This window comes from Brachyistius frenatus, unplaced genomic scaffold, assembly GCF_029030835.1.
Source record: "Brachyistius frenatus isolate BFR_SWC_R1_liver_20210118 unplaced genomic scaffold, ASM2903083v1 Contig_450, whole genome shotgun sequence".
Lineage (NCBI taxonomy): Eukaryota > Metazoa > Chordata > Actinopteri > Embiotocidae > Brachyistius > Brachyistius frenatus.
Genome location: NW_027211049.1, coordinates 3534 through 147712, shown reverse-complemented (window position 1 = coordinate 147712; position 144179 = coordinate 3534). Strand labels below are relative to the sequence as shown.

The window sequence follows — 144179 nt, the reverse complement described above, 5'->3', positions numbered from 1 at the left end:
CGTCCCGTTGCTAGGTAGATCTGGTTCTGTCCGAGATGGACAGTCCGGGTCGGGTCTGTCCGAGATGGACAGTCGCTATGACAACCACTTTTCAGTGTTGGTATGAATGGATTTACGGATCTTTTTTTTTTTTTTTGCATCAATGTGATGAAGTACCTTGTTTTTTTCAGTTTGTTCGCCAAAATAGAATCAATAGCAATAAAAGTTCTATTAAAGTCTAAAAATAAAGTCCTACGTTAGACGAGCTAAATGAGACGATGACAGAAGAGGAGATGACCCGTTGTTGTCCTGCAGCCCTGAAGGGGGCAGCAGACCTCTTATCTTCTATAAATACACATAAAACATAAGGATCAGATTATGACTGCAGCAGTACAGTTCGTTGGTTCCTATCGCTGCCGTTAGTTGACCTTTGACCTTTGACCAGCCCGTTCAGAGGGCCGCAATGGCGCCGTCTGTTATTAGGCAGCTGCAACATGATTGGCTGTTCCATGAGCATGGCTCTACCAGGGGGGGGAGGAGGGAAGGACCTGGGACAGGAAGGGCATGCTGTCCATGGACCTCATGGCGATGTTGAGCGGCCCGCTGATGTTCATGGCCATCGGCGTGGTGATGGCGACGGGGTGCGCCAGGCTCATGTGGGCGGTGGTGGGGATGTTGACGGAGGCCAGGTTCACCGGGCCGGTGATGGTGACGGGGTGCTGCAGGTTCACCGGTGACGTGATGTTCACCGTGCTGGTGGCGATGTTCATCTGAGCGGCGATGGTGACGGGGTTGCCGACGCGGTTCAGGGCCGACGCGATGGCGGCGTTGGTGACCGGCGTGGAGGAGGCCGAGTTATTGTGCACGTTGTTGGCGTCTGTTAGAAAAGACAGAAGAGCAGATTGAGGCCGAGTCCACCCGGTACCGCTCACACTCCCTCCAACACCAGAACCAGCAGCAGCCCGGTCAGCTCCACCGCTGGAAGGTCAATGTGTCATTAATGTGAGTAGTAGGTGAGGGAACCTACCTTTGTGAGAGTTGTCAATAAGGACTTGGAAGGAGTTATTTAAAATCTCTCCTACCGTCAACTCACCTGAGGGGTAAATTCAAAAAGCAGGATCAATAGACTCACCAGCTCACCGTCTACTCTACAACATACACATTATCAAGGACAGTGAAGCTGTGTGTGCTGAGGGGGACGCGCCCCTCTGTGACCGGCAGCGGCACCGGCCCACGAGAGCTCGGCGACGCTGCAACCCGCTCCGTGGACCGGTCCGCTAGCAGCTGGGTCACCTGGGAGGAGTCCCAGTGTTTACATCAAATAGTAATGAAGCGTGTGTGGACCAACGGCCAATTGATGAGTGAAATGCCTGCTGGGTAATGTGGGATGAGGTCCGGTAGTGTGCATGGAGCCGGTGTTATGGTCCAGTTGGTGGTTAATTCAAAGATCTACTGATCCTGCTTCATGAAATTTAACCTTAATTTATCAGATGTGAGAAGACGTGTGAGTCCAGAGACTCGGCACCACGTCTACGGCCGCTAGTGTTCAGGACATGAGTGTAGGTTCTGCTACGGACTACTGGATTACCTTTTCGTGGCCCTGAGTGGTTCCACTGCCAGTCACTTATGCCTATTCAGAGATACAGACACATATGGGGTTACATAAGCACAGGGAGCAGAGCCACCATTTGGTCAACTAGGACACTTTGTCAAATTGTGTGAATGTGGGGAATAAATGGTTTCTAGGAGGGTCAGAAACACACCTGATAAATATAGAGATCAAAACACACGCTGGTTATTATTATAATACTGTAATACAGTTATTATTAATGCAGACTAAAACCCATGATGAAATACTATTATTATTATTATTATTATTATTATTATTATTATTATTATAGACTAGACAACATGATGTAATACTGTTATTATAGACTGGAGAACATGATGTAATCCTGTTATTATTATTATTATAGACTAGAGGACATTATGTCATACTGTTATTATTATTACAGACTAGAGAACACAATGTAATATTGTTATCATTATTATTATAGACTAGAGAACATGATGTAATACTGTTGTTATTATTATTATTATTATAGACTAGAGGTCTATAATGATGCATGATGCATGATGCAATGATGCAATACTGTTGTTATTATTATTATTATAGACTAGAGAACATGATGTAATACTGTTATTATTATTATAGACTAGAGGAAATTATGTAATATTGTTATTATTATAGACTAGAGGACATGATGTACTACTGTTATTATTATTATAGACTAGAGAACATGATGTAATACTGTTATTATTATTATTATTATAGACTAGAGGAAATTATGTAATATTGTTGTTGTTATTATTATAGACTAGAGGACATGATGTACTACTGTTATTATTATTATAGACTAGAGGACATGATGCAATACTGTTATTATTATTATTATTATAGACTAGAGCACATGATGTAATACTGTGTGTTATTATTATTATTATAGACTAGAGGACATGATGTAATACTGTTGTTATTATTATTATAGACTAGAGGACATGATGTAATCCTGTTATTATTAGTATTATTATAGACTGGAGGACATGATGCAATACTGTTATTATTATTATTATTATAGACTAGAGGACATGATGCAATCCTGTTATTATTAGTATTATTATAGACTAGAGGACATGATGCAATACTGTTATTATTATTATTATTATAGACTAGAGGACATGATGCAATACTGTTATTATTATTATTATAGACTAGAGGACATGATGTAATCCTGTTATTATTAGTATTATTATAGACTAGAGGACATGATGCAATACTGTTATAATTATTATTATTATTATAGACTAGAGCACATGATGTAATACTGTGTGTTATTATTATTATAGACTAGAGGACATGATGTAATACTGTTGTTATTATTATTATAGACTAGAGCACATGATGTAATACTGTGTGTTATTATTATTATAGACTAGAGGACATGATGTAATCCTGTTATTATTATTATAGACTAGAGAACATGATGTAATACTGTTATTATTAGTATTATTATAGACTAGAGGACATGATGCAATACTGTTATTATTATTATTATAGACTAGAGCACATGATGTAATACTGTTGTTATTATTATTATAGACTAGAGCACATGATGTAATACTGTTGTTATTATTATTATAGACTAGAGCACATGATGTAATCCTGTTATTATTATTATAATAGACTAGAGAACATTATGTAATACTGTTATTATTATTATTATAGACTAGAGAACATGATGTAAAACTGTTATTATTATTATTATTATTATAGACTAGAAAACATGATGTAATACTGTTATTATTATTATAGACTAGAGGACATGATGTAATCCTGTTATTATTATTATTATTATAGACTAGAGAACATGATGTAATACTGTTATTATTATTATAGACTAGAGAACATGATGTAATACTGTTGTTATTATTATTATAGACTAGAGAACATGATGTAATCCTGTTATTATTATAGACTAGAGAACATGATGTAACACTGATATTTTATTATTGTAGCCTAGAGGACATGATTTACTACTGTTGTTATTATTATTATTATTATTATTATTATTATTATTATTATAGACTAGAGGACATGATGTAATCCTGTTATTATTATTATTATAGACTAGAGAACACGATGTAATACTGTTATTATTATTATTATTATTATTATTATAGACTAGAGGACATGATGTACTACTGTTGTTATTATTATTATTACTATAGACTAGAGAACGAAGGGGACACGCTGGAGGCACTCTGGGGACACGCCTGAGACACACAAGGGACACGGTGGAGACACATAGGGGACTCGCAGGAGACAAGGCAGAGACACAGGGGACATACCAGGGATACGCAAGGGACACGGCGGAGACACTGTGGACACGGCGGACACACGGTGGAGACACGCAGGGGACATGGCGGAGATGCGCAGGGGACAGGCAGGGGACAGCCTCAGGGCGTCCTCTGCTCTCTGGCGCCCCCCTCAGAGCGTCACATGTCTGTGTCTGTATGTTCAGTCTTTTGTATGTTGTGTTTGAGCCGATGACGTGTGCTGATGTCTCCACAGAACAACGATCCGTGTTCAGGTGCTAGAAACCAACAGCGCTGACACATCATCAACAATCATGTCTCGGTCCAAACTGTCCCTCAGGACCGTTTCTAGTGAGTCCCTGCAGACCACTGTGTTAAACTACAGGCACACATGTAGCTGCCATGTCCAGCAGAGGGCGCCAGAGGCTTTGGGTCACATTAATGCTCCCAGAAACTAAAGAGTTAATTTTAAAAAGACTCATTGATGAAGGTGAGTCATAAAGATCCAACCTCTGCTCTCCGTGATATAAAAGTTCTTCCACTCTTCCTTCGAAGGTGTAGCAGCACAAACCGCCTGCCTCAACACAAATAACTCCTCATTTACAGCCATCAAGGATCTTCATCCTCTCATCATCACCTACCACATGCTGGCTGACTGGGAGCAAAAAGGCAAAACAGGAAGTGGCAGGGTTTATGGGAAATGATGTCTTGTAGTGAAAATGTGGCGCAAGTCTGATCCTAGTGTGAACATTAGATTAATCGCATAGCCTCCGGCCAGTCTTCAGTCAGGAGGAGGGAAGGGTCACATTTATTTTAGACTACAGACCAGGTGCAGTTTAATCATGTGTATGTGATAAACACACACTCATGTCATACGTGTGCCCTCAGTGTCACTCACTCCATGTTTCCATCGGACGACACCGTTAGGAATCAGAAAACAAGATGGGCGTGAATGCAACCCAAAGCAGGACATCTGAACTGGTCATGGATTAAACATGAATCTACTGTCTGCTCATCAGGACGGGGTCAGTCAGCTGGTCAGTCAGCTGGAGATGGTTCACTCATCTAATCTGGTTAACACTTCCAATGTGGGGACAGATTATTATTATAAATATTAATACATCCACTATAAACTGAGTTGTGGGGAAAGATAATGTTTGAGGTGTTGAGATGGATCTCATCCCTCCATGAAAACAGCACCGTCTGAGATGTGACTAGAAACCTGTGCGTGTGTGTGAGACATACTGTGTGTATGTGTGTGTGTGTGTGTGTGTGTGTGTGTGTGTGTGTGTGTGTGTGTGTGTGTGTGTGTGTGTGTGTGTGTGTGTGTGTGTGTGTGTGTGTGTACGCATGTGTGTGTGTGTCTGTGTCTGTGTGTTCCATGTATGACTGTGTTGCTATGGTGATCAGGTGTTCTACCTTTGTTGCTGCAGGGGCTGCTGAAGCTGGCCTGTCCGTGTGTCTTCAGGTGGCTGGTGATGTAGGCGGCGCTCAGCATCTTTCCACAGATGTTGCAGGTCACCTTTCCTTCGTGTCGGATCATGTGGGAGCGCAGACGGTCTTTGGTAGCGAAGGCCGAGGTGCATGCCTGACAAACAAAACCAGCCAATGTTGTTGCTTCCTGTCAACACCTGAGCAGACTGACCGTGTGACAGGAAGTCCACTTTCACCTGTTCCCACTCCTCGTTTGGAGGGAATTTAACATCTAATAATGCTTTCTGACAAAAACTGAACTCCATGCAGGAAACAGCCAAAGACAGATTTATGTTGTGACATAAACTTTGGACTGACAGGATCTTATCTTAATATGATATTTGGGCAGGATCAATATTGGATTAAAAATCAAATGGTTCATAGGGAATGTCTTATAGTAGTTTAGGTTGAAACGCCCCCTGCTGGTGTTGAGATAGAAGACATAGAGCAGCACTCTTACCGTTACTTGGCACTTGAAAGGCCTCTCTGAGGAGTGGACATGCTTCACATGGCAGCTGAGGTGGTCCGGTCTGCAGGGACATGGACACACAACCAATCAGAGGAGAGCTGGACACAACCTGGACATCAACCATGAGAGGTGGAGGACAGAATGACAGGAGGACAGAAGGACAGAAGACAGGACAGGGAGCTTCATAGTGATTTCTAACTGTGACTAACATGGTTGAAAGCTCCAGGAAGAGAGAGTGAAGGCTGCATGTCTTCATGCTGAGTCTCTGAACTGTATTTACGATATTTATATATTCTGATATTTGATGTTGTCAGGGAGACACACACTCTGCTTGGCTGGTGTCCACTGAGGCATTCAGGGAACATCAGTAAACTATAGCTTCTACTCAGAGCCTGCAGATGAGGCATTTGGGGGACATCAGTGAATTATAGCTACAGAAAATAAACTGGGTTCCACAAACCACAGGAAATAGACATTTACTGTGAACTGCTTTCAAAGTGATGAACACTGTGGGAGGAATGTTTGTCTAGTATCAACCGACTGTTATCGGATTAGAACATCCTGAATCACGAGTCGGGTAGGGGTCACCTGGAGCGATCCCCAGGTGAGTCCTTCAACCTCTCACAGCAGGTATATATTCATGCTGGCTCGGTTCAACGAGGTGTCCCGGTAACATTGACACCAGCAGGCCTTCAGCCTTCATCATTACACTACAGACAGTCTGCTGCTCTTCTTCATGTGTTTCACACCTTCAGCTGGGAGGCGATGAGGTCATGTTGGTACACAGTAAAATACTCAACAGTCCTCCATCACTGGAAGACATGAGTCCGTCTCAATAACGATCAAACAGTGATAAAGTCCGAGAGCTCCCTCTGCCGGGGGAGAAATGTACTCACAGTTAGCAGCCTCAGAAAGCACACCTGCTAAACAGGAAGCAGCAGCTCAGCCCAGAGACTCAGACCTTCTTACAATCTGCTGGGAACCGAGTGGTGCTCTGATCAACGCAGAGGGCAGAAACTCCTGCATATCTGCCTTCGGTTTGTTCCTTCTCTTGGCACTCATACATTCAGCTCCTGACTGATGCTGCAGCTGCAACTGTTCCTTCATTCATGGAAATAAAATGGATTTATTTGACAACCATTTGATGCTCTGTTCTTTAAACACCGCTAATGGATTTTAACGTTTATTGTCGGAAGTGTCGAGGTGACAACAACTTCTCCTTTCACATTGGTTTTCATTCAATAAGATTTGAAATTGTAAAAGCAGCTGCAGCTGCATACACTGTTTCCATGCAGCTGGTGAGACAGCACACATACCTGGAGAAGCCCTTCCCACAGACAGAGCAGATGTAAGGCTTGTGAACTCCTCCGTCGTGGGAGCGGACATGGTACGTCATGCGGTCCTTCCTCTTGAACCTCTGCTGGCAGATGGGACACTCGAACGGCTTCTCGTCAGAGTGCGACAGCTTGTGGCGGTTGAGGTGGTACACGTCTCTGAAGGCCTTCCCGCACATGTCACAGCCGTGGTTCTTTTTCACCGGCTTAGGCGGCTTCTTGGGTACGCTCTGTTGCTGTTGCTGCTGTTGCTGCTGCTGATGCTGCTGGTGCTGCTGCTGCTGCTGCTGGTGGTGCTGGTGGTGCTGGTGGTGCTGCATGGGAGTCATGACGCTGGTGCCGGTGGACGTCGACGTGGTGGCCGTGGTCAGAAGACCAGCTACAGTAGTGATGTATGAAGGGTTTCCACTGTTCTCACGCGGTACAGTGGATATCAGCGGCACCATGGTGGGGGCCGTCTGGGTCTTCTTCGGGCGGGACACCATCTTAATGCCCGTGTGGCAGGACTCGTGCCGTCGCAGGTGGTAGCTGTCCCGGAAGGCCTTGTTGCAGTAGCCACAGATGAAGGGTGTCTTTGACTTGGGCTCCTTCTTCACCACGGTCACCGGCGGCGGCGGCCCTCCTCCTCCTCCTCCTACAGTCCCACTGGCCACATTGTCTTTGAGCAGCTCTGCAGCACTGACAGGCGGCTTCTGGTCCAACGGGATGGGCAGCACCGGTTTCTGATCGGGTGGCTCGGTCCCAGAGTTGAGCAGAGGCAGCAGGTTGTTCCCAGCGACCTGGTGCTGGTGATGCAGAGCCTCGTTGGCCTGCTGAATGGAGAAGACCAACATGGACAACCATGTTAATATACATGTCAAGAACACGCATGAAACAAAGGAACTATGAACTTGAACTGATTATCTGCATGTGGCCAACATGCATACAATGTTTGAAGAAAATGTCGATTTGTTTTAAACTGATAAGTTCTGTTAAATAACACAACATCCATATCTAGAAAGACTTTATCATCTGCTCAAACATGTGGAGTTTATTATTTAATATAAAAACGATTCCAGACCTTTTGTCCTAATTATTGAGCCTTAACATTACCCAATACCAAACAGGAGAATGACTGGATGCTGGGAGAGCGAAGAGGCTGTCTGGTCTAAGACCCCCGCCCCAACGGGACCCCCCAGGACAAACGGGACCTCCTCGGCCCCAACGGGACCCCCGGGACAAACAGGACCCCGACCCCCCCCCCCCCCCCCGACCCCAACGGGACCCCCAGCCCCAACCCTGACAGGACCGGTTTAATGTGCTACTAGTGTGTCTCTTCACCTCTTCATGGCTTCATCATCACTGAGGACCAACATCTGAAGTTCAACCTGCCTTCAGTGATGGTGCCGTTTTACACTGTCATCATTGAATCCATCCTCGCCTCCTCCTCCATCTTCATCATCATCATCATCATCATGTGGCACACTGCTGCCTCTGCCAGAGACCAGCAGCCAACCCTCCCGGGGGGACCAGACCAGACGTCACATTAATGTAAAATCTAGTTTTATATTGCAAACATGACGTGTTGCATGAATGCAGTTGTTCTCATTACACCTGTACTGTTTATACACCAGCATTCTGTACATTACCTGTAATTTATGTTAGTTGTTTTTTCTCACTTTGTATAATATAATATTTATGCTCGTTTATTTTTCTCATTCTTTCTCAGGTTTTGATTGTTTTGCACAACTTTACAGACTTAATCATGTATGTGAAAAACTTTACATCCAATTCTAATTCATATGCGATATCCTTTGGTCATATTACATGCTCTCATCACACAATAATTAACAGTAATGGTCCTCCAATGCAACATGTGACAAAATACACATTGGCTTTATGTGCAAATTGGGTATTAATGTGATTTTTTATCAGTGACATCATCACCTGAACCCCAACAATCAACCTCAGCCGTTATCAGCAAAATCTAATCATTAAAAAATTATGTGGATAATAAAAAATTTAAAAATGTGCCGCTCAAGCAAATAAAGCAACGATTGGCACAAAAATACAACCACAAAATAAAAACTGTGTACAGAAGACATCTTAAGTCTGCAGCTGCTGGCAGGCATTGTCCAATTGGTCATGGCCGATCCCAGTGGGATAGGATGATAGCGGGAGGGGGTTGGGGGGGTATTGTGTCCATGGAAAATGCATGCAGATAATTGTAAACAGAAACTTTAGAACAGGTCAGCTCAGAGATGTGGAGATGGAGAGCGCCTTGTTCTTCTCTGTACTCATCAGTGGGAGGGTTAAAGACCTGACCCGGGCCTTTCAGGTTCAGCCAAGCATCCCAGCCCGGTCAGTCAGGGGGGGAGGGGGGGCAAGTGCTGCTTTATTCCCACTGTGTTCTTTTATGGACCAAACAAACCCAAGCCCCAATGGTCCTGGGACAGGGAGGGGGAGGAGTGGGGGTTAGCGGTTCAGCTGCCGGCGGCCACGCTGCGTATTTAAGTGTGACGGAGGGAGATGAGGCCGTCACAGATTGTCAACTCACTTTTATATCTGCCACGTCGTAGTAGGACTCAGACTACAATCATTAATGCAATTAGCATTTCTCCTCACACACATGGATACAGTTCTGAGACGCCCTGGCGCTGCCAGCAGAACCGGCAGAACCGGCACCACAGCCTGCGGTGCGGTTCACACAATGTGCTGTGGAGGTCCTCCGACACAAACACTGATGAACACCAGTTCGGAGCATGGAAATGAACAAGAAGCAGAAGTAAACTAACGCAGTCATTGTTTGGGCAGTGATTCACCGTGTCCCAGAGCGACGCTGCCCCCTACTGTCTGACAACAAGGGCTTGGCTCCGCCTCCACTGGGATTCATTAGATGTTCATTATACTGACAAAGGTGTTTGATACAAATATAAAAAGGGAGAAAAGCAATTGTTCATAAGAAACATGCTGTTGGAGCGGGTCGGAAGGAGGAGGAACGTGTCATGTGCTATGATGTTTAATATTGTAATGATTATATAGTACAAATGATGGCATTAAGACAAATACTGACAGTTCCTGACTTTGTGCTTTAACAGGTATACGGCTCACCTGGACCGCACCAGGATAATCTGATGTTATTAGAATAAAAACCTTTTCCCAGAAGTTTGGACAATAGATTGAATACAGCTTGTAGTTATTCACAGTACACTCAGGCATTAGCAGTAAAAAGTGAAAGAAAAAGGCTCACTGATGAAGTAACCTCTCAGTTCTGAAGTAATCTAAATAAAAACAGGAGTATTTACAACAGCAAATTCACTGTTCAAACTACAAAGAATTAGTGAATTTCATCATCTACGGTTCATAATATCATTAAAAGATTCAGAGAATCTGGAGAAATCTCTGAACACAAGGGACAAGGCTGGAAACCAATATTGGATGGTGGTGATCTTCGGGCCCTCAGGCAGCACTACATTAAAAACACACTATTCTGGAGTGGAAATCACTGCATGGGCTCAGGAACACTTGTGAAAACCATCGTCTGTGAACACAGTTCATCGCTGCGTCCACAAATGCTGTTAAAACTCTCCAAAGAAGAAACCAGATAGAAACATGATCCAGAAACACCGCCGCCTTCTCTGGACCGAGATCATTGAAGATGGACTGAGGTGAAGTGGAAAACTGTCCTGAGGTCTGATGGATCACAATCTGAGATTCTGTTTGGAAATCATGGACGCTGCATCCTCCAGGTTAAAGAGGAGAGGGACCATCCAGCTTGTTATCAGCTCAGTTCTAAAGCCAGCATCTGTGATGGTACAGGGATGCATTAGTGCACACGGCATGGGTAGCTTGAACATCTGGAAGGAAGCATTAATGCTGAATGATATATTCAGGTTTTGGAGCAACATATGCTGCCATCCAGACAATGTCTCTTTCAGGGAAGGTCTTGTTTATTTCAGCAGAACAACATCCAACCACATTCTGCACGTATTCCAACAGCATGGTTCTCTAGTAGAAGAGTCCGCTGATAGACTGGCCTCCTGCAGTCCAGATCTGTCAATCATTGAAAACATCTGGAGCATCAGGGCATGAACAAGGAGACCCTGAACTGTTGAGCAGCTGAAATCCTCTATCAGGCCAGAATGGGACCACATTTCACTTTCTAAACTCCGGAAACTCCTCAGTTCCCAAAGGTTTCCAGAGTGTTGTTAAAAGAAGAGTTGATGCAGCTCAGTGGTGAACATGATCCTGGAACAACTTTATAGAGACGTGTTGCTGCATCAGATTCAAAATGAGACGATATTTATCATAAAACAATAACATTTCTCAGTTGCAACATTTGTTGTCTTTGGACTATTTGCAATTAAATATAGGTTTATGTGATTTACAATCCTTCTGTTTTTATTTACATTTTACAGAGCCCCAACGTTTTTGGAAACGAGGTTGTAATTGCACACATGGAGAAGGAACACACACACACACACACACACACACACACACACACACACACACACACACACACACACACTATAAATATACATGTAATAGATTGTTTCTTAATAAACTCCAGTGTTTCCCCTACCACTGTATTGGTAGACCGGGCTGCCCCAACGGGACCTCCCACCCCGCTGAAAGAAACAAAATAATACGAACGTACTTGTAGAACTGCAGTTATGTCCAGTAACTACTATTGATTTCCATATTTCCTGTGCAACTGTTTCATTTCAACTCTGTATGAAAGTTGCGCATTTTTCTGCGACTGAAAGTCACGCAACTTTGTCCGTTTCTCCGCTCAGCGGTGTGTCTGCGTTTCGTGAGGGGCGGGGCCTCACAGAACGCAGCGCGGCAATGCAGCAGGTGAACGTTACTCCAGCTGATGAACTACACTCATTAAGTGACTGTAAAACACGTGCAGTAAAAGCCTAAAGTTAATCTGCCAATGTACAAACCTCCACCTCCAGCTGCTGAACACCAGATCAGAACATCAGCATTTATAAAACTCAACCTGTATCTACTGGAAGTAGTTACAATGCTAACAATAGCATTTGCATTAGCTCTGCTGCTGATCAAGCCAGCCGAGTAGTGTAGCAACAGACCCATCCCTTCTCGCCAAGGTCAACGCTGTGTTACATGTTTTACTCTCCTGCAGAGTTGTGTGTGCTCCGAAAGGTTGGGCAGTCCTTAGCAACAGGTTAGCATAGCGTCCTGACTGCATGCAAAGTTGAAAGGAGGTCGCTCTGAAGAGACACTGAAGCAGCCGGTTGGTCCCACCAGCTGATGAGGATACTGCTCTTCTCAGCGAGGCTTTGTCCCACTTTCAGACTGTAGTTGTTGTTGGGACGGCTGCAACGACCAATCTGTAAATATCAGACAGCTTTCAGGTGCATTACTGCCACCTTCGGTTGGGAGCCACGCATTACAACCAGGTGCCGGGAAAAACAGGTGAAATAAGGAATACTCACATTTACTATATTTTAATGCCTTTTCAATATTCATACATTTGAAAGTTATGACCCATCCTTAAACTATTCATATCACAATGCCAGTTAAGACAGGATGACTGTGTCAGCACCAGCCAGGCCTTTAGATAGAAACCGCCAGCTTCAGTCCCGACGCCTGCTGAGGACATCAGGTAGTTTGTTAGACAGCTGCCTCATTCATGACATGAGTCAACAAGTGGAGCCTAAATAAGAAGTCTTCTTAACACCATATATTCACAACATGTGTAGCAGTGAACCGAGCTGTCCAACCACCAACAACACTTCTGCAGTAGCCCACACACACAGCGAGCCTGGCTGCATACAAGTATGACAAATACCATGGCAACCAAAACTTCATGCAATCAACGGCTGTGATAGTCTGCTGGCTGCAAACAGTCTAAAGGAATCACTGGTGTTTGTAACACCGTTAGACACCGTTAGTTTAACCCTCGGAACGATCACCAGGCAACAGAGGATCTTTTACTCTGTAAACATGAGCCTGTTCAGAGCAGTGATGTCCAGCTAACATGAACTGCATCAAACAAGGGTAACGACCAGGTAAAGAGGACACCACAGGAAGAAACACTGAGGCTGCACCTGTCACTCATATCTGATCAACACACCTGTCACTCACATCTGATCAACGCACCTGTCACTCACATCTGATCAACACACCTGTCAATCACATCTGATCAACACACCTGTCACTCATATCTGATCAACACACCTGTCACTCACATCTGATCAACAGAGCGATACACATGTTGCACGATCCACTCCTTTGTTTTCAGAGATCTATTTCCACAGTTCGCCCTCAGTCGCCCCCCCACGTGTTCACGTACCGGTACGGACGGTGCAGACACCAACACACCGGTACGGTAAACACACCCTAACCGGAGGTTGCCGTGGCTGCAGACGAGGGCTCAGCTCTGTCTGAGGTCTGTGTGTAAAGCTGACCAAATCCAAAGAGTCTCCGGTGGCTGCAGGTCACATGATGAGCAGCTCCTCAATCTGCTGCCAGTTATCAAACCAGGAAACGTATTCTTTAGGATTTGTCACTGGGTAAATTCAGAAATGTTAACAACACGGTGAATGAAGGGATGATTGATGAACAGTTCAGTGACTCCGGTGTCTCGTTTCTCACTAAAGCAACGAAATATTGAAAAATCTGCTGGAACACTGAATCCACGCTCACATACTTGCCTCCCTGTGTTTCTGAAGGACTCCACTAGAGGGCGCACCAAAGAAACAAGGACACCAATAAAACACGTGAACAACAAACAGGTTGACCATCGATGTGATCACAAATTTGCTGATTGTGAGATTACGGAGAGACACATTTCTCCATCGTCTCTGTCCTCGCTCGTATCTCCAGCAACCAAACAGCTCAGACGGGTCTCCATTTAGTTATCTATCTATAGATAGATCTATATATATCTATAGATAAATATCTATCTATAGATAGATAGATAGATAGATAGATATATAGATGTATATATATAGATGTATATCTATAGATAGACAGATCTATAGATATACTATACAGGGCACTTGGCAGCTTTAAAACTAGAACATCTCCAGATTGTCAAGAAGCAGATCCACAGCCTGCAGAGAGGAGCGTCTGCTCGGATCAGAACTTCTATCAGAACCACTGATGGACCTCTTATTACCGAGTTCCTACTACTTGAAGCTGTTTGATGACCTTTCCATCCAGTTGAAGATGAACTATTGCTCCACTACTGATGGACCTGCAGAACTTTACCCGAGTTGCCGTTCAACTACAGGATCGTTAAACTCAAGTGCTCTCCACATATTAAAGATCAGTGATCCATCTACAACCTGTTTCTGCGCATTCAGTCTGTATTCACGAGTTTCCATCGAAGGTCTGGATCCGACCTGCAGCTCACATCGAGTCCGTGAACGAAGCTTCACGCAGTTTGTCAGATTTGCGGTGAAAGAAGAAAGTTTGTGGTAGCATCGCTTCTGTCCGCGTGCTTCTTGCGGTGCTAGCGTTAGCTAAATGTCGTTAATGAGGCCGTAGGGGGTGAACGTGCCACCGCCGCGTGGCTTCATCACCGGAGTCGAGTCGAAGTCACAACAACTCGCTGCCTCCCGGTTTGTGTTGTCTGAACGATGATCGCTGAGGAAAGTAGCAGGTAGCTGGACTGTTAGCCAACGAGCTTAGCATACCTACATGTAATAGCAACAGCTCGACTCACGAGCTAATTTGCTAGCGCGCGCGCATCAACACCGGTGGAGCAGATTTGAGCTCCTCGTGCCCGTTAACTCCACGGACACGGAACCCACACTGCGGGTGGCGGGCCGGGCCGGGCCGGGCCGGTTCGTCGGCAGAGTGTCCGTGGACCGGGTACCGGCGAGGTGTCGGTCCGGTGGAGCCGTTAGCTGCTACAGCGGAGCTACCTAGCAGGCTGCCGCTAACACCTTTGTTTTGCTTGGCTAACTATGATTCATTTCTCAAAGTCACGCAACATATTTGTCGAGAAAAATTCCCGCCGTTTCTTAAAGGTTGCTGCAGTTCGTCAGACGACGTGTTTCCAGAAGCTCTTACCTGGAATAAAAACGAACTCCAGCTCGGTTCCATTACAACACTTGAAATCCGCAGGAAACCTACAAGGAGTCGACAACAAAGCAGCCAAACATGGCAGCGACGACTTCCTGTCCCCGCGGGGCCGGACCGGGATGGACCGGGATGGACCGGGGATGGACCGGGGTGGACTGGGGATGGACCGGGGATGGACTGGGGATGGACCGGGGATGGACCGGGGATGGACCGGGGATGGACTGGGGATGGACCGGGGTGGACTGGGGATGGACCGGGGTGGACCGGACCGGGTCCGCCGGACACTTACGGACTTTATTTTAAATTATTGTCCTCCCAACTCTGACTCTGCTGTCAGACAAACATATTAAACTTCACTATTATATAAATATTTTATTAAAACAAATTTATAGCACAAATATAATGACATTTTTTTGTTTTCATACAAATAAGAACTAAGAGTTGACAGAAAAATCATACAACCGCATAACCTAATTATGAAAAACACATTAGATAATTTCTGTTGTATGTACTGATAGTTTAGGGAACAGGTAGGCCTCTATAAACATGGGTCTATGTCCGTTTATGGTAACAAATATTAAGTTTAAATATTTATCAAAAACTCTCAACACAGCCTAAATGAAGTGGTTAATTTATTTTTAATATACATTTAGTAATTCCATTCTTGCTTTCTGCAACAATTTTTTTCACTGATGATTCGTTTGCCAATTTTTTGGGGGATGAATAATGTGTCTACAATGTCAGAAAGTAATGGCACATACGAAGCATCCAAAAGGCTCATGTCTCATGTCCACAGACCTGCTGTGAAACTGACGAATCCTTTTACATTCTCACTTTTTCAGCCTTAAGGACATCTGCTAACGCATCATAAATAAAAGCACTGTTAATCCTGCTGGTAAATAATTAACTTTATTTAAAAGATTGATATTAATATCCTATCTGTGTACAGACCTAAAGTCAGTTATCCAAACTGATATCTGAGAGACCTGCTCTCATTGTACTTTTGTTGTAAGTGCAACTTGTGTTCCAGATGTTCTACTTGTGTTCCAGATGTTCTACTTGTGTTCCAGATGTTGTACTTGTGTTCCAGATGTTTTACTTGTGTTCCAGATGTTTTACTTGTGTTCCAGATGTTGTACTTGTGTTCCAGATGTTGTACTTGTGTTCCAGATGTTCTACTTGTGTTCCAGATGTTGTTCTTGTGTTCCAGATGTTGTACTTGTGTTCCAGATGTTGTACTTGTGTTCCAGATGTTGTTCTTGTGTTCCAGATGTTCTACTTGTGTTCCAGATGTTCTACTTGTGTTCCAGATGTTGTACTTGTGTTCCAGATGTTCTACTTGTGTTCCAGATGTTGTACTTGTGTTCCAGATGTTGTTCTTGTTCCAGATGTTCTACTTGTGTTCCAGATGTTCTACTTGTGTTCCAGATGTTGTACTTGTGTTCCAGATGTTGTACGTGTGTTCCAGATGTTGCACTTGTGTTCCAGATGATGTACTTGTGTTCCAGATGTTGCACTTGTGTTCCAGATGTTCTACTGGTGTTCCAGATGTTGTACTTGTGTTCCAGATGTTGTACTTGTGTTCCAGATGTTCTACTTGTGTTCCAGATGTTCTACTTGTGTTCCAGATGTTCTACTTGTGTTCCAGATGTTGTACTTGTGTTCCAGATGTTCTACTTGTGTTCCAGATGTTGTACTTGTGTTCCAGATGTTGTTCTTGTGTTCCAGATGTTCTACTTGTGTTCCAGATGTTGTACTTGTGTTCCAGATGTTGTACTTGTGTTCCAGATGTTGTTCTTGTGTTCCAGATGTTCTACTTGTGTTCCAGATGTTGTACTTGTGTTCCAGATGTTCTACCTGTGTTCCAGATGTTGTACTTGTGTTCCAGACGTTCCACTTGTGTTCCAGATGTTGTACTTGTGTTCCAGATGTTGTACTTGTGTTCCAGATGTTGTACTTGTGTTCCAGATGTTGTACTTGTGTTCCAGATGTTGTACTTGTGTTCCAGATGTTGTACTTGTGTTCCAGATGTTGTACTTGTGTTCCAGATGTTGTACTTGTGTTCCAGATGTTCTACTTGTGTTCCAGATGTTCTACTTGTGTTCCAGATGTTCTACTTGTGTTCCAGATGTTGTACTTGTGTTCCAGATGTTGTACTTGTGTTCCAGATGTTGTACTTGTGTTCCAGATGTTGTACTTGTGTTCCAGATGTTGTACTTGTGTTCCAGATGTTCTACTTGTGTTCCAGATGTTGTACTTGTGTTCCAGATGTTGTAATAGTGTTCCAGTGTTCCAGATGTTGTACTTGTGTTCCAGATGTTGTACTTGTGTTCCAGATGTTATACTTGTGTTTCAGATGTTGTACCAGTGTTCCAGATGTTGTACTTGTGTTCCAGATGTTCTACTTGTGTTCCAGATGTTCTACTTGTGTTCCAGATGTTCTACTTGTGTTCCAGATGTTGTACTTGTGTTCCAGATGTTCCACTTGTGTTCCAGATGTTCTACTTGTGTTCCAGATGTTCTACTTGTGTTCCAGATGTTGTACTTGTGTTCCAGATGTTGTACTTGTGTTCCAGATGTTGTTCTTGTGTTCCAGATGTTCTACTTGTGTTCCAGATGTTGTACTTGTGTTCCAGATGTTGTACTTGTGTTCCAGATGATGTTCTTGTGTTCCAGATGTTCTACTTTTCTACTTGTGTTCCAAGTGTTGTTCTTGTGTTCCAGATGTTCTACTTGTGTTCCAGATGTTGTACTTGTGTTCCAGATGTTGTACTTGTGTTCCAGATGTTCTACTTGTGTTCCAGATGTTCTACTTGTGTTCCAGATTCCCAGATGTTGTACTAGTGTTCCAGATGTTGTACTTGTGTTCCAGATGTTCTACTTGTGTTCCAGATGTTGTACTTGTGTTCCAGATGTTGTACTTGTGTTCCAGATGTTCTACTTGTGTTCCAGATGTTGTTCTTGTGTTCCAGATGTTGTACTTGTGTTCCAGATGTTCTACTTGTGTTCCAGATGTTCTACTTGTGTTCCAGATGTTGTTCTTTGTGTTTCCAGATGTTCTACTTGTGTTCCAGATGTTCTACTTGTGTTCCAGATGTTCTACTTGTGTTCCAGATGTTCTACTTGTGTTCCAGATGTTGTACTTGTGTTCCAGATGTTGTACTTGTGTTCCAGATGTTGTACTTGTGTTCCAGATGTTGTTCTTGTGTTCCAGATGTTGTACTTGTGTTCCAGATGTTGTACTTGTGTTCCAGATGTTCCACTTGTGTTCCAGATGTTGTACTTGTGTTCCAGATGTTGTACTTGTGTTCCAGATGTTCTACTTGTGTTCCAGATGTTCTACTTGTGTTCCAGATGATGTTCTTGTGTTCCAGATGTTCTACTTTTCTACTTGTGTTCCAAGTGTTGTTCTTGTGTTCCAGATGTTCTACTTGTTTTCCGGATGATGTTCTTGTGTTCCAGATGTTCTACCTGTATTCCAGATTTTCTGCTTGTGTTCCAGACGTTGTTCTTGTGTTCCAAATGTTGTACTTGTGTTCCAGATGTTGTACTGGTGTTCCAGATGTTGTTCTTCTGTTCCAGATGTTCTACTTGTGTTCCAGATGTTGTTCTTGTGTTCCAGATGTTCCACCTGTGTTCCAGATGTTCTACTTGTCTTCCAGATGTCATACTTGTGTTCCAGATGTTGTACTTGTGTTCCAGATGTTGTACTTGTGTTCCAGATGTTGTACTTGTGTTCCAGATGTTGTACTTGTGTTCCAGATGGTGTACTTGTGTCCCAGATGATGTTCTTGTGTTCCAGATGTTCTACTTTTCTACTTGTTTTCCAAGTGTTGTTCTTGTGTTCCAGATGTTCTACTTGTGTTCCAGATGTTCTACTTGTGTTCCAGATGTTCTACTTGTTTTCCAGATGTTCTACTTGTGTTCCAGATTTTGCACTTGTGTTCCAGATGTTTTTGCAGGTGTTGTTCTTGTGTTCCAGATGTTCTACTTGTGTTCCAGATGTTCTACTTGTGTTCCAGATGTTGTACTTGTGTTCCAGATGTTCTACTTGTGTTCCAGATGTTGTACTTGTGTTCCAGATGTTGTACTTGTGTTCCAGATGTTGTACTTGTGTTCCAGATGTTCTACTTGTGTTCCAGATGTTGTACTTGTGTTCCAGATGTTCTACTTGTGTTCCCGATGTTCCAGATGTTCTACTTGTGTTCCAGATGTTCTACTTGTGTTCCAGATGTTCTACTTGTGTTCCAGATGTTCTACTTGTTTTCCAGATGTTGTTCTTGTGTTCCAGATGTTGTACTTGTGTTCCAGATGTTCTACTTGTGTTCCAGATGTTGTACTTGTGTTCCAGATGTTGTACTTGTGTTCCAGATGTTGTTCTTGTGTTCCAGATGTTGTACTTGTGTTCCAGATGTTGTACTTGTGTTCCAGATGTTCTACTTGTGTTCCAGATGTTGTACTTGTGTTCCAGATGTTCTACTTGTGTTCCAGATGTTCTACTTGTGTTCCAGATGTTCTACTTGTGTTCCAGATGTTGTACTTGTGTTCCAGATGTTCTACTTGTGTTCCAGATGTTTTCTTCTTGTGTTCCAGATGTTGTACTTGTGTTCCAGATGTTGTACTTGTGTTCCAGATGTTCTACTTGTGTTCCAGATGTTGTACTTGTGTTCCAGATGTTGTTCTTGTGTTCCAGATGTTGTACTTGTGTTCCAGATGTTGTACTTGTGTTCCAGATGTTCTACTTGTGTTCCAGATGTTGTACTTGTGTTCCAGATGTTCTACTTGTGTTCCAGATTGTTTCCAGATGTTGTACCTGTATTCCAGATGTTCTACTTGTGTTCCAGATGTTGTACTTGTGTTCCAGATGTTGTTCTTGTGTTCCAGATGTTGTACTTGTGTTCCAGATGTTCTACTTGTGTTCCAGATGTTGTACTTGTGTTCCAGATGTTCTACTTGTGTTCCAGATGTTGTACTGTGTGTGTTCCAGATGTTGTACTTGTGTTCCAGATGTTCTGCTTGTGTTCCAGATGTTGTACTTGTGTTCCAGATGTTGATTTTTTGTTTGAGATGTTTTGCTTATGTTCCAGATGTTGCACTTGTGTTGCAGATGTTGTACTTGTGTTCCAGATGTTCTACTTGTTTTACTTGTGTTCCAGATGTTTCCAGATGTTCTACTTGTGTTCCAGATGTTCTACTTCTGTTCCAGATGTTGTACTTGTGTTCCAGATGTTCTACTTGTGTTCCAGATGTTCTACTTGTGTTCCAGATGTTCTACTTGTGTTCCAGATGTTGTACTTGTGTTCCAGATGTTCTACTTGTGTTCCAGATGTTGTACTTGTGTTCCAGATGTTCTACTTGTGTTCCAGATGTTCTACTTGTGTTCCAGATGTTCTACTTGTGTTCCAGATGTTCTACTTGTGTTCCAGATGTTGTACTTGTGTTCCAGATGTTATACTTGTGTTCCAGATGTTGTACTAGTGTTCCAGATGTTGTACTAGTGTTCTTGTGTTCCAGATGTTGTACTTGTGTTCCAGATGTTCTACTTGTGTTCCAGATTTTGCACTTGTGTTCCAGATGTTTTTGCAGGTGTTTTCCAGGTGCTCTACTTGTGTTCCAGATGTTCTACTTGTGTTCCAGATGTTCTACTTGTGTTCCAGATGTTGTACTTGTGTTCCAGATGTTCTACCTGTGTTCCAGATGTTCTACTTGTGTTCCAGATGTTCTACTTGTGTTCCAGATGTTGTTCTTGTGTTCCAGATGTTCTACTTGTGTTCCAGATGTTCTACTTGTGTTCCAGATGATGTTCTTGTGTTCCAGATGTTCTACTTGTGTTCCAGATGTTGTTCTTGTGTTCCAGATGTTCTACTTGTGTTCCAGATGTTGTACTTGTGTTCCAGATGTTCTACTTGTGTTCCAGATGTTGTACTTGTGTTCCAGATGTTGTACTTGTGTTCCAGATGTTGTACTTGTGTTCCAGATGTTGTACTTGTGTTCCAGATGTTGTACTTGTGTTCCAGATGTTCTGCTTGTGTTCCAGATGTTGTTCTTGTGTTCCAAATGTTGTACTTGTGTTCCAGATGTTGTACTTGTGTTCCAGATGTTGTACTTGTGTTCCAGATGTTCTACTTGTGTTCCAGATGTTCTACCTGTGTTCTAGATGTTGTACTTGTGTTCCAGATGTTGTTCTTGTGTTCCAGATGTTCCACTTTTCTACTTGTGTTCCAAGTGTTCTTCTTTTGTTCCAGATGTTCTACTTGTGTTCCAGATGTTCTACTTGTGTTCCGGATGTTGTTCTTGTGTTCCAGATGTTGTACTTGTGTTCCAGATGTTGTACTTGTGTTCCAGATGTTGCACTTGTGATCCAGATGTTGTACTTGTGTTCCAGATGTTGTACTTGTGTTCCAGATGTTGTACTTGTGTTCCAGATGTTGTACTTGTGTTCCAGATGTTCTACTTGTGTTCCAGATGTTGTTCTTGTGTTCCAGATGTTCTACTTGTGTTCCAGATGTTCTACTTGTGTTCCAGATGTTGTACTTGTGTTCCAGATGTTGTACTTGTGTTCCAGATGTTGTACTTGTGTTCCAGATGTTGTACTTGTGTTCCAGATGTTGTACTTGTGTTCCAGATGTTCTACTTGTGTTCCAGATGTTGTACTTGTGTTCCAGATGTTCTACTTGTGTTCCAGATGTTGTTCTTGTGTTCCAGATGTTGTACTTGTGTTCCAGATGTTGTTCTTGTGTTCCAGATGTTGTACTTGTGTTCCAGATGTTTTACTTGTGTTCCAGATGTTCTACTTGTGTTCCAGATGTTCTACTTGTGTTCCAGATGTTCCACTTGTGTTCCAGATGTTGTACTTGTGTTCCAGATGTTGTACTTGTGTTCCAGATGTTGTACTTGTGTTCCAGATGTTGTACTTGTGTTCCAGATGTTGTACTTGTGTTCCAGATGTTCTACTTTTCTACTTGTGTTCCAAGTGTTGTTCTTGTGTTCCAGATGTTCTACTTGTGTTCCAGATGTTCTACTTGTGTTCCAGATGTTCTACTTGTTTTCCGGATGATGTTCTTGTGTTCCAGATGTTCTACCTGTGTTCCAGATGTTCTACTTGTGTTCCAGATGTTCTACTTGTGTTCCAGTGTTGTTCTTGTGTTCCAGGTGTTGTGCTTGTGTTCCAGTGTTCTGTGTGTTCCAGATGTTGTACTTGTGTTCCAGATGTTGTGTGTGTGTTCCAGATGTTGTACTTGTGTTCCAGATGTTGTGTGTGTGTTCCAGATGTTGTGTGTGTGTGTGTGTGTTGTACTTGTGTTCCAGTGTTGTACTTGTGTTCCAGATGTGTGTTGTGTTCCAGATGTTCTACTTGTGTTCCAGTGTGTGTGTGTTCTAGATGTTGTACTTGTGTTCCAGATGTTCTGCTTGTGTTCCAGATGTTGTACTTGTGTTCCAGATGTTGTGTGTGTGTTCCAGATGTTGTACTTGTTGTGTGTGTGTGTGTGTGTGTCTCTCTATTTGTAGAGAGTGTGTGCGTCTCTTTTTGTATTTGTGTGTATGTCTCTGTGTGTATACGTGTGTGTCTGTGTGTGTGTGTGTCTCTGTGTGTATATGTGTGTGTGTGTGTGTGTGTGTCTCTCTCTATTTGTATTTGTGTGTGTCTCTGTGTGTATGTGTGTGTGTGTGTGTGTCTCTTTGTGTGTCTCTTTGTATGTCTCTCTGTCATTAACTTCGTGTGTGTGTGTGTGTGTCTCTGTGTGTATATGTGTGTGTGTGTGTATGTCTCTGTGTGTATACGTGTGTGTGTCTATGCGTGTATACGTGTGTGTCTGTGTGTGTGTGTGTGTGTGTGTCTCTGTGTATGTATGTGTGTGTGTGTGTATATGTGTGTGTGTGTGTGTCTCTTTGTGTGTCTCTGTCATTAACTCCCTGTGCGTGTGTGTGTGTGTGTGTGTCTGTGTGTACAAGTGTGTGTGTCTCTGCGTGTGTCTCTGTTATTAACTCCCTGTGTGTGTGTGTCTCTGTGTGTGCAAGTGTGTGTCTCTGTCATTAACTCCCTGTGTGTGTGTGTGTCTCTGAGCTCCAGCTATGGGTGACTGGTCCATCCTGGGTCGGTTCCTGTCTGAGGTCCAGAACCACTCCACCGTGATCAGGAAGATCTGGCTGACGATGCTGCTGATCTTCCGGATCCTGTTGGTGGCGCTGGTGGGCGACACCGTGTACAGCGACGAACAGTCCAAGTTCACCTGCAACACACGGCAGCCGGGATGCAACAACGTGTGCTACGACACCTTCGCCCCCGTGTCTCATCTGCGGTTCTGGGTGTTCCAGATTGTTCTGGTCTCCACGCCGTCCATCTTCTACATCGTGTTCGTGCTGCATAAGATCGCCAAGGAGGAGAAGCCGGAGGGCCGCAGGCTGCAGCAGGTTCGCCAGAGGCCTGTCAGACAGAGAAGTGGGCACATGGACCCGAGAGTGCCCCCCTCCCCCCTCCACTACCAGGACGAGAGGGGGGGCGTCCGGTTCCTGGAGGAGGAGTTGGGAGCGGTGGGGAAGGATCCCACCCAGCAGTCCAACGAGGTTCTGCTCATCTACATCCTCCACGTGTTACTGCGCTCCATCACGGAGATCACCTTCCTGGTGGGCCAGTACTTCCTGTTTGGGTTCGAGGTGCCGCACCTTTACCGCTGTGAGACGTACCCCTGCCCCACCCGCACCGACTGCTTCGTGTCCCGGGCCACTGAGAAGACCATCTTCCTCAACTTCATGTTCAGCATCAGTCTGGGTTGCTTCGTGCTCAACATGGCCGAGCTGCACTACCTGGGCTGGGTCTACATCTTCCGCGTGCTCTGCACCGCCTGCTCCGCCTGCTGCAGTCCGGACCGGGAGGCGCTCCACCCGTCCTCCACCCACAACCCCCTGCTGCTGCAGCTCAGACACTCTCTGAGCGGCCAGCTGGTCCTACAGAACCCGGCGGCCGCCGACAAGCCTGCCGGGCTGCCGCCGTCTCCGGCCATCTCCTTCCAGACGGACTCCGGCGCGGTGTGCTCGTCTCCGAGGAGTCCGGACGGCCGAGAACACGTCCGGATGAAACTGGCCAACATGGTGCGACTTGGTCGGACCAAGAAGTCGCGGCTGTGAGAGAGACGCCGGTTCTGTTTCTGTCTCTGTGCTGACTGGCTGAAACAGAACTTACTGATCCGAACCGAGGCATACCGAGTCTCCAGCTCCAAACGCAGAGCAGCTGGAGACACCAGACGGACACCTGGAGGAGCTCACGTCCACAGGAGGATAGGGACACCGTGGAGGTGAGGACAACACTGTCCTGAACCCACACTGGGCAGCAGGGGTCAGAGGTCAGAGGTCAGATAGTCTGAGCTCTTTGTTGTTTTTACAGAACTGTTTCTGTCACAAACAGCTGACTGCAACAGTCTGGAGGACAACGATTGTAACATCAACATCACTATCATAATCAATAAATACTGATAATGAAACTAAGGTGACTATGAAGACATGAATATCATGTGACTTCTCTCATGGACTTTAAAATGGGAAGTTTCTGTAATCAACCAATGATGCTCACAGGCATGTAATAATAATAATAATAATATTAATATTAATATTAATAACAACAATAATGCTTCTTCCAAGTCATTAAAATAAGTCTGAGTTAGGTTTTTTTGGGGCTTTTATGACATGCACATAATCACTAATAATACAATGCATGTTAAATATATCAGCTAATATTTGTTATTAATAAGTCAGGAACATATTTTTACATCATTATGATAGTTTTATAAATATGTTCAGACATTTCGTCTAGAGTGGTTGGAGTAGCAGAGTTACAGTCGATGAAGGTACTTTCAAGTACTTCCGGCTAATTTCAGGTACTTTCAAGTACTTTAAATACTTTCAGTATACTTTCAGGTACATTCAGGTACTTTCAGGTATTTTCAAGTACTTTCATAATACTTTCAGATACTTTCAGCTGCTTTCAGCTACTTTCAGATAGTTTAAGTACATTCAGTATACTTTCAAGTACTTTGGCTACTTTCGGGTACTTTTGGCTACTTTCACGTACCTTAAATACTTTCAGTATACTTTCAAGTACTTCAACTACTTTTAGGTACTTTCAGGTATTTTCAGGTACTTTCAAGTACTTTCAGTATACTTTCAAGTACTTTCGGCTACTTTTGACTATTTTCAGGTACATTCGGGTACTTTCAGATACCTTAAATACTTTCAGCATACTTTCAGGTACTTCAGGTACATCAGGTACTTTCAGGAATTTTCAGGTACTTCAGGTACATCAGGTACTTTCAGGAATTTTCAGGTACTAACCCACATTTAGTGTAGAGTGAGTTACAGTCGGAGAAGATACTTTCAGGTACTTCCGGCTAATTGCAGGTACTTTCAAGTACTTTAAGTACTTTCAGTATACTTTCAGATACTTTCAGGTACTTTCAGTATACTTCCAAGTACTCTAAGCTAATTTCAGGTACTTCCAGATACTATAAATACTTTCAGTATACCTTCAGGTACTTTCAGGTATTTTTAGGTATTTTCAGGAACTTTCAGTATTATTTCAGGTGCTTTCAGGTATTTTAATAATACTTTCAGATACTTTCAGTATACTTTCAGCTAATTACAGGTACTTTCAGGTATTTTCAGAACTTTCAGTATTCTTTCAGGTGCTTTCAGGTATTTTAATAATACTTTCAGTATACTTTTGTCTGCTTTCAGGTACTTTCAGTATACTTTCTGCTGCTTTCTGGTACTTTCAGTTCCTTTCAGCTAGTTTAAGTACTTTCAAGTACTTTTGGCTACTTTCAGGTACCTTAAATACTTTCAGTATACTTTCAAGTACTTCAACTACTTTTAGGTACTTTCAGCTAGTTTAAATACTTTCAGTATACTTTCAGGTACTTCAGGTACTTTCAGGTATTTTCAGGTACTTTCAAGTACTTTCAGTATACTTTTAGCTACTTTCAGCTACTTTCAGTTAGTTTAAGTACTTTCAGTATACTTTCAAGTACTTTCAAGTACTTAGGCTACTTTCGGGTACTTTCAGTTCCTTTCAGCTAGCTAGCTAGATAGCTAGATAGCTAGATAGGTAGTTACTTTATTAATCCCCAAGGGGAAATTTCTTCGCTACAGCAGCATTTATAGATACAGGAAATAAATAAAATAACAGTAAAATATATTAAATATAAAAATGCACAGTATATACAATAAAATAGAATTAAATAAAATAGAATAATTAAATTAAACAACAGTCCAAAGTTTTTTTTTTTTTTTAATATTTAAACAACCAAGAAAAATAGACAAGTGTTATTGTTGTGTGATGGATTTTGTCAGAGGTGAGTTATTGTACAGTCTTATTGCAGTGGACAGGAATGATCTCCTGTATCAGGAATGATCTCCTATATCTGGAATGATCTCCTGTATCTGGAATGATCTCCTGTATCTGGAATGATCTCCTGTATCTGGAATGATCTCCTGCATCAGGAATGATCTCCTGTATCTGTCCTTGTGACAGCAGCTGGAGGAGTCTTTCGGAGAACGTCCTCCTCTGTCCCTACAGCAGGTGGTGGAGAGGGTGGTCAGGATCATCCAATATGGATAATAGTTTCCTCAGCATCCTCCTCTCCACCACCTTTTCCAGACTGTCCAGTTTACAGCCGATGATGGAGCCGGCCTTCTTAACCAGTTTGTTAAGTCTGTTGGTGTCACCGGCTCCAATGCTGCTCCCCCCCTCCCACCTCTCCCCCCCAGCAGACCCCAGCGAAGTACAATGCACTGGCCACAACAGACTGGTAGAACATCTCCAACATCTCGCTGCACACATTGAAGGATCGAAGTTTCCTCAAGAAAAAGAGTCGACTCATCACCTTCTTGTAGACAGCATTGATGTTGGTCTTCCAGTTCAGTCTGTTGTCATGGAGACACCAGGTACCTGTACTCCTCAACCATGTCCACCTCCTCTCCCAGAACTCTCAGCGGTTGTGGAGCCGTCCTCTTCCTCCTGAAGTCGACCACCATCTCTCTGGTCTTGGCCACGTTCAGGAGGAGGTGATTTCTTCCCGCCCACTCCACAAAGTCCTCCACTACTGCCCTGTACTCCTCCTCCCGTCCATCCCTTATACACTGTCCACTGACTCCTCCTCCCGTCCATCCCTTATACACCGTCCACTGACTCCTCCTCCCGTCCATCCCTTATACACCGTCCACTGACTCCTCCCGTCCATCCCTTATACACCGTCCACTGACTCCTCCCGTCCATCCCTTATACACCGTCCATTCTGTTATGTCAGGATGATGTGGTTATAGAATATGATGTGGTTCAAAAAGATGATGTGGTTCTGTTGGCATGATGTGGTTCAAGAGGATGATGTGGTTCTAGAAGAGGATGTGGTTCTGTTAGGATGACGTAGTTCTCGAAGATAACATGGTTCAAGAGGAAGATGTGGTTCTAGAAGAGGATGTAGTTCTGTTAGGATGATGTAGTTCTCGAAGATAACATGTTTCTATGAGGATGATGTGGTTCTAGAAGATGATGTGGTTCTAGGAGATGGTGTGGTTCTGTAAGGGTAATGTGGTTCTAGAAGATGGTGCAGTTCTAGAGGATGATGTGGTTCTGTGAGGATTATATGGTTGTAGAAAATGATGTGGTTCGAAAAGATGTGGTTCTGTTAGGATGATGTAGTTCTCGAAGATAACATGGTTCTATGAGGATGATGTGGTTCTAGAAGTTGATGTGGTTCTAGGAGATGGTGTCGTTCTGTGAGGATAACGTGGTTCTAGAAGATGATGCAGTTCTAGAGGATGATGTGGTTTTAGAAGATGATGTAGTTCTCTGAGGATGATGTGGTTTTAGAGAATGATGTGGTTCCGGAAGAGGATGTGGTTCTAGATTATGTGGTTCTAGAAGATGATTCTGTTATGTAAAGATGATGTAGTTCTAGAATATGATTTGATGCTAGATGTGTGGTTCTTTGAGGATGATGTGGTTGTAGAAAATGATGTGGTTGTAGAAGATGATGTGGTTCTAGGTGATGTGGTTCTAGAAGAGGATGTGGGTCTTGAAGATGATGTGGTTCTGTGGGGATGATGTGGTTCTAGAAGGTCTCTGGAGAAGGATGATGTGGTTCTAGAAGATGATGTCATTATGTGAGGATGATGTGGTTGTAGAAGATGTGTGATTCTTTGAGGATGATGTGGTTCTGTGAAGATGAAGTGGTTCGAGAAGATGATGTGGTTCTGTAAGGATGATGTGGTTCCAGAAGAGGATTTGTTTCTAAAAGATGATTCTGTTATCAGGATGATGTGTATCTAGAATATGACGTGGTTCGAGAAGATGATATGGTTCTGTTGGCATGATGTGGTTTTAAAAAAGGATGTGGTTCTGCGAGGATGATGTGGTTCCAGAAGATCTCTGTGAGGATGATGTTGTTCTGTGAGGATGATGTGGTTCTAGATCTCGGAGATCAGTTGGTTTTCGGTCATGAAGAAGTTTGTAAGAATTTTATATTCTATTATTTATTTTTCAGGAAGGTAAAGAAGCTTCAGAAGATCTAATATGATGTGTGATGCAGTATTCTGAATCAGCTGCAGGACATTGTGATAAAAAGGAACTACATGAGTCCAGATGAGTTTATCATCATCTCTCCCTCAGGACAGGATCTCTATGGTAACATGATGCAGGTGAAAGGAGGCGGTCCTACAGATCGGTGTTAAGTGTCCTTCAGCTGCAGAGGACGCCTGTATTTTTATCAAAATGATGAAATGGGATGGTTCTGGACTCTGATGGGACCCGTAGAACAATAAGGCCAAACATACTGTTGTTTAAATTATAATATGAACTTTATTTCAGTCCTTTGATCCTGAATGACAACATCCTGCTGATGGTGCAATGCATTGTGGGATCCCTTTAGTGAAACATGAGCCTGACTCTGTGGTTGAAACCAGTCCGTGTCCACAGACATCCATCAGGAGGGAGACATTTTTAACATGTCTATGATGCATGTGTCTGCTCTGTGGTCTCCTTTGGGTCAGAACCACCCGACTGCTGCTCCGCCAACATGTCCATCAGTTTGAGCTCCAGAACCGGGTCCCTGGCCTCCGTCACCTGCAGGACGACAGCAGCACTGTGATCAGCTGATCAGGGAGGTTCACCTCGATGACATCATTCAGCTCAGTTTACCTGGAAGTCTTCATCATCCTCATTCTGAAATATTCACATCATCATCATCATCGTACCCGAGAGGAAGGCTCCACCAGAGCAGCCAATCACTGAGTGGGATCACATGATTGAGTGTTGATGTGTTTCCTTCAGTCACTCAGCTGTCTACCTTTCCACTGTTTAATTATAGAGCAGTTCTCCTCTATTGATTTATCCATCAGTGAATCTGTGATTGACCTTGTGGTCTGTTGAAGACAGACGTGAATGTTCATTTATCCGGATTAACTACACCTGTCTTGAACCAGCTGCACCTGATCATCCAGAGTACCGCATGAATCCAGGATGCTCTGACTGGATCGGTCAAACCCAGTTTACTCTGTTTTACTGGATGGATTCATTCTACGTTAGTGACACAGGTCACGAGTCAAAGATAGACTGACTGTTTGGGTCAGATGTCGTCATAGTAACCCAGCAGGACTCCTACCTGAGGAGCTCCTCTCCTCCTCAGGATGACTCCCTCTGACAGCAGAGCCTTCCCCGTCTCCTCCAACAGAACCGAGTCGTCCAGCTCGCCGCGGCTCTTTAACTCCGAGAACTTCTCCACGAACCTGAGAGAGAAACATGTTCTGTAGTGGAGACACGACTCACATCCTCCTTCCTGTTATTCATCACCAAACGTACCTCTGGCAGGTGGACGTGAAGTTGGACTTGGACAGATCCAGAAGTCGCCCAGCGTTCCCATACTGCTCATAGAAGCTCCTGAGAGAAGGAAGTTAGTCTTACACACGACACCAGCAGCAGACACACTTTATTCGAACAATCCAGATGAGTACAAAGTAAGTTTTTCCTTCCTGTTGGTTTCCCGGGTGAAAGAGAACCTCTGCCCAGGTGAAGGAGAACCTCCGCCCGGGTGAAGGAGAACCTCCGCCCGGGTGAAGGAGAACCCCTGCCCAGGTGAAGCAGAATCTACACCCAGGAGAACCTCCGCCCGGGTGAAAGAGAACCTCCGCCCGGGTGAAGGAGAACCTCCGCCCAGGTGAAAAATAATCTCTGACCAGGTGAAGGAGAACCTCCACCAGCACTGTGATCTCTGAAAGAACATATTAGTATGATGACAGCAGCAGTAAATGATGCACTAAAATAAATGTCACTAAGAAACAACAACACATGACCAGAAGAACATACCTGATCCATGTGTTGTTGGCATGATATTTACATGCGACATGTGACTTACGCTCTGACTTCATCCTCTCTGTAAAAGACCTCAGGAACCGTGTCCTGTGTGCTGGTACCGGTTCTGAACGGTGGCGTCACATGAAGCGGGTCCCTGTTCGGAGGAAAAGCCTCGTACACGTCATACCAGACGGGTTTGTGTGATGGCTTCACGACTCCGGAGCGCATCAGATCTCGAACCCTGCAGGTCATGAGGTCACACAGGGAGTGATGTCACAGTCTATGGGTCAGTACCATATATACATTTATATACGGTCTATGGGTCAGTACCATATATACATTTATATACGGTCTATGGGTCAGTACCATATATACATTTACATACGTCTATGGGTCAGTACCATATATACATTTATATACGGTCTATGGGTCAGTACCATATATACATTTATATACGGTCTATGGGTCAGTACCATATATACATTTACATACGGTCTATGGGTCAGTACCATATATACATTTATATACGGTCTATGGGTCAGTACCATATATACATTTACATACGGTCTATGGGTCAGTACCATATATACATTTACATACGTCTATGGGTCAGTACCATATATACATTTATATACGGTCTATGGGTCAGTACCATATATACATTTATATACGGTCTATGGGTCAGTACCATATATACATTTACATACGGTCTATGGGTCAGTACCATATATACATTTATATACGGTCTATGGGTCAGTACCATATATACATTTACATAAGGTCTATGGGTCAGTACCATATATACATTTACATACGTCTATGGGTCAGTACCATATATACATTTATATACGGTCTATGGGTCAGTACTATATATACATTTACATACGGTCTATGGGTCAGTACCATATATACATTTATATACGGTCTATGGGTCAGTACCATATATACATTTATATACGTCTATGGGTCAGTACCATATATACATTTACATACGGTCTATGGGTCAGTACCATATATACATTTACATACGGTCTATGGGTCAGTACCATATATACATTTACATACGGTCTATGGGTCAGTGTTCCGACTGAGCCTCCGACGAGCTGAACGGCAGCTAATAAAACTGCCAAACATTCAACGAGGTTCTAAATTCACTTGTGAATGAACCCGGTTTGGACTCTGTGAAACCCGAACACAACTAGAACTTTACACTCTTAACAGAAATGTGATGTCTTCTGAGGACAATGACGGTACCGACACACAGCTGCCCGGTTAGCTTCACAACCACCACCGACCTTACCGAGAGAACACGGTTCCGAACCGCTCCAGTCTGCTCCCCGCCATTTCCCCTTTTCGTCGCCAGATGCAGCAGTATGATGAGAATATGTTCTGCTAACAAGGAGCTCCGGTCAGCGGACCATCGACAGCAAAACTCCGTTCAAAGCCGCCGTACACTTACAGTACGGGTGCTCAGAGTAGACAAAATGGACGAGTTGACTGGAAACGTGCGGTAAACCAACTTCTGCTTCATGTTTTAATGGCGGGTGGATAACAACGTAAAGGCGCTTTACCGCCACCAGCCGGCGCGGAGTGTACCGGTTCACTTCAGCTCCTCTTCAGGTTCTCTTCAGGTCATGCTGCAGATGTTAACACACATCAGTATCCGCCTCCAGTCTACATTTGAATACTGCAGATGTTAACTGTGTCTTTATAGCATCTGATCTGCTGTCTGGACTTTCAACTGATGAATGATGAACAGGAAACTGGATATGACTGCGGCTATTATATTATATAATATTATCCATCCATCCATCCATTATATATACCTGCTATATCCTGAACAGGGTCACAGGGGGCGGAGCCTATCCCAGCTCACTTTGGGCGAAGGCAGGGTTCACCTGGACAGGTGGTCAGTCCATCACGGGGCCACATATAATATAATATTATATTATATTAAATATTAGTGTGCATACTTTCTTTGTTTGTTTCTTTGTTTGTTTGTTTCTTTCATTCTTTCTTTTTTCTTTCATTCTTTCTTTCTTTCTTCCTTTCTTTCTTTCTTCCTTCCTTCTTTTCTTTCTTTCTTTCTTTCTTTCTTTCTTTCTTTCTTTCTTTCTTTCTTTCTTTCTTTCTTTCTCTCTCTTTTTTCTTTTTTTCTTTCTTTCTTTCTTTCTTTCTTTCTTTCTTTCTTTCTTTCTTTCTTTCTTTCTTTCTTTCTTTCTTTCTTTCTCTCTCTTTCTTTCTTTCTTTCTTTCTTCTCTCTTTCTTTCTTTCTCTCTCTCTCTCTCTTTTTTTTCTTTTTCTCTTTCTTTCTTTCTTTCTCTCTCTCTTTCTTTCTTTTTCTCTTTCTTTCTTTCTTTGTTTGTTTCTTTCTTTCTTTCTTTTACTTTTTTCTTTCTTTCTTTCTTTTTTTCTCTCTCTTTTTTCTTTTTTCTTTCTTTCTCTCTCTCTTTCTTTTTCTCTTTCTTTCTTTCTTTCTTTCTTTGTTTTTTCTTTCTTTCTTTCTTTCTTTCTTTCTTTCTTTCTTTCTTTCTTTCTTTCTCTCTCTTTCTTTCTTTCTGTCTTTCTTTCCTTCTTATTTGCTTGGTCAGTGTTAAAAGGGCGGAACAGAGAGACTTATGGCAGAACAACAGAGGAAGTGAACTTTGAACTCTGGTTTTCAGCTGACTGCAGATAAAACTACTGTATGGCTGAAACTCTGCACACAAAGGATTTCCAGACTGTTTTGCACTGTGAATAACTGAACCTCCACCTGAATCTGAAAACCCAACAGAACGTTGACAGACTGTTAGTCAGCAGGTGGCTTTTCTGGTTCCACAACAGGGAGCGTTTAAGAGCAGAGAGGCAGTGAGGCCAGGTTGAGCTGAGGAATGTCAGCACATAACAGGGTGTAGGTGAGCGACGGAGGGAGGGACAAAGTACAGGAGAGGGAACGGTCATAAATGCAGTAATTACAGCTTAGGCAGAAATAAGCTGCACTCCGCTGCTTGTACCGGCTGCCTGTTAGCGACAGCAGGTACACCTCTGAACACTTTCTCTCACAACTTATTCACTTTGATTTATTCACTCCTGGGATTCACTTTGAAATTTAATCATGGATCTACCTCCGGATTCTGGATAATTATGACACATTTATTTATTCTGATTTCCTTTAAGTCAAATCAAATTGTCCGAACAAACTTTTTCAGAAAAGGAAACAGGCCCATTGACCATGTCTGTGACAGCCCTGTTCAGGGGGAAGTGGGGCCAGAAATCACAGGAAGTCCCAGACAAGCATCCAGCAGCTGCTGTTCAAGTGAGCCACCAGGAGGATGAAGATGAGGATGACTCCACCACCGGTTTCAGCAGAGAGCCGATCCGCAGGAACTCTCGCTTCTACCGGTCCATGAGGAAGAAGAGGATGGTGTCATCAGATCCGTCTGACAGTAAGAACACATCAGCTTCTCTCTACTTCCACCTCCAACCTTCTGACCCGCTGACCTGTAGACCCAGCCTACTCTGAAACATGAGCAGGGTTTATTTATTAATTATTATTATTATTATTTATTAGAGTATGTTGGAGTATATTGAAGTGTATCGGAGTGCACTAGAGTATATTATGTATTAGAGTATATTGGAGTGTATTGGAGTGTATTGCAGTGTATTGTAGTATATTGGAGTGTACTGGAGTGTATTGGAATACTTTGGAGTATATTGGAGCGTATTGGAGTGTATTGGAATGTTTTGGACTGTATTGGACTGTATTTGAGTGTGTTGGAGTGTATTGGAGTGTTTTGGAATGTATTGGAGTGTATTAGAGTGTATTGGAGTGTTTTGGAGTGTATTGGAGTGTATTGCAGTGTATTGGAGTGTATTGGGGTGTATTGGAGTGTATTGGAGTACATTGGAGTGTATTGGAGTGTTTTGGAGTGTATTGGAGTGTAATGGGGTGTATTGGAGTATATTGGAGTATATTGGAGTGTATTTGGAGTGTATTGGAGTGCATTAGAGTATATTATGTATTAGAGTATATTGAAGTGTATTGGAGTGTATTGCAGTGTATTGTAGTATATTGGAGTGTATTGGAATACTTTGGAGTATATTGGAGCGTATTGAAGTGTATTGGAATGTATTGGAATGTTTTGGAGTGTATTGGACTGTATTTGAGTGTATTAGAGTGTATTGGAGTGTTTTGGGGGTATATTGGAGTGTATTGGAGTGTTTTGGAGTGTATTGGAGTGTATTGGGGTGTATTGGAGTGTGTTGGAGTGTATTGCAGTGTATTGGAGTGTATTGGGGTGTATTGGAATGTATTGGAGTGTATTAGAGTGTATTGGAGTGTTTTGGAGTGTATTGGAGTGAATTGCAGTGATTTGGAGTGTATTGGAGTGTATTGCAGTGTATTGGAGTGTATTGCAGTGTATTGGAGTGTATTGGGGTATATTGGAGTGTATTGGAGTATATTGGAGTGTATTTGGAGTGTATTGGAGTGCATTAGAGTATATTATGTATTAGAGTATATTGGAGTGTATTGGAGTGTATTGCAGTGTATTGTAGTATATTGGAGTGTATTGGGGTATATTGGAGTGTATTGGAGTGTATTGGAGTGTATTGGAGTGTATTGGGGTGTATTGGAGTGTATTGGAGTATATTGGAGTGTATTTGGAGTGTATTGGAGTGCATTAGAGTATATTATGTATTAGAGTATATTGGAGTGTATTGGAGTGTATTGCAGTGTATTGTAGTATATTGGAGTGTACTGGAGTGTATTGGAATACTTTGGAGTATATTGGAGCGTATTGGAGTGTATTGGACTGTATTTGAGTGTATTTGAGTGTTTTGGAATGTATTGGAGTGTATTAGAGTGTATTGGAGTGTTTTGGAGTGTATTGGAGTGTATTGCAGTGTATTGGAGTGTATTGGAGTGTATTGGGGTGTATTGGAGTGTATTGGAGTATATTGGAGTGTAATGGGGTGTATTGGAGTATATTGGAGTATATTGGAGTGTATTTGGAGTGTATTGGAGTGCATTAGAGTATATTATGTATTAGAGTATATTGAAGTGTATTGGAGTGTATTGCAGTGTATTGTAGTATATTGGAGTGTATTGGAATACTTTGGAGTATATTGGAGCGTATTGGAGTGTATTGGAATGTATTGGAATGTTTTGGAGTGTATTGGACTGTATTTGAGTGTATTAGAGTGTATTGGAGTGTTTTGGAGTGTATTGCAGTTTATTGGGGTGTATTGGAGTGTTTTGGGGGTATATTGGAGTGTATTGGAGTGTTTTGGAGTGTATTGGAGTGTATTGGGGTGTATTGGAGTGTGTTGGAGTGTATTGCAGTGTATTAGAGTGTATTGGAGTGTTTTGGAGTGTATTGGAGTATATTGGAGTGTTTTGGAGTGTATTGGAGTGTATTGGGGTGTATTGGAGTGTATTGGAGTGTTTTGGAGTGTATTGGAGTGTATTGGGGTGTATTGGAGCGTATTGGAGTGTATTGGAGTGTATTGGAGTGTATTGGAGTATATTGGAGTGTATTGGGGTGTATTGGAGTGTATTGCAGTGTATTGGAGTGTATTGGGGTGAATTGGAATGTATTGGAGTGTATTAGAGTGTATTGGAGTGTTTTGGAGTGTATTAGAGTGAATTGCAGTGATTTGGAGTGTATTGGAGTGTATTGCAGTGTATTGGAGTGCATTAGAGTATATTATGTATTAGAGTATATTGGAGTGTATTGGAGTGTATTGCAGTGTATTGTAGTATATTGGAGTGTATTGGTGTATATTGGAGTGTATTGGAGTGTTTTGGAGTGTATTGGAGTGTATTGGAGTGTAATGGGGTGTATTGGAGTGTATTGGAGTATATTGGAGTGTATTTGGAGTGTATTGAAGTGCATTAGAGTATATTATGTATTAGAGTATATTGGAGTGTATTGGAGTGTATTGCAGTGTATTGTAGTATATTGGAGTGTACTGGAGTGTATTGGAATACTTTGGAGTATATTGGAGCGTATTGGAGTGTATTGGAATGTTTTGGAGTGTATTGGACTGTATTTGAGTGTATTTGAGTGTTTTGGAATGTATTGGAGTGTATTAGAGTGTATTGGAGTGTTTTGGAGTGTATTGGGGTGTATTGGAGTGTATTGGAGTATATTGGAGTGTATTGGAGTGTTTTGGAGTGTATTGGAGTGTAATGGGGTGTATTGGAGTGTAATGGGGTGTATTGGAGTATGTTGGAGTATATTGGAGTGTATTTGGAGTGTATTGGAGTGCATTAGAGTATATTATGTATTAGAGTATATTGGAGTGTATTGGAGTGTATTGCAGTGTATTGTAGTATATTGGAGTGTATTGGAGTGTTTTGGAGTGTATTGGAGTGTATTGGGGTGTATTGGAGTGTGTTGGAGTGTATTGCAGTGTATTGGAGTGTATTGGGGTGTATTGGAATGTATTGGAGTGTATTGGAGTGTATTGGAATGTTTTGGAGTGTATTGGACTGTATTAGAGTGTATTAGAGTGTATTGGAGTGTTTTGGAGTGTATTGCAGTGTATTGGGGTGTATTGGAGTGTATTGGGGTATATTGGAGTGTATTTGGAGTGTATTGGAGTGTATTGGAGTGTCTCTGTGTGGAGGCGGTGTTGTTGGCGATGCTTTACTGTATTGTATTGCACTGTCATCCCTTTGAAAGGTAATTGTTGTTGGAAGTGGAACAAAGGCTGGTTAGACAGATCCTTCAGTAGAAATCTATTTGAATAGAACTTGAGGAACTGGTTCTGGTGGAACTGAGGAACACCTGTACTTCACCAGGACTACCTCTGACCCCGTATCCAACAACCATAACACAACCTGACGCGTGTGTGCTACAACTAAACAACAACACAGCAGATTTGAACTGTTTTTATTGATAGATCACAGATGAATTATAGACTTATGTTTCTGTGTAGGAGTCATATTCATAGAGACACACCAACATCAATAAAGTATCTGACCTCTGCCCAGCGTCTGTCAGTGATAATACATAACCAGGAAGTCATAAATAAAACAGAGTGAAGCCATAAAACATGAAGGAAGGTTGAACATGAGCTGAAAATAACAAGGAAATTAATAAATGCTGATCATTGATGTGAAGATATTCTTATCTGATCACCTGCTAGCAGCTGCCATGTAGAGATCATTTACATGATCACTTTATCATCAGGATATGATCACATGGTTCGATAGCAGAGCACATACAAGACAGCAGATCAGTGGAGAGTGGAGAGGAGAACCAGGCCTGACGAGGAGAACCAGGCCTGATGAGGAGAACCAGGATGGATGAGGAGAACCAGGCCTGATGAGGAGAACCAGGATGGATGAGGAGAACCGGGCTGACTGGAGTAGAAGACATTAAAGAGATTAATCCCCGAATCAAACATACGAACATTTATCTGAGGCTCCTCTTCATCAGCTGGAGTCATGTGTTCTGATTGTTTTGGGTCCCATTGAAACCGCTGTCCTGGTTATAGTTGTGACTAACTGGACCTGAAGACCCAAACAGACTGGAATGGTGATGGAAATCTAAATAATATACAGAATCAGTTTGGCTCATGATGAAGCTGCATTTTTATATATGTTTCAATACCTCTCTGAAGTGTAGAAGAGTCCAGAGTGCTGTGGATCCTGAATGATCATTAATTGTTCTGAATAATCAATGAAGCAAACATTGTTGTTAGGAACATTCATATCTACAACTCCCAAACTTTGGAGACACATGCAGGAAAGATATTTCCAAAGGCCCCCTGAATGAAAGTGTCTTGTGACATGAGTCACAAGAGGATTGACAGGGGGAGAAATATCCAGCATGACTGAGATCCAAACACTGCAAAAATCACACCAAACCTCGGAGAGGAAAACCTTAGAAAGTCCAACAGGAAACTGTTGTCGAGTTATAAAGGAGAGAAAAAGGCCTTTAAAGAGATTGAAGTGTTTCTACATCTCTATGAGGACCTGATTCTCCACAGGATAATACGGGGAATAAAACCATGTGGAATCTTACTTATTTGTTTTAAATGTAGTCCAACCATTTTATTATTATTATTATTATTTCTTTTTTTAACTACACATCAGATCAAACAATGACAGTCATTGTAAGAGTTGAAGAGTCAGTGACATCACTGAGGATACGACTCCTGTTAGAGCTGTTCGATAAATATCACCTTGAGAAGCAGCTGAAGGGAACCAGTTAAACATTTTTTACATTATATCATGTATTGAATTATTGATTGGGGAAAATGATCCAATAATATCCAAGTAACAGCTTCAACCTCATCAGTCCTCCTTGAACAGCTGTAACAACATATCTGATGTTTTAATGTCCTGTGAGGTTAAAATGTGGCTTCAGCATCACACTTCCTGTCACACAGTCACGTAGTGCTCATTCATATCAAGTAACCAACCATCAACCATCAGTGATGCCATCAACCATCAGTGATGTCATCATTGGTTTATGAACATTATGAATCCTCCAGTTCAGATTCTGTCTGTCACCATCTTGCTAGTTCGGAGCGGTTTGGAGCAGGAAGTGACCATATTTGGACGAGCTGGGGGAGGAGCCAGCGGTGGATCTGACCTATCTGATCGGAAACATGACGATACTACGTCCCGCCCACCGATAGCTGTAACCTGACTGCACCGCAGGCCTGTCAATCAAACAGACACGCCCCCAAAAACAAGTCTTCTTGAATCTTCTTTTCTAATGAATGAGGGACTATTTTCAGATGGACCTCTAGAAAACTAATAAGAAGGAGTGACTTTAGCTAACAACACCGAGATAACTGATGGACACATTTTATTCACTTTGGATTTGATGAGAGAAGTTGAATGGGAGTCTATGGAGCCGGAGGCTTTTTGGAGCCGACCTCTAGTGGCACTCGCTGGTATTGCAGCTGAAGACACTTCTGGATCGGAACCATTTTACAGACCTGAAGCTACAAACTCTTTTATATCCAGTCTGAGGAAAAAAACAGAATTCTCCATCAATACCTCCATCATTACCTCCATCATTACCTCCATCAATACCTCCATCATTACCTCTATCATTACCTCCATCAATACCTCCATCATTACCTCCATCATTACCTCCATTAATACCTCCAACATCATTACCGCCATCATTACCTCTATCATTACCTCCATCAATACCTCCATCATTACCTCCATCATTACCTCCATCATTACCTCCATCAATACCTCCATCAATACCTGCATCAATACCTCCATCAATACCTCCATCATTACCTCCATCATTACTTCCATCATTACCTCTATCATTACCTCCATCATTAACTCTATCATTACCTCTATCAATACCTCCATCATTACCTCTATCATTACCTCCATCATTACCTCTATCATTACCTTCATCATTACCTCCATCATTACCTCTATCATTACCTCCATCATTACCTCCATCAATACCTCCATCATTACCTCTATCATTACCTCCATCATTACCTCTATCATTACCTCCATCATTACCTCCATCATTACCTCCATCATTACTTCCATCATTACCTCTATCATTACCTCTATCATTACCTCCATCAATACCTCTATCATTACCTCCATCATTACCTCCATCATTACCTCCATCAATACCTCCATCATTACCTCCATCATTACCTCTATCATTACCTCCATCATTACCTCCATCATTACCTCTATCATTACCTCCATCAATACCTCCATCAATACCTCCATCAATACCTCCATCATTACCTCCATCATTACCTCCATCATTACCTCCATCATTACCTCCATCATTACCTCCATCATTACCTCCATCATTACTTCCATCATTACCTCTATCATTACCTCTATCATTACCTCTATCATTACCTCCATCATTACCTCTATCATTACCTCCATCATTACCTCCATCAATACCTCCATCATTACCTCTATCAATACCTCTATCATTACCTCCATCATTACCTCCATCATTACCTCCATCATTACTTCCATCATTACCTCTATCATTACCTCTATCATTACCTCCATCAATACCTCTATCATTACCTCCATCATTACCTCCATCATTACCTCCATCAATACCTCCATCAATACCTCCATCATTACCTCCATAAAAACACTCATTGTTGAAATGCACTTATTGTAAGTCGCTTTGGATAAAAGCGTCAGCTAAATGAAATGTAATGTCTCTGTCTGTCTGTCTGTCTCTCTGTCTCTTTCTCTCTGTCTCTCTGTCTGCCTCTCTGTCTTTCTGTCTGTCTCGCTGTCTCTCTGGCTCTGTCTCTCTGGCTCTGTCTCTGTCTCTTTGGCTCTGTCTCTATGTCTCTATGTCTCTTTCTCTGTCTCTGTCTCTGTCTCTGTCTCTGTCTCTGTCTCGCTGTCTCTGTCTATCTGTCTCTCTGTCTCTCCGTCTCTGTCTATCTCCAGACTGCAGCAGGTCAGGTGTGGACCACAGCCCATCTACCAGAGCAGGAGGCTCCGCCTCTAACGCCCTCTTGCCCCACCCATCACCTGTGTTGCCGGGGGCGAGACGGTGAGTGTGCATGACTTCACTGCCCAACCCTGCAACACACCCAGAGAGCAAAGGTACACGTAGAGTCTGTTGAAACACGGCACACATCTGTGTAAAGAAGAACACAGTCTACCTGGATGTTCTACTGAGAACTGGAGGTTCTTTATAGGGTTAGGGTTCATGTTCTACTGAGAACTGGAGGTTCTTGATAGGGTTAGGGTTCATGTTCTACTGAGAACTGGAGGTTCTTGATAGGGTTAGGGTTCATGTTCTGCTGAGAACTGGAGGTTCTTTATAGGGTTAGGGTTCATGTTCTACTGAGAACTGGAGGTTCTTGATAGGGTTAGGGTTCATGTTTTACTGAGAACTGTAGGTTCTTTATAGGGTTAGGGTTCATGTTCTACAGTGAAATAGAGGTTCTTTATAGGGTTAGGGTTCATGTTTTACTGAGAACTAGAAGTTCTTTATAGGGTTAGGGTTCATGTTTTACTGAGAACTGGAGGCTCTTTATAGGGTTAGGGTTCATGTTTTACTGAGAACTAGAAGTTCTTTATAGAGTTAGGGTTCATGTTTTACTGAGAACTGGAGGTTCTTTATAGGGTTAGGGTTCATGTTCTACTGAGAACCTGAAGGAGACGTTGAAGATGATGATGAGCTTCATCTGTGGAGGGAAACATTGAAACAGCAGCTGAGTGGACACCTGTAGAATACCAGACTCACCTGTAGAATACCAGACTCACCTGTAGAATACCAAACTCACCTGTAGAATACCAAACTCACCTGTAGAATACCAGACTTACCTGTGCAGCAGCCAACAGGAGCTCTAATGTAACAGTGTTGCACTGAATCCTCCTTCAGTGTCGTTACAATGTTCCACTTCTGTTTCACCTTCATGTTTCTGTTTTCAACAACTAGTAACAGAAATGGAAGAAACTAAACACTGCATGATATTTATGTTGATGATAGAGTTGTGTATCGACCTCCGAGTGTGTGTCTGAGTGTGTGTGGATGTAGAAATACTGACATGAGATCTGTCTTCTCTTGGAACAGCCAGAAGTTGTTGTTTTTTAATTAAAATTAAATTTTTAATGATCTAAGTTTTTTTTATATTGTAATGATGAAAGTTCTTTTTGATATTGTAATGATGGAAGTTTTTTTTTTATATTTTAATGATGGACGTTTTTTAATTTTAATGATGGAAAGTTTTTATGTTTTAATGATGGAAAGTTTTTATGTTTTAATGACGGAAGGTGTCGTACCCGGTTCTGTACCGGCTGTCTTAAAGGTCCATCTTATGTCAATCAAAGCAGCAAACCACATCAGATTGTGTGTTGAATGTTTGTCAGTAACTCATATTGCAGAACATCCCTGGTACCTCCTTGAATATCTGATGTGGTATTTATACAGGAAGTACGGTGTACAGTCTCCTGACAGGGATCACTGAGCTGCTGTATTCTGATGAATCAGCTGTAGGAGGACTCACATGCGACAGTTTCATCTTAAATATCCAAACTTCTGATGTTGAAGCTGTCCATCAGTGGTGGCTTCTCAGCACATTCATAAAGTAGGCTCCATATGACAGTGTGTTGGATCCTTTCATCACAGATGGTAAAGGGAATGATGGATGGCAGAGCTGGAGGACGTGTTGTATACATTTAATAAAGTTGAATAAGTTTAATACAGATTGAAGTTTAAAATTCGCAGACCAAGAAAAACCTGTTTTGACAAGCACAATTTAACTGAACCCTTATAAAATTGTTAATTTTATAAAAATTCCAGTGATGGTTTGGTTTGAATGAATTCAACATAGTTTGTGACTCAGAGGTGATGGTGTAAATAGCAGTTTACAGTACTGGACTGTAATGGTGACTGAATGTGAAACACTGTAAAGGATATGAGTGTATATTCTTTATGTATGTATATTAGTATGCAGCTCTGCATTAACTTAAACAGTTCAGTCCCATCAGAAGACAGACAGTACATGCAGATGGAGCTCTATGATGTTCATGTCCAGGCCTTTTGTTGTCTTTCTTTGACTCCACTACAATAACTTGATTCATAGTTTATTAAAATCCTCACTTATGTTTTACAGTTGCAGCCCTTTTAGTTCTAAGAGCACAGTCTCGTACTTGTACTTGTGACCCCCTCATCCTCTTACTCAGCTTCTCAAACTTATCTGATCATGTTTGAGTCCAAATATGAAACCTGAGAATGGACAACGCAAACATCCAGAGTGACAGATTACAGCAGGACCTTTGGTGAATATCATGACCTACTTATTGTTTGACTGGATTTAGTCCTTCTCTTACAAACAAGAGGTTCTTTCAATATCTGCCCTCATTAATTGGTGCATGTGTGGGAAAAGCACAAAAGCGTACTTTGACAGATTTTGGTCATGGAATATGTCCACTGGAGCGGGCCTGTGTTTGGAATTACTGTCCGGCTGAACTCGGATGGACGGTGGGCTGTAACTGAAGCAGATGAAGGAAGTAGCAGGCAGACAGGGACCTCCATGGAGCACAACGTTGGCCTGTTCTCTTCAGACCTATCTAGAGGTCACTCCCTGCTGGAAGGGATCAACAACCCAACACATCCTCCACAGCTGAAGGACTGATGAGAGAAAGACTGGAAACTTTATGACTGGTGGATCTCAGACCCGACCACAGAACAAGAACCAGTACCGTTCACAAAGGCAGACATCAAAATGCCTGGATGGGAGCTGACATGGACATCAGCTCCTGGCCTGCCCCAACACACCACACTAGAGGGCCCGTACCATACCAGGCTGACAGGGAACTTAACACAGCTGTAGAAAACAACTCTGGAAGACACTTCTTCAAAAAGGAAGTGATGTTCTAGGAGTTTAGAAGCCGGGAAAGGTCGTTCACACGCAGAGAAGCTCTTCCTGAATCCTGGTGTATAAGGTGAACAGGAAGGGAGACAGAACAGTTCCCTGTGGAGCTCCAGTACCACTGATCACCATATCAGACAGCACACTGCCCAGACAGACAAACTGTGGTCTGCCTGTCAGGTAGTCAGTGATCCAGGAGACGGTGGACGTGTCCACCCCCTCCCCCCCACCACCCGCAGCTTCTCACTCAGCAGCAGTGGTTGGATGGTGTTAAATGCACTGGAGAAATCAAAGAAAGTGATTCTCACACAGTCACCGGTTCCATCCAGGTGAGACTGAGCTCGTTGCAGCAGGTAGATGAAGGCGTCGTCCACTCCCACATGAGGCTGGTACGCAAATTGCAGAGGGTCCAGAGAAGATTTCACCAGCAGCCTGAGGTGGGCCAAGACCAGCTTCTCCAGCACCTTCATCACATGAGATGTGTGGTCGGTAGTTGTTGAGGCCGGATAGAGTCGTCTTCTTAGGGACTGGAACCAGGCATGACGTCTTCCACAGCACCGGGACTTCCTCCTGTTTCAGGCTCAGGTTGAAGAGGTGTTGTAGGACCTCAGCCAGCTGGACGGCGCAGGTCTTCAGGACCCCGGGGCCGATGCCGTCAGGTCTTCAGGACCCCGGGGCCGATGGCGTCAGGTCTTCAGGACCCCGGGGCCGATGGCGTCAGGTCTTCAGGACCACGGGGCTGATGCCGTCAGGTCCTGCAGCCTTGTGCTGGTGGGGTCTCTCCAGCTGTCTCCTAACCTGGCCAGTTGTCACAGAGAGGGGGGGGGGAGGGGTGTCATGGCGTCGATGGCGGAAGAGCCCTTTGGAGTTCAGGGCTCTGTGTCCATGCAGCTCACCAGGGGGGAGAGGGGGGAGGGGGAAGGCAGCAGAGGTGTTTGGGAGGTGTGAGGTGTTGAGGAGACAGATGAGGGCGGTGAACTAAACCTGTTGAAGAAACAGTTTAGCTCATTGGCCCTCCAGGTTCCCCCTGGTTGTTCCTCTCCAGGTGAAGAAACAGTTTAGCTCATTGGCCCTCCAGGTTCCCCCTGGTTGTTCCTCTCCAGGTTCCCCCTGGTTGTTCCTCTCCAGGTTCCCCCTGGTTGTTCCTCTCCAGGTTCCCCTGGTTGTTCCTCTCTAGGTTCCCCCTGGTTGTTCCTCTCCAGGTTCCCCCTGGTTGTCTCTCTCTCCCCTTGAACCCAGTAATCTCCTTCATACCGGTCCACACCTAACAAACGTTAGTCATGGAGTTCCACAGGGTTCTGTACTCAGGCCAATACCTTTTACACACTAACATGCTTCCCTTATGCAATATCATTAGGAATCATTCCATGACTAGTTCAAATTCAAGCATGTGTTCAAGACATAACGACCTGGATGACCCATAACTGTCGACTTCTAATCTCAGATAAAACTGAAATGATTGTGTTTGGTCAGAAATGTACCATCTAACCATGTAGTTCCTGTTGCCATCGTTCCAGTACGACCGAAAGGAAACATCAGCGATGTTGACACTCGTCCATAAGAACTACTGTCTCCTCATTGGCCCCCTGTAAAATCACAGTTCTGGTTCTCCTGTGGAACCGGCTCCCAGTTCTGGTTTAGGAGGGATATCCTCTCTACTTTTTGTTAGATTTCCTTTTGCATAAATCTTGTAGTTTGGGTTGGTTTGATGATATTGGACCCTCTCTCAGGTCCTGCTGCAGGCCTCTGCTGCTGGAGGACTTCCCATAATAGACTGATGGCAGACAATGCAATATATACTTTATATTTTAGATGTTTAAAAGTTGGCCATGTTCGCCCTGATGACTGCTTTGCTCTTGGAAACAAAGCTATTCAATCGGATTGGTTTTTAAATCGCTGTGCGATCGCTTGTCAAAAGTTGAATTTCTTTTCTCCTTCATGTGTTTAAGACCTCGTAAAGTGTTTGATGAAACTATCAAACAAGCTCCAGGAGAGGAAGCCCAGACTAAAACATGTTCAGAGGAGACTGCATGAGTCAGACGACAGGCTGAAATAAGAGAAAGACATGAGACTTAGATTGTGTGTTTGTGAGACAGAGAAGATGACTGGATGGTATCTACATGTGGTGTTTTGGGGGAGGAGCTTAGGTAGTGATAGTGTTGGTTGTTATTTCAGAATTAAAGCTACATTTAACCAGCATGGTGACCATAACACACCATCCCACCTCAGCTTTACTTGGTGCCACCATCTTCTGTTTCTCAACAGAACCTTGAGCCCAAACTCACCTTCAGGCTGGTGAAGGAGGGCTGCACAGTAACAGCAGCAGTTAGGGATGAGTTGGACCGCACAGTAAAGTCACAGCAGCCAACCAGCTATATAAATAAAACTGAATTGAATTGAATTGAACCAGTGGTTCATCATCAGTGTTCAAAGCTGTTATCAAAGTACAAATCTATGAAATATTTCATCTTAATGACACAATTACATTTGTTTTGTTTCAATGCTTTGGTGTCTTCATTATTACTGTACGTGTGTGTGTGTGTGTGTGTGTGTGTGTGTGTGTGTGTGTGTGTGTGTGTGTGTGTGTGTGTGTGTGTGTGTGTGTGTGTGTGTGTGTGTGTGTGTGTGTGTGTGTGTGTGTATTACATTTTGCCAGTGAGTGATGACAAAAATTAACACAAATACATGTTCAACATGATTTTGGTAACTTCGTAGTAAAAAGTGAACGATAAATGTGTTTCTGAGATGTTTTTGTTTTTTCCTGTCACATGTAGCCCCCCGCGTTCTCCACACCTCCATCATTCCAGAGCCGTGTTGCCAAGCAATGCCGAGGCCGGCAGCAGACATGCTCTGTACCACAGAGATGCTGTGGATAGGAGAAGAGGAGGAGTGGGAGGAGGGAGGACTGTGGACATATCTGCTGCCTCCAACAACCAGAATAGAGATTTTACAGCTTACCGGACTCACAGCCTTCATAGCGAAGAAATGAAAAAGCTCTCAGAGCAAACAGCGGCAGCTTGCACTGTACAGGAGATCAGAGGGAAAACTATGAGCTCCCAGCAGCCAGCTTGTGACGGAGCAGACCAGGATAACACCAGCCTCAGGTCAGACCCAATTACATTTGAAATGGAGAGGTTTACGATACGTGTCAGAGTGTCAACATTCTGTTTATAGTAAATAGATATATTACAGACACATGAGGAAAGGTTTTAGTTCTCCGTTTAGTGTAAAACAAAATTACAGATCCCTGTGAATAATGACAAAGTTGGTGATGAAGAGACAGAATGAGAAGTGACTGAAGTGATTGTGAACAGGCTCAGATGGATGTTTTTATATTTCCATCCAATAATGTAGAAAGTAATCGCTGTTTGATTTGATGCTGAAGATCTCAGACTTCATCATTCTGTGTTTAATGTCATGATGTTATTTTTTAAATAGTATCATGAACCATATCGTATAATATATTAAAATAGAGACATGTGTGTGAGTCCAAACATGTCCTTTGTGTTTCTTTTCAGGATGCTGCGTAACGGAGAAAAGTCCCAGACGATTTGCCACAGCCTGAAAATCGTCAAAAACATTGGTGAGCATGTGAACGTGTGAAGGTAGCATGTTATAACAACAACACAATCATCTCTTCTGCTGTCATTATATTATCATTTAGACTGAGCATGAAACATACGTTAGTATTCACAACAGTTTATGAAGCCAACCACAGATGTGATGAGGCCTCAGCAGGTGTCTGTACCTGCACATCTCTGAGTCAAGGTTGAGTGCCTCTCTGAGCTGATAGCTGGCTGTGTTGACAGACTACTCATCAGAGTGTAATTCACTCTGTACACAGGAACACAGATATTTGCAGAGATTAGTCTAAATTTACTTGAAGACAGCATCTTACTTGCAGACGATGGTAAACACAAGCTTAACAAAAGGAAGAGTGTGAGCTGAGGCTGAGCAGAGCAGCGATGCTGTCTGTCATCTGCAGATATATGTGCTGCTGCTTCTCTCCAACCTGTGCATCTTCTGCTGTGTGTGCCTTTCACTCTTATGTAATCTCAGTCCTGTTCGACGCCCACCAAAGTAATCTGCAGTATATGACTAAGGAATATTATGCAACGGACCACTGTTCAAAGTCACTCTCTGTATCAGCAAACTTTCAGCCCACCTGAAACTTAGTGAGAGACACAGTTTCTGTGTGTTTCTGAGTGCATTACAGCAGGGAGTGGAAGTCCAGTCCAAGTCCGCATCAGCATCTGCTCGACTGTTGTTTCCACTCACTTTGGTTTAGTACATTTAATTCAATTCAATTTAATTTATTTAAATAGCACCAAATCACAACAGGTTATTTCATGGCACTTTAAACATTAAAGTCCTTAAAACAGAACTTTACACAATTATACAAAGAAACCCAACAATTAGAAGAAACCTCCAACAGAATGAAAACTCTCTTTCAACAGAAGACACCTCCAATAGAAAGAAGAAAAAACTCTCTTTAACAGAAGAAACCTCCAACAGAAGGAAAAACTCTCTTTTAACAGGAAGAAACCTCCAACAGAAGGAAAAACTCTCTTTTAACAGGAAGACACCTCCAACAGAAGGAAAAAAAATCTCTTTTAACAAAAGAAACCTCCAACAGAAGGAAAAACTCTCTTTTAACAAAAGAAACCTCCAACAGAAGGAAAAACTCTCTTTTAACAGGAAGAAACCTCCAACAGAACCAGGCTCATAGGTGGAGAACATCTGCCTGTTAATATTGTTAATATTGATAATAAACATTATACCCCTTTTTTTTCTTTACTTCCATCTTCCAGGTGATCTTTTTTTTGTGGTTGTTGCTTCTTACAATTCAATAAGTCTTAATTAATTAAAACAACATGAAACCATATGTCCACACTTCTGAGGAGGATGAATATCACATTTAAAAAGACCATATTTGAAGGAAAGTCATTTACTACAATTATTACTGTTAAAACATTAGCATGATGTTTCTACAGTGAACAACAATAAGAGCCACAGAACTGGACTGTGTTTGATGTGTAACTAACCCCATTAGTCTTCGCAGTTTAGTCATGAACACACATTTTGAATGGCTATCCTCTGCTATGACATATTGTTGTTGAAAACACATCATAGAATTCACATATCAACACATAAATATTTGAAATCGTTCAGTCATAATGACTTTTATACCAGGTGGGTCAGCATATAAATATCAGTGTTATCACTCGTTCAAGCTGTATGTGCTGAAATGTGAAAGATATTTTCTAAACTCTTTTAGACCCAAAGTGAAGCCAAACATGTCAGTTTACAAAATGCAACACACTCTAAACTGTAATGTAGAAAGAAGGTGAAATAAAATCAAAGGAGTTGGTTACAACGAGTAGAACCTAATCCGTTCCAGCGGTGTGTTGGTCATCTTTAAAACTGTTCCTGCTGATCAAACATGTCACTCAAACACTTCTACACAGAAACGCTTCCTGTATTTTAATCACGTGAAAGGGACCCCAGCACCCCTCAGTTCAGGCTATTTTCCTGCATGTTAAGCATGTAACATGTTTATGGCTTTGAAAGCCTCCAAAACTCAGGTGACCTACAACTCAACACACCTGAATCCCAGAAGCTGAAGCCTGTGTTGACACGGTGTTCGACAGAGAGGATATCAAGGCCTGTGCAGAAAGCAGCAAGACATTTTAAATGTGTCCCTTGTGCCCACTCAGTGTCTTTTGACCCTCCAGCCTTCCTGTACCAGGAGTACCGGGACACCTCCAAGCAGCAGGAGATCGAGCAGCGGCGGCAGCGTGAAAACCTTTGTCCTGCAGTGGTGGACGGGACGGTGGAGGCAGGATCAGGTGTGACTTCTCCACCAGCGTTGCAGCTGCAGCTGAGGAATGGCGCTCACTCACTGAGCCTGTGGCAGAACTTGGAAGCTGTGCAGGCCAGCGGGCTACTCAGCAAGCTGCCGCAGAAAGAAATCATAATGCAAGAGGTAGATGTGTGTGTGTGTGTGTGTGTGTGTGTGTGTGTGTGTGTGTGTGTGTGTGTGTGTGTGTGTGTGTGTGTGTGTGTGTGTGTGTGTGTGTGTGTGTGTGTGTGTGTGTGTATGTACAACCTCATTGCCAAAAACGTTGGGACGCTGTGTAAAATGTAAATAAAAACAGAATGCAATGATTTGCAAATCTCATAAACTCATATTAAATTGCAAATCGACCAAAGACAACATATCAAATGTTGAAACTGAGAAATGTTATTGTTTTATGTAAAATATTTGCTCATTTTGAATTTGATGGCAGCAACACATCTCTATAAAGTTGTGACAGGATCAACAAAACATAAAAAAAAAACACCTGGTGGAACATCTGACAACTAATTATGTTACCATGGCAACAGATCAGTAACATGATTGGGTATAAAAATATGATTTCAGAAAGGCAGAGTCTCTCAGCAGTGAAGATGGGGAAAGGTTCACCACTCTGTGAAAGACTGAGAAAATAGTTCAACAATCTAAGAATAATGTTCCTCAACTTAAAACTACAAAGAATTAGTGGATTTCATCGTCTACGGTTCATAATATCATTAAAAGATTCAGAGAATCTGGAGAAATCTCTGAACACAAGGGACAAGGCTGGAAACCAATATTGGATGGTGGTGATCTTCGGGCCCTCAGGCAGCACTGCATTAAAAACACACTATTCTGGAGTGGAAATCACTGCATGGGCTCAGGAACACTTGTAAAAACCATCGTCTGTGAACACAGTTCATCGCTGCATCCACAAATGCTGTTAAAACTCTCTAAAGAAGAAACCAGATAGAAACATGATCCAGAAACACCGCTGCCTTCTCTGGACCGAGATCATTGAAGATGGACTGAGGTGAAGTGGAAAACTGTCCTGAGGTCTGATGGATCACAATCTGAGATTCTGTTTGGAAATCATGGACGCTGCATCCTCCAGGTTAAAGAGGAGAGGGACCATCCAGCTTGTTATCAGCTCAGTTCTAAAGCCAGCATCTGTGATGGTACAGGATGCATTAGTGCACATGGCATGGGTAGCTTGAACATCTGGAAGGAAGCATTAATGCTGAATGATATATTCAGGTTTTGGAGCAACATGTGCTGCCATCCAGACAACGTCTCTTTCAGGGAAGGTCTTGTTTATTTCAGCAGAACAACGTCCAACCACATTCTGCACGTATTCCAACAGCATGGCTCCGTAGTAGAAAACCTTCAACATCCTATAGAGGTTGTGTCTGTACCCAGACCACCTATATTTAAAAAAAACTCAACAAAAGATGTATCAATAAAAATGTAATAAAAATTTATCCTACCAAATTAATGGATTAATGGATCCTCCTACTCTTTAACTGACTCATACCTCACCGTCTTCTTCTCTCCCATAGTTTCTTCTTATTATCTGTTGTCTCCATTCAGTTCCTTCACTCGTGGAGTTTCTGTTCTTTCTTTTCCAGATGTCCCGTCATGGAGCTGCATGTCTCTGCTCTGTGATTGTCGTCTCCTCCAACAGTTATTCTCTTCTATCTCTATGCTGTCCTTTTCTCTCTCTGCTCTCCTCTCACCCCAACCGGTGGAGGCAGATGGCCACCCACCCCTGATCCTGGTTCTGTTAACAGATGCCCCACCCACCTCTGTTCCTGGTTCTGTTAACAGATTCTCCGCCCACCTCTGATTCTGGTTCTGTTAACAGATGCTCCGCCCACCTCTGATTCTGGTTCTGTTAACAGATGTTCTCCACCTCTGATCCTGGTTCTGTTAACAGATGCTCCGCCACCTCTGATCCTGGTTCTGTCTGAGGTTTCTTCTTGTTAAAGGGAGTTTTTCTTCCCTCTGTTGGAGGTTTTTCTACCTTAAAGAGGAGGGTTTTTTTTCCCTCCTAGCTTATGTGGGAATTGTTGACTTGTTGAATTGTTGAATTGTTGAATTGTTGGGTTTCTCTGTATAATATTGTAAAGTTCTGCTATAAGGACTTTAATGTGTTAAGTGCCATGAAATTGAATTGAATTGAATTGAATTAGTAGAAGAGTCCGCTGATAAACTGGCCTCCTGCAGTCCAGACCTGTTAATCATTGAAAACATCTGGAGCATCAGGACATGAAAAATACAACCAAGGAGACCCTGAACTGTTGAGCAGCTGAAATCCTCTATCAGGCAAGCACAGGACCATATTTCACTTTCAAAACTCCAGAAACTGGCCTCCTCAGGTCCCAAAGGTTTCCAGAGTGTTGTTAAAAGAAGAGGTGATGCAGCTCAGTGGTGAACATGATCCTGCAACAACTTTATAGAGACGTGTTGCTGCATCAGATTCAAAATGAGAAGATATTTATCATAAAACAATAACATTTCTCAGTTTCAACATTTGATATGTTGTCTTTGGTCTATTTGTAATCGAATATGGGTTTACATGATTTGCAAATCATTGCATGGTGTTTTTAATTTACATTTTACACGGCACGTCCTTTTTGGAGACAAGGTTGTAAGTGTTTCAGCTGTGCAGCAGAATGTCATCGTATCAACTGCTTACACATTAATGTGGCCTTCTGATTTTTCTCCCCAGGCCATGTTTGAACTTGTTACCTCAGAAGCATCCTACTACAAGAGTTTGGAAATTTTAGAGACACACTTCCTACGTAACCCTGATTTATTCAACACTCTCAGCCAGTCCGACATGCATTTCCTGTTCTCCAACATTGAGGAGGTCATGAACGCCAGTGAAAGGTAGGACAGAGTCTTAAACTGTCTCTGATCACGTACTTCCTTTAGTACACTCACATACACTATTCTTCCTTGTTAGTGCTTAGGAGGTACTTGAATTTCAACAACTTACTGGAAATAAATGTAATTTTGAAAGCATCACCTGCCAACTTTTCTGCAGCTTTAATTATTTTACCCAGAAACCAACATGTATTTGTGCCCTCTGTTTAACACACAATAAACACAGTGATGTCTTTCTTCCTTTTCTGCCTTATTTATGGACCCTTTTGAGTGCACTATCCTGTGTGCTGCATGTTTCCATACTTGACAGTGTGAACACACTTATGCACTAAAACAGTATTCTTAGTAGTTTTGGTACATAAGTAGGGTATTTGAGACACAGCAGTAGTTGATGTAAATCAGTTTATAATTGAAGTCTACATGTTGCACCAGCAGCTGCTGCTTCATGTCCCTGAATAATGGTCTCCATATTATTTTCAGATTCCTGATGGATCTTGAGCACCGAATCGAGAAGTCTATTTTGATTTCTGATGTGTGCGACATCGTTCATTACCACGCAGTGAAACACTTCGGTGTCTTCATCACATACGTCATTAACCAAGTGTACCAGGAGAAAAACTACAGGCGCATTCTGTGAGAACCTTCTTTTATAAACTCAAGAGCTAAAATGTCTTCTTCATGCACCAGTAGTTCATTGTGGAGTCATGTATGAATCATTTCTTATTGAAGAAAATTAGTTATTGAAGTTATTTTTGTGTTTAGAAAGCAGGTTTCTGTCAGAACAGCTCTGTGAGTTGCTCCACTGTTGATAATGAATGCATGCTTGGAACAGAGAGCAAGTATGAGAAAGAATCTGAGTTGACATCTCTCATCATGTTCTGTTTGTTTATGTCAGTGAATGTTTCCAGACAGTCTCTTTTGTTTTTGATCATGACAAATCTGATGTGCAGGGTGTGGTTGACTATGAATAAAATGCGTATGTCCCTGTTCCTCAACCACACATTCCTGAGTGACACTGTGACTTTCCCACACGCAGCAGGACAGGTACCTGAAATGGCAGACACCAAGTGGAGTTTCTGCTAGCTAGAAGAATAAAATCTCTGAGATCTGCTGGTTGTTTTTAAGTGAAATCTGACCTGTTCTGACAATTATCTGTGACTATTTTATAAACTAACATTTTGGTGTTGGACCTTTAAGACATTACTAAGGGCCCTATTTTTGTACCGGTGCAAACTTGGTCTTAATGTAGATCAAGGTACATTTGCATTGCACAGGACAAAGTTTCCCACTCATCTGGTTTAGTAATCTAGCAGCTGTGTGACACTGTGTCATCTACACACTGATGGTTAAAGCACACACAGCAGCTGAGCTCATTTAATTCATGATTGGAAAGTAAATTATTCACACTTAAAGCTCCTGGCGCAGTTTATTTATTAACACCACAACATCTGTTTATTTATTAACACCACAACATCCATTTATGTATTAACAAAATCAGTTTATTTATTAACACCACAACATCTGTTTACTTATGAACACCACAACATCCATGTATTTATTAACACCATAACATCAGTTTATTCATTAACACACAACATCCGTTTATTTATTAACACCCCAACATCAGTTTATTTAATTAGCATCAGTTTATTTGTTAACACCTCAACATCCGTTTATTTTTTAACAACATCAGTTTATTTATTGACACCACAACATCCGTTCATTTATTAACACACAACAGCTGTTTATTTATTAACAACATCATTTTATTTATTAACACAAAACATCAGTTTATTTATTAACACACAACATCTGTTTAGTTATTAACACCCCAACATCAGTTTATTTAATTAACATCAGTTTATTTATTAACACCACAACATCTCTTTATTTATTAACAACATCATTTTATATTATTAACACAAAACATCAGTTTATTTATTAACACCCAACATCAGTTTATTTATTAAAACCACAATATCTGTTTATTTATTAACACCACAATATCCGTTTATTTATTAACAACATCAGTTTATGTGTTAACACCACAACGTCAGTTTATTCATTAACACACAACATCTGTTTATTTATTAACACCCCACCATCAGTTTATTTAATTAATATCAGTTTATTTATTAACACCACAACATCTCTTTATTTATTAACATCATTTTATTTATTAACACAAAACATCAGTTTATTTATTAACACCACAACATCCGTTTATTTATTAACACCATAACAACAGTTTAAGTTTTTTAACATCAGTTAATTTATTAACACACATCAGTTTATTTATTAACACCACAACATCTGTTTATTAATTAACATCAGTTTATTAATTAACATCAGTTAATTTATTAATACCACAAGAACAGTTTAATTTTTTTAACATCAGTTTATTTATTAATACCACAATAACAGTTTAATTTTTTAACATCAGTTGAACACTACAACATCCGTTTATTTATTAGCACAAAACATCAGTGACGTTTGGAGCGCATTCCTCTTCATCAGTGTTGTTAATAAATTGCATCAGAAATGTTATGCTCAGTTCATATATTTTCACTTAAAACCTTTAAGAAGTTTGCTCTCAACACTGTTTGATACTGTTGATACTATTTCACTAAAACGGAATCCATGAGCCCTCAACACAAACTAATATCTTCTTAATGGATGGATCAGCTGAAACCTAATGGTCAGCGAAACAGTGTCTGTCTCCCATCACTGCATAAAAGAGAAGATAACGTTTTTTTATTTACTTTATGGAGCTCTTTGAGCCAATAAGCACCGTGTTGACTGTGATTGTATGACTCTGTCCAGAGAGGTAAACCAGGCGTTTCGGGAGGCCATGGCTGTGCTGGAGAATCATCCACGTGTCAGAGGCCTGTCCTTTGCCTCTTTCCTCATCCTTCCTTTCCAGAGGATAACCAGGCTCAAGCTGCTTGTACAGGTGAGTGTACACACAGAGTTCAAAGTAAATGTTGTACAGTTAAATTACAAGAGTTGGTGTTAAGTTAAGATATTTTTTTGAACTAGTGACAAAGTTGCAGTGATCAATAACAGTTTGGTGCCACTGCAGAAGCTTTCTTTAATGTTCATATGTTTTCTTTGCAAAGAACATCCTGAAGAAAACTGAAGAAAACTCCGGGATGGAAGCAAATGCTGTGAAAGCACATCAGCAGCTGGAGCAGGTGAGCACCAATCAGGTGTGAGTATGATCTCACCGTAATCATAGCAGGCTGTCAGTATGTCAGGGCAGTTATTTAAACACAGAGATAAATCCAACCGGCCTCACATCCACGTGTGAAACGGCTCCGTTGGTCCATTAGACGCAGGCTGTTAGTTTCACTGTCGTGGGCTTAGCCTGCACCCACGTCATGTGACCCACCCTCAATGCTCCTTCCATCCTCCTCCATGCTACACCGTGCTCCTCCGTGCTCCTTCCATCCTCCTCCATGCTCCTCCATGCTCATCCATGCTCCTCCATCCTCTTCCTTCCCCTCCATTGTCCACCAACCTCCTCCTTCCTCTTACATTTTCCTCCATCATCCTCTAACCTCCTCCTCCTTCCTCCATGTTCCTCCATGTTCCTCCATGCTCCTCCATCATCCTCCAACCTCCTCCATGCTCCTCCATCCTCCTCCTCTATCCTTCTTCCTCCTCCATCCTCCTCCACGCTCCTCCTTCCTCCTCCCTCCTCCTCCCTCCCCTTCCATCCCCGACCAACCTCCTCCTTCCTCCTACATCCTCCTCCATCTTCCTCCAACATCCTCCTTCCTCCTCCTCCATGGTCCTCCTTCTGTCTACATCCTCTTCCTTCCTCCTCCATCCTCCTCCTTCCTCCTCCATTGTCCTCCATGGTCCTCCATCCTCCTCAATCCCCCTCCATCCTCCTCCTTCCTCCAACCTCCTCCATGCTCCTCCGACCTCCTCCTCTGACTTCAGAGATAAACGTCATCATAGCAACACTCTCTTTCTCTACCTGGATATTTCCCACCTCTGAGAACGAGGTTTGTGGTGCTGCCACGTCACCTCACACTCCTCCACACACATCACAGACAGCAGGTCTGCTGGAAAGAAGTGTCTGTAGTCCATCATGGATGTCGACACTGTCCAGCAGCTCACACATTAATAGAGCCATTGTTGCTATGACGATGAAAGGTGGAAGAAGTAATTCCAATTTAAACTGGTTCTGGTGATATCGTGGTCACTTTCCCTGCTGATGTTAAAATAGACATTTAGCCCACACTACTGGTTCTGTGTTAAATATCTCCAACTGAACTTTACGTTGTGTCACGTGATTTGTGTTGAACAGCAGCAGCCAGCAGGCTGGAGGTGGGTTAGCCCACTGTGGTATGTTAGGAATGTACCGGCGTGAAAGCTAGCTGCACTTACAATTCAAACTTATGTATTTTTGTTATGTGGTGTGGTGTAACAGGGCCCAAATGCAGGCACACAGACTCAGGTGTACAGTGCATCCGGAAAGTATTCACATTTTTTCTTTTCACAAGTTGTGGAGTAACGTGATGGTATGTAAAGCGTTTCAATCGTAAGTAGAACAATACAGTATATTTCAGCCCTGGATCTGTGCAGAGGGACAGACAATAACCAGACACAGATTTATCCATCCTTAGCTCGTCATTGTTTCTGATGACTCTCTTTCTACATATTTCTCATGTAACTTCTTATATGAGAGGATGACGAATAAAAAGGCCAGTTAGTTTTAATAACATTATTCAACGTCATAGCCACATAATAAATCATGGTGCCTTCATTATAAGTAAAAGCCAGTTGATGGTCTATATATATGTAGATATATGTAGGTTGATTTGATTTGCAAATCATTGCATTCTGTTTTTATTTACATTTTACACAGCGTCACAACTTTTTTGGAAACGGGATTGTACAGTGCATCCGGAAAGTATTCACAGCGCTTCACTTTTTACACATTTTGTTATGTTACAGCTTTATTCCAAAATGGATTAAACTCATTTTTTCCCTTAAAATTCTACACGCAATATCCCATAATGACAAAGTGAAAATAGTTTGTTTAAATTTTTTGCAAATCTATTAAAAATAAAGAACGAAAATATAACACGTACATAAGTATTCACAACCTTTGCTCAATACTTTGTTGAAGCACCTTTGGCAGAAATTACAACCTCAAGTCTTTTTGAGTATGATGCTACAAGCTTGGCACACCTATTCTTGGGCAGTTTCTCCCATTCTTCTTTGCAGGACCTCTCAAGTTCCATCAGGTTGGATGGGGAGCGTCAGTGCACAGCCATTTTCAGATCTCTCCAGAGATGTTCAATCGGGTTCAAGTCTGGGCTCTGCCTGGGCCTCTCAAAGACATTCACAGAGTTGTCCTGAAGCCATTCCTTTGTTATCTTGGCTGTGTGCTTCGGGTCGTTGTCCCGTTGGAAGATGAACCTTCGCCCCAGTCTGAGGTCCAGAGTGCTCTGGAGCAGGTTTTCATCAGGGATGTCTCTGTACATTGCTGCATTCATCTTTCCCCCCATCCTGACTGGACTCCCAGTTCCTGCCGCTGAAAAACATCCCCACAGCATGATGCTGCCACCACCATGCTTCACCGTAGAGATGGTATTGGCCAGGTGATGAGCGGTGCCTGGTTTCCTCCAGGCATGACGCTTGGCATTCAGGCCAAAGAGTTCAATCTTTGTTTCATTAGACCAGAGAATTTAGTTTCTCATGGTCTGACAGTCCTTCAGGTGCCTTTTAGTAAACTCCAGGTGGGCTGTCATGAGCCTTTTACTGAGGAGTGTCTTCCGTCTGACCACTCTATCATACAGGCCTGCTTGGTGGAGTGCTGCAGAGATGGTTGTCCTTCTGGAAGGTTCTCCTCTCTTCACAGAGCAACGTTGCAGCTCTGTCAGAGTGACCATCGGGTTCTTGGTCACCTCCCTGACTAAGGCCCTTCTCCCCCGATCGCTCAGTTTGGCCGGGCGGCCGACTCTAGGAAGAGTCCTGGTGGTTCCAAACTTCTTCCATTTACAGATGATGGAGGTCATTGTGCTCATTGGGACCTTCAATGCTGCAGAAATGTTTCTGTACTCTTCCCCAGATCTGTGCCTCGATACAATCCTGTCTCGGAGGTCTACCGACAATTCTTTGGATTTCATAGCTTGGTTTGTGCTCTGACATGTCAACTGTGGGACGTTATATAGACGGTGTGTCTTTCCAAATCATGTCCAATCAACTGAATTTACCACAGGTGGACTCCAGTCAAGTTGTAGAAACATCTCAAGGATGATCAGTGGAAACAGGATGCACCCGAGCTCAATTTTGAGCAAAGGCTGTGAATACTTATGTACATGTGATTTTTTTCGTTTTTGATTAATAGATTTACAAAAATTTCAATTTTTTTATTTCACATTGTCATTATGGGGTATTGTGTAGAATTTTGAGGGGAAAAAATGAATTTAATCCATTTTGGAATAAGGCTGTAATATAACAAAATGTGGAAAAAGTGAAGCGCTGTGAATACTTTCCGGATACACTGTAAGCTCAAAACAGTCTTTATTGAACACTAGGGTGGTACCTACAGTCTTAGTCTTCTTATGCCTCCCGAGTCGGGAGGGCAACTCAACTGACTCTCACCAGGGAGGGGAGGGGGCAGGACAGCTGGCAGGAGCATTGTCCGGTAGCGCTGGCTTGTAGCGCTGGCTGGTACTGGAGCAGGAACTGGAACAGGACCGGGGACAGAAGGACAAACAGACGGTCAGACTCACTGGTGACAGATGGTAGGAGACTGGCAGTAACATGCAGCATCTGGTCGAAACTGGACAGAATCTGACAGGAACTCTCAGGTACTTGCAGTGACTAGCAGGAACTCACAGTATGGACCGACACCCGATGACTGCAGGGGCAGGGTAGATATAGTCTGGTGAGGTGATCAGTGGAATCAGCCACCTGCAGGTGGTGATTGGGGAGAGTGGTGGCAGCTGCTGAGACCGGTGAGGGGTGTGGCCATGGGAGGTGACAGGAGGCGGGGAGAGGAGGACACAGGACACATTGGGACCCAATAACAAACAGACAGGGGAAAGACAGAAAACATGAGGAGAGGCGATTGGGGACAAAACAGAGGAGCAAACAGTAGGAGCAGACAGGAATCCTGACAGTACCCCCCCCTCAAAGGGAGCCTCTCGGCGACCAGACTGGACCGGACTGGATGGGAGGAGGGGGACCGGAGGAGGGACGGAGGACCACAACAACAGAAGACACGAGTAGGGAAACCTAGGTGGACGGAGGATGGGCATGGGGCTGGACAGACTGGAGTGACCGTTCCGGAGGACAACCATGAGGCAGGACGGGCTTGACGGACCTCTCCCTCCGCACAGCCGGAGACCAGCGGCGGTGGCGAAATCCCTCCAGACCCCGAGCTGGAGGCATGGTGTCGACCCAGCCGGAGGCAGGAGCTGGAGGCGGGGCTTCGACCCAGCCGGAGGCAGGAGCTGGAGGCGGGGCATCAGCGACCCGTCCAGCGACAGGAAATGGAGGAACGGTGTCGTCGATCCGGCCGGAAGTTAGTGGCCCGATGACCCATTCGGAGACAGGAACTGGAGGGACGGTGTTCTCGACCCAGCTGGAAACTGGTGGTCCGATGTTGGCGACCCGTCCGGCGACAGGAAACGGAGGGCCGGCACTACTGCCAATAGGCCTCACTGTAGGATCCAGCGGGCCAACTTCCTGGCCCGAATGGCGTCTGGATCTCTTGCTGGAGCGAGAGAGCCAGTAGTGGCCAGAGAGTCTGTGGTGGCTGTGGGGCTGTAGGCTCGCTCGTGGCAACTGACAGGGGTCAATATTTGGTCAGTCCATTCTGTTATGTGGTGTTGTGTAACAGGCACACAGACTCGGGTATAAGTTCAAAACACAGTCTTTATTGAACACTGGGGTGGTACCAACTCAACCGACTCTCACCGGGGTGGGGGGGGGGGGGGGGGGGAGGGGGGCAAAGCTGGCAGAAACGCTGGATGGACCGCTGGATGGACCGCTGGATGGACAGCTGGCAGGAACTCGCAGTCTGGACCGACACCCGATGACTGCAGGGGCAGGGTAGATATAGTCTGGTGAGGTGATCAGTGGAATCAGCCACCTGCAGGTGGTGATTGGGGAGAGTGGTGGCAGCTGCTGAGACCTGTGAGGGGTGTGGCCATGGGAGGTGACAGGAGGCGGGGAGAGGAGGACACAGGACACATGGGAACACAATAACAAACAAACAGGGGAAAGACAGAAAACATGAGGAGAGGTGATTGGGGACAAAATAGAAGAGCAAACAGTAGGAGCAGACAGGAATCCTGCCAATTTTAGACATTCTAAAACAATAAGTACTCAATATAAGACGTTTCAGATATTCTGTTTTTGTTTTGCCTTCCTCAGATTGTGAAGGAGTGCAACGAGGGCGTTCGAAAAATGAGTCGCACTGAGGAGCTTATCAGCATTGAGAAAACACTGGAGTTTAAATCCAAGGTAAATTTTTATTTACGTTTTCATGCAGCTTTGTTGTGTTTCATTTTCCTCCCTTTTTTGTGTTTTTGACAGCTGTAGGAGCTCCTTGGAATTTTAGTATTAGTATTAGTATTGTTAGAACAAAGTAAACCGACTTTGTTTGAAATGATCAGAAATTATATGACATGATATTGAAATGATAAAACCTTGTCAGTCATGTGACTGAGACGACTTGCCTTCAAATACGCAGATGTGTCTGTCAGTTAAACATAAAGTCACGTAAAGACCAATTTTATGATTTCAAATAGAGCTGACTTTATAGGTGATCCTAATCTGTGGCCTCTGTTCCTTCCTGCAGTCGGTGCCCATCATCTCTCACTCACGCTGGCTGCTGAAGAAAGGTGAAGTGCAGCTCATGGCCGGACCAAAAAGTACTCGGACGATGCGGAGCCGGAAGCTCTATCAACCCGTCTACCTGTTCCTCTTCAACAATCTGCTGCTGGTCACCAAACGCAGGTTTTAACAAATGTTTACTTTCTTTACATTCAACTACCAGTTTATTAGACACACCAAGTTAAAACTACTCTACCACTCCAGCTCTGCAGCAATCTCACCTTTACCTTATTTAAAAGTGAATGAACTTTAATTTTACTCATTTGATTTCACTACTGTGTTGGCCCTATGATAGACTGGCGACCTGTCTATAGGCTCCACCCCCCGTGACCCTGCACATAAACGTCACTCCACAGAAGCAATATCTGATTTTAATGTGTTCTTCAGTCTAAAGAACAGCTGCAGTGTCAGAAACTTTAGATCAACCAAAGCCTGCAGCCATTGTGTGATGTGTAGAGAAACAAAAGGATATCAAAGAGTGTCCAGATAAGATATTAACAGAACAGAGAGAAGTCTCCACACAAACCTGGAGGAGGAGACATATATACAGTTTATGCAGAGTTGACATTTTATGAAACATCCATCCAGCCATCCATTATCTATACCCGCTTTATCCTGAACAGGGTCACGGGGGGCGGAGCCTATCCCAGCTCACTTTGGGCAAAGGCAGGGTTCACCTGGACAGGTACCCAGTCCATCACAGGACCAACACGTAGAGACAGACGGAAACAAAGACCATTCACACTCTCATTCACACCTAAGGGACATTTCTAGAACCACCAATTAACCTGAGACACGTCTTTGGATGGTGGGAGGAAGCCGGAGTACCCGGAGAGAACCGAAGCAGGAACAGGGAGAACATGCGAACTCCGCACAGAAAGGCCCGGATTCGAACCCAGAACCTTTTTGCTGTGCTAATGCTAAGCATTGCACCACTGTGCCGCTTATTTTATGAAACATTCTGCAGAAACTAAATTTAGATGCAGCTTCTATTGACTGTGCAAAGCCAAGCTTGGAAAGCAGCGTGGGGTGATGAGAGGTAGAGGATGTAAAAGCTCAGGAGAGAAAAAAAATAAAGAGCGCTCTTGTAATGCAGGAGGTTGTGACATTGATGGTGCCGGTAGAAGAGAGATTTTACCAGAGAAATCACCTTATTGCAGAAAAACTTGTTGACTTTACTGTTCACTAAGTTTATCAAGTAATTTCTTAGTCATAACATCAAGATGGCGCCGTGCTAGTGGCAGCCTGTTACAGCAGCTCCCCCCCTTGAGTGTGTTTTAAGTATTTTTCTTTCTTTCTTCTCTCTTCGGAGTTGTTTTTTTCTTTTACGTGTGTTAAGTGACGGTCAGACAATGGACCGTAACTTTTCCACTTTTCTGGTGGCTCTTCTACTTTTTTCCCTCTTTGTAACGGAGAGCTATGCACAGTTGACCGGGGCCATTGTTTACTCTCGTGATCAGCTGATCGCGCTGAGTAGACCTCTACTGCTGCTGCCCGGAGCGAGGCCTGAAATCCCGGACGAACTTCGGAGAAGACGTCGGGGTTGCAGAGCTGGAGCTAAACTGAAGTTGAAGAGGAGGAAATATAAACCATCGGTACCTGTCCCCAAGAAGACGACTCCATCTGGCCTCAACGACTACCGACCGGTTGCCTTCACATCTCATGTGATGAAGGTGCTGGAGAGGCTGGTCTTGGCCCACCTCAGGCCGCTGGTGAAATCTTCTCTGGACCCTCTGCAATTTGCGTACCAGCCTCATGTGGGAGTGGACGACGCCATCATCTACCTGCTGCAACGAGCTCAATCTCACCTGGATGGAACCGGTGACTCTGTGAAAATCACTTTCTTTGATTTCTCCAGTGCATTTAACACCATCCAACCACTGCTGCTGAATGAGAAGCTGCGGGTGGTGGGGGTGGACATGTCCACCGTCTCCTGGATCACTGACTACCTGACAGGCAGACCACAGTTTGTCTGTCTGGGCAGTGTGCTGTCTGATACAGTGGTCAGTGGTACTGGAGCTCCACAGGGAACTGTTCTGTCTCCTTCCTGTTCACCTTCTACACAACTGACTTCCAGTACAACTCAGAGTCAAGACATCTGCAGAAGTTCTCTGATGACTCTGCAGTGGACGGTGTATAAGGGATGGACGGGAGGAGGAGTCAGTGGTCGGTGTATAAGGGATGGACGGGAGGAGGAGTCAGTGGTCGGTGTATAAGGGATGGACGGGAGGAGGAGTCAGTGGATGGTGTATAAGGGATGGACAGGAGGAGGAGTACAGGGCAGTAGTGGAGGACTTTGTGGAGTGGGCTGGGAGAAATCACTTCCTTCTGAATGTGGCCAAGACCAGAGAGATGGTGGTCGACTTCAGGAGGAAGACGACGGCTCCACAACCACTGAGAATTCTGGGAGAGGAGGTGGACATGGTGGAGGAGTACAAGTACCTGGTGTCTCCATGACAACAGACTGAACTGGAAGACCAACATCAACGCTGTCTACAAGAAGGGGATGAGTTAACTCTTTTTCTTGAGGAAACTTTGATTCTTCAATGTGTGCAGCAAGATGTTGGAGATATTCTACCATCTGTTGTGGCCAGTGAACTGTACTTTGCTGTGGTCTGCTGGGGGGGAGAGGTGGGAGGGGGGAGCAGCATTGGAGCCGGTGACACCAACAGACTTAACAAACTGATTAAGAAGGCCGGCTCCATCATTGGCTGCAAACTGGACAGTCTGGAAAAGGTGGTGGAGAGGAGGACGCTGAGGAAACTATTATCCATATTGGATGATCCTGACCACCCTCTCCACCACCTGCTGCAGGGACAGAGGAGGACGTTCTCCAAAAGACTCCTCCAGCTGCAGTCACAGGGACAGGTACAGGAGATCATTCCAGATACAGGAGATCATTCCTGATACAGGAGATCATTCCTAATAAAGGAGATCATTCCTGATGATACAGGAGATCATTCCTGATACAGGAGATCATTCCTAATAAAGGAGATCATTCCTGATGATACAGGAGATCATTCCTGATACAGGAGATCATTCCTGCCCACTGCAATAAGACTGTACAATAACTCACCTCTGGCAAAATCCATCACACAACAACAACACCGTTGGTTGTCTGTTTTCTTGTTTGTTTAAATCTTCGCACTATTGTTTAGTTAGTTTAAATTTTATTTAATTATTCTATTTTATTTTATTCTATTTATTGTATATATTGTGCATTTTTATATTTAATATTTTACTGTTGTTTTATTGCTTTTCTGTACCTATAATACTGCTGTAGCGAAAACATTTCCCCTTGTGGGATTAATAAAGTAATTATCTATCTATCTATCTATCTATCTATCTATCTATCTATCTATCTATCTATCTATCTATCTATCTATCTATCTATCTATCTATCTATCTATCTATCTATCTATCTATCTATCTATCTATCTATCTATAAGTGCTTGATGATGCAGGCAAAACAAAATTCATTCACTCTCTGAATCTCTGATTCAGCTAATTCTTGAAAAAACCTTCAGGATCTGAAACCATGTCATTGATAAAAATCCAAATTACGATACCAATGACCACTGCTGAGTCAGAGGGAACATTTTTAGCATTGAAAATGAAGGAGACATTTAAATGCAACACCACGGGGCAGCAGATGGGAAATGAACACTCAAAATGAATTCAGTGACGGATTTGTTCAACTTCAAAAGAAAAGTTATCAACAAGTTCTGCCAGATGAAAGATCGCCATGTGTCATCATGTGACGTCATGTGTCGTCATGTATCGTGATGTGTCGTCATGTGTCATCATGTATCATCATGTATTGCCATGTGTTGTCATGTGTTGTCGTGTCAGCGTCGAGCGACTGCTGTAGAGGGCTTGCAGTAGTGGGACTGCTGTAGAAGGAATGCTGTAGTGACACTGCTGTAGCAGGACTGCTTTCGTGGGATTGCTCTGGTGTGACTGTTTTAGTGAGACTGCTGTAGTTGGAGTTTTGTACAGGGACTGCTGTAGAGGGAATGCTGTTGAGGGAATGCTGGAGTGGGACAGTTGTAGTGGGGCTGCTGTCGAGGGACTGCTGCAGTGGAACTGCTGTAGTAGGACTACTGAAGAGTGACTGCTGTAGTAGGGCTATTGTAGTACAACTGGTCTCGAAGGACTGCTGCAGTAGGGCTGCTGTAGAGTGACTGCTGTAGAAGGAATGCTGTAGTGGGACTGCTGTAGACGTAATGTTGTAGAGGGGCTGATGTATTGGAGCTGCTGTCGTAAGACTCGTGTAGAAGGACTATTGTAGTAGGACTGCTGCATTGGGACTGCTGTATTGGGACTCCTGTAGAGGCACTGCTGTAGTAGGACTCCTGTAGAGGGACTGCTGTAGTAGGACTGCTGTAGTGGGACTGCTGTAGTAGTACTGCTGTAATAGGACTGCTTCAGTGGGACTGCTCTAGTAGTACTGCTGTAGTAGGACTGCTACAGAGGCACTGCAGTATTAGGACTCTTGTAGCAGGACTGCTGTAGGAGGACCGCTGTAGTATGACTGTTGTAGTGGGATTGCTGTCGAGGGACTGGTGTCGGATGAATGCTGTAGTGGCATTGCTGTAGAGGGACTGCTGTTAAGGCAATGCTGTAGTGGGACTGCTGTAGAGGGATTGCTGTCGTTGGACTTCTGTAGTAGGAGTGCTGTAGTAGGACTACTGTAGTATGACTGTTATAGAGGGACTGCTGTAGAAGGAAAGCTGTAGTGGGACTGTTGTAGTGGGGCTGCAGTGGAGGGACTGCTGTAGTGGGAATGCTGTATTGGGACTCCTGTAGAGGCACTGCTGTAGTAGGACTCCTGTAGAGGGACTGCTGTAGTAGGACCGCTGTAGTAGTACTGCTGTAATAGGACTGCTTCAGTGGGACTGCTCTAGTAGTACTGCTATAGTAGGACTGCTACAGAGGCACTGCAGTATTAGGATTCTTGTAGCAGGACTGCTGTAGTAGGACTGCTGTAGTGGGACTGCTCTAGTAGTACTGCTGTTGTAGGACTCCTGTAGAGAGACTTCTGCAGTAGGACTGCTGTAGTAAGACCCCTGTAGCGTGACTGCTGTTGTAATACTGCTGTAAAGGAACTGCTGTAGTAGGACTTCTTTAGTGGGACTGCTGTGGTCTGACTGCTGTAGTGGGACAGCTGTAGAGGGACGGCTTTAAGAGGACTGCTGTAGAGTGACTGCTCGAGAAGGATTGCTGTAGAGGGATTGCTGTCGTGGGACTGTTGTAGAGGGACATCTGTAGTGGGACTGCTGTCAAAGGTATGTTGTAGTATGATTGCTTTAGTAGAGTGACTATTGTAGAATGAATGTTTTAAACAGACTGCTGAAGGAGGACTGCTGTAGCATGACTGCTGTAGAGGGACTCCTGTAGAGGGACTGCTGTAGTAGGACTCCTGTAGAGGGACGACTGTAGTAGGACTGCTGTAGTAGGACTCCTGTAGTAGGACTGCTCTCGAAGGGCTGCTTTAGTTGGGCTGCTGTAGAGGGACTATTGTAGAAGGAATGCTGTAGAGGGACTGCTGTAGAGGGATTGCTCTAGGAGTACTGCTGTAGAAGGACAGCTGTAGAGGGACTGCTGTTTTAGGACTCCTTTAGAGGGACTGCTGTAGTAGGACTCCTGTAGAGGGACTGCTGTAGTAGGACTGTGGTAGTAGGACTCCTGTAGTAGGACTGCTCTCAAAGGGCTGCTTTAGTTGGGCTGCTGTAGAGGGACTATTGTAGAAGGACTGCTGTAGTGGGACAGCTGTAGAGGGACTGCTATAGTATGACTGCTGTAGTAGGACTGCTGTAGAGGCACTACTGTAGTAGGACTGCTATAGAAAGACTGCTGTAGAGGGACTGCTGTAGTGGGACTGCTGTACTATGACTGCTGTAGAGGGATTGCTCTAGCAGTGCTGCTGTAGTAGGACTGCTGTAGAGGGACTGCTGTAGTGGGACCGCTCTAATAGTACTGCTGTAGTAGGACAGCTGTCGATGGACTGCTGTATTAGGACTCATTTAGAGGGACTGCTGTAGTGGGACTCTTTTGGTAGGACTGTGGTAGAATGGCTTCAGTTGTAGGACTGCTCTAGAAGGACTGCTGTAGAGGGAAGGCTGTAAAAAGACTGCGTACTAGGAATGTGGTAGAAGGACTGCTGTGTGGACTAATTTTAAATATGTGTATTAAATAAACTTGACAGAGTCAATGTACCATTGAATATGACATTTTATTGTTGCACTCAAGCAGATAATATTAACTCAGTGTTATTTTATCAGTGGGGACAAGTTCCAGGTCCTGGACTCATGTACTCGGGCCATGTTGAGGACTGAAGACCTTGAAGACCAGGGTCAGCTGCTGGCCTACGTCTTTAATCTGAAACTGTTGGAGAACCAGGAGGAGCGTCCAGTCAGCTACATGCTTAAGACCTCCAGTATGTGAGTATCTGAAGCTGAGGAGATTCATGTTTATTTAACATGAGTTCACAGCTATCTTAAGTACTGTTTCATTCTTCTGTTGTTTGTGTGTTGTGTTCAGGAAACAATCTTGATAGGTGACCTGTAGGCTATATATATGTTTATGTAAAACATTTGGTAACTATGGTAACACATATTTATATGACATCAGTTTTCTCTGATCTGAATAGTGATGCCAGTGTGTATACTGTCAGCCTTTTACAGAGCTACTAACCAACAGCAGGGCAACAATACATAAAATGCACATGATACAAAACCAAACTAACGAAACTCTGAGAGCTGAAATGAGCGGATGTTGAAGGGAATCTCTGTCACCTGTTAATAGAGACAGTGGTATTACAAGACGAGACCATTTCACGTTTAAGTTTAGATGTTATTCTAAGATTTAGTCTGCAGACTCATTAAAAGACCAAATTCAACACATTTTTTTCTCTCAATACTTTGTGACTCCCAGACCATCTGTGGCACTCAGCCTCGAACCCACCGGTTCCTACTGAAGACATAAATCTTTAACGTGGGTTTTAAGATATGTAGGTCAATGTGATATTCACATGTCCGGAAGGTTTGGGTGCTGCATTTAGGTACAAACAAAATCAAGAAGATGGCAAAACAAGAAGGCAAAGCTTTGGTGATATTGAATGAGTTTTTCCAGCAGCAGCAGACTGTATGTGGGATTGAATCTGAATAAAATGAAGGCACAGTAAACCAGTACAATGGTGCACCTCACTGGTGGAACAATGATAGAGTACAAAGACAAAAAAATTGTGTTGGTTTTGGTCATTCATGAATGATGAATGTATCACAATAATGAGTATAATTTAACTGGTAACTAATCAATGACATCTTGTGGGCAGGAGTGATAAGCTTCGATGGATGTGTGCACTCACTCCTAACCGGCGCACACGCTTCATGTCCACCAGTGCCCACCAACCAGGTGATACACAGTCTCACACCCACCATCATTTCAGTGTTGAGTGTGTGGAGGTTCCAACTCTCTGTGGTGTTGGTCAGACTCTCCTCAGGTACAATGTATTCAGTCCTACTCATCTCAGGAGCCAGATGAACTCTCCACTGAGATGGCTGATGTCCTGAACCTCCTGGAGAAAACAGTTGACGGTGTGTACATGCAAAAAAAAATAATAATAAAAAAAAATTCTACAATTGAAATATTTTGTCTTGTGCACCGTTCCCTCTCCTTCCGTCCTGATGTCTCCTCTGATTGTTCTCTGTATTACAGGCTGGATGATGGGTGAAAGACTCCATGATGGTGAGAGGGGCTGGTTCCCCAGTCGAGTTGTGGAGGAGATCCAGAGTAAGGAGGTCCGAGCTCAGAACCTGAGAGAGGCCATTAAGATCCAACAGGCACACGAAGGGGGAGGAAGCTCGCAGACTGGAGGCAGGATGGGTGTAAGGGTGGGAAGACGCACCCAGAAGGTCTCCAGCTTCTCCAACCCTGGGACTGAGCAAAGTGCAGTGAAGCAGTGAAGCAGAAACAGTGATGAATGTCACCATTCACAACTGTGTGCACCAGGAGAAACACAATCAGGATGCATGCCACTTAATTCCCATTCAATGACATCTTACAGCAGTGAGTGGTCAGTTCTAGTCTCAGTGATCAGGGACAGATGGTCACAGCAACACAGCATGTCCCATATCAATATGTGTGACGGTGTTTGTAGGCACACACGTGGTTTGTAATGCATGGAGCTTCATAAACCCCAAAAGTCTCAGCTGTGGGCACAGATTTTAAAACTTGTTGTTATTTTGTTGTAAAATACCTTTCAACGCTGAGTTATACATAACACAACACAAAGACGCCCGTATGACAGAAATACTGCACAAAAAGATCAACACACCGCAGCTTTGAAAAACACATGGAAACCATGTAGAGAAATGCTGCGTACTGACAACACAACCAAACACACTAACATGCTGGAGAACCAATACAACAGTGGAGAGAATAAAAAAAAAACTAACATACGCAGACACAGAAACACACTGCAAAACCAGAAACCCAAATCAAACACAGAAATGAGCTGCAAACAGAGAAAAACAGTGTTCAGCAGAAGGAAACAGGAGGTCCATGTTGATCTGCAGTGAATTTAGATTGTTAAAACTCCCTGACAGATGGAAGACCTTCACCCCAGGTGGTCTCCAGGTGAGCCTGTTCACCACCTTTTAGTGACCCTGGAAACCTTTTTCTGTGCAGTTCTGAAACTGGTTGTATTTACTCCCTTTGGTGCATTTTGTTTGCTTCATGAAGATGTTTTCTTCTGTTGCAGTGCTTCCAGCTTCCACGGCCACAAAACCAGTGTAATAAAACAAATACATAAGATAGTAAAGTCATGCATGTTTCTAAATATTGAATATTAGTGAATCAGATAAGTGATACTCCACCCAGAATCTATATTTCAGTGTAAAACCTGTCCAGACTTACCTGCTGGCTGTACACTTGTGTTCCATAGAGGAGAACAGGGGCGGCAGGCAGCTCCACTTCACACGACTTAGAACTGCAGCAAGGACCAGTTTTCATAGTGAGGACATCCTCGGACATCTGAGGCCAGCTGGTGATGACGGGACCCAGTCCACCACTGTTCATCTTCAGGTTCTTCCACAACCATTCAAAGACACACAAAACACATGGTTTCTGCTTCGGGTTAATACGTCAAAAAGTATACATATGCTCTAAAGTCACACATCACACATCACTTATTTAATTTAAATAGTTCATGATAAATGTTGTGCTGAGCAGTTCTCTTTATAATGTCTTCACACAGACAGAACATCTTCTGTCAGGGTGGAAAAGATTTAGAATTAGTTTCAGCTTTATAAAGCATCACTCTGCTCTTGTGTTCGTGAAGGTAACGTCCTGAACATTTTCAGGGTGGATCCGATGTCACTGAATACAGACAAGACTTGAACAGCAATCCAACACATCTTTACACATTTAAAGATTCAGTGCCAAAGAGATCTCTGATGGGGATGAACATGTTCCTGCTGATGCAAAAGTCTTCACAGATGGATGTAAAGTCTTCCAGTTTTTATTTATTGGCAATCTCCAGCTCCTGTTTCTGTTTTTGCATCTGAAATCGGTTTATAAAAGACTTTCCCTGCATTCTGCTGTGTGCTGAATTTAATAGTTCTTATACTACGAAACAAAAAATTAAAACAAAAATAAAATGACATACTTTTGTTCAGCAGCTTCAGATAAAGTGCAAACAAAGGAACCATGTTTCACAATGTTTGTCCCTTACTAACAAACACTGTGTGGTCTGCGCGTACACAACACCATAGACAAACGTCATTGAACAAATACACAACATATTTCTAATACAACATAATTCAGAAACAATGCAGCATCTCTTACAAAGACAAAAATGTCATGTGACTTTAGTGACAGTCTTTCTGCCATCACGGCACTGGAGAGTAATTAAATGTCCCGAGTCATTTGTCCTCCAAAGCAGCAGGTGGTGCTGTGTGTTCATTTTAAACGGGCCAGTGTTCTGCCTTCTCTGATTAGGAAAATATTTTAACAGGAAAATCAACTCTGCCAAATAATAAACCAACACTTTTAGGTTTACCTCCTAACTGGAGGAATCATATGCAGTGATGAGTGCCATTTTTGTTTGATGTGAATTTCAAACATCTGAAACCGAGTTCAGACCAAAGATTGATGAACTGAGAGCATTTCAGAGAGCTCCCTTTGAAATGTTCACACAAAGCATATCAACAACTTTGTCCAATAACTTCATACATTGGTACACTTATAGAGAGTTGACTTAATCATAAACTGTCCTCATTGATGAATCTGGAAAAAACAATATTGCATCACTTTCAAACTGTATTTTACCTTATACGTCTTTATTATGTATTTTCCACAAAGGGCATTCAGCTGGGCACATTTAAATGGACTCATCAGGACATCTGTAAAAAAATCTTCAGCACAACAATGGCAGAAAGATTGTGCCAAAAGTCACATGATATTTGTTTTTTGTAAAATGTATTGTTTTGTTGACGTGCTGTATTTGTTTCTAAATGTGATGTATCAGAAATATGAATGTTGTTTTGCTTCGATTGGTATGTTTTTGTTTGTTGGTGCTGTTTTGTGTTTTGTATTTAAAAAACACACTTTCTTTGTTAGTGAATCTACATTTGTAAAACATTGTTTGTTCATTAGGTTTTGGTGGGAAATTGGCTGCACACAGGATCTTCAGGCGTGGGATGTTTTTTTTATACAGTAGCTTGGATATTGATGTATAGTAAGGTCTATTCTGTTCTTGAAGAACTGTGTCACTGGAACCCAAATAATGCTCCTTATTTTGGAATGAACCATCAACACAACTGAAGAAGCTCTTGTCTGACACTGAACACATTTTGTGTGAAATATCAATTTAAACACACACACAAGGGATGAAACTTGCAAGCAATTGAGTGTGAAGTAACTTTAACATGACATAACTGTATAGAATGTAACACTATAAACAACTATAGAGCAGCATGATTGTAAAACCTGTCTTTAAATATTATGTGTGTACATTAATGCACTTGATGTAAGTAGTAATTATCAAATACATGTTAATTATTTTGTAAGCTGTAAATTCTTGTTCATAAAATGGTGTGGTTGATTTGTTAATTTAAATAAGCTGATCTGGTTATTTGTTGTTTTTTGTTTTAATTTCCAATGTGAATGATGTGAAAATTATAGAAGAAGAATGAACAAATTTATAACATTTGTGAAAAGAGGAATAAAGTTTCTGGAACAAGTACAAGTACTAACATAAATTTCTCTTGCAATTCTGGTTTATGTAGAGCAGTGGCACTACATGCAAAATGACTGTGACAAATATATTACCCCATAACCCAAAATGTTGGGATGCTATCTAAAATGTAAATACAAGCAGAATATGATGATTTGTAAATCATGTAAACTCATATCTAATTAAAAAATAAAAGACCAAAGACAACATATCAAATGCTGAAACTGAGACATTTTTTTGTTTTATGAAAAACATCTGCTCATTTTGAATCTGATGCAGCAACACGTCTCTATAAAGTTGTTACATGATCATGTTCACCACTGAGCTGCATCACCTCTTCTTTTAACAACACTGTAAACGTTTGGGAACTGAGGTTATCTTATGGCTCATCATCTAACTCCATACTTCTTCTTTGGTTTTACTGACAGACTACCAATGCTAAACCTTCTTTCCACCTCCAATCTGTATCGGAGGGTGTAACATCATATTTTTTTTTAAGAGTAATTAAAACTGTTTAATTGTAAGATGTTATTCCCTGGTCTCTAATAGGCAATTTTCCAAAATCCAATGTTAAAGGGTTAATGTGATTTTAGAAAAAAAACCAACAATAATAATAATTGTTAATCTTTTTATGGGGTGCTGAAATAAAAAATGTATTTCTTCATCCTAAAATCAAAGGATTGTAAAATTGCCAAATACCTTTTTTCAAAAGACAGATTATTGGATGCCATCGCTTCTTTTAGGGTTCTTCGCAGTTTAGTATACAGTACCACTTTTTGAAGGTATTTATTATGTTTCCCCTCTCTTAATCTTCCTTTTATCCCTTTTACTCATAAAACAGCTTTAGTGGTTTTAAGGAGTGACACGGTTAGTGTAGATATTCAGGGGAGTGTGAAGACGGCTGGCATTCAGTCATCTGTGGTCAGCTGATCTGGGTCAAAATGACAACTGTAAGCAGACAAAAGGACTGATGACTTAAATACATGTGGACCAACAGTAAGGTCCATGACAACCCGATAGATCACTGACAATAATATACATCCTGTTAAAGTTGATCTGCTCACACAAGCCAAAATATTCTTGAAAAAAAAGAACACATTGACATTTAACTTCATATTTATTACATTCAATCAGGTAGTGCCATCACCCTTAACCTCTCTTAATTTCTACAATTACCAATATCCAGCTGATACGAGAAAAGATCTCATAATTATAAGGTAATTCGTAATCGTAAGGTAAGGTTTCCAAAATGTTTTCTTTTTTGTTTGATTGCCTTTGATTTAATCTGAAATGGTGATCAAAGTTTCCATATATTGATACTAAACACCTTCCATTAAAGAAACCTCCAGCATTCAGAGAACCAGCTTGTCCCTCACAGTTTGTGAAACACCTAAGATCTAATGATAATATTAACATCATTAGATCTTAGGTGTTTTTCATTGTCACAATAACTGATGAATATCATTATATTACATAATATCCAGTATACCTGATGGTCAAAAAAAGCATAGAAGGTATTTAAACATGATTTCTCAACTATTATTTACATTAGTACGTTAAGAAAGACAATAAATTGGTAAATAAATTTGCTTGTCAACAACGTCTCTTTCCAGGTCTTTGTTTGTATTTGCCAGATAAGTGAGCAGTTAAAGCCACTCCCCAGATAATGAGCTCCCTGGTGCACAGGTGTACAGTGTACACAGTGATAATGAGTTCCCAGTTCTGGAAGGTGTGAAAAGTTTCTGGTCAGCAGCCCCAACAGACCAGCATGCACATTTTTAATTGGTATTTATGTTTCACTAATTATTACACCAGAAACAAACAAAATCCTATATTATCATAGAGTTTATATAGGTATATAGGTTATGTTCTGTTGTTGGAAAAGTTTAATTGTCCCATGATGTATTATTGTAAATTGTGTACCGATTTACGTGATGATACATGACGGTACATGATGACACATGCCGACACATGACGTCACGTGACGACAGGTGACGATACGTGATGTCACATGACGACACATGACGACACATGACGACACATGACGTCACATGGCAATACATGAAGACACATTATGTCACATGGCGATACATGACGACACATTATGTCACATGACGACACGACGATACATGACGACACATGACGACACATGACGATACATGACGACACATGACATCACATGACGACACATGGCAATACATGACGACACATTATGTCACATGGCGATACATGACGACACATTATGTCACATGACGACACGACGATACATGACGTCACATGACGACACATGACGATACATGACGACACATGACGACACATGGCAATACATGACGACACATTATGTCACATGGCGATACATGACGACACATTATGTCACATGACGACACGACGACACGACGTCACATGACGACACATGACGACACATGACGATACATGACGACACGCGACGACACACGATGATACATGACGATACATGACGTCACATGACGACACATGACGATACATGTAAACTTAAGTTAAGACACATAAGTAAACTTAGTGAACAGTAAAGTCAACAAGTTTTTCTGCAATAAGGTGATTTCTCTGGTAAAATCTCTCTTCTACCGGCACCATCAATGTCACAACCTCCTGCATTACAAGAGCGCTCTTTATTTTTTTCTCTCCTGAGCTTTTACATCCTCTACCTCTCATCACCCCACGCTGCTTTCCAAGCTTGGCTTTGCACAGTCAATAGAAGCTGCATCTAAATTTAATTTCTGCAGAATGTTTCATAAAATAAGCGGCACAGTGGTGCAGTGCTTAGCATTAGCACAGCAAAAAGGTTCTGGGTTTGAATCCGGGCCTTTCTGTGCAGAGTTCGCATGTTCTCCCTGTTCCTGCTTCGGTTCTCTCCGGGTACTCCGGCTTCCTCCCACCATCCAAAGACGTGCCTCAGGTTAATTGGTGGTTCTAGAAATGTCCCTTAGGTGTGAATGAGAGTGTAAATGGTCTTTGTTTCCGTCTGTCTCTACGTGTTGGTCCTGTGATGGACTGGGTACCTGTCCAGGTGAACCCTACCTTTGCCCAAAGTGAGCTGGGATAGGCTCCGCCCCCCGTGACCCTGTTCAGGATAAAGCGGGTATAGATAATAGTTGGATGGATAATTCGTTTGTATCATTGATATATCTTCAACTACCACATGACGCATTCTGAAATGATGATGTCCAACTACTGCCAACGTAATTCATGGACCTGGACTGAAAATAAATCCTGATTTTACTCACACATATTCTAGATAGCAAAATTTAGTCTCCTTATTCTTGCCTCATGTTTCAATGTTGAACATTTCTAAGCTCCATAAAATGTTCAAACTACTCCTTTCCTGTCGTTAACACCTGATATGGAGAGAAGTCCATCCTCCTCTCCAACATCTACACCACTAGTCATATGCAGCATACTCTTCGTACACCTAAGGTTTTTATACCCGGAGGTACATTCAATAACTGGACGTGGTGTCTCTCTTCCAGCCTGTTTTCTCATTATCAGTTTCCTATAGCTTTCTTGCCTTCTGACTCCTTTAGGCTCCAGAATTCTGATCTACAAGACCTCTACTGGCCCTCTAGTCTTCTTCACTGTCTCACATCTACCTGGATTTTCATCTCCTCTCATCTTTCTCCTCCCCCTTTCAATGGCCCTTCAGCATTTCCACAGGCCTACATGTCTCTCTCCTCACCTTTACCGACTTCTTCCCTTCTCCTTATCTCTTCTCTGCCCTTCAACAGCCCTCTATCCTCCACCACTGGCTGGCAGTTCTCTCCCTCTGGCCTTACATGGCCCTCTAGCCTTCTCCGAATCTCCCCCTGGCCTTAGACAGTCACCAGTCTTAATCAGAAGCTCACGGTTTTCCAACAGCCTCTTTTCCTTCAACTTAAGTCTATATTCTCTGTGTATCTCTCTGATTTGTGTCACATAAATGTATTAATGTGACTTTCCGCTGTGGCTAGTGGTTTCATGTTGCTCTGTTATTTCATCTCCTCTCAGAGTGTAATCATCCTCGCTATGGTAAAGGAGCTGTTATTTATATTTGGGTGTCTTGTTCAATCTCCTACATCCATGTGTGGCATCGCTCAGTGATGCAGTCTCTCACCGTCTCAGTCTAAATGACAAACATTTCTCACACTGTCATTTCTTCGATGAATTGTTTTTCACTGCTGACAGTCTAAACTAATTAAAATGAAGCTTATGCAAAAGTTTAATATGGAAGATCTGTTCACAATTGATCTGCATTCCTTTGTGGAACATGTGCTTTTCCTGCTTCTCTATTCTCTTCTTTACATCCACTTTCCCATTCTCATAATCACTCTTTCCTAATCTTGTTGTCACAATACTGATCATACCCAATGATCTTTTAGCCTGCGTTTTTGAGCCAATCAGTGTTTGTCCCTGTTTTTTTAAATATGATCTGAATTCTGTCATTCTGCCTTTCAGACTGTCTGACATGCAACCTTCCTCTCCTCCTCATCACCAGCTCATCCATCTGGTTTTCCAGGGAGCATCAACTGAAGTTTACATCAGTCATCACTCCCCGAACCAACCGGTCAAGGCAGATGTCGGCTGACTTTGGAAATGTCCTCCTGTTCAAAGAGAGTTTTCCCTTCCCCCTGATCGAGTATCGAGTTATTTCCTTCCTGCTGTCGAAAGTTTTCTTTCTGGTAAAAAAGGGTATCTAGTGTCACTCACGGGGAACTGTTTAATTGTTGTGTCCCTGTGGTAAGTGCCCTGAGATGTTTCATCCTCGACTCTAATACCTCCATTGCTGAGGCGCTGGGGGCTCCTGTCCTACCTCAGACATCTATCTTTGGTCTTTAGTGTATGACTTCAAAGTTTTCACTTTAGAAATAGTAAACAGCATTAATAACTCCAGACTTTTTTCTCTTTGTTTTTAAAATTTCAGTTTTAAAACATGGGATGATTCATAGGATGAACTTTTTAAACTCAATTTAAAAATGTCAAATCTGTAAATTTTATAAAATAAGTATTGAAGGAACATTCTCCCCCCGCGGTACATCATCCACTGGGACAGACTGTCCAGCCTTCCTCCCTCTGGGTCAATTATTTAACCTAAAAGAGACTAGAGAGACAGAAAGCTCAGAAGTACAGAAGAACAGGTGAAACCTACGGAGTCATAGAGAGAAAAAACGATTTAATCGTGCGCACGAATTACTAAATCAAGGCCACGAGATACTGAGTATTCATGCAACATCTGTAAGGTACGTTTGTGTTTGAATATACTTTGGTAATCTACGCAATGAGGGTTAACGTAGTTTTTAAATATTGACATCATATGTTTAATTGAGGTAATTGGTGGTTGATGATTAGGCATCACTAGTGTTGGCATAAATACACTTTATTTCTTTAATACTTTCTTTTTTAATGAGTAAATTATACATTTGCAGAAAAACAGGTCCTTGAAATTTTACTTTTTAAATTTTTGGTGTAAGATTTGTAGCCCTGTTCAACATTTTTTATAAAGCCAGGGAAAGAGCCCATTTATAATTATTATAATTTCACCACCAATAAAAACAATGACAGTTGGCTACAAGAGATAGTTCAACGAATTCCAGTCAGCATATGAAGTCACGTAGAAGCACACAACAGGACAAAGGTCCTGTTCACCGCTGCCATTAAATCATGTCATGACATGAAATCACAAGTGGACAGCTCAAAGTACAGGTGTCACTGCCCAACATGCAATGACATCTGAGAGGCATGTGGTGCAGGATGTTAAACTAAGGTGTGAACAGGTGTACTTGTGACAGGATTAGTACAACATATGTTGTTAATGACACGGTTAAACGGGGCTAAAAGAGCTCTGAGATTTCACCCCTCTGCCTTTGCTTGTCTTCATCTCCTTCCCTTCGCCTCACATTACAATAAACAAACCGTCAGGACGGTCTCAACACGGCCATCACTTTCCCTTTGTGTTGTCGTGTACATTTCACTATGTGGCACACCTTTTTGTTGGATTACAGATAATATCCCACTCTTCATAGTTTCTTCATGACGTTCATTATTAGATTCAGGTTCACCATCATCCGTTTTACTGACTCAAGCCTGAATGAAACTTTTATCTCTTCAGGCAACATTTGGTTGCATCTTCTAACAATTGTAACAAGTTGTTTTTTTAATAGTACAAAATGTATTTCTGCCATTTAAAGGATACTCGTGTTTTGCAACTGGAAATTAGCTTTAGTACTTGTTAATGACCAGAAACCAGAAACATAATCTTGGAAAACTTCTCTCGTCGCACAGAATTTATCTTAAACTCCAAAAACACTCACACATAAGAACCTCTGCATGCAATATTTAGACATTTCATTTGACTGATAAATGCATCATTTTCATGTCTCTCCAACAGATGGATCCAGTTTTGTGCTACGAGTCTAGAAACAATTCCTGTTTGAGGAGCATCTATCCGTTGCCAGTTCGCATCGTCCTCTACATGGTTCTGGGGGTCACAGTCATCCTCACCGTGTGTGGAAACCTGTTGGTCACTGTCTCCGTCGCCTATTTCAAACGACTCCATACTCCAACCAACTACTTGATTGTCTCTCTGGCAGTGTCAGACCTCCTATTAGGGCTGTTAGTCATGTTTCCCAGTATGATTCAGTGTGTCGAGTCTTGCTGGTATTTTGGAGATTTCTTCTGTAAAGTCTACATGAGCTCCGATGTCACATTGTGTACATCATCCATTTTAAATCTGTTATTCATATCTCTTGACCGACACTATGCTGTTTGTCAGCCTCTACAATACAAAAGAAAGATTACTGTTACTATTGTGTTGCTCATGATTGTGCTCAGCTGGAGTGTTTCTGCTTTCATTGGTTTTGGGATGATTTTTCTGAAGCTGAATATTTGGGGGATTGAAGAGTCCTACTATGACCACGTTGCATGTGAAGGAGGATGCATTTTGTTCCAGAGTGGGCTGTCCAGTACCGTCTCATCAGTTCTTTCCTTTTTCATTCCAGGAATCATAATGCTGGCTGTTTACCTGAAGATCTTCCTGGTGGCTCAGAAACAGCAGCGCAGCATCCAGAATACAAACTGTGTGAGATCAAACAGCAGTCAGACAAAGGCTACTAAAACGCTGGCTATCATTATGGGAGCATTTATCTCTTTTTGGACTCCATTTTTTGTCTGCAACATCACGGATCCCTTCATCAGTTACTCGGTACCACCAGCATTGTTTGAGACCCTTGTATGGGTGGGCTACTTCAATTCTACCATCAACCCTTTCATATATGCCTTCTTTTACAGCTGGTTCAGAAAGGCATTGCGGTTATTTACCTCACCTAATATCTTTAAATCCGGCCTATCAGAGACAGCGCTTTTCACAAAATAAATTAAAGCAAAGCAGAAGCTTCTGAAAGAGATAAACATACACATCATCACTTCAGAGCAGCAGTTCACAAACCACTGAGTGACTGTTGGGTTGGACAGAAAAAAGCCACCAAGCATGGACCACACAACCTGGATTTATATTCATAACCAAACCGTTACGTGTTGTTGTTTTTTGTTCATGTGCTGTATGTGTTTGTGCTGCATGGTCACGGTGTCCTGAAGTTGTGCTTCAGATGGATTGTTCTTCTACAGACATGTTAAAGCTACACAGAGAAGAACACAGCTGACATCTTTTGATTAATAAAAGTATTAAAGACATCTGATGTGTACACTGTAACTGCACTGCAAGGCTGAATGGTCGTGATAGTGACTGTCCTCACTCTGATCTATCGTTAGTAGCACGGTTATTGGTGTTGTTCATGTGACAGTTGGTTGGTTTCCACCAGAGATGAAATGAGAGGAGATGAAAAGCCAGGTTTGTTTAAATATCTTCAGCCGAGTTACTCTGAGAAATTTGTTCTAACTGGACGAGTTGCAGGTTACAGCTGGTCACTCTGCTTCTACCGGCTTGTTTTCCTTTTCCTCCATCATCTCGCTCCTCATTAAGATATCTTCACTCAGCTGATCACTCTCACTGACAATTTAGTTTTAAGGTTGAATGCATATTTCAATGTGGACTGTATAGAAATCACCCTGCTTCACACTGTCACTTTATTTAATAAATAATAAAACAATAAAACCAGGCTAACAATCCACCCCCCCCCACACACACACACATTTGCTGAAAAATACATAAAGTATATTATTATTATTAATTTATTATTAGTTATATTTTTGTTTCTCGTCCCTAAGAGATGCCATCTCAAGTTAAGCAGTTTATTTAAATTTTTTAAATTTAACTGCATCCAGTGCATAAAAAGCCTTTTAGAGGTCAACAACAATGAAACTGAGAAAACTGCTCAGTGGCTCAGCGTAACTGAAAGAATTAAACCAGTGAACAGTAAAACGTGATACTGACTCAACTGTACATTAATACGACCAACTGTACATCAACAATACAATAACAGACCTCCTGTTAACGCTAACAATCATGTTATACACAAAGGGCTTCACGTACTTCCAGTTTCTTTTCTTACTGAATACTTTGCATACAGCGCTTCTTTCCTGGAACGCTGCATCCATTCCTGCTCCTCCCTCCATGGTGCCTGTATTTCAATTCAATTCAATTCAATTTTATTCAATTTTATTTATATAGCGCCAAATCACAACACAGGTTATTTCATGGCACTTAACACATTAAAGTCTTTACAGCAAGACTTTATAATATTATACAGAGAAACCCAACAATTCAACAAGTCAAATATTCAACAATTCAACAATTCCCACATAAGCCAGAAGGTAAAAGCTCCTCTTTAAGGGAGAAAAACCTCCAACAGAGGGAAGAAAAACTCCCTTTAACAGGAAGAAACCTCTGACAGAACCAGGATCAGAGGTGGGCGGAGCATCTCTTAACAGAACCAGGATCAGAGGTGGGCGGAGCATCTGTTAACAGAACCAGGCTCAGAGGTGGGCAGCCATCTGCCTCGACCGGTTGGGGTGAGAGGAGAGCAGAGAGAGAGAAGGACAGCATGGAGATAGAAGAGAAGAACTGTTGGTGGAGACGACAAGCGCAGAGCAGAGACATGCAGCTCCATGACGGAACATCTGGAAAAGAAAGAACAGAAACTACACGAGCGAAGGAACTGAATGGAGACAACAGATAATAAGAAGAAACTATGAGAGAGAAGAAGATGGTGAGGTATGAGTCAGTTAAAGAGTAGGAGGAAAGAAAAGAAGCTCAGCATGTAACGAGGTCCTCCAGCAGCCTCGGCCTATAGCAGCATAACTAAGGGTTGGTTCAGGTCTACCTGAGCCAGCCCTAACTATAGGCTTTATCAATAAGGAACGTTTTGAGTCTAATCTTAAAGCTAGAGAGGGTTTCTGCCCCTCCAACACAAACTGGGAGCTGGTTCCACAGGGGAGGAGCCTGAAAACTGAAGCTCCGCCTCCCATTCTACGTCTGGAAACTCTAGGAACCACAAGTAGACCAGCGTACTGAGAGAGAAGTGCTCTGCCAGGATTATATGGTTCTATAAGGTCTCTAAGATATGATGGAGCCTGGTCATGTAGAGCTTTGTAAGTCATCAAGAGAATTTTAAATTCTATTCCTGATTTCACAGGAAGCCAGTGAAGAGAAGCTAAAACTAGAGAAATATGATCTCTCTTGCTAAATCCCGTCAGTACTCTTGCTGCAGCATTTTGGATCAGCTGCAGGTTTTTAATGAGTAATTTGGACATCCTAACAACAAGGAATTACAATAATCTAGTCTAGAAGTAACAAACACATGAATGAGTTTTTCTGCATCACACTGAGGAAGGATTTTCCTGATTTTATTAATATTACGTAGATGAAAGAAGGCAGTTCTGGAGATTTGCTTTATCTGGTGGCTAAAGGACAAATCCTCATCAAAGATGACTCCAAGGTTCCTCACAGTTTTGCTGGAGGCCAAGACAACGTCATCTAGAGTAACTAAGTGATTACAGAAAGAGTTTCTGAGGTGTTTAGGACCAAGTACAATAACTTCCGTTTTGTCTGAATTTAGAAGCAGGACGTTTTTGGTCATCCAGGCCTTTATGTCTTTTAGACAGGCTTCAAGTTTTACTAACTGATTAGTTTCATCTGGTTTTATAGAAAGATATAGCTGAGTGTCATCTGCATAACAATGGAAGTTGATGCAGTGCTTCCTGATGACATCTCCTAATGGAAGCATGTACAAAGTAAAAAGTATTGGGCCTAACACTGAGCCTTGTGGAACTCCGTAACTGACTCTTGTTTGTCTGGAAGACTCATTGTTGACATGGACAAACTGGAATCTATCTGATAAGTAGGATTTGAACCAGTCTTATTCAGTTCCTTTAATCCTCGTAACATCTTCTAATCTCTGTAATAAGATCGTATGATCAATCGTATCAAAAGCAGCACTGAGATCCAGAAGAACAAGTACAGAGACGAGTCCATTATCTGAGGCTAATAAAAGGTCGTCAGTAACTTTCACCAGAGGTGGTTCTGTTATGATGAACTCTAAAGACTGAACATCTTCAAACAGATCATTCCTTTGTAAATGATCAAAAAGTTGATTTGCAACAACTTTTTCAAGGATTTTAGAAATAAACATCAGGTTGGAAATTGGTCTGTAGTTTCCTAAAACAGCTGATCAAGAGTCGGCTTTTTAACTCCATTTCCTTTCCATCTTTCTAGTTGCTGCCTAGCAGAGCGTAGTTCTGAGTTGTACCATGGAGACAACTTCCTCTGGTTCATGACTCTCTTCTTCAGAGGGGCGACATCATCTGGAGTTGTAGCAGAGATACTGCAGTGTTTTCTACCAGATGATCCACTAGTGTGGGACTAAGATCAACGTAGATGCCTTCCACTGCTTTAACACACGGCATCGAAGTGTCATGAGGTGGTGTTTACAAGGACCCAAATGCAGGCTCACAGACTTAGGTATCAGTTCCAAAATACAGTATTTATTGCAATAAACAAAAACAAACAAACCAAAAGGTGGGACCTATCGTGTCCACTTGCTTCCAGTCAGGAGGGCAACTCGACCGACAGCTCCAGGGGAGACACGGCTGGCAGGGCAGCCGGCAGACCAGCGGAAGGAACGGCGTCAATAATCCTCCGAGTCGGGAGGGCAACTCCACCGACTGGTGACTTTGACAGGGAGCTCCACAGGAGGAACAGGAGCCGGAGGAACGGGAACAGGACGGACGGAGAACAGACGGAGGACGGACAGGTGACTAACAAAATGAACCGACAACCAGAAGAGTGCAGGGGCAGGGTACATATAGTCCGGGGAGGTGATCAGGGAGATGCAGCACACCTGCAGCTGGTGATCCGGGGTGAGTGGCTGCAGCTGCTGGGACTGGTGAGGGGCGTGGCCACAGACAAGCAGACAGGGGACTGAGGGGACACAGGAGGAGAGGTGATCGGGGGCAAAACAGAGGAAAAAACCGGACTCCTGACACGAAGAGGATAAGCATGTAACTGCTTCCTTAAACTTGGCCACGGCATCATCTGACAGACATCTACTGTAGTGGGATTTATTCCCACATGCTGTGTAGTCCATTATTGGAACTTCAGATGTTAATAAGAAGTGGTCCGACAAAACAGGGTTTGGAGGAAATACTATTACATTTTCAGTTTCCATCCGACAGAACCAGATGGAGGGTGTGGTTACCACGGTGACGGGGTTTATTTACATTCTGAGAAAAGCCTATAGAATCTAATAATGAGCTGAAAGTAGAACTGAGGCTGTCGTTGTCCACGTCAACATGAATGCTAAAGTCTCCCACTATCATCACTTTATCTGAACTCAGCACTAAATCTGATCAAAAGTCAGAATTCAGTTAGAAACTCTGAATAAGGACCAGGTGGGAGATAAACAACAACAATACAATTCGTTTCTCTGCTTTCCAGTTTGGGTGAGAGACTAAGAGTCAGACTCTCAAATGATTTATAACTAAGTTTAGGCTTTGGATTAATTGATCAACTTGAGTGGAAGATTGCTGCCACTCCTCCTCCTCCTCTTCCTTCTCCTCCTCCTCTTCCTCCTCCTCCTCCTCCTCCTCCTCCTCCTCCTCCTCCTCGGCCTGAATCTCTAGGAATATGATAATTAATATGACTGGGAGGAGTTGCTTCATTAATCCTAACGTATTCTTCCTGTTGCAGCCAGGTCTCTGTGAGACAGAGTAAATCAATCTGATGATCAGTTATCAAGTCATTTACTAACAGAGATTTAGACCAGAGAGATCTCATATTTAATAGTCCACTTTTAATTGTCAGATTTTTTTTGATCCATTAATTTGGTAGGATCCATTTTTATTACATTTTTTATTGATACATCTTTTTTTTTGAGTTTTTTAAATATAGGTGTTCTGGGTACAGACACAACCTCTATAGGATGTTGAAGGTTTTGGGTGAGTGACAGCTCTAAAGAAGCTGCAGAGGAGCTGTAAGACTGCAGCTCTGCGTCCTGGCCTCAACCCTGGATGTCAGGTTTTAGGGCTATTAAGAGACACGGCCATGTTTCTAGAAAGAAGAGCTGCACCATCCAAAGTAGGATGGATGCCGTCTCTCCAGATCAGACCAGGATTCCCCCAGAAAGTATTCCAATTGTCAGTTGTCAATTATTTCAGCCTGGTGTCTCTGCAGATCACAACACAGTGTAGATAATTCACTGTTAGAAACAGACACAAATGTAGATTTCATAAAACTGGACTGTGTTTTCCACAATCACAAGAAGCAGCTAATGGTTTCAAAGTCCTTTCAGCTCAGTTCTCCAGCAGCAGCAGAAAACATGCGTAGCAGCTAGTTAGTGAAAGCACAGATATATTAGGTCCTCACATTGTTTATTCAAGTGCTGAGAATAAATCTGATGAATACTCAATCAAAGAGCTCCCTAAGTGAACTATAACGAATATTAATTTAGATAGTTGTTACCTTTAAACTATTTAAAACAAGCCTTCCTTTGTCAACATTACTTTTCAATTTTATTTATTTCTTTATGCTGTTCAACATATTTCATTTAGTTTATGAAAGTCAAAAACATTTTTAAACACATCCTCCTCCAGTTTACAGTAAGAAGTGCGTGACTTCTTCCATATTTTAACAACTACTGAATACATAAACAGTACTGGTGACCTGTCCAGGGTGTACCAAAGTGAGCTGGGATAGGCTCCGCCCCCTGTGACCCTGTTCAGGATACTGCAGGTATAGATGATGGATGGATGGAATATATAAATACCACTAGTCTACGGTTTAGTGAGCTGTAGGATACTTTGGCCTTTCTCTTGTCAATGACTCCACTGGTTGAACCACTGACAGTTTCAGTCCAGAGTTTTATTGTTCCGGGTGGGGCAGTTAACATACTGGTGCAAAGTTGGCAGTACTTTATCCAGACTGGTTAAAGTCTCCAGTAACTAACAAAAATGCACCGGGATGCTTAGTCTGCAGTTTAGCCACAGTGGAGTGGATGGTGTCTAGCTGCCTCTATGTCAGCTGATGGAGGAATGTACACAGCGATAACAATGGTGGACGAGAACTCCCTCGGCAAATAATACGGGCGCATCCCCACGGCTAGCAGTTCAATGTCCGGGCTACAGAAACGTTCCTTCACACACACGTGGTCGGGATTACACCACCTCTCGTTCACATAGACTGCAATCCCTCCACCTTTCTTCTTGCCGCTCCGAACAACGTCTCTGTCCCCCCGAACAGTCCTGAAGCCGGGTACGGCCACGCTGTGGTTCGGGTAATGTGAGTGCAGCCATGTCTCGGTGAAACCCTAGTTTGCATGTTCTCCCTGTGCTTGCGTGGGTTCTCTCCGGGTTCTCCGGCTTCCTCCCATCATCCAAAAACATGCACCTCAGGTCAGGTTACCTGGCGCCGCGCTAGTGGCAGCCTGTTGCAGCAGCTCCCCCCTGAGAGCCCCCCTGTTGTAGTGAAGACATTTCCCCTCGGGGATTAATAGAGTGAAATTTAATTTTTTTTTTTTTTTAAAAACCCACATGATGCTGCACTCCCGGTACTCTCTCTGGGTCTTTACCAGCGCGCCGAGCTCGTCCGTCTTGTTGGCCAACGACCTCACGTTCCCCATTAAGATCTCCGGTACCAATGGTTTATATCTCCTCCTCTTCAGTTGAGCTCCAGCTCTGCAACCCCGACGTCTTCTCCGAAGTTCGTCCGGGATTTCAGGCCTCGCTCCGGGCAGCAGCAGTAGAGGTCTACTCAGCGCGATCAGCTGATCACGAGAGTAAACAATGGCCCCAGTCAACTGTGCGTGGCTCTCCGTTACAAAGAGGGAAAAAAGTAGAAGAGCCACCAGAAAAGTGGGAAAGTTACGGTCCATTGTCTGACCGTCACTTAACACACGTGAAAGAAAAAAACAACTCCAAAGAGAGAAGAAAGAAAGAAAAATACTTAAAACACACTCGAGGGGGGGAGCTGTTGTAACAGGCTGCCACTAGCATGGCGCCATCTTATGTAAACTCTGCTGCTCCATCAGTTCCTCTCGAGCTTCATCTTCCACCATCCTCAGACGCTTTCTCAGAGATCACATCTTTGGTGAGCGGGATGTCATCTCGTTTATTCCATCGCTTTTCTTGAAAGGTTTGGTAAGTGGTGCTGGTGGCATGTTTTTCTACATCAGACTGGACAGATCATGAACCTCCTGCCTCCAGGCTTCGTGACAGGAGGTGGTATTGATGGTACTTGTATCTGTCTAACTGATGGAAACAAAGTGAATTAGTGTATTATTAGAAAAGTACAACTTTAAAGTATGACATCAGTTATTGTATATAAATATATATAAACAACAGGCAGTCAGTTTACCAAATAAATGTTTTCATAAATACATTGATAAATACAGTCACAGATGGATTTCTGATGCAACAGTAACTACATTATTAACCAACCACATATTGTGTGTGTGGACAATAAGGAGTGTGCACGTGGACACTTCATGCAGTCAGTGTACAGAAATACAAACAAATACAAATTTGTTTCAGCATTTTCAAATAATTTTAGCATAAATTGCCACAAAGGAAAAGATTTTTACAACTGAAACGTGACTTCTAGAAAAAACAAAATGTCCATTATAAAAAGTTCAATACAATTTTTTTTTTTAAATAATTGACAAATGATGATAAGGAGGACATTTTTGTATTATTAATTAAAAGTACAATCAAATGTTAATTTAGCTTCATTTGTGCTATTACAGTGTGGTTTCATCAAAACACAAACACTGGATGTTATCTGAATGTTGCTTTAAAACTTCCTCAAGTCAGACACCTAAAATGCACCTAAAAAGCACTGCTAGCTGCCAACAGCTACAGTGCATCCGGAAAGTATTCACAGCGCTTCACTTTTCCACATTTTGTTATGTTACAGCCTTATTCCAAAATGGATTAAATTAATTTTTTTCCTCAAAATTCTACACACAATATCCCATAATGACAAAGTGAAAATAGTTTGTTTAAAATTTTTGCAAATCTATTAAAAATAAAGAACGAAAATATAACACGTACATAAGTATTCACAGCCTTTGCTCAATACTTTGTTGAAGCACCTTTGGCAGAAATTACAACCTCAAGTCTTTTTGAGTATGATGCTACAAGCTTGGCACCTATTCTTGGGCAGTTTCTCCCATTCTTCTTTGCAGGACCTCTCAAGCTCCATCAGGTTGGATGGGGAGCGTCGGTGCACAGACATCTTCAGATCTCTCCAGAGATGTTCAATCGGGTTCAAGTCTGGGCTCTGCCTGGGCCTCTCAAAGACATTCACAGAGTTGTCCCGAAGCCATTCTTTTGTTATCTTGGTTGTGTGCTTCAGGTCGTTGTCCTGTTGGAAGATGAACCTTTGCCCCAGTCTGAGGTCCAGAGTGCTCTGGAGAAGGTTTTCATCAAGGATGTCTCTGTACATTGCTGCATTCATCTTTCCCTCCATCCTGACTGGACTCCCAGTTCCTGCTGTTAAAAAACATCCCCACAGCATGATGCTGCCACCATCATGCTTCACCGTAGAGATGGTATTGGTCAGGTGATGAGCGGTGCCTGGTTTCCTCCAAACATGACACTTGGCATTCAGGCCAAAGAGTTCAATCTTTGTTTCATCAGACCAGAGAATTTAGTTTCTCCTGGTCTGACAGTCTTTCAGGTTCCTTTTAGTAAACTCCAGGTGGGCTGTCATGAGCCTTTTACTGAGGAGTGTCTTCCGTCTGGCCACTCTACCATACAGGCCTGCTTGGTGGAGTGCTGCAGAGATGGTTGTCCTTCTGGAAGGTTCTCCTCTCTTCACAGAGCAACGTTGGAGCTCTGTCAGAGTGACCATCAGGCTCTTGGTCACCTCCCTGACTAAGGCCCTTCTCCCCCGATTGCTCAGTTTGGCCGGGCGGCCGACTCTAGGAAGAGTCCTGGTGGTTCCAAACTTCTTCCATTTACAGATGATGGAGGTCATTGTGCTCACTGGGACCTTCAATGCTGCAGAAATGTTTCTGTACTCTTCCCCAGATCTGTGCCTCCATACAATCCTGTCTCGGAGGTCTACAGATGATTCCTTGGACTTCATGTCTTGGTTTGTGCTCTGACATGTCAACTGGGGGACGTTATATAGACGGTGTGTGTCTTTCCAAATCATGTCCAATCAACTGAATTTACCAGATGGACTCCAATTAAGTTGTAGAAACATCTCATGATGATCAGTGGAAACAGGAAGCAGCTGAGCTCAATTTTGAGTGTAATGGCAAAGGCTGTGAATACTTATGTACATGATTTTTTTTTTTCGTTTTTGATTTTTAATAGATTTGCAAAAATTTCAATTTTTTTTATTTCACGTCATTATGGGGTATTGTGTGTAGAATTTTGAGGGAAAAAATGAATTTAATCCCTTTTGGAATAAGGCTGTAATATAACAAAATGTGGAAAAAGTGAAGCGCTGTGAATACTTTCCGGATGCACTGTATGTGCCTGTTGGGGTGCAGCTGTATCAGCAGGAGAGTTGTTAGTGTTGTAACCATGACCACCAGTCGCAGCAACAGCAACAATATTCATTGTTTCCTGAGCGACGTGTGGTGATCCATGAAAACCATCATCTACATTATGCACATAACAAGGCCGGCTGAGACGTCGTCTCACACCTCGCATGCTCGTCGCATCATAAAACAGAGCCGACGCCATTTTTCAAACGTTTCGTGCGGTTCTGAGCTCAAATATCCAGCAACCACTCTGTGATCACGTGTGCTGGATGATCAGACAGGAACAGCGCAGGCTGTAATTATATCATTAAATCTTTTCACCTCCTGGTTTAGTTACTGTGGCGACTTTCATCTCTCAACCAAACAGTTTAGATCATCTGGATAAAGTTTTAATTTGTTTGTAATCAGTTGCTTTTGTCTTATCTTGTGATATCTTTATGTTCCCAAGGAAACTGTTAATGTTGTTGAGTTCATAAGATCTTTAATATGAAACCTTTAATAGAAGTAATTGTTGTTGTAATCAACTTCCTGGAACACCTTCACCAGGTCTAGATGTCATTTAATTAAATGGTTAATGCTCGTTAAAACATTCCCATGCGCCTCAGCTACAGGTTCGTTCTCATAGTAACCAGCATAGATGTGTTCATATTCAGGATACGAGGAAAATAAAAAGTCATTTAAAGACTGTTTATAGTTTGTTTAACATGTAGTTATTATCTTCAGTACACAAACAGACGTCCCAGTAAGAAAAGATTCATCTGCACATATTGTAGATTACACGTTTATTATGAGAATGATTGATTTTGTTTGACAAAACTGAAGGTAAATAGTTAACAACCAGAACACAATGAAAGAAATTGATTAGCATGACTTCGTTAAAAATGCAGAAGCTGTTGTGTGGTTGTTGTGATCAGATGGGACCTCTACACCATCACCGAGGTCAGGCTGATGTCCCCGTCCACCTCCAGGGACGTGATGTTCTGCAGGGGGGTGAAGCGGTGGGTGTAGTTCTCCGTCTGCATCCCGTTGGCCACAAGTCTGAAGGAGCGTTTCTCACAACAGATGGTCAGCTGGAAGAAATAAAGATCGTTTTACAATCAGCTCATTAAAGACTCTTACTGATGGCAGCAATCTACAGTGTGTTTTTAATTTCTACCACTAGGAGGCACCGAGGTCCCACATTCAGTGTGTAAGATATGAGGCTCAGGAGGGGAAGTGATCTTTAAAATGATCTTAATGTAGAAACAGTCCCTCCAGACGTGTTTTTGTGATTGTTGTGATAAAAATGTTTTGATTTTGTGACAGATTTTCTCATAAATGTCAATGTAATTTGTGGATATTTGAGATTGAGTGAGTTTTGTGTGTAAAATTGTGTGAATTGGAAAAAAATTGCAAGTTGAGAAAGAAAAATTAGATTATTTTTTTTTAATCACTACCTGATGAAACAATAAATGTGTAATCACTTCCTGTGATAATAATCCTGCTGCACATCACAGAAATATTTTAGTTCTCATCTTTTTTTTATGTATTTATTGAATTTAGAGAACCGTGGCGATAAAAGCTCCAAAAAGGTCCGAAAAGCTGCATGTTTCCAGAACAGAGCGTCTGTGACTGGAATATAGAAACAAGGACTACATCAGCTGTCAAAATAAGAGCTTTAGATGCTGTTTAATTCATGTTCATTCAACACATAGACCTGCTGGATGAAACAAACAAAGAGACGTCTCTGACAACTGGACGTGTGGAGAAAACTCATTTAACATCCAGTAATATGGACTCACTTCCTTTGATCACAAACATTTAATCATCATTTTAATGTGAAGAACACATTTTGTTTAGTTTGTTTTGGTGAAAAGATGAGAGGAAAGTTTTACTGACTGTATGCAGATTATTTGTTATTAAAATTTTGTTTGAAAAGATTTACTTTATGTTTTAATACTTCCAGCTCAGATTCTGCTGACGACAGTTTTTGCGAACAAATCACGGGAATAAAAATAAATAGCAAACTCCCGCAAATATTGCTCCACCTTCGCTCCACCCACGACCCGCCGTCGCTCCGCCAACGCTCCACCGTCGCTCCACCCACGCCCCACCGTCGCCCCACCCACACCCCACCGTCCCCCCACCCTCGCTCCACCATCGCTCCACCTACGCTCCACCTTCCAACGGTCAGTGTGTGCAGTCAGTGAGGTGTTGACAGTACCGTGAAAGGCTTCCCGCGGTGGAAGGGCATCCCTCCACCTCGCTGCTCGGAGCCCCACTGATCCCACTGCTTGGTGTTTCGGACCACAGCATTCTCGTTGAAGCGAGGGTTGTAGTGCAGAGCGATGCCAGACTGATGGCTGAGGTTCACAACAAACCTGAAACGAGACACAACACGACAAAACATCAATGCTTTCATAAATCTTTAAAAGTGAACCGCACTAATTTAAAGGAACTTTTTAAATTGACTTTTCTTCATGTTCATATTCAGAATTCTTGATTTAATGAAGTCTGAGGGCATCCTCTCATGTTGCTGATGAGTGTAATAATGATTGATCTCAAAGTATTATGTTTGATTTCATTCCAACTGACTGATATCTTTCTCCAGTGGCTCCGATCAGATGGAAATGATCTTTTAATTATATGTGTTGTAATAGATTCTCCACTTAGCCTCATTAAATCCAGCTAATTAACATACAACATACTTCATAACATTGATCATAAAATCATAAAAAGACTCCATGCAGCAGTCCTGCTCACTAATTGGCCACTCAGCCAGGTTAACGACAGTATCAATTATGTATATAAATGATATTTAATGAACAAAATGTAACTTTGTATCCTGTTGTTGTATTTATTGTCACTTTGTCTCACTTTAATGAACTGGACACAGAATAAGTTTCGTCCTTTGATTTACATCACAATCCTGAGGAGACAGAAACGCGATGATGTTCAGAACAGTAAGTCGGGTTTATTCAAACATCTTCCATGTGTGGTGATTAAAATCTCTTTAATGTACACATGATGTTTCTGGACTTCCTTCTCTGGTCATCATGTTGAACTGTGGCGTAACATCAGAAGGAATTTCCACAGAAAGATGGAGGCTGAAAATAAACCAGGTCTACATCTACTGAGGTTAATGAGGCTCACATACAGAGCATCAGAGTCGTATCATTTGATATCATATCATTTGATATCATACATTATGTGTTCCCTAAAACTCTGTGCAGCACATCTGATTTGCTTCATAACTCCACACACTGCAGCTGAAGGGGAAGTGTGACAGTTCATAACCTGCAGCTGATGATGAGTATGAGGTTATTTACTGTGAACATAGTTCTCATGATACTCAAATTGAAACTGTTATGACTTCCTCATTGGGAGCAGAATTATAAAATCATCATGCTGAGTCCAGATGTCATATCTCATATGACTTCATCTTTTCTTCAAACACAGAGTCTATCAGGTTAACGGGACTCTTTCTTTAAACTTTGACACAATGGCTCAGTATTGAACATAAAAACATCCATTTAAAAACCATATTAAAAACTCACTGTCATTTCTTCATCATTCTGTACATTCAAAGACTGACAGTCACAGGATTGTGTTTGATGTTTTTCTCCATAAAGCTGCACCAGTACTTTGAAGGTTGGTTTTATTCTGTTCAGTTGAGTAATAAGTGCTGAAGATGAATTATTAACATGAATATAAACCAATCATGGAGCTACATAACATCCAGTAACCACAGATGAAGTCACTGATTCATCTTTCTGCACTGTGACTGAATTCATTTAATGTGACAGTTTATCAGTGCAAAGGAATAGTTACTTTAATAAACTTTATACAAGCTCAACATTATCAATGTTGCACTAATAATTACATAGATGAAACATGAGGAGAGAAATGGATTCATAATAAATGTTTTCAAACAGTGTGTTGTTAGATTTGTGTGACAGACCCTGTGGCGTTGGGGTGGACCGTCCCCTGGACTGTGATGGTTCTGCCGGGTCTCAGTCCACCACTGATGGAGCTCCTGTATGGAACCGCCTACAGACACAACAGGAACTATTAATGACATCAATAGACCGGTACACAGTACACAACAGTTCTGATCTGTTCAGGAGTGACTAAACTACTGTGTATTCACTAATAAGATGACAAACCAACCTACATTACTGACACCTGTACTATCTACAAGCTGATCCACTTCAACTGGACCTGGACAAATGAAACCAGAACTACTCAGTAAAACATGTCTGTTTCTCCTGAATTAGTGTGAACTGGCCCTTTAAAACTAAAGAGCTGAGGTGAAAACTGTAACTCCTCCCAGTCGGACACTCACCGGCACGGCAGGAGGAAATCCGGGCTGCACCGGGAATCCAGGAAAGCCCGGCTGAGGGGGAAACGACGGACATGAAGGGAAGGCAGGCTGGGGGGGGAAGGCAGCCTGGGAGGGGAAGACAGCCAGGGAGGGGAAGACAGCCTGGGAGGGGAAGGCAGGCTGAGCAGGAAACGCCATCTAAAATCAGATTTAGCTTTCTGTCAGTCTGTTCATACAAACTGTATGTTTGTGAGGACTGTTGGTCCGAAGAAGACGGACAGACATTGAAAGCAGCACAAGTCCTCACCACAGAGCTCTGGAAGGCGATGGAGGAAACCTCCACCTTCCCTCCGACAGAGATGGTGTCCACCTGCTGGAACGGGAGACGATGGCGGAACTCCATGAAGTGGCAGCTGTTCACATTCAGCTGAGAAGAAACAGTATTATTTATATCTGTGTCTCAGACAAACATTTTGAAATATTTAAAATCTATTTTAGTGACATTAAAACCAAAGAAATCTAAAAATCAAATCAAACTTTAATGCAGACAAAAGTAAAACGAATCTGTTGTAAAAATGAGCTGAGATGAAACTGGAAAGTTTCCGTTAAAGTACTCTGATAGAGATTACTCAGTGGATCGGTACTCTGATTACTCAGTGGATCAGTATTCTGATAACTCAGTAGATCAGTACTCTGATTACTCAGTGGATCAGTAGTCTGATAACTCAGTAGATCAGTAGTCTGATAACTCAGTAGATCAGTACTCTGATAACTCAGTAGATCAGTACTCTGATTACTCAGTGGATCAGTACTCTGATAACTCAGTGGATCAGTACTCTGATAACGCAGTAGATCAGTACTCTGATAACTCAGTAGATCAGTAGTCTGATAACTCAGTAGATCAGTATTCTGATAACTCAGTAGATCAGTACTCTGATTACTCAGTGGATCAGTACTCTGATAACTCAGTGGATCAGTACTCTGATAACGCAGTAGATCAGTACTCTGATAACTCAGTAGATCAGTACTCTGATTACTCAGTGGATCAGTACTCTGATTACTCAGTGGATCAGTATTCTGATAACTCAGTAGATCAGTACTTTGATTACTCAGTAGATCAGTACTTTGATTAATCAGTAGATCAGTACTCTGATTACTCTGTGGATCAGTACTCTGATTACTCAGTAGATCAGTACTCTGATTACTCAGTGGATCAGTACTCTGATAACTCAGTGGATCAGTACTCTGATTACTCTGTGGATCAGTACTCTGATAACTCAGTAGATCAGTACTCTGATTACTCAGTGGATCAGTACTCTGATTACTCAGTGGATCAGTACTCTGATTACTCAGTGGATCAGTATTCTGATAACTCAGTGGATCAGTACTCTGATAACTCAGTGGATCAGTACTCTGATTACTCAGTAGATCCGTATTCTGATAACTCAGTAGATCAGTACTCTGATTACTCAGTGGATAAGTACTCTGATAACGCAGTAGATCAGTATTCTGATAACTCAGTAGATCAGTACTCTGATTACTCAGTGGATCAGTACTCTGATTACTCAGTGGATCAGTATTCTGATAACTCAGTGGATCAGTACTCTGATTACTCTGTGGATCAGTACTCTGATTACTCAGTGGATCAGTATTCTGATAACTCAGTGGATCAGTACTCTGATAACTCAGTAGATCAGTACTCTGATTACTCAGTGGATCAGTACTCTGATTACTCAGTAGATCAGTACTCTGATTACTCAGTGGATCAGTACTCTGATAACTCAGTCGATCAGTACTCTGATTACTCTGTGGATCAGTACTCTGATTACTCTGTGGATCAGTATTCTGATAACTCCGTAGATCAGTACTCTGATTACTCTGTGGATCAGTACCCTGATTACTCTGTGGATCAGTATTCTGATAACTCAGTAGATCAGTACTCTGATTACTCTGTGGATCAGTACCCTGATTACTCTGTGGAGTACTCTGGTACCTGGTAGGAGTCCCGGCAGACGGTGATGAGCAGGCTGAAGGAGGATCCGGGGGTGAACGTGGAGTCGTGCTTCCTCTCCTCAGAGCTCCAGCTGCCGTGCTGAAAGCTGTTGACGACCACGTAGGAGCAAGTCTCACAGCGAGGGTTGAAGTGGAGCGCGATGTTCGCTCCGGCGCTGGAACCACACTGGAGGTTCACATGGAACCTGGAGACACAGGAGAGTTATTTTCCTGACAACAATCTGGAGTTTGACCTCTGATGAGAAGCTCCCTGCTGAGGGTTTGATCTCATGGCCTCCATCAAAGACTTCATATAAAGATGAAGACATGACAGAAATCAAGTGTTGTTCCAGCAGTCTGTGGAGTAAATAGCAGCGGGTGGACACGTGGTGCTGAGCTCCATGCTAACAGCACAACCACTCCAAGCGCTAACGTAGTTGATATGGAGCCAGCTAACGGGTTAGCGGGTGGTTACCGGCTGGTTTGAGATGAGCTGCAGCTCATGGTGGACAGACAGCAGCGGGGGGAGAAAACCCTCCAACTGTTCCATGTCTGGAACGCTATAAATAAGCTCTTTTGGAGAGCGGCCTTGTGGGAAACATCGGGGTGACGTAGGTCCTTTTTACAATAGGGAGGAAACATTAACACGTAGCTGCAAGTTTGTGTGATCAGCTGGTGAACGTCCAGATAGACTCAGACTGTAAAGACACAAAGAATCGCTTCATGCAACACGACAATGAAACAAAATACTAAAAACAAAAACATAACAACAATATTCAGTATTGTTAATAAGACTTATGAACAGATGTCATCACCTCTGAGATGATCTACACACTGTAACACATGGGCAGAATATTCCAGATGATTTCACGAAGAACATAAAGCGTATTTTCCGACACAGAGACCGTCTGACCTGTCGGCTCCAGCCAGGACTCGTCCGATGATGCTGATGGACTTTCCCTCCTGCAGACCGCCGTGGATCGATCCGGTGAACGGGATCCTCTAAAGAAGACGAGGCTCAACATGTAAATACCTGCTGACTGTATGATATCTTGAGTCCCCAGTCTGTTGATGGATGGTTAGCTTGGGAAGATTACACTAACATGGTTCCTACATGCAGCACAAAGCTTGAATAATATTACTATTTATTACCAGACTAGAAAATTCTCCTCGCCAAGAAGCTGCAGGATGATTCATCAAACCGAGGATGTGTTTGCCCTCGACTTTCTCAGGGGCAGAAATGAAGCTCCACTTCGGTTCTTGCCGTTTGGATCCCGTGCTGTTCATCGTCCTCATCGATTCTAACTCTGTTCAAGCTCGGAGACTTGGTCTCCCAGAGTGGAAACTCTATCTTGTTCAGGCTTACAGTAATAGTTGGACGTTTGGAGTCCATGTTTGAGATCATATCGAGCATCATTTGTTGTATTACCTCGCAGATTGTTTGGACACAGATTGGTCTTGATCTTCCTTTCCATCTCTCAATGACAGCAACAGTTTGGTCCAATCACTTGTAGGTTTGCTTCATAACATTACTTCAACTTGTATTTTCTGAAAACCCCTCAAGTAGCTTTTGAGGGTCTTTAAATGGATTAAGTTTTGATTTATGGCACAAGGAACCAAGGAGACAAATGAATGAAACGGACTACACACCATTGATTTATGGCATGACACTATATTACATTATTGTTTTAGCTACCAAACAAGAAAATGGCAGGAAAACCTCCATTTTAACTGGATAAAAAGGCCCCGTCACCAAGTTTGAACAAAACCTTTTACAGGGCTTCATGCACAGTGTCAAACATGTGTGGAACTGCATCTGTCTTTAAACTGTCTGCAACAACGTGGTCTTTCATAAGCTGTGCATGAGAGGGCTGATGAAGTATGATGGTGTGTGAGCTTCCTCTCCAGGCTGTCAGTCATCGGACACCTGCAACGTACCAACAGGTTCAGGCTGCTGCTCGGAGATTAGCGTTCATCATTACAGGAACTATCACAGGAACAAATCCTCCTTTCTCCTCTTTAGCACTGTGTTTGCTCTCTGGGTTCTGGGTTCTATTTCTCTTTTCTATTCAGAAAAGTCCGATGCGAAGGGTTCCCCTGATGTCATTGATGGTGCCGTCGAGAGGGATGCAGATGGATGATACTGCATTCAATAAGCAGGTGAGCTGCAGACACCATCAGGTTTAGATGAGTTACTGGCAGAAATAAACCGGGGTCTAATATTACCCGTCATCGGGTGAGTGAAGAGAGCATTCAGAAATATGTTGAGCTGATGGGAGGTAAGTGGATGAATGTGAGGGCCACCTCATGAGGGCCACTTCAAAAACAGGTTTTGTGAGTCATAGTAATGTGTTGTTTATGTAAGCGTGTAGAAATGTAGACATGCCTGTTAAGGCAGACCTGAGGGATATCGCATGACACATCGAGGATCCGTCAAGCTCTACTGAGCCATTAAAGGAAACCAGAGGCACTGAGCTGGTTTTCAAGACGTGCGTGGCAGTTTGTGGACAGCGATGAGATGATGAGATTTCATATGTAGGCAGAGAAAGTCCAGTTTAATCCATTTGACAGTTCAGTAAAAATAACTTATTCATGTGGCCACAAATTCAAGATGTGATGTCCTCCTATAAGACAGATGTCATGCTGTCATCTCCGAAGCCAATCAGAGGGCGCAGCTCATATGATATAGAAATAGTGGTTATTGGACGTAACTCCAGTTCTATGAGTACGTGAGTAATGCTCCAACTTAAAGCCTAACTGGTCCTGGTACAGTTGGTGTTGTAGATCCAAGGGAGACTGTGCTATTATATGCTAGTCTTTGCTTACAATAATACAATATATGTATGCCATATTATATTTCTTACATGCAATCTCATATTAATCAATTATTACTCCTCAGGCGTATGCAACAGGCTGTGCCTATCTATAGGTCAGCGATACTGATGTGGTCAGCATACTGCTGTGCAAAACAACAAGGACACCGGGTACGGTATGGAACGGTTGATTTACAACTGTTAGTTTCACCTCCTATTTTTCTTATCTCTTCTGAGTCATAAAACAGGAGGAAGCTGCTAAAGACAACCCCCCTCAACAAATCAACAGAGGACAGCTCAACTGCAGATGGCACTGTGTTTTTTACTACAAGAAGACGGTCAGGGAGAGACAGTCAGTCAGACTTCGTGAACTGACACATACTCTGTTGCGGTCAGGGAAACATAGTCTGGACCCAGAGCTCTGTAAACTGATTATTCTGCTGCTGTTAAATAAATATCTTGAAGCCTGACATATTCTCCTATTGCCTCATTAAAGAACACCAGGACTGGAGGCTGACACATGTTGGCTTTGTACTAGCAGGAGCCCAAGTCCAACAAGACGAACAACGGGGTTTAATTAATGCTACGTAGTGCTAAAGTGGAGCCTGGAGGGAGGAACCATCAGGGAAGCCGTTACAGGACCATTAACCACCAAAGAACCTGATTAACAATCACAAGCTTTTGTGATTCAATAAATGTGAAAAATAGTCTCAAGTCCAAAACTAATGAAACTGTGAGGGATGTTTCCAGTCGAGATCTTCATGGTTAGCTCAAGTTTTAAATTACAGATTTATTTTATTTCAAGTGTTAGAAATATGATTTTAATGCTGTCTCATGTTAGTGGAAGAAACACTAAAATAACTTCCTGCAGGGTAGAAAGAGTTAGGATGCAGCCAGCAGGAGAGTGTTTACAAAGATCCACTGAGGCTGACATAGTTCTGAAATAAGTGTTTCTAAACTGAACAGGAGAAGATCTTTATGATGCGTTAAAGACACGTTTTGTCCTCCTGCAAACACTCTTAAATCCACAGAATTTCCAATGTAGTTCGGCAGCAGTTCCGGTGTAACGGGCCTACCGGACACCCGTCCGGTTTACCACCGACACTCGTCCTGCCGGTTCTCAGGAAACACAAGTTGAAGTTACTTACGGGGTTGACGAACGGAGACTGCTGGTGAAACGCCATCCTGAGCAGAGGAGCAGAGCTGCAGGCTGGAAACTAGAGACTCTCAGACTAAACGGGACAATTCACAATTTAACTGTCTTTTCCACACTTAGGTTTCGATTTCTTCAGAGTGGGCGGGACTTAAAGATATGTCAGTTTATGGACGGAGATTATTTAAAGTCACACTGGCAACAGCTCATTTCTTTCTGGTTTATCCGCTTTTGAATCATCGGAGCTGTTCCAACCACAGGAACACTGATCCGCCAGACACCTGCTCTCCTGCCGCTGTGCCTCTGAGCCTCTGGAGCAGCTGCTGGTTTAAAGACAGGATGAAGTATAAGATGGAGAACCGTTATGCCCCTTCAGAAGACATCTCTGATATTATATTGTTATTCATTGTCTCCATCTGGTGGCCACTGTGTCCATCACGTCTTGTCTTATATCTCGTTTTACATGTCGTTTTGCATGTCTTTTACATGTCCTTTTACGTGTCCTTTTACATGTCTTCTACGTGTCCTTTTACATGTCTTTTACGTGTCATTTTACGTGTCTTTTATGTGTCATTTTACGTGTCTTTTACATGTCCTTTTAGATAGATAGATAGATAGATAGATAGATAGATAGATAGATAGATAGATAGATAGATAGATAGATAGATAGATAGATAGATAGATAGATAGATAGATAGATAGATACTTTATTAATCTGACAAGGGGAATTTTTTTCGCTACAGCAGCATTATAGGTACAATAAAGCAATAAAATAACAGTAAAATAAATATAAAAATGCACAATATATACAATAAAATAAAAGAGAATAATTAAATTAAATTAAAACTAACTAAACAATAGTGAAACGTTTTAAACAAACTAGAAAACAGACAACCAACGGTGTTATTGCTGTGTGATGGATTTTGCCAGAGGTGAGTTATTGTACAGTCTTATTGCAATGGGCAGGAATGATCTCCTGTATCTGGAATGATCTCCTGTATCTGGAATGATCTCCTGTATCTGGAATGATCTCCTGTATCAGGAATGATCTCCTGTATCTGGAATGATCTCCTGTATCAATGATCTCCTGTATCTGGAATGATCTCCTGTATCTGGAATGATCTCCTGTATCAGGAATGATCTGCTGTATCAGGAATGATCTCCTGTATCTGGAATGATCTCCTGTATCTGGAATGATCTCCTGTATCAGGAATGATCTCCTGTATCTGGAATGATCTCCTGTATCAATGATCTCCTGTATCTGGAATGATCTCCTGTATCTGGAATGATCTCCTGTATCTGGAATGATCTCCTGTATCTGTCCTTGTGACAGCGGAGCTGGAGGAGTCTTTTGGAGAACGTCCTCCTCTGTCCCTGCAGCAGGTGGAGAGGGTGGTCAGGATTATCCAGTATGGATAATAGTTTCCTCAGCGTCCTCCTCTCCACCACCTTTTCCAGACTGTCCAGTTTGCAGCCAATGATGGAGCCGGCCTTCTTAACCAGTTTGTTAAGTCTGTTGGTGTCACCGGCTCCAATGCTTTCCTTTTACATGTCTTCTATATGTCCTTTTACATGTCTTTTACCTGTCTTTTACGTGTCCTTTTACATGTCTTTTACGTGTCCTTTTACATGTCTTTTATGTGTCCTTTTACATGTCCTTTTACTTTTTCTGTCTCAGGAATTGTTCCACTGTGATAAATCTAATTGTCTGAATTCATTTGAATGGAAGAGGACTCCAGGAGGTAGATGACTGATTGTTTTTTGTGGAATCAAATTATATTTTATTTTATCTAATAGATAAAACTTTTTCTACTTCTTCTTGTTTTCTTCTTCTTCATAAGTTTACTTCAGTATTTATATTTTCTATATATATATTTCTATTCGTTTTTACACAACTGCCATTACGACACAGCGATTACTATATTTTATATAATATTTTATAGGTATGATGGGTGTATGAAATGTTAAACATAGATTATACTATTAACACTATCATGTAGCCTATGAAGATAAAGTCTACCATGACAATGTTAAATGTTTAAAATGTCAGTGAAATAATAGTCCAGTAATCAAGAACCATGTGCTTCTCTCACCCATCAACACCATCATCATACTTCATTCAGTTCATATGAACTGCTGCTTTTAGGAAAAGTTGATTTTGCAAGGATTGTGAATAGATATTACGATTTCTTACGTTTTTGTTTAAACTCTAGAGAATATGTATGATATGAATCCAACACAATCACGTGGTCTGAGTTTTATTTTAGCATCATCATTGATGTCATTTGCATCATGAGTGCTTTTACTTTTGTTTCTTGAAGTCCACTTTGATGACTTTAATAATGTATTTAAACTTAAGTAAAGTGGAAGACTTTTATTTTGAAATTCAAGTTTTGTTATTGTGGTATTGGTACTTTTATGTAGCTCTAAGTACTTTTTCTTCCACCACGGTACGGTGCTGCAGGACAGGGCAGGACGACAACAAATTTGAAAAATGAGGCGTTAATTGTGACTTTGTGGTGAATGTAGAGGAAGTAATGGATTAATTAAGCTGTATAAATCATGAGACTGACTGTCACTGGCAGAGGAGAAGACCCGGTTATCTGGTACATACGTAGGTCAAGTGTTGTTCCCCCTCATGCTCATAACTGCTATAATACTTTATTAATCCCACAGGGGGAATTTTTTTTCGCTTTCGATTACAGAGGTTACAAAAGGTCACAGCAGATTTCTTCTTACTATCAGGTAGAGAATCGGGCAGACCCTTCCTGCCACCATCACTGATGTGATGTTAACCACAGCAGCCCTGAAAGCAACTGTAGGACCAGATGTAAACTTGGAACATTTCTCTCCTGTTGAGCTCTCTGAGTTAACTAGAATTATTTCTTCATCTGGATCCTCTAGCTGTCTGTTAGATCTCATCCCAACTAAACTTTTTAAGGAAGTCTTCCCTTTAATTAATACTTCCATATTAGATCAGATCAACCTATCTATTGTAACCGGCTATGTACCACAGGCTTTTAAAAGGTGACTGTCACCTGTAATTAAACCTTTACTTAAAAAGACGACTCTTGATCAGCTGTTTTAGGAAACTACAGACCAATTTCCAACCTGACGTTTATTTCTAAAATCCTTGAAAAAGTTGTTGCAAATCAACTTTTTGGTCATTTATAAAGAAATGATCTGTTTGAAGATTTTCAGTCTTTAGAGTTCATCATAGCACAGAAACAGCTCTGGTGAAAGTTACTAACGACCTTTTATTAGCCTCAGATAATGGACTCGTCTCTGTACTTGTTCTTCTGGACCTCAGTGCTGCTTTTGATACGATTGATCATACGATCTTATTACAGAGATTAGAAGACGTTACGAGGATTAAAGGAACTGCATTAGACTGGTTCAAATCCTACTTATCAGATAGATTCCAGTTTGTCCATGTCAACAATGAGTCTTCCAGACAAACAAGAGTTAGTTATGGAGTTCCACAAGGCTCAGTGTTAGGCCCAATACTTTTTACTTTGTACATGCTTCCATTAGGAGATGTCATTAGGAAGCAGAGCATCAACTTCCATTGTTATGCACATGACACTCAACTATATCTTTCTATAAAACCAGATGAAACTAATCAGTTCGTAAAACTTGAAGCCTGTCTAAAAGACATAAAGGCCTGGATGACCAAAAACGTCCTGCTTCTAAATTCAGACAAAACGGAAGTTATTGTACTTGGTCCTAAACACCTCAGAAACTCTTTCTGTAATCACTTAGTTACTCTAGATGACGTTGTCTTGGCCTCCAGCAAAACTGTGAGGAACCTTGGAGTCATCTTTGATGAGGATTTGTCCTTTAGACACCAGATAAAGCAAATCTCCAGAACTGCCTTCTTTCATCTACGTAATATTAATAAAATCAGGAAAATCCTTCCTCAGTGTGATGCAGACAAACTCATTCATGTGTTTGTTACTTCTAGACTAGATTATTGTAATTCCTTGTTGTTAGGATGTCCAAATTACTCATTAAAAACCTGCAGCTGATCCAAAATGCTGAGTACTGACGGGATTTAGCAAGAGAGATCATATTTCTCCAGATCTAGCTTCTCTTCACTGACTTCCTGTGAAATCAAGAATAGAATTTAAAATTCTCTTGATGACTTATAAAGCTCTACATGACCAGGCCCCATCATATCTTAGAGATCTTATAGAACCATATAATCCATGGTAGACCTGAACCAACCCTTAGTTATGCTGTTATAGGCCGAGGCTGCTGGGGGACCTCGTTACATGCTGAGCTTCTTTTCTTTCCTCCTACTCTTTAACTGACTCATACCTCACCATCTTTTTCTCTCCCATAGTTTCTTCTTATTATCTGTTGTCTCCATTCAGTTCCTTCACTCGTGTAGTTTCTGTTCTTTCTTTTCCAGATGTCCCGTCATGGAGCTGCATGTCTCTGCTCTGCGCTTGTCGTCTCCACCAACAGTTCTTCTCTTCTATCTCTATGCTGTCCTTTTCTCTCTCTGCTCTCCTCTCACCTCAACCGGTGGAGGCAGATGGCCGCCCACCTCTGAGTCTGGTTCTGTTAACAGATGCTCCGCCCACCTCTGATCCTGGTTCTGTCGGAGGTTTCTTCCTGTTAAAGGGAGTTTTTCTTCCCTCTGTTGGAGGTTTTTCTCCCTTAAAGAGGAGTTTTTTTCCCTCCTAGTTTATGTGGGAATTGTTGCCACAATATTTAATCAACCTGAGTTTAATAGCTCAGGTTATTTCATAGCACTGAACACATTAAAGTCCTTAAAACAGAACTTTACAATATCATACAGAGAAACCCAACAACAACCCAACCCGCAGCTCCACCCACAGCCCCACTACAGCTCCTCCCACAGCCCCACCTACAGCTCCACCCACAGCCCCACCTACAGCTCCTCCCGCAGCCCCACCTACTCATCACATTAGTTTTTAGCAGGCTATTTGTAGTATTACCCTGCACATTACAGATACTGTGTTTACTTTGTATATTTACACTGTAGTAAGCTACATAGGCTAATATATGTAGTATGTATGTATATCTAAAATATATATACTCTATCATGTTATTTGTACACCACCCATGTTTTGCGTTAGTTGTATTTTTCTCTTACTTCTTATTTTTTTCGTGTTTTGCACCATAACTAGACTTGGCAGAAACATTAACTTGATATCAAGGATGAATTTATTATATTTTGGGGGTCAAAGGTCAAGGTCACGGTGACTCCAATTTGACACATGGATATGAACATTATATCTCGTGGATGGAATTTCTTCGAATGTGGCACAATCATTCACTTCTACTCAAGGATGAACTGATTTGCGTTGGGGGGTAAAAGGTCAAAGTTTGAAGTCACTGTGACCTCAGGTTCCCCTCATCTGTCCATCCCATTCTTGTGAACCCAATAAATCAAAAACTTCTTGAGGGAAGTTCTTTAAATTCGTCACCAATATTCATTTTCAGCAATGAACTGAGGTCAAAGGTCATAGCCACTGTTAGTTGAATGTCTGTATCAATATACATGTAAATTACACTGGTGTAGTTCTGTTGTCAGCTAGCATGTAGCTGTCTGTAGCCCTGCACTCAGCTGAGCTTCTACCTCCGTCACAGTTGCAGCCGCAGAACAGTTCTGCCGATGTGCTGATTTTCCTCAGCTGCTCCTCCCACTCGCTGCACACAGCTTCTTCCAGCTGTCAATGATTTGCCTCGCAGCCCCGCCCTATATCTCAGAAAAAAAATTAAAAGTTGACCTACAGTGGGATGTGTGATCATTAAGAAATCAACACTAACAAACAAGGGCTGTGTGTTTTAGTTGGGATGGGACAAACCCTCAGTCCTTCATCCCTCACCCTCCTTCAGCACCACCACTGCCAGCAGAGTGATGCTGAATCAGTGACTTTGCCAGAGTGTCACTGTAAATGAATTAAACTGGCACTCTTCCAGAGCCTCTGTGTGTATGTGTACAAGGGTTTGTGTATACTGTTGTACTTCTACATCATACTACCTTTGTAAGGACCAAATGTCCTCACAAAGGTAGTATGTGGGCCACGTCCTCTCTCCCAGCTTCATCACCTTCTACCAAATCATAATCAATAAACACTTTTAACATGTAATTTAGGTGGTGGTCTTTGCTTGTGAATGAAAGGCTGTGTACCGGTCACTGTCTGGATGTGGAGATGTGGTAAACCTGCGTGACCTCCATGTTGTGGAAACGTCTGCTGTGGGGAGATGTTGGACTTTCAGGACCTTGGAGAGTGACGGGACTGTCAACAGAGTGGAACAGCTGAAGCCACAAACATGTGAAGTGTTTGTCTCTGGCTTGCGTGAAGGTTGTGGTTACCCGACGTGAACACGTTGCACAGTCTCAGGTCAGTGGGATCTGGTTGGTTTGAATATGACAGAATGCCAACATTAGAGACCTGTGGGCAGAGAAACACTCACACACATTGTCACCATACACAGAAGATGAGCAACATGGATGGTCCATTCATCCATCCATTGTCCAGCCTCATCCTGAACAGGGTCACAGGGGCGGAGCCTATCCCAGCTGACTATTAGTGAAGGTGGAGTACATCCTGGACAGGTCGCCCATGCATCACAGGGCCAACAGAGCATGCCTGACTTGTCTGACTTTTATTGTCATGATATTAGAGATACCATGTAAACATCAAAATCTTACTTTCTAGTTTCATTATAGCCGTATACTTCCCATATTATTTGATATTAAAGCTTTCATTCAGCAGTCTAATTAGCACTGTAGTGTCGTCAGTGCTGACTGATGTACAGCTCCGTCTCCCACAGAGTAGATTCAATGTCCTCAACAACAAGAGGGACATCAATTTCCTGTTGTCCTGGTGCAGTCAGAACAACTTAGAGAGATCGAAGTGCAATGTGATGTATCATGTTCTGCTGCATCTCGTCCTGTATCCACCTGTTTCTGTAGTTTCCATTGAAGCCAGGTGAGGGCTCCCCTCAGCTTGTCGGTGTATTCAGACCCTCCTCCTTCATGAAGACACCCTGTGGGCCAAAGAAAGACTGAGGACCTCTGGTGGGGACAGGAAGTAACACAAAACACACACAAAAGGAACTAACTTTCAAAATAAAGCAGGAAACATCAAACTTAGATCGATAGATAGATCGATAGATCGATAGATAGATCGATAGATAGATCGATAGATAGATAGATAGATAGATAGATAGATAGATAGATAGATAGATAGATAGATAGATAGATAGATAGATAGATAGATAGATAGATAGATAGATAGATAGATAGATAGATAGATAGATAGATAGATAGATAGATAGATAGATTATCCAAAGCGAAGGAAGAGGAGGAGGAGGAACAGAGTATTGTGAGTGTATTTCGGGAGGTTAAAGACCAGTGGAGCTGCTGCATTCTGGATGAGCTGCAGAGGTCGGATGGCGCTAACAGGTAGACCTGCCAGGATGGAATTACAGTAGTCTAGATGTGAGATGACCAGAACCTGGACCAGAGCCTGGACCAGAACCTGGGCCAGAACCTAGACCAGAACCTGCACCTCCTTCTGAGTGAGAAGAGGACGTATTCTCCTGATGTTGTGCAGCATGTATCTCCAGGAACGTGTTGTTGCAGTGATGTTGGCAGTAAGAGAGAGTTGACTGTTGAGTGTCTCCAAGGGAGGAGGGAGAGAGGAGGAGGACAAAGAGGAGGAGGAATGAGAGGAGGAGGAAAGAGAGGAGGAGGAGGAAAGAGACGAGGAGGAAAGAGAGGAGGAGGACAGAGAGGAGGACAACAGAGAGGAGGACAGAAAGGAGGAGGACAGATAGGAGGACAGAGAGGAGGGATAGAGGAGGGATAGAGGAGGCCAGAGAGGAGAAGGATAGAGAGGAGGAGGACAGAGAGGAGGGAGAGAGGAGGCCAGAGAGGAGGGAGAGAGGAGGAGGACAGAGACAATCAAGAGAGGAAGACAGAGTAGAGAGGAGAGTGTCTGTGGCTGAGTTAGGATGCATGAGGGAGAAAGAGTCAGTTGAAGGGAGGGCAGATAAAACAGAGGAGGGAGAGAGGAGGAGGCCAGAGAGGAGGAAGCCAGAGAGGAGAGAGCAGCAGGGTGGATGTGTTGTCCGGTGTGATCCAGGTCTCAGTGAGACCAAGGAAGTCCAGAGATGAAGTCTGTCCTGCAGCTGACTGACAGTTCCAGAGTCCTCCTGTGACGAGGTGTTGGGTATGAGTGGAACAGGTGGGACAGATAACAGAGGAAAGGTTACGGTGTGGTGTGAACGAGTGAGAGACCTGTAGTATCTACGAGTAGATATACGAGTAGATATACGCACAGGGACGGAAAGTACACACATACTCAGATAGTAGTAGTTATACTCAGTGTCCCCCGGAGACTCCAACGAAAGACTCCTTTGTCTTTATCCTCCAAGTCTTCAGACTCCAACGAAAGACTCCTTTGTCTTTATCCTCCGAGTCTTCATACGACGAATCTTAGACACTGAAGCTGCCGCTTCAAACTCTGCTCCACTAATAACTCTCTACTCCAGTAATAACCCTCCGCTACAGTAATAACTCTCTACTCCAGTAATAACTCTCTACTCCAGTAATAACCCTCCGCTACAGTAATAACTCTCTACTCCAGTAATAACTCTCTGCTACAGTAAAAACTGTCTGCTACAGTAATAACCCTCCACTACAGTAATAACCCTCTGCTACAGTAATAACTCTCTACTCCAGTAATAACTCTCTGCTACAGTAATAACTCTCTACTCCAGTAATAACTCTCTGCTCCAGTAATAACTCTCTTCTAGAGTAATAACTCTCTGCTCCAGTAATAACCCTCTGCTCCAGTAATAACTCTACTCCAGCAATAACTCCCTGTTAGAGTACTAACTCTCTGCTCCAGTAATAACTCTCTACTCCAGTAATAACAGTCTGCTAGAGTAATAACCCTCTGCTACAGTAATAACTCTCTACTCCAGTAATAACGCTCTGCTACAGTAATAACTCTCTACTCTAGTAATAACTGTCTGCTAGAGTAATAACCCTCCACTACAGTAATAACCCTCTGCTACAGTAATAACTCTCTACTCCAGTAATAACTCTCTACTCCAGTAATAACGCTCTGCTCCAGTAATAACTCTCTGCTACAGTAATAACTCTCTACTCCAGTAATAACGCTCTGCTCCAGTAATAACTCTCTTCTAGAGTAATAACTCTCTGCTCCAGTAATAACTCTACTCCAGCAATAACTCCCTGTTATAGTACTAACTCTCTGCTCCAGTAATAACTCTCTGCTCCAGTAATAACTCTCTTCTAGAGTAATAACTCTCTGCTCCAGTAATAACCCTCTGCTCCAGTAATAACCCTCTGCTCCAGTAATAACTCTACTCCAGCAATAACTCCCTGTTAGAGTACTAACTCTCTGCTCCAGTAATAACTCTCTACTCCAGTAATAACTGTCTGCTAGAGTAATAACTCTCTACTCCAGTAATAACGCTCTGCTCCAGTAATAACTATCTGCTAGAGCAGGGGTGGCCAACCAGTCAGAGACTGAGAGCCACATTTTTTACTGTGTTACCGCAAAGAGCCACATCATACACATGGGCACACATGAACATCACCCCATCCCTTCCTCACACACACACACACACACACACACACACACACACACACACACACACACACACACACACACACACACACACACACACACACACACACACACACACACACACACACACACACACACACACACACACACACACACACACACAGACCTCTGCTCAGCCAGATTTATTGTAAATGTCACACACCAACATGATAATGACAGAAATTGACTCCTACAGTACTAAGACCACAGGCCAGTCATCTTCAACAATGAACATTGTGTGAACTGTCTCACACACAAACTCTCAGTTCAACAAAGTCCACAAACAAAAATATAATAATTTACAATAGCGTTTTTCACTTACTATGCATGTTGCTTAGTGCGACTTCTGGCATTCCTTGCCTTGAACAATCCTCTTCAAATCTGGCTTGTATTCTGTTGTTGCCACTCGAAGCAATTCTTTCACACGGGTGTCAGTCAGAACAGATCGATGCTTTGATTTCACGTGTTTCAGGGTAGAAAACACAGACTCAGACGTATGTTGACCCAAACATTGACAGTATCTTAACCGCAGCCCGTTTGACATTGGGGTATTTTTCCATTGGCATACTTTTCCAGAACTCAATGGTCCCTTCCCTTAACGCAGGTTTCAGTTGGTCCTCCTCACAAAGATCGATCATCTCCAACTCAGCCGCGGCCTCATCTGTAACTAGCGGGGCTTTCAAACAGTCCGTCTCCGCATTAAATGGGTCGATGAGGAACGTAATCTGTGGCCTTTTCAGTTGTAGGTCGTGGAACCGGGTCACAAAGCTTTCGTGCAGGTTTTCAATCAGTGTTGCATATCTGGCTCTTTGCTTATTCAGGGCGGCGCTGGTGACTTGTGTGGAATATAGATCTGCTTAGTGCATATGAGGGCTCATATGTTGTACGCTAATACAATATAATTTGGGTTGTCTTCCACCTAAAAATCATGTATATTGATGTATTCTTTGTTGGTTGGTGGAGGTGGGGGTTGTCTTCCTTCACCCCCTGGAGTCCTCCAGACAGCCATCTGATAATGCCTCAAAGAACAACAGTATGTGACCTTTTGGTTTGGCCAAGCAGTATCACTCTCATTTACATACACAGCCTTTTGTCTACACCTTAAGATTGGTAGTGATGGCACGACCTATATGTAAGTAATATGATATGATATATATATATGTGTGTTGTATTGTTGTAAACATATCCTAGCACAGAAGCACAAAATACATACTGACTGTAAGCATTGTAGAACACATTGCTTATGCAGGAACTTATCACATCGGGGTCACAGTAGGGTGCAACTCACTATCAGATCAAAAGGGGGATGTGGTTCAAACGGAGGACAGTGGAAAAGTACTGAGACAAACATACTATGCAAATGTTCCCGCCTCACTGTAGGTAACACCTCTTCCTATAGTATAAGTGTATGTCCCGGAAAGGGGGAAGTCAGACTCCAACAAAGAGACCTCAGGTTGATGTTGGGCTCTCCAAGATGTCTTGTATGCTATGCAGGATATCTTGTAAACTACGCTTAATAAAAATCAACTAAGACCGGTAAATGCCTAAAAGACTGCTTCTATCAACGGACTCGGGGAAAACAATTGGGGACAACAATTTGAGATACAACACTTGCCCGCTGGCTTTTAGCAGAGTGGGAAAATGCGTTAAATCTCCCTTTTGAATATGCGCCTTGAACAGCTTCAGTTTGTTGACAAACGCAAACACACTTTGCACCAGGTCAGGCAGCATTTTTAACTTACCCTGCAGGGTCAGGTTCTGACTGGACACAAATTGTTTATTTGTGAACTTAAATGATCTTGCCCCTACTGGGAAACTTTGCGGTATTTTCATCTCACGCACATGCGCGTTTGACGAAAACACCGTATTGAACTCAAGCGAAGCGAACACGCACATTAAAAACAACACAAACACTACCTCCAAGAGACTTACAACTGAATGTACTATTCTGTATATCCCAATTTTTTTGGATGGGTAATCCTGTCCTACCTCTCTGTCAAAAGTATTTGCAAAATCAATAAAAAGATTTTAAAAGAAAAAAAACAAAAAAACCACAAACTTCGATATGAACGTAAGAGCCGCATGAAACCAGGCAAAGAGCTGCATCCGGCTCGGGAGCCGCGGGTCGGCCAGGCCTGTGCTAGAGTAATAACTCTCTGCTACAGTAATAACTCTCTGCTACAGTAATAACCCTCTGCTACAGTAATAACTCTCTGCTAGAGTAATAACTCTCTGCTCCAGTAATAACTCTCTGCTCCAGTAATAACTCTTTGCTAGAGTAATAACCCTCTGCTACAGTAATAACTCTCTACTGCAGTAATAACTCTCTGCTCCAGTAATAACTCTCTGCTCCAGTAATAACCCTCTGCTCTAGTAATAACTCTCTGCTAGAGTAATAACTCTCAGATCCAGTAATAACCCTCTGCTAGAGTAATAACTCTCTGCTCCAGTAACAACTCTGCTCCAGTAATAACTCTCTGCTCCAGTAATAACTCTACTCCAGTAATAACCCTGTGCTCCAGTAATAACTCTCTGCTCCAGTAATAACTCTGCTCCAGTAATAACTCTCTACTCCAGTAATAACTCTCTGCTCCAGTAATAACTCTCTGCTAGAGTAATAATCCTCTGCTACAGTAATAACCCTCTGCTACAGTAATAACTCTCTACTGCAGTAATAACTCTCTGCTCCAGTAATAACCCTCTGCTCCAGTAATAACTCTCTGCTCCAGTAATAACTCTCTGCTAGAGTAATAACTCTCAGATCCAGTAATAACCCTCTGCTAGAGTAATAACTCTCTGCTACAGTAATAACTCTGCTCCAGTAATAACTCTCTGCTCCAGTAATAACTCTCTGCTCCAGTAATAACCCTCTGCTCCAGTAATAACTCTCAGATCCAGTAATAACCCTCTGCTCCAGTAATAACTCTCTGCTCCAGTAATAACTCTCTGCTCCAGTAATAACTCTGCTCCAGTAATAACTCTCTGCTCCAGTAATAACTACATTTGTATCCTTCATTAAAAATAAACTGTGACTAAGAAACTGGTGATTATGTTCATTAAAACATGGATCAGTATTTCTGTGGATGAATGCTGAGAGTGTTCATCACCTCAGTGAACTAAAATAATCTCATGTATTCCTGAGCTCAGCAGCAGCAGAGAGCCAGAGGAGAATCAGAGCAGCCTGCTGCCAGAGGACAGAGGAGGAGGAGGAGCAGGAAGGAGAGGAGGAGATGTGTCTGAGAAGCAGAGGAGAGAAGCATGAGGTCTGGGGAGACAGAGCAGGGGGAGAAGGAGGAACAATAGGAGGTGTTTGGATTTAGGCAGCGCGTCTCTGCTTTCAGCATCCAGGGTCCCTCAGCTGTGTGCCGGTCTCGGAGGGCTGCGGTCCGCTCCGGATGGACTGGCCGCGGGGCAGTGGAGCGGCTCCGGACTCTGGTGCAGGTTACGGACGCAGTGACCGCGCAGAGGAAACCCGCCACTGAAGGACACTGCTGACATCTTTGGCTGCCACGGTGAAGCAGCATGCCAGCGATCCGTCACACCGACTGCGGGGTGTGAAGAGGGGACAGAGAGGGTATGGACATGCCGGAGGATGAGTCTTTGTTGAAGAACCGGACAGATCCGGGGCAGGAGCCAAGCTGGGGGGCAGCGCGTCCTGCATGGGCAGTCACAGCGCTGGCCAGCGTGCTGATCTTCACCACTGTGGTGGATGTGCTGGGAAACCTGCTGGTCATCGTGTCCGTGCTCAGAAACCGTAAACTACGAAATGCGGGTAAGAAGATGAAATCTATTGTTATACAAGCTCCTGCAGACAGAGCGGAGAGGGAAGGGGGGAGAGGGGCATGCAGCGGAGCTCAGGCTGTCAGACATGAAGCAGGAGGGTCACCGTGAAGGTGTGTGCTGCATGCTGCCTTCAGCAGGAAGAACGAGGCTGATTGTGTCTGATTGAAGCAGCTATGAGTGAATCAGAGAGAATGAATGACACTTGAATGGATCCAGCAGACATTAATGAGTTTGGAGTCTCTGAATGACTTGTTTTCAGCAGACTGCCTCACTGATATCATCTAGGATGGATTTCATTCTCAGCCTCCAGAAAGTTGGAGTTTTATGACGTTTATCATTTCAACAAGTAAAGATGAAAGATGAAAGTCAGGTTCAGCTTATTGAGCGAACTGGGCTTCAGTCTTTGATTGAACTGTCTGCTGCTGAAATATTTCACGTCAAAGAATCAACTGGAAACCAAAGATGACTTTTAAGTTCAAATCTCTGAACAGGCGAAGTATTGTGAAGCCGTGTGTGTGAACACTGATTTATTCCTTCAGGATGTTTAATACTTTTCTCTGACTGGCTGTTACATTACACTGAGCAGGAAGATATGTTAGAAGATCAGCCTTTGTTAGGATCTGGGTGATTTATAGTTTCCAGACACTTTATTTAAATTGTCTCTGATATGTTTATTTAACTGTAAACAGACGTGACTGCACTTCATTTGATGTCTTTCTCTTGTTAAAAGTCCTTCAGCAAAGATTTCTGGAACCGAACACGATAGCTCCTCATCACTTTTTTCTGGAGCCTTCATCTCGTGTTCCTCCTCAAACAATGGAGTTTTTTCAGTGGTCATGGGACCACCCAGTCCCTCCATGAACAGTGATCACTGCAGTGGACAGTAAACACCAGAAGTCACCTGGTGACAAGCAAGTGTCAGCGCAGGTAGAAATGCCAACATCCAAGATGGTGGACGAAGTCCAAACCGGACCTTCAGTCAGCTTTAGTCCATGACCTGAGGAATAGTTGGGGCTAGATTGGATCAGCGAGAGGGAAGCTGCTGTAATCCTGACTTGAACCTGAACTCTCCTATCACCTAACATCCAATCCTTCCTCTGATCCGATATAGCACCAAACCCCAGGGACATCTGCACAGAACTTCTACAGAACAAAAATAGACATTTCTAAAGTACACATTTTGATTTTATTTTGAAAATGTTGACTTTATTCAGAAAGAAAATTGCAATGAATCACCTGTTTAGTAAAGTGGACGTCCTGCATCAGTTAAACTTTAGCAACAAGCTAAATAAAAACGTGATGATGTCGAAATATTTTGTTTTTTTATTAACATAGTTATTTAATTCTATTTGATTTGTAAATTGTATTTTGAAGTCAAGTTTGACCCACAAGCCAGTGGCCCCAACTCACTGAAACAAACAGATGACATGACACATTTAATGATGACTAACAGCATCAGGATATACCACAGTAAACTGAGACAGTGCTGAGTGACCAAGTGATGCAGCAGACAGCGAAACAGAGCTGAATACCATCTTCACAGTTTATCTACAGAAAGGGAAATATCTCAAATATCATTTTTAGAGTTTTTAAACATTTATAAAATGAAAACACAAAAACAGTAATATTCATAATTAATGTGTGAAAGGGTTAAAGTCCTGCTGGCAGTCACAACAGGTCAAAACTCCCATGATGCTCCTGTCTTCAGTCTCCTGTCCAGTTTATGTATGGAGGGTTGAGATGGATGATTCTGGTCAATTTTACAAACAACAAATATGAACCGAAGTAAAATAATGAATCTGTTGTTTTTGTTTGTATCAGGTGTGTGAAAATGCTTTGAGGACTTGACAGAACATTTACAGTAAATATAATATATAATTAATAATAGTAATAATACCAGTTAAAAAAATGTCTGGCTCTGTTGGTATTTAGATTCATTACACCTGGTTATGTCCATAATACTGATGTATTCTGCAGCTTGAATGAAATCTAAAGATTACTCTGAGGTTGGTGGAGAAAAGTCATATGAGGCATAAGAACTGTAGAGTCTGCCCTGTTACATTTTGATATCTCCTTTGTACAATAGGAACTATTTTCCTGAACTGACACCAAAGTGAAGGTCAGAGGATCACTGAGATAATCGGGATTAATATGTTGATGACCTTGAATGTAAATGTGGTGAGGAGAGTGAGAGACTAGACAGAGTCTGCTGCATGAAGAGTCACTGTGGTGTCGAGCGCCTCTGTTGTGTCTGAATCATGTACTTATGAGAGCTTTGTGGCAGATTGACAGCAGCAGCAGAGTCTCTGCAGCTGCCTCTCTCTCCACATCTGACAGCAGCAGTTAAACTGTCTGATTTATCTGCTGCATCACCTGCACTGACACTCCCTGTGAGGCAGCATCCACCACACTGATGCAGCAGGCCGGACTGAACAAGAATAACATGCTGCATATTTCTGTTTAGTTTCACACAAGTTAAAATATCTGTCCCATCTGCTGGCTGACAGTCTGCCTCCTGTACATGAGCAGTATGAACCATTCTGTGATTATCATGACATTGGTGTAATCTTTATGTTTTGTTATATACATGATTAGAATTAAAAGGCCAGACACTGATCTCTATCCTTTTACTGTAGCCAGGCTGCACATCGATAGATGTAGTTGGCTGTTAATGAACACAGGAACATAGCAGAGAAGTGACTTCACACAGTTTACCACCTTAATATGACATGAATCTTAAGGTAAATTCAAACATTGGCAACATATGCTCCTGTAAAACCTGTAGTTCAGATATATACAGTGAACCCTCGTTTTTCGCGGGGGTTACGTTCCAAATAGAAACCGTGATAGGCGAAATCCGTGAAGTAGTAACCTTTATTTTACAATTGAAATAGATAGAACTGGACATTAAATATATCTACGTTACATATAGTCGTAATGTGATTTCAATGCAAGATGCAAATCCGTGAAGCAGCGAGACCGTGAAAGGTGAACCGCGTTATAGCGAGGGTTCACTGTATATATATTTCTCTCTCTCTCTTTCTTTATATATATATATATATTTATTTATTTATTTATGCAGGTCAGTGTGTTAAACAGTTCAAGCAGCTGCACAAAACAACACAAGTAAATGCCCGATATGCCATAAAAAAATAAGAAGTAATGCTGCAGGTACATTTTTCAAAATGTGAGGTTCAAAGTTCATTGTTGACCAGAAACACTCTGATGACCAAACTCATCAAACTCCAAAGAGCAGCTACAAGATGGACTTTATGGTGAGTGTTTGTAGTGAGAAGTTGATGGTGGTGACTGTAAACACTCTGCGGTGCCATTTGTAATCGGTTTACAGTGACATTTGTAATCGGTTTACAGTGACATTTGCAAACAATGTACAGTAGTGTTTGCAAACAGTTTACCGTGATGTTTATTAATACTTTGCAGTGGTGTTTGTAAACAGTTTATGGTGGTGTTTGTAAACGGCTTATGGTGGTGTTTGTAAACAATTTACAGCTGTGTGTTTTAAACACGCTACAGTAGTGTTTGTAAACAGTTTACCGATATGTTTGTTAATACTGTACAGTGATATTTGTCAAACAGGCTACACTGGTATTTGTAAACAGATTACACCATTATTTGCAAACACTCTACAGTGATGTTCGTAAACAGTCTACAGTGGTGATAGTAGCTGTACCCTCTGGTTTGATCTTTGTGGAGAAGATTTGATACTCCAGCAGGATGATGAACCCAAACACACCTCAAAGCTCTGCAAAGCAAAGAAGACTAAGCAGTGCCTCATGTCCTGGAATTTCTGGACGCTCATGTAGCCTACACTTTTCATAGATTCAACTTTTAACTTAAATCGTTTAGCATATCCTGATTGGTATTCACAGACATTTTCTGATGTCTGAGCTCCTTCCCCGATCTCTAATGCTTAGCCCGGCCTTCTACGGAGGAAACTCATTTCGGCCGCCTGTAGCCGCGACCTCGTTCTTCCGGTGACGACCCAGAGAGCTGCTGACCATCGGTGAGAGACAGAACGTAGATCCATCGGTAAACTGGAAGCTCCGCCTTCCGGCTCAGCTCCTCTTCACCAACACGGGGCAGCACCTGTTGTACTGCTGCAGCCGCACCAATCCACCTGTCCATCTCCTGCTCCACCCTCCACCTTCCACCCCCGCCCTCCACCCTCCACCCCCCACCCTCCACCTTCCACTCTCCACCCTCCATCCCCCACCCTCCACCCTCCATCCCCCACCCTCCACCTTCCACCCTCCACCTTCCACTCAAGTGAGGCCCAACGCACTCAACCGGATCCTGGAGGTGGACCTCCAAACCAGCTGTCGGTGCCTCCTACTGCCCGCTCCCGAGTGCTCCAGTGGGCTCATGAGTCTGGCATCTCCTGTCACACAGGAATCCACCGCACCATCAACATGCTTCACCGGGCCTTTTGGTGGCCCTCACTGGAGGCTGAAGTTCGCACCTATGTTCTTGCCTGTTCGATCTGTGCTCGATGACAGGCTTCTCATAGGCCCCCTGCTGGACTGTTGCAACCCCTGCCTGTACCTCATCGTCCATGGTCCCACATTGCGCTGGATTTTATCACCGGATTACCCTCCTCTAATAACAACTCAGTCATCCTAACCATAGTTGACCGATTTTCTAAGGCCACCCACTTTGTTCCCCTGCCGAAACTACCCTCAGCCCATGAGACTGCCGAGCTCCTGGTGCTCCATGTTTTCCACCTGCACGGCATTCCGGTGGACATCATTTCCGACTGGGGTCCCCAGTTCACTTCACAATTGTGGAAGACTTTCTGCCTCACCTTAGGGGCCACAGTCAGTCTCACATCGGGTTTCGATGGACAAAGTGAGTGGCTGAACCAGGAATTGGAAACCACCCTACGCTGTATCACTGCCTCTCACCCGTCATCCTGGAACTCGCTCCTGCCGTGGGGTGAATATGCTCACAATTGCCACAGATTCTCTTCCACTGGACTGTCACTGTTTGAAGTCTCCCTTGGTTACCACCCACCATTGTTTCCCAGTCAGGACACTGAGGTTGCTGTGCCCTCAGTGCAGCACAATCTAAAGCACTGTAGGAGGATGTGGAGGAACACTCGGGATGCACTTCTCCAAACCTTGGACCAAAACAAAAGCTTGGCGGATCGTCGGTGGGTTCCTGCTCCGGCTTATCGGCCTGGGTAGATGGTATGGATCTCCGCATGGGACATTCCCCTCCACATTGAGTTAAGGAAACTTGCCGGCGGTCCGGTATACGCCATCTGTCGCCTTATGGATGTCCGCCGCCGTGGTCGTGGATTTCAATACCTGGTGGACTGGGAGGGCTACGGTCCGGAAGAACAATGTTGGGTCCCCCGCTCTAGGATTATGGACCTGTCCATGGTCTATGAATTCCACTGCTTGCACTCTGAAAAGCCTGGTGGTTCGCCAGGAGGCTCCCATTGAAGGGGGGATAATGTCAGGATCCTTGTCTGTCCCTTTGTTCTCCCCTATCACCTCTCCCTCATGTTCCTGTCTCTCTCCCCTGTTAGTTATGGTCTGTCATGTGTTCTTGTGTTGGTCTGTGTCCAGAGGGTGTGGCCTCATCTCCTGCCCGCCTCCAGACACCTCCCACTATCACCTGATCAGGTTGCTACAGCTGTCTCTGGTTCCAGTAATCACCACCTGGCAGTATATGAACCTCGGTCCTTCACTCCACCTGCGTCAGTCCGTCCACTAACCTCACCTGGTTCTACGCTGAGGTTCCGTAAGTCACTTTGCAATTATTTGCAATTCTGGTTCTGACCCTCCTGTCTGTCTTCCACCTGCTGCAGTTTCTACCAGCATGCCTGTCGGTGATCCTGTGATCTGTTGATCTTTTGTCGGGCCACAGTCACCACACAGTCGACCTTCCCTGACATGCTGTATTGTTCCAAGGGAACCATACAATCATCCTGTCGGATAACCTGTTGTAGGGAATTAAATCTTCTTGTCTGTAATCCAGTTGTTGTCCATGCTACATTTGGGTCTACTCACACCACATACCTTGACAATATCAGCTTAAATAGACCAGAAAGTGAAATCTAAAGTCACACTCGTAGTTCTGGAGACTTTTTCTGTCAATCAAATGAACAGCATGTTGTTGTCAGAGATGTTAGCAGTTTAGATCAATGCACCAAATGCAAGTTTCAACTTCCTCCATAAATTTAGATAAAAAAGGAGAGATTGGTGTAAAATTAGCTGGATTGTAGGTTTAGTCTTTTTTTGAGAGGATGTTGCATGTTTAAAATAATACAACTGAACCAGTAGCCTGACAACTTTTGTTGTATACGCGGCCTAATTACACCAAAATCCTCTTTAAAGAGACCAGATGGAATCACTTCACAGTTTTGCATCACTTTTTGTCTGTTAAGATCCTTTCACTTATTTTTCAGTATTCTATCTTCCATTTCCTGTTTTATTTTAAAACTCACCTCTTGTCTTGTTTTAGGTTACTTCACTTCCTGTCCTCTGTGATTGTCTGATTGTTTCCACCTGCGTCCAGCTGTCTCTCCGTCTTCCTGTCTATTGAGTCTGTGTCTTCCTCACCTTTTGTGCAAGTTCGTCGTAGCTCTTCATTCCAGCATTTCTTGTCGGTGAGTTTTCTTGTGTATGACATGACTTTTCTATATTTCTGGATCTGCCGTCGTGCTTCTCCACCTCTGTCTGGTTTGACTGACCGCTGGTTTAGATTATTGGACTGATTCTCTGTCTCTGACTTTACCTGATTGCATCAATAAACATCTTTGAACTGAGCTGTGTATTTGAGTGGTGAAGTCCATCACTGTCACTATTACTAGTTTTCAGTTAATCAACAATTTTAGTTATGACTGAGCGGGAGACATCCTGCAACTGATCCAGCAGAATGGACCAACAGGTGAAATGGATCATGGATTCCAGTTATAACACATGACATGCTGAGTTTAGTGATTTAATTCTCGAGGTATTCCAGAAAGATGTGCACATACTAGAAGATCAATGATAGGAGTAATGGTGTTGAAGAGGATGGCCGATTTGAAATAGAGTCTGAGTAGTAGTTTTTCCTGGCAGCCTTTACTGCATCCTAATATTTAGTCAGACAGTTTCTTAAAATTTCAAGGAACCCATGAAGCTTTTTTATCCATTTTCTCCAGCATTTCTTCCAGAATGCCTGTGTGGTCTCATTTAACTATTGTTAGGGTTTCAATTTAGGGCGGTATGACGTCATGGGGGCAACCATGGCAAGAACTGCAGGGCTGGTGTTGTTAAAAAGGTTCAGACGTTAGCATGCAGGGGCAGAAGTAGTAACTGCTAAATTAGGAATATTAACTTATTTTTACTTTATTAATCCCAGAGGGGAAATTTTTTCGCTACAGCAGCATCTCGGGGGGGAGCTGCTGCAACAGGCTGCCACTAGCGCGGCGCCATCTAACCTGAGGTGCATGTTTTTTGGGTGGAAACCGGAGAACCCGGAGAGAACCCATGCAAGCACAGGGAGAACATGCAAACTCCGCACAGAAATGCCCAGGACCGGATTTGAACCCGGGACCTTTTTGCTGTGAGGCGACAATGCTAACCACTGTGCCACCTCCCCGGACTATACTATATGTACCCTGCCCCTGCACCCCTCTGGTTGTCAATTCATTAGTTAGTCACCCGTCCATCCTCCGTCCATTCTCCGTCCGTTCTCCGTCCGTCCTGTTCCCGTTACCCCGGCTCCTGTTCCACCTGCAGAGCTACCTGTCGGAGTCACCAGTCGGTGGAGTTGCCCTCCCGACTCGGAGGATTATAGACTCTGTTTTTTCCAGCGGTCCTGTCCGCTGGTCTGCCGGCCAGCCGTGTCTCCCTGGATCAGTCATTGAGTTGCCCTCCCGACTTGAAAGCAAGTGGACACTGCAGGTGCCACCTTTTGGTTTGTTTGTTCGTTTGTTTGTTTTTATTTATGGAAATAAAGACTGTATTTTGGAACCGATACCCGAGTCTGTGAGCCTGCATTTGGGTCCTGGTAAAACACCCACCACATAACACACCTTTTTAAAATAAAACATTCCAGTTTATTCTCTCCACCTTCACCTCCTTTCTGCTTTTGGTTCCATCACATACCAGAACGTACTGACCCATATGGACCCAGCGGCCACAGACTCGGGTCAGAAAACCCTAAATGGTAAATCATCCCCTGCGACCGCCTCTGTCCAAACCAACAAGCTCCGCCTCTCTGTCTAACCAACAAGCACCGCCTCTCTGTTTAAACAACAGGCACCGCCTCTCTGTCTGACACAAGCACCGCCTCTCTGACTAACCAACAAGCATCGCCTTTCTGTCCAATCAACAAGCTACGCCTCTCTGTCCAACCAACAAGCTACGCCTCTCTGTCCAACCAACAAGCTCCGCCTCTCTGTCTAACAACAAGCACTGCCTCTCTGTCCAACCAACAAGCTCTGCCTCTGTCTAACAACAAGCTCTGCCTCTCTGTCTAACAACAAGCTCCGCCTCTCTGTCCAACCAACAAGCTCCGCCTCTCTGTCTAACAACAAGCTCTGCCTCTCTGTCTAACAACAAGCACCACCTCTCTGCCTAACCAACAAGCATCGCCTTTCTGTCCAATCAACACGCTCCGCCTCTCTGTCTAACCAACAAGCACTGCCTCTCTGTCTAACACAAGCACCGCCTCTCTGTCCAATCAACAGGCTCTGCCTCTCTGTCCAACCAACAAGCTCCGTCTCTCTCTGTCCAACCAACAAGCTCTGCCTCTGTCTAACAACAAGCTCCGCCTCTCTGTCCAACCAACAAGCTCCACCTCTCTGTCTAACTAACAAGCACCTCCTCTCTGTCCAACCAACAAGCTCCGCCTCTCTGTCCCCCCTCAGAAGACCTCTTGAGGGTGAGGTTTTTCCAGGAATATTTATGTACTGATGTTCTGGAACCTGACATTGACCATCAGTTCGTAGCTTCCAGACTAGGGTTAGGCTACAGCGACATCCAGGTCGGCTGCTCGACCGTCTGTTTCAGTTCCATGACCTGACTGAGGAAGTTCCTGGAGGCTTTCTGGAAGATCCTGCAGGTCTGAAGTTTGTTCTCTTCAACCCGTTTCTCTACTTCAGTTTCTGAAGGTCGGCTTCAGCCCTCAACTTTATGGCCCAAATCGTCCCGTGTTTCCCTGGCAACTCCAGTGTCCTCTTCTGTTCCGGCATCCTGTGTGTCCTAACCCAGCGTCCTCGCCTCCTGCTGCTGAACCTCCTGCTGCTGAGCCTCCTGATGCTGAACTTCCTGCTGCTGAACCTCCTGCTGCTGAGCCTCCTGCTGCTGAACCTCCTGCTGCTGAGCCTCCTGCTGCTGAACCTCCTGCTGTTGACCCTCCTGCTGTTGACCCTCCTGCTGCTGAGCTTCCTGCTTCTGAACCTCCTGCTGCTGAGCCTCCTGCTGCTGAACCTCCTGCTGCTGAACAACTCTGTTCTCCTTCCAGTTTCGAGCCTCCTGCCACCTCCTGTCCGTTTCTCTCAGCTGAGCCAGAAGAAGCTTAAAAAGAAACCAGCCTGGTCCTCAAAGGAGCCTCAGAAGTCTCCCTCCACTCCATTTCCTTTCTCCTCCCTTCACCTCACTCCACCTCCTTTCTCCTCCCTTCTCCCCCTCCTTTCTCCTCCCTTCATCTCCCTCCACCTCCTTTTACTCCCTTCTCCTCCTTGCACCTCTTTTCTCCTCCCTTCACCTCCCTCCACCCCCTTCCCCTCCCTCCACCTCATTCTACTCCCTCCACCTCCTTTCTCCTCACTCCACCTCCTTTCTACTCCCTCTACCTCCTTCTCCTCCCTCCACCTACTTTCTCCTTCCTTTACCTCCCTCCACCTCCTTTCTCCTCCCTCTACCTACTTCTCCTCCCTCCACCTCTTTTCTCCTCCCTCCACATCATTCTCCTCCCTCCACCACCTGACACCTCCCTTCTCCTCCCTTCTGCTCCACCTGTTTTACATCTGAACTACTGTGACTCGTATCTACATACTGTGGTGACGTCATCTTTGATTAAAGCCACACCATCATCAGTGCTCCCCCTGCTCCCCCTGCTCCACCTTTTCCATCTGACCATCAACAGCGTTCCTCCCCTGCCTGCTGCAGGCTCCGCCCCTAGACTCCTGTAATAGTGCTGATGTTGACCAGCCAATGACTCTGCTGCTTTCCAGATCTATACCAGAGAGCTGAAAGTCTCCAGGTGACACTGACAGACTCTTCCTCACATTAGAGGGACTTTATGTCCACATATTTATTAAACCCTCTATAGCTGATCTCAAGTTCTACATCCGGACAGGCAATTATAAAGGTTATACAGTAACCACGCGATGACCAATCAGAGGCCCTCTGTGGTTTGGCAGCCAATCAGCAGAGAGGATTGCCCATTGATATTCTGGTACAGTTCTAAAGAGTCTCAGAAATTCCACAGCTCATGAAAATGAGCTAATTAGAGACACTCCTTTGGCACAATGAGACAATTCATCTACTGAGAGACAGAGAAAGAGACAGGACGCCCTCTGTCCCTCCCTCCCTTTGTCTCCCCCTCTGTCCCTCCTTCTGTCCCCCTCTCTGTCAATCTGTCCTTCTGTCTGCCCCTCTGTCCCTCCCTCCCTCTGATACTAGTATACACCATGTATAACAGTGCTGCTTGCTTGATGAATCCCCACAATGTGCAGCTTCACTATGAATACCTCCTCCACTGTTTACATATCTGTAGATCCAATAGATATATTAGTAGTATCTGATCCATGGGCCTTATTATAACCTACTATTTACCAAGTGGTGGGGAGATCTGTGCCAGCTTTGTTTGGAGGCATTCAGCCGGCGACTCACCACATTTCACTGGGTATCGCACCTTTTTTGGTTTGTAGACTATTTTTAAAGTCAATGACGACTATTTATGTTTGTGCACTTGGGATCAGGGGGTATCTGGGTTGTTGGGGATATTCAGCGGGTATTGTTTGTGTGTCGGAGGGGTGGGGGGCTTTGTTTGTTACAGCACCCCTCTTTGTTTGATAATTGCCGTCCAGGTGGGACGCGTCCTAATTTGTATTTTTTTCTTTAATATATTGCACCTCTCAACCAACCTGTGTCCCTTTCGTTAATGTATATTTTTGTTTTACATCATAAGCAGGTAAAGGTAGGGATGTTATGTTTAGGTCTTGAGTTTTTTTTCGTTAATTAGGGGCTCAGCAGGCTGGAACCATACGGCCAATCAGGTCCACCCGTTTCCTTAAATAAGCATGTAGCATTCTCCTTATTATGTCGGGTGAGTTGTTATCAGCTCAGTTCTAAAGCCAGCATCTGTGATAGTACAGGGATGCATTAGTGCACATGGCATGGGTAGCTTGAACATCTGGAAGGAAGCATTAATGCTGAATGATATATTCAGGTTTTGGAGCAACATATGCTGCCATCCAGACAACGTCTCTTTCAGGGAAGGTCTTGTTTATTTCAGCAGAACAACGTCCAACCACATTCTGCACGTATTCCAACAGCATGGTTTTCTAGTAGAAGAGTCCGCTGATAAACTAGCCTCCTGCAGTCCAGACCTGTCAATCATTGAAAACATCTGGAGCATCAGGACATGTAACAATACAACAAAGGAGACCCTGAACTGTTGAGCAGCTGAAATCCTCTATCAGGCAAGAATAAAATCAAATTGAATTATTGCCTTAACTTATGAAGTCTTAAACTGACATAGATATGCTTCAACTCTGTACTTTTACTTTTCAATGACATAAATAGTGTATTTTGAAATGTGTGAAGGTGATTCTCTTCATGTTAAGTGGAAGGCCCCATGAAAAAAAAAATGGCTATGGAGCTGCTTGCTTTTATAAGAATGAGTCAAATTATATTTTAGCCTACTAGCACCTTTATGATACAGAAGATACTTGGATTTCATTTTTACTTCAACTTTTACTTGCAGGAGGATAATGATTTTGGTAAATTAATTTTTACCAATAGTTCATTCATTCAGATCTTGATGAAAGTCTCCAGATTGTCTGCAGGATGTTTGTGGAGGATCAAAGACGTCTCTTCTTACAAGAACACATGAAAGTGATGAAGATATTTGAGTGTAGAAATAACTGGAGTCTGTTCAACCTTCATCAGCACTCATCACACACACACAAACTCGCACTTCATTTTATCTCCACGGGAGGTCACTATTCATTCTGTGACCATAAACCAATCACATAAAAGGATGCGTCGCCTAGCAACGGGTGGACCACACCTCCTCACTGAGATCAAGGTTTCTTCCTTTCCTGGATAAGAGTCTCTGAGAAGTTTCATAAATCTCTCCCCAGATGACACTCCATGATAAAAGGTTTTAGGCTCAGTTAGAAACTCTCTAAGGAGTCTAAGAATCTTTGTGAAGACGACCTCTGATTTGTAAATATCAAATTTGTTCTTCTCTGACCCGAGTGTTCTTCATTCAGTTCCTTTGCTTGCGTAGTTTCTGTTCTTTCTTCTGCAGATGTCCCGTCATGGAGCTGCATGTCTCTGTGATTGTTCATGTCTTGTATCTCTATGCTGTCCTTTTCTCTCTGCTCTCCTCTCACCTCAACCGGTCGAGGCAGATGGCCGCCCACCTCTGAGATTGGTTCTGTTAACAGATGCTCCGCCCACCTCTGACCCTGGTTCTGCTAACAGATGCTCTGCCCACCTCTGAGCCTGGTTCTGTTAACATTAACATTAACATCTTTACTAATAAAATTCTTACTATCAGGGAGAGAATCAGGCAGACCCTTCCTGCCACCATCACTGATGTGATGTTAACCACAGCAGCCCTGAAAGCAACTGTAGGACCAGATGTAAACTTGGAACATTTCTCTCCTGTTGAGCTCTCTGAGTTAACTAGAATTATTTCTTCATCTGGATCCTCTAGCTGTCTGTTAGATCTCATCCCAACTAAACTTTTTAAGGAAGTCTTCCCTTTAATTAATACTTCCATATTAGATCAGATCAACCTATCTATTGTAACCGGCTATGTACCGCAGGCTTTTAAAGTGGCTGTAATTAAATCTTTACTTAAAAAGCTGACTCTTGATCAGCTGTTTTAGGAAACTACAGACCAATTTCCAACCTGACGTTTATTTCTAAAATCCTTGAAAAAGTTGTTGCAAATCAACTTTTTGATCATTTACAAAGGAATGATCTGTTTGAAGATTTTCAGTCAGGCTTTAGAGTTCATCATAGCACAGAAACAGCTCTGGTGAAAGTTACTAACGACCTTTTATTAGCCTCAGATAATGGACTCGTCTCTGTACTTGTTCTTCTGGACCTCAGTGCTGCTTTTGATACGATTGATCATACGATCTTATTACTGTTAGGATTCCTGTCTGTTCCTAGTGTGTTTTCCCCTGTTTAACCCCCGAATACCTTTCCTCCTGTGTCCTGTCATTTCCCTGTCTGTTTTTCTCCCTCAGCAGTACCCTCCTCCAAGCACCGCCCACTACCGCACCTCTCCGGCAGCACAGCTGAGCGGCATTCCAATTGATTACGCCGGCCGCTACTTATACCCTAGTCTCCTGCCCATCCGGTGTCAGTTCGTCCGTTGCCTACCCGTCAACCCGTCCAGTAAGTCCGTTTCGTCTCCCGTTGTTGAGATTACGATTCTGACCTGTTTCCTGTTTCCTGCCGTTCAGTGTCGGGCCACGGGCATCCACCTGAACGAAGAAGATTCCAGATCGTTCCTCGGAGATCATCTGCTGCAATCTTGGCAATCCTGTGTCGAGCTACGAGTGTCACACAGTCGACCCTGCCGGTTCCGTCCAGTGTCGAGCCACGGGCATCACCTGCACGAAGAGACCCTCCAGTGCGTTCCTCGGAGATCCGCTGTCGAGGTTTGGGGCGATCCTGTGTCGAGTCGCGGACGTCACACAGTCGATCCAGCCAATCAGCTCGCTGAGGAGAGATCTGGGGATTCCCCCAGCGGAGCATCGCCGTTCGGCCACGTCACCCGGCCACGTGTCAAGGGGAACCCCGGGGATTCCCTCGTGTGGCGAAGCGCAAATTGACACAGACTCTTGGCGTGCATTTCCTGTTTGCCTCACTGCCCGGGGAATAAAAGACCTGCTTCCTAAGAGATTTTGCCGTGTGTCTGCATTTGGGTTCGTTGATCCCCTCACCACATAACAGAACGAACTGACGTTTCTCGTCCGGATGTGCGAGGATAGGAGCCGAGACGAACAGTTCTTTGAGGGCCAAAAAAGTCTTGTTGGCCTCGGGCGTCCAGCTGAAATCCACCTTGGTGGATGTGAGTCGAGTAAGGGGAAGAGCGGTCTGGCTGTAACCCCGGATGAATCGCCGGTAAAAATTGGCAAACCCTAGGAACTGCTGAAGTCTCTTTCGGGAGGAGGGCACAGGCCATTCCGTCACAGCTCTAACCTTCTCCGGGTCCTTACGGACCTGCCCCTCCTCTATGATAAAGCCCAAAAACTGGACTGAAGGGACGTGGAACTCGCACTTCTCTGCCTTAATGAAGAGCCGATTCTCCAGGAGTCTTTGAAGGATCTGACGGACATGATGGTGGTGTTCCTTGGGGGTAGCTGAGTAAATCAATATGTCGTCCAAGTAGACGAACACGAACCGGTTCAGGAAGTCCCGAAGAACGTCGTTCACCAGGGCCTGGAAAACAGCAGGGGACCGAAAGGCATGACCAAATATTCAAAATGGCCAAGGGGGGTGTTAAACGCCGTCTTCCACTCATCTCCCTCTCGGATTCGGACCAGGTGGTAGGCGTTACGGAGGTCCAATTTAGAGAACACGGTGGCCCCAGCGAGAGACTTGAAAACGGAGTCTAGCAGTGGTAAAGGGTATTTATTTTTGGTGGTAATCTGGTTGAGGCCACGATAGTCAATGCGGGGACGCAGGGTCTTGTCTTTCTTGGTTACAAAAAAAAAACCCGTTCCCAGAGGGGAGGATGAGGGACGGATAATTCCTGCGGCTAGAGAGTCTGTGATGTATTGCTCCATCGCCTCTCGCTCGGGTCGGGACAGATTGTAGAGGCGGCTGGAGGGAAACGATGCGCCAGAGAGCAACTCGATGGCGCAGTCGTACGGTCGATGAGGTGGTAGGGAGAGGGCTTGTTCCTTACTAAAAACCTCCCCCAGGTCTGCATACTCCCGGGGAACGGAGGATAGATCGGGTCCGGCCGTAGAACTGCAGGGGATGTTCTCAGGCTGGGGAACGGCGGACAAGAGGCAGCGTGAGTGACAGGCCGGGCTCCAACCCAAGACTCTCTCTCCTACCCAGTCGATCCGGGGGTTGTGGTCCCGGAGCCAAGGATGACCCAGGACCAGGGGCGTCAGAGGAGACGGGAACACGTACAAGCGAATCTTGTGGTGATGATTGCCTGACACGAGCAGAGGAATGGGCAGAGTTCGGTGTGTAATAGTCGCCAGCGGACTGCCATCCAGGGCACGCACCGACAGCGGCCGCTCCAGAGCCTCCACCGGAATCCCGTGCCTGGAGACGAACGTGGAGTCTAAAAAGTTCTGTTCGGCTCCAGAGTCAATAATGGCCGAGATGTGAAGAGGACCTGATGGCAAAACCAGGCTCGCTGGCAACGTCAGGCGGGACTTGGGATGGGGGAAACGCGTGGATTCGCTCGCCAGTATCCCAACCACTACTGGCGAGCCCCCTCTTTTGGGCGAACTGGACAGGAGGCGATGCGATGCCCTGGCTCCCCGCAGTAGAGGCAAACTCCCGACCTGAAGCGCTGCTCCCTCTGCTGCAGAGTGAGATGCGACCTCCCCAGCTGCATGGGCTCCTCGTCTGCTGGCAGCGTCGTAGCGGTGTGGTCCGACTGATCGGGAGTGGGTCAACGTGTGGGTGCCTGGAGCGGGAAACAGGAATAGGAGTTAGACTGACGGCCCGGCCGGGCGGTCCGGCGGGTCCTCTCGCGCCTTCTCTCCCGCATCCGGTTATCCAGCCGAATGGAGAGAGAGATGAGTTCATCTAAAGAGTCAGCCTCCTCCCGAACGGCGAGCTCATCCTTAAGCTCCTCAGATAAACTGTTCTGGTACACACCTCGCAGGGCCCTCTCGTCCCAGCCGGACTCGGCGGCTAGGATCCGGAACTCCACTGAAAACTCAGCGGCGCTAGTAGAGCCCTGGCGTAGGTGAAGCAGCCGCTGTACCGCATTACTGGAGTACTCCGGGTGATCAAACACCTTTTCAAACTCCTCCCTCAGCCGTGCGAACGAGGTAGAGTCTACTGGGTTCCGAGTCTGCCATGCCTCAGCCCAGATCAAGACCCGTCCTCGCAGCAACCCTATAATATAGGAGGTCTTCGAACTGTCCGAGGCATAGGAGATAGGCTGCTGTCGGAACACTAACATCACTTGTAATAAGAATCCTCGGCAGCCCCGTGTAGCCCCGTGAAAGGGCTCCGGGGGCGGAACAAATGACTCACGGGGAGGAGGTGAAGCCGCGACGGGCGGTCCAGCGACGGGTAGTCCAGCGACGGGCGGACCAGCGACGGGCGGACCAGCGACGGCCTGGAGAGCGAGAGTGAGATCCCGCATCATAGCCCCGAGCTCAGCCACCTGGGAGCCGAGAGCCTGCTGAGCGTCAGTCAGTCCCTGGATCAGCTGATGGTGCTGCCCGACGAGAATCCCCTGGGTCGTAAGAGCCCTCTGCAGTTCGTAGTCGAGGTGGACGCCTCTGATACCGGGGTCGAGGCAGTATTGTCCCAACGTTCAGTTGCTGATTCCAGACTCCGACCCTGTGCGTTCTTCTCCCGAAGACTCTCCCCAGCCCAGCGGAATTACGACGTGGGTAACCGAGAGCTGCTGGCTGTGAAATTAGCTCTGGAGGAGTGGAGGCACTGGCTGGAGGGATCAGCGCAGCCTTTTGTCGTCCTCACCGATCATAAGAACCTAGAATATATACACACAGCCAGAAGACTAAACCCCCGTCAGGCCCGCTGGGCATTATTTTTCTCCCGCTTCAATTTCACCATCACTTTTCGTCCAGGGCACAAGAACACTAAGCCCAACGCCCTGTCCCGTCAGTTTTCCCCGGATGAAGAGGAGCCAACCCCGGATACCATTGTGCCTCCCTCCTGCGTGCTAGGAGCACTGACTTGGGAGGTCGAGATGGCGGTGCGTGAGGCTCAGCGGACCCAGCCTGACCCTGGAGGAGGTCCCCCTGACCGGCTGTTCGTTCCTCCGTCCGTCCGTTCTCAGGTCCTGCGGTGGGCTCATGACTCCCGGCTCTCCGGCCACCCAGGTATCCGCCGAACCATACACTGGCTTCGCCGCACCTTCTGGTGGCCATCCCTCGAGGAGGACTCGCGAGCCTACGTCTTGGCCTGCACTACATGTGCCCGCAATAAGGCTTCGCACCGACCCCCTGTGGGACTACTACAACCACTCCCCACCCCCCAGCGCCCATGGTCTCATATTGCCATGGACTTTGTCACGGGTTTCACTCCATCTGACCGGAATACGGTCATCCTCACCATAGTGGATCGGTTCTCGAAGGCGGCCCATTTCATTCCACTCCTCAAGCTTCTGTCTGCCCAGGAGACCGCCGACCTGCTGACCCTGCATGTCGTCCGACTCCATGGCATCCCTGTGGACATTGTGTCTGATCGGGGTCCGCAGTTCGCCTCTCAGGTCTGGAAGGCATTTTGCCAGACCATCGGGGCCACGCCCAGCCTCTCCTCAGGGTTCCACTCCCAGACAAATGGACAGACTGAGAGGCTGAATCAGGAGTTGGAGGCCGTTCTTCGGTGTGTGACCACCGCCAATCCCGCATCCTGGAGCCGTCACCTTCCGTGGGTAGAATACGCTCACAACTCGCACACCTCCGCTGCCACTGGACTGTCCCCCTTCGAGGCCTCCCTGGGCTATCAACCTCCCCTGTTCCCTAGCCAAGAGGTCGAGGTAGCAGTCCCATCGGTCCAGGTCCATGCCCGTCGCTGTAGGCGGGTGTGGAGGGAGACTCGGGCCGCCCTACTCCGCACTGCAGAACAGAACAAGAGGGTGGCAGATCGTCGCCGAGTTCCCGCTCCCGTGTACCAGCTCGGACAGCAGGTTTGGCTCTCAACGAAGGATATTCCCCTTCGTACCGAGTCAAGAAAGCTGTCCCCGAGATTCATTGGGCCCTTCCCGATCACCGCTATAATCAACCCCGTCACAGTCAAACTACAGTTACCTGCCTCCATGAGAATTCACCCTGTCTTCCATGTCTCTCTCCTGAAACCCGTGGTCACCAGCCCATTGAATCCTCCGGCCACACCCCCTCCACCACCCCGAATTATCGATGGAGGGCCCGTCTATACGGTCAATCGCCTCCTCGATGTCCGCCGCAGAGGTAGGGGGTTCCAGTATCTGGTAGATTGGGAGGGTTATGGGCCTGAGGAGCGGTGCTGGGTACCACGCTCCCGGATCTTGGATCCTGAGATGGTTCACACCTACCATCGACAGAACCCTGACAAGCCTGGCGGTTCGCCAGGAGGCTCCCGTTGAGAGGGGGGTACTGTTAGGATTCCTGTCTGTTCCTAGTGTGTTTTCCCCTGTTTAACCCCCGAATACCTTTCCTCCTGTGTCCTGTCATTTCCCTGTCTGTTTTTCTCCCTCAGCAGTACCCTCCTCCAAGCACCGCCCACTACCGCACCTCTCCGGCAGCACAGCTGAGCGGCATTCCAATTGATTACGCCGGCCGCTACTTATACCCTAGTCTCCTGCCCATCCGGTGTCAGTTCGTCCGTTGCCTACCCGTCAACCCGTCCAGTAAGTCCGTTCCGTCTCCCGTTGTTGAGATTACGATTCTGACCTGTTTCCTGTTTCCTGCCGTTCAGTGTCGGGCCACGGGCATCCACCTGAACGAAGAAGATTCCAGATCGTTCCTCGGAGATCATCTGCTGCAATCTTGGCAATCCTGTGTCGAGCTACGAGTGTCACACAGTCGACCCTGCCGGTTCCGTCCAGTGTCGAGCCACGGGCATCACCTGCACGAAGAGACCCTCCAGTGCGTTCCTCGGAGATCCGCGGTCGAGGTTTGGGGCGATCCTGTGTCGAGTCGCGGACGTCACACAGTCGATCCAGCCAATCAGCTCGCTGAGGAGAGATCTGGGGATTCCCCCAGCGGAGCATCGCCGTTCGGCCACGTCACCCGGCCACGTGTCAAGGGGAACCCCGGGGATTCCCTCGTGTGGCGAAGCGCAAATTGACACAGACTCTTGGCGTGCATTTCCTGTTTGCCTCACTGCCCGGGGAATAAAAGACCTGCTTCCTAAGAGATTTTGCCGTGTGTCTGCATTTGGGTTCGTTGATCCCCTCACCACATAACAATTACAGAGATTAGAAGACGTTACGAGGATTAAATTAACTGCATTAGACTGGTTCAAATCCTACTTATCAGATAGATTCCAGTTTGTCCATGTCAACAATGAGTCTTCCAGACAAACAAGAGTTAGTTATGGAGTTCCACAAGGCTCAGTGTTTGGCCCAATACTTTTTACTTTGTACATGCTTCCATTAGGAGATGTCATCAGGAAGCACTGCATCAACTTCCATTGTTAGGCAGATGTTCCGGCCACCTCTGAGCCTGGTTCTGTTAACAGATGCTCCTCCCACCTCTGATCCTGGTTCTGTTAACAGATGCTCCACCCACCTCTGAGCCCGGTTCTGTTAACAGATGCTCCGCCCATCTCTGAGCCTGGTTCTGTCAGAGGTTTCTTCCTGTTAAAGGGAGTTTGTCTTCCCTCTGTTGGATGTTTTTGTCCCTTAAAGAGGAGTTTTTTTTCCCTTCTAGCTTATGTGGGAATTGTTGAATTGTTGAATTGTAGAATTGTTGAATTGTAGAATTGTTGAATTGTTGAATTGTAGAATTGTTGGGTTTCTCTGTATAATATTGTAAAGTTCTGCTGAAACGACTTTGATGTGCCATGAAATAACCTATGTGGTGATTTTGCGCTATATAAATAAAATTGAATTGAATTGAATTTTTCTCAGCTTCTGGTCTGACCAGCCTGCAGGTTTCATCTCAGCTTCCATTTCATCCTATTCAACAGAAATCCTTTGGACAATTCGTCTTTATTTTTCATTGTTATTAAATGTCTTTTGTAAGTCCCACAATGCATTTGGATTTATGACTTCTGTTATTTGTAATTTCTGGCGGTCATTCTCTGTATTTATGACTCCTTTCTTAATGACCTGGATTTTGTGCTGAAGGTCTTGCTGATATTGCTCTGACCTGCTCAAACAGCGTTCCCTGTGCTGTGGAGTTTATTGCCTCCTCTCACGTTGTGGCATGTTGATTCATACGAGGGCGGATCCAAAAGTTCTGGGATTGTTCCCGCTGCACGTGAAGTGAGTGCACAGCGACATGCGGGGAGCAACGGGAATCTGTAACCTCCGTGAGTGTGTGCTTCAAGTTTTGTTGCTCAATCAACATCAGCTCCTGAACTTACCCTGTTTCTGTCCACTGGTTGGGGTGCGTCAGCAATGCCTCAACAGACTTCAAACGTTGTGTTCAACTCTGGAAATAATCAACAGAGACCCTTAAATGCATGAGAAAGTCTACGGCGATGAAGCGATGATCCGGGCGATGTCTGAGTGACATTCAGGTTTCAAGAGGGGCGGAGCTTCAATGTCCAGGACAGATGAAAGGGTGTCAGCTCAGGAGACACTAGCTGGCAACATGCTTCTCCAGCAGCACAACAGAAGCAGCTCTTTTTGATTCACCGTTGTATAGAGCAGCAGGATCTGCCTCCTTCTCTGAGGACTGTTTTTAATGTTTAGAGGTCATGAAGCTCTTTGAAGTCTCAGATTTCTAGAGTGGAATTTGTCAAACAAAATGTTCCTTATTTGACTGGATGTTTTCTTTGTAGGAGAACATTCATGAATGTCTCAACTTCACCTGTTTAACACTGAGAACAGTCTGACAGAAGAATGTATTCCTCTTTGTTGGAACATTTAACGTTCAACCTACTTTGGCTTTTAGTTTAATCTCTCCAAAACCAGGTTTCTTTACATTGCGTTATAGTTTGGTTCACTCTGATTGGTGCTCAGTGCTTTCGTGTGAGATGGGTCAGTGCATGAGAGTTAGTCTAAGGCCCAACAGGGGACCTTTCCTGGCTCAGCTCAGGGTCTGGAGGACTTCACCACGGAGGCTTCAAGCCAATAGAGTCCAAAGTTTTCTTGAAATCAATAAAACAAGCAAATATCTGATCCTTTTTTGTTTGGTGTTTGTTAAGTGAAGTGCAAAGGGTCTAAACATGATCAGTGGTTTGGTGCTTTGGGAAGACGCAAATAACATGTTTATTCAAGTTAAAGGGTTTGTCAAAGTATTCTGTTATTAACAGACCACAGCATGATTTGTAAAGGCAGTTTCTCTAATCTGAGCCTTTTGGTTTTTGATAGTTTCTTCTAATGTTTGGAATCTTTTTTAAAACACTAATCTCAATTAGATTCATTGGATTGTCTTTAAGTTGATTTTCAATTCGTTCTCTCCAGAGATCACCATTTCAGACAGGCTGTGTTTATGGGTTTTTGTGTTGAAGCTTCATATTCCAGAGCTGATTTTAAAATACATTTGTACTTTGTGCATATTGCTGTTGTTTGGTTGATGGTGTTTTTCATTTGCTATTTTTCTCAGCTCTTTTCTGTTGGTCTTATTTTTGATCAAACCATTTTTCGTCATGATCTGGTATAATTTGATCAGGTTTCTGTTCTGCACTTCAGTTTGTGTCCTGCTGTGGTTTGGAAGTTACTTTTGTTGTGGTTTGAACCTTCTGTTCGTTACATTCAGTCCAGAGTCCTGTTTTATTTTAAAAGTCTACGTCTCATCAGCTCACTGTATTCACCTCTGGTTCTCTCTCTCCCTGCTGTGACCATGCCGACAACACATTTGAGAATCTTCATTAATCACTATTCCACTAACAACATTGATAATAACAGAATATGTCGTCTGTTCTGCATCTCCACGAGTAAAAATATATATGAAAACAGAACACATGCTGTATGAGTTGATATTATTATGAATGAAAATAATAAGACATCCCAGAAAACCCCAGAGAGATGAACAACACAAACGTGGATAACGTGTTTGGCCTCCCTGACATCTCTGGACATATGTAAAGGCCTCAGTGAGGCCTGAGCAGCAGCAGAGCTCTCCTTCCCTTTGCCCTCACTGACAGACACAACGGTCTATATTAAGCATCAGAAAGAATTGACAGAGTATCTTTCTATTAATACCTGAGAGGCTGTAGGCGAGCATCTATAATTGATACAGCTGCTACTCGTGCAGCTTTTGAGAGTCTGCTGTGCTCAGATCTGTTTTCTTCAGGTCACTGTAGCACTGAAACAAGATGGAGACACCATTCAATCTCTCCTGCACATTAGATAATGTTTACTTTTGCCTCTGGATGTGTTTGTCTGAGAGATGTTCCTCAGATGACCTGCAAATCTCTTCTCCTTCTGTCTTTTGGACCACACACTCTCATCCTCCTCTGCTCCTCCTTCAGTTGTTGCTGGTAAATCTGCTAGCTGTGAATGTGTTGGCTAGTTAACAGCGTGTCCCGGCTGTATTCTGCATCTCTGCAAAGTTTAGATATTAATGCATGGTTATTGCAGTAAACAACAGTAGAATACAGTAGACAACAGTGGACAACAGTGAACTACAGTAGGACGACAATGGAAGACAGTGGACAACAGTGGACGACAGTGGACAACAGTGGACTACAGCGGACAACAGTGGACGGTGGACTAAAGTGGTTGACAGTTGACAACAGTAGACAACAGTGAACAACAGTAAACAACAGTGGACAATAGTGACCTACAGTAGACAACAGTGGATGACAGTGAACTACAGTGGATTACAGTAGACTACAGTGGATGACAATGGACTACAGTTGACTACAGTGCATGACAGTAGACAACAGTAGACAAGAGTGGACAACAGTGGACTACAGTGGACGACAGTAGATGACAATGGACTACAGTGGATGACATTGGACGACAGTGGACGACAGTAGATGACAGTGGACCACAGTGGACCACAGTGAACCACAGTGGACTACAGTGGATGACATTAGATGATCTACCCAGTTTAAAAGAGAGCCACCTTCGTGACATTGAGAATTTTAGGGTTAGTCTCAAGTACCTTGGTAACACTAATCTGGGTTAGGGTTAGGGTCAAGGTCTGTTCTCCTTAGTTTCCCAACAATTAAGGAGCAATGCAACACAGTGGGAAACATGACCTGGTCTCAACTCTTTTGCAATGAAATAAAAAATTAGCATATATTTTTCATAAAACAATAAAAATGTCTTGGTTTCAACAGTTGATATGTTGTCTTTATTGTATTTTCAATAAAGTATGGATTGATATGATTTAAAAATCATCACATTCTGTTTGTATTTACATTTTACACAGGGTCACAGCTTTCTTGGAAACAGGGTTGTGGTTGTAATTGACAGTGTAAATAACCAATCAAGAGCAAGCCTGCCCACAGGTAGAATGACCAATACAGCTTGTTTTTTCACTTTGCAACCAAGAGTTTTCTTCTGTTTTCTCTGTTCCGCCATGATGTAGTTTCATTTTGGAAATAGAAACTACAACAGTTTGACTCTTACAGCTGCCTCTGTTATTGGGATTAAATTGTTGACACTGTTAAAGAAGTCCGCCATCGGCGAGGTGTACCTATGTATTGCCTTGCTGCTGCTACACTCAGGGTTCTTACAGTCTGAATCACAGCCTCACATGTCTGTTTGTTCTCCATCTGTCCTTTACAGGAAATGTCTTCGTGGTGAGCCTGGCCTTTGCTGACTTGGTGGTTGCATTTTACCCCTACCCTCTGGTATTGTATGCCATTTTCCACGATGGCTGGTCATTGGGTGAGACCCAGTGCAAGGTGAGCCATGACTGGCCATCATTATGCTGATGTGATTTTAAATGTTTTTTTCTAAAAAACATTATCTGCAGTTCAGCTCAAGTCAGGTCATAAATGAGTGTTATCCTCAAAGTGCTTTACAATGTCCACCAGATGAGATAAGGACTGCAGTAGTAAAATAAAGGGCTGAATATGTGCATTTAGGGGGTTCATCTTCCAGGATGGTGAGATAGATGTCATGTAAACAATACACAGAAATAATAGCAGTTTAGTAACAAAATATGGAAATGTCAATATTATGGAGATAGGCTGCCAACATTAGAAAGAAATTAGGATCTAGGAAGAAATTACCCAACTTCCAGGTGCTGTCAAAACATGTAGGACATGAGTCACATGGCCTCCACGATACTTGTCATTCAACACAAGAACTGCTCTCCACTATTCCCTTCATCTGACCATCTCCAGTTTTCTCCAGTGGTTTCAGCTGTGTGTGCCTTACACTTTGCTGTGGTCACTTCTGTCAGGCTTCAATTCTCTTTTAACATCTTTGCAAGAGGACCTTGCATGAGTGACTTAACTGTGGTTCCCTGGTCTAAAACCTTGCCCATACTGTCACGTCAAAATCCAATAAAGAAATTATATTATATAATTTAACTTAAAAAGAGTTACTAGTGTTATAGCTCCATAATCTTTTTGTTTTATTGTCTTAAGGGTCCAGAAACCTTGTTGACTTCCATGTACTTGCTGTGTTTGGGAAGCCACAGCGAAACTTAAGGTCATGTAGCTGAGACATTGTTAAGCTACAGCAGCACTACTCTTTTGATTTAAATCCAAAATGGTAGACTACAAACCACTCGGAGGAAGAAACTTTTCATTAGTATAGTAAACAAATGCACTTGTTATTTGCGGTGCCATTCATTCTATCACTGGGCTGTCACCTCTCTCTCTGTGGTGGTCTCAGGTGAGCGGCTTCCTGATGGGCTTGAGCGTCATTGGCTCCATCTTCAACATAACAGGCATCGCCATCAACCGTTACTGTTACATCTGCCACAGCTTCAGTTATGACAAACTCTACAGCTACCGTAACACACTGCTGCTGGTAGCACTCATCTGGCTGCTGACAGTTTTAGCCATTGTGCCCAACTTCTTTGTCGGCTCACTGCAGTATGACCCACGCATCTACTCATGCACATTTGCACAGGCAGTCAGCACGTCCTACACCATCACAGTGGTGGTCATCCATTTCTTTGTGCCCATTGCTGTGGTCACCTTCTGCTACCTGCGTATCTGGATTCTGGTCATCCAGGTGAGGCGAAAGGTGAAGTCAGAGGTCCGTCCTCGCATCAAGCCCAGCGACCTGAGGAATTTTATCACCATGTTTGTGGTGTTTGTGCTGTTTGCAATTTGTTGGGGGCCACTCAACATCATTGGGCTTGCTGTTGCTATCAACCCTGAAGAAGTGGCACCTCGCATCCCAGAGTGGCTCTTTGTCGTCAGCTACTTCATGGCTTACTTCAACAGTTGCCTTAATGCCATCATCTACGGTCTGCTGAACCAGAACTTTCGCAGGGAGTACAAACGGATCATCATGTCTGCGTGGATGCCACACCTTTTCTTCCAGGAAACATCGCGGGGGGGTACTGAGGGCATGAAGAGTAAACCTTCCCCGGGACTCAATAACAATGAACAAGTGAAAGGAGAAACTCTGTGACACCGTTTTCCTCCTCTTTCATTTCCCATCCTCCCTCTTTTTATGTTCACTTGTGCAGTGCCATCACTCATTTGTGCCAAAGCAATGAACTCCAGAAATACAGATAAAGTGTCCATCAGTGAGGGATATTGACTACAGGAGCTGTGTTATCCGATATTTTCAGAGTGCCATTCACAAAACCTAAGGCTCATCAGTTTTGGTTCAAACAGATTTTAACAGAGGGAGACATAATCATTTTTAAATAGTCTAGGCTTAAATGGATTTTTAGCTGGATTTTGTGTTTCCATGTCAGAAACATTGTTCTGCGTTTCTTAGTAAATAACGACAGATGATCAGAAATACACAAGTTCAACTCACAAAGTTATGTTTAAAAAGTAGAGAAAGATGGTTGTAGTATGCTGAAAAAAATTGTTTTTAAAATGTAGAACGGAATACTTTTGGGGATTTCCTGTTTTCTTTTGTGCTACCTCTGAAAAAAAAAGTAAAGATCGGGCAAATTAGTCTGGAGAAAGACAATCTGCTTGGTGATCATTACTTTCTGTTATTAAAGAATATAAATACAATAAATTGATTAGCAGGTTTGGTTCAGTGTTGCTGAGGTAGATGTAACTTATTTGAATTCAGTGGCCAGCCAGTGCTGTCTTATTGCGTCAATGTTGTGTTTAACTAAACAGTGTTGATCAGTACTACAAACTCAGCCAGGTCAGAAGGTTGACCTAAATCCTGATTCTTCTGGACTAAATGCAGGACAAGCTCATGAGTTCCTACAAAAGGACCCGTGTTCCTGGAAACAGACAAAAAGTTAATTTAGCAACACTTTTATACAGTGGGATGACATTACCTTTGCAGACTTCAGAGGCCTTTAGCTTTTTAGCTTTCTTATTCCTGCTAATATTTGATTTTCACACAAATTTTTGCATCAATGATTTTCTGATTTTAACTCGTTTTTAATATTCAAAAGTAATAATAAAAGCTTGCATGCATTTTTAAAAACAATAAATCCAAAATTGATGAGCCCTAACCATGTATTGTAACTTCTTATGTATTATGTTTTGTACACCTCAGGGTGCCTGCCTCCTGTGCTGTTTGGACACTATCTATTTGAAAGTGGAGGCACCAAGAGATTACTAGCCTGTTTTACATCATGAAGTCTGCAATGGCTGAATAAGATCCACACAGTGTCTTCATCATTCTTCTGGAGTTCTGTACTATAATAGTAACGTACTACAGTGCTGTGTTTTGGTGCACCACATTTTTAAAGGGACACGATATGACAGTAGTAATTGATTCTTTAATTTTGATCTAAATAAATGATGCCATTATTTTTTGGATAGCTGTGGATAAATGCATCGCAATGTGATTAACAGATATCTCTCACTGTTATTGGTGGATGCCTCAAATTTCTCATGGACATTTCTGTGGTTCGTCAAAGGTGCCTTTTCTTTTGTTCATCGCCTCAAAATGAAGATTTTACCAAAAAACAAACCATGCTGACACAAGGCACAAGGGGTTACAGGTATATTAATATTAAGCTCTGCTACCAATGTCATGACAGGTCAAGGTGTGTTCACTCTTAACAGGAAGCCAATTTTCTGCTTATAAAGTCAAAACAAAGACATGAGTGGGCATGAACAGTTTCAATGTTTGAATTTCAGAGTGTTTCCCACCTTCTCATATACTGCTGTGTTGTCAAAGCTGTTGCCGTCAAAGAGACATGCACAAGGTGCCCTTTGGCATCGCCACTGTGACCGCCTGTGGCGAAAAGGTGGTCATGTAACGGAGGTTGTAGAAAGAGTCCACGATGGGAGACAGGTTGTGATTGGATGGAACAAACACAGGACTTTCACCTGGGAGAACGGTGTTTCAATCAATCAGAAAGCAAAAGAGCAAGTGGATTTCTTTTGAGTATTTAAGTTACGTAAGTAACATAATGTATTTACTGTAACTGAAGTAACATGGGTGATGTTACCTTATTACAAATTTTATGATACATGATCTTTTCATAAACATAACCACACTTTTTTATGTCTAAATCTAAAGCACCTTGTGTGTATGTATGCGACAGCAGCCGTCTGTAACAAAACTGCAGTATTTGATGCTGAGATGAGAATGGGTTGGTGCTTCTTCACCTCTTTTAGAAGCTTCACCTCTTCCGAAAATTACACTTCTGTTCAAACTTATTTCAATGTATTAAGATGACAATAACACAATAACAATAACTTAAATGCCCTATGTGATAGAAAAATTGTGAAAATACAGGCTTTTACAGGTAATTCTGCATATATTGCTGGCTGACTTATAGCTAAACTCTGCACAGTCAGCACAGACACTTCTGTGGACAAATAAATTCAGACTGCAAATCCACTCAGCTGTTATATTTGTGCAAATAACAGCAGACAAAAATGTGCTTCTAAATTCTGTCTGAACGCATCTTTAAACATCAGTGAAAATTCTGGTTTATATGTTAAATTGTTAGAACTTTTAGGTACACTGAGGAAGCCTGCTATAAAGCAGCAACAACCCAGAAGGTATATAAAAGCACAATTATAAATGAAGCCCGGGTGACAGTGTCCTCATGTAGTTTACAGGTTGAATCTTAGTAAAAATTGTAATCTTAGTAATGAGAATAACCACTTTTCTATGCATTTCTTATTTCATATCATGACCAGAGAGCATGACAGCAAAATAAAGTCAATGCTACTCAATACACGTGAATAATGATACTGTTTTTATCCAGTTTAGCTTAGTAAAAAACGAGTGAATGAGGTGCTGCCAGCTGATCTCCAGCACTGTCATGCTGTATTCCTTGGTGGTCAAGAATGCGCATGAGTTTTTGATTGATCTGTTATGTCTGAAATGTCTTTTATTACTTCTGCTTTTGTTAAAGGGATGGACGTTTTGGACATTGAGTCTGCTGATAATTTAGGAAAATTGTTTGTGAAATGATTAAGATAATAATGACAATAAATGAGTGGAAGCTAATGATGCATAATAAATATATCTGCTGTAAATGTATTGATTAAAGGAAGTAAACGACATTGCACTTTTTTCAAAGAAGCACTAAGCAATTTTTCACATGTACTTTTTCCTTTACTTTTGACTGTGATGACACCTAACAAGACAGTCATCTAAAAATATTTCAACCATTCTGTAATATAGTGCATGATTAATGAGTGCAGTTGAAAAACCGACAGTAAAATTTTTAATAAATAGCTGGGGCCTCCGTTTATGTGGACAGAGAAGAGAGATGTAGGTCTTAGAGACAGGCTTTCATATCAAATGTCCCTTGTCTTATTAGTATACCTGACATTTCAATAAATCCCCAATTTTCAGATTTGTCTCTGTTTATCGATGATGCAAACTCAAGCACTTCCTTTATATTTACCTTTTGTCTTGATACATAATTACAATGCACACACCTTATAAATACAGTGCACAATTTATGGTAGTGTTGTTTTATAGATCAGCTAGCAAGAAACTACTGGCAATTTTTCAACTCAAAACAGGAAAACAATTAAATACTTGTTATTATTATTAATAATGACAAGTGAGTCTTTGAGGGTTACTGGCAATTAATTAGACATTTAAAAAAAATCCAAGATGGAGGCCATATTCCAAGATGGCCACCAAAATTTACATCGCAAAATAGTTTTTCTCAAAAATGCATTTACTTGGTCAATTCAATAATCTTGGTGTCAATTTGTATGTTTTCAGGCATGCTGCATTCACTTTTCCAATTATCAAAAGCCTCAAGTAAATACTTTTCTCATTTTTTTTTTATTGTTTTCACTTGTAACATCATCAAAAATAGCTACAAGTTCATGGGGTGTTGGGGTGTTATGTTTATGCTTTTAATGACAGAATAAGAATGTTATTAAATATTAAAAAAAACAAGTTTCGTTTACATTTGGTAATTTTAATTAAATTTAATTAACAACGAAAACAGTTAAAACATTCAATAACATTTCCAATGAAACAGTAAAACATTCAATGTAATAAACAAGCTAGTTACTTTAATACTAAAACATTAAAATAAACATGAAAAGATTAATAGCTCACTGTCAAAGCATGTCCAGCATATCTGCCATGTCTCGCCTTTCTGCATCCAACCCCATTTAGCAGGACTTCCGGTGTCTGGATTGAGGACAGTTGCCTGTTGCCCCAGATTATTCCAGTTTGGTAGGCTGAACGTTTGACATGTTACTTTAAGGCTGCTTTGGTTGGTGGAATTGCATGATATGGCCTCTGCTTGCATGAAAAGAAATCAAGCCTTGCCTGTCCAGTGGCTTACAAGAACTGCCATACATTAGGTCGACAAAATTCTCCAGGTCCAGTTGATCATCACTAGAAATGTCAGTTGAACAGTTGCTGAGTTTTGTGGATGTTTTATAAACCTCATCACAAACACTCCATGCCCGCCACGCAGACACACTATCACACCCAGTGAAAGCATGGAAGTGGAGGATGCCACTGGCTTTATCAGTGCCTATTGCAGAAACCACCTGGTGAACTGGAATCCATCGGGTCGTGGCTGCTTGGCCATAGGCAATCCACATGTTTTCCAAACCAAGCTCCTGAAGTGATGGCAGTACGAACACTGCAATGAAAATCACATCAGTAAAATTGGCTTTAATGATGAGGGATTTACTTCCATCAAGTGTTGCATCACTGGCATGTGTAAATATCCAGGCATCTGCTTCTTTGTGACAGCAGGGAGCCAAAGCACTCAGGGACTTGCTCTTGTTGCAAATGACATCTTCTCCCTTTGTCACAATAACCATGCTTGTCTGAGTTTCACCAATATTCTCAGCAAGAAAATGAATCAGCTCAGTCTTATTGCTGTCAGTCCGTAGGAAACTTTTCCAGTTTGTTGGGGTCTCAGTAGTTCCAGTTACCCTTCGCCTGATCCCCTGTCCTCAGTTTGACCTGGTTTCAGCCTTTAAACTTGATTTCTTGTACACATCAAATACAACGTCCACCCTCTTGTATTTGGAGCCTTAAGATTCCACTTTTTGTCACTATTGTGACCCGACTTTAGGTTCATGTGATCAACCAGCTCGACTTAGAATGTGAAAGTATGAAAAGTGTCATTTCCAGTGGCCAACAGGGGGAGCTATGACTATGAGCGAATATTACCCCACAGGGGTCTTCAGGGCGGGGCTGTTATCATACCTGTGATGTTTGGAGAAGGTCGGTCCATGTACATAAGATTTAAAGCAACTCGTAGTTTCATGGCGAGATACTCATTTCCTGTTTCCAGCAGGTGGC

The 144179-nt window shown here is 43.2% G+C and overlaps 7 protein-coding genes across 10 annotated transcripts in view; 4 read left to right on the top strand and 3 right to left on the bottom strand.

Annotated features, from left to right (window-relative positions):
* LOC138637263 (vascular endothelial zinc finger 1-like) overlaps nucleotides 1-15266 on the bottom strand; it is a 15589-nt gene extending 323 nt beyond the window's left edge. The window contains exons 1-7 of one of the 4 annotated variants that reach the window (XM_069725800.1): nucleotides 15160-15266; nucleotides 7114-7943; nucleotides 5789-5858; nucleotides 5275-5443; nucleotides 1568-1609; nucleotides 1007-1072; nucleotides 1-856 (exon numbers count right to left, since the gene is read on the bottom strand). The exon at nucleotides 1-856 is cut by the window's left edge and continues 323 nt beyond it. In XM_069725800.1, coding sequence (XP_069581901.1) covers nucleotides 501-856; nucleotides 1007-1072; nucleotides 1568-1609; nucleotides 5275-5443; nucleotides 5789-5858; nucleotides 7114-7943; nucleotides 15160-15192 — 1566 coding nt within the window. In that variant the 5' untranslated portion in view covers nucleotides 15193-15266 and the 3' untranslated portion in view covers nucleotides 1-500. The remainder of the gene's footprint in view (nucleotides 857-1006; nucleotides 1073-1567; nucleotides 1610-5274; nucleotides 5444-5788; nucleotides 5859-7113; nucleotides 7944-15159) is intronic. The other 3 variants (XM_069725802.1, XM_069725801.1, XM_069725803.1) reach the window with 3 other exon arrangements.
* Nucleotides 15267-23244: 7978 nt separating this feature from the next.
* On the top strand, nucleotides 23245-24297 carry LOC138637265 (gap junction delta-2 protein-like). The gene has a single exon (XM_069725804.1). It carries the CDS (start codon nucleotides 23245-23247, stop codon nucleotides 24295-24297), a length of 1053 nt encoding a protein of 350 aa, XP_069581905.1.
* A 4700-nt stretch (nucleotides 24298-28997) lies between these two features.
* Nucleotides 28998-32008, bottom strand: mrps23 (mitochondrial ribosomal protein S23). The gene is made up of 5 exons (XM_069725806.1): nucleotides 31812-32008; nucleotides 30573-30752; nucleotides 30020-30097; nucleotides 29823-29946; nucleotides 28998-29284 (listed from the first exon to the last, which is right to left on the bottom strand). Exons 1-5 carry the CDS (start codon nucleotides 31853-31855, stop codon nucleotides 29171-29173), a joined length of 540 nt encoding a protein of 179 aa, XP_069581907.1. The 5' UTR covers nucleotides 31856-32008; the 3' UTR covers nucleotides 28998-29170.
* A 1699-nt stretch (nucleotides 32009-33707) lies between these two features.
* ngef (neuronal guanine nucleotide exchange factor) lies at nucleotides 33708-72718 on the top strand. Its single transcript, XM_069725808.1, has 15 exons — nucleotides 33708-33936; nucleotides 40929-41034; nucleotides 46639-46968; nucleotides 47383-47447; nucleotides 49600-49850; nucleotides 52432-52592; nucleotides 53070-53222; nucleotides 55413-55542; nucleotides 55709-55783; nucleotides 60993-61082; nucleotides 61420-61577; nucleotides 67739-67897; nucleotides 68791-68870; nucleotides 68948-69052; nucleotides 69174-72718. Exons 1-15 carry the CDS (start codon nucleotides 33723-33725, stop codon nucleotides 69419-69421), a joined length of 2325 nt encoding a protein of 774 aa, XP_069581909.1. The 5' UTR covers nucleotides 33708-33722; the 3' UTR covers nucleotides 69422-72718.
* A 6372-nt stretch (nucleotides 72719-79090) lies between these two features.
* Nucleotides 79091-80074, top strand: LOC138637270 (trace amine-associated receptor 1-like). Its single transcript, XM_069725810.1, has one exon. The coding sequence runs from the start codon at nucleotides 79091-79093 to the stop codon at nucleotides 80072-80074; it is 984 nt and encodes a 327-aa protein (XP_069581911.1).
* Nucleotides 80075-90412: 10338 nt separating this feature from the next.
* Nucleotides 90413-100042, bottom strand: LOC138637266 (galectin-9-like). Its single transcript, XM_069725805.1, has 8 exons — nucleotides 99902-100042; nucleotides 96854-96942; nucleotides 95942-96146; nucleotides 94256-94375; nucleotides 93970-94146; nucleotides 93586-93674; nucleotides 91849-92005; nucleotides 90413-90715 (listed from the first exon to the last, which is right to left on the bottom strand). The coding sequence occupies exons 1-8, from the start codon at nucleotides 99935-99937 to the stop codon at nucleotides 90569-90571; spliced, it is 1020 nt and encodes a 339-aa protein (XP_069581906.1). The 5' UTR covers nucleotides 99938-100042; the 3' UTR covers nucleotides 90413-90568.
* Nucleotides 100043-112810: 12768 nt separating this feature from the next.
* LOC138637269 (melatonin receptor type 1B-B-like) lies at nucleotides 112811-139148 on the top strand. Its single transcript, XM_069725809.1, has 3 exons — nucleotides 112811-113322; nucleotides 137103-137221; nucleotides 138162-139148. The coding sequence occupies exons 1-3, from the start codon at nucleotides 113127-113129 to the stop codon at nucleotides 138909-138911; spliced, it is 1065 nt and encodes a 354-aa protein (XP_069581910.1). The 5' UTR covers nucleotides 112811-113126; the 3' UTR covers nucleotides 138912-139148.
* Nucleotides 139149-144179: the final 5031 nt, after the last annotated feature.

What these genes read in the sequence shown, in the direction of transcription:
- LOC138637265 (XM_069725804.1), top strand. Translation starts at nt 23,245, where the DNA reads ATGGGTGACTGGTCCATCCTGGGTCGGTTCCTGTCTGAGGTCCAGAAC.
- mrps23 (XM_069725806.1), bottom strand. Translation starts at nt 31,855, where the DNA reads ATGGCGGGGAGCAGACTGGAGCGGTTCGGAACCGTGTTCTCTCG. An exon ending in TTCACGTCCACCTGCCAGAG is followed by an intron (nt 29,947 to 30,019) that starts GTACGTTTGGTG and finishes TTTCTCTCTCAG; the next exon opens with GTTCGTGGAGAAGTTCTCGG. An exon ending in GGAGGAGAGGAGCTCCTCAG is followed by an intron (nt 29,285 to 29,822) that starts GTAGGAGTCCTG and finishes GTCGTCCTGCAG; the next exon opens with GTGACGGAGGCCAGGGACCC.
- ngef (XM_069725808.1), top strand. Translation starts at nt 33,723, where the DNA reads ATGTCTGTGACAGCCCTGTTCAGGGGGAAGTGGGGCCAGAAATCACAG. An exon ending in CAGGATAACACCAGCCTCAG is followed by an intron (nt 46,969 to 47,382) that starts GTCAGACCCAAT and finishes GTTTCTTTTCAG; the next exon opens with GATGCTGCGTAACGGAGAAA. An exon ending in AAAAACTACAGGCGCATTCT is followed by an intron (nt 53,223 to 55,412) that starts GTGAGAACCTTC and finishes GACTCTGTCCAG; the next exon opens with AGAGGTAAACCAGGCGTTTC.
- LOC138637270 (XM_069725810.1), top strand. Translation starts at nt 79,091, where the DNA reads ATGGATCCAGTTTTGTGCTACGAGTCTAGAAACAATTCCTGTTTGAGG.
- LOC138637266 (XM_069725805.1), bottom strand. Translation starts at nt 99,937, where the DNA reads ATGGCGTTTCACCAGCAGTCTCCGTTCGTCAACCCC. An exon ending in TCTGCCGGGACTCCTACCAG is followed by an intron (nt 94,376 to 95,941) that starts GTACCAGAGTAC and finishes GTTTCTTCTCAG; the next exon opens with CTGAATGTGAACAGCTGCCA. An exon ending in ACCGCGGGAAGCCTTTCACG is followed by an intron (nt 90,716 to 91,848) that starts GTACTGTCAACA and finishes TATTTCTTCCAG; the next exon opens with CTGACCATCTGTTGTGAGAA.
- LOC138637269 (XM_069725809.1), top strand. Translation starts at nt 113,127, where the DNA reads ATGGACATGCCGGAGGATGAGTCTTTGTTGAAGAACCGGACAGATCCG. An exon ending in CCGTAAACTACGAAATGCGG is followed by an intron (nt 113,323 to 137,102) that starts GTAAGAAGATGA and finishes TGTCCTTTACAG; the next exon opens with GAAATGTCTTCGTGGTGAGC. An exon ending in TGGGTGAGACCCAGTGCAAG is followed by an intron (nt 137,222 to 138,161) that starts GTGAGCCATGAC and finishes TGGTGGTCTCAG; the next exon opens with GTGAGCGGCTTCCTGATGGG.